A 144,179-nucleotide genomic window follows, 5' to 3' on the forward strand; every position below is an offset into this window, starting at 1 on the left:
GTTAAGAGAATTTTTATGACAGATATCCATATATATAATAGATGCTAGTCTTAAACCACTGTTTCTTTCACTTTCCCCCTTTTAACTATTTTATTGCCTCTACAAGAGAAATAAATGGAATAACTCTGTTTTGGTGTTATTGGAGGAACAAAATTTGTTTTCATTTAGGTCTAAGCACTGTGGTAGAAAGTACATGATCTAGTCTCCTTTTTGAAGACTAGTCAAGCCTAACATGGAAGATAGAAACAAACAAAGATAGATTAATTCAAAAGAACAGAGCGAACTTAATATAAAAATCCATTTTGTTCTCCCCCATCCCCCGTGCCAGTTCTTCTTAAATATGTTTGAAATTAGTTAGACAAATTCTCTAACCTGTTTTTAAAAAATCTGAAAAATACTTGGTATTGTTACTGGAACAATAATGTTTAGCATATATAGGGAAGTTCTCACCTTTCGTAAATATGGATACAGTACCCATATATACAAATATTCAGATTTTATGTTTGTATAATAGTGTTTTATCTGACTCAAGCTGAAGCTATCAACTCTACCTCTCTCTAGATGCACTTAATATAGGTATTACTGAAAATTAAAGAGCTCACTTAAGATGCTTTAGATGTTTAAAGTGTTAAATTTTATGAATAAATTATGATTTCTAAATGGATTTAAACTTCTATTTTAGAAAGATACATTCAGACTTAACACATTTTCTTCTATCATAGAAAAAAAGCTCTCAATAATGGTTCAAACACGATGGATGAGAATAAGTTTTTGAGCCCACTCTAACCAAAACTATACATCCCAAACTCCATTCCCCTTAGATGTCTAAGGACCTTTTTTCTTATTATCAATATGTCTTTTCAGACAAATAATTGATGATATTCACAGTATAGACTACTTGGCCAAAACTTTATATCCCCTCCAGAAATCTATAAAAGCAAAGCACATATTCCCCAATACTGCAATACACTTAGAAAAACTACTGTTTTTCTTGCCACTAGAGTCTATCTCATAGTTGTGAAATAATACTGAAAATTTTTCTTTTTATCTAAAATCAACATTCTATCATTCTCTCTTCATCTCTTCGGGATGCATTTTTGCATGAAAATGCAGGGTTTACTCTTTCAGTTATTTTTGTATGAATGCTGCTGTGGCTTCTTTATTTGTCTCAAGTACTAAGAATTCTGTCATTTATTTGCAGATATATATGTTGGCAGCCTTAACATGGTTTTGTGAACCCCCTTATAAAGGTCAAGCTAAGCCTCTTGTTCTAAATGCACTAGTAGTGATCAAATAATTGTTTTTAAAACAATCAGGTCATATCTATGAGATAAACATAAAATGCCGTCTATTTGATGGTGATAGACACTCAACCCAGCACCATTAACATTTTACATGTGATAACTGCTTTGTCTACTTCAAATATTATGGAAGTACCTAAGATTAAGTGTGAATTTAGTGTAGTGTTGTACAATAGGAGAGTGGAAGGCATTCACTTCTTTCTGCTGGTACAATTATCCCAGCATTTTTCATCCAAATTTGATAAAACCAGATGTCTGAAGTAACTTGAATGATTTTGAAAGGGCACATGGAGTTCCTAGCTTATTCTGCCACCTTGTGGTTAAAATACAAATTTCCATCATACCTGTAATTTTTATTTTTCTTTACCTCAGGGAAATAGTTTCCAGTATTTTAAAAACTGGAATCTTTACAGATGCTGGAGCTGCATATTTTTTCCCTCAATAAATATGCAAATACTAAATGAAAAGGGGGGATTGCTTTAAATTTTCAACTTTTGTAGAAAGCAAGCAATGGACAGAAAAAAATTTAATGTTACCATCCCAGGATACATTGAAAGAGAGAAAACTACTATGATTTAACATTGAAATCAGGAAATGAACAATTGAGATGAGAGAGGTGATAACTTTTCCAGTGGCTCTAGCCACCACCTATAGACTTGATCTTTGAAAGTGTTCAAAAAACAAGACCCAAGAACAATAAGGTATAAGTTTGCTTTGTTAAATGACAATAGCTAATGTTTAGAGTACTTGAAGTTCATATTTTCTCTTTAACACTGTGATTGTAGTCTAGAAAATTTCACTAAATAACTCTGTTTTTTGTTCCAAGTATTTTTGTTCTATACCTTAAATAAAAACATTGATTTTTATCTCTCAAAATATTTTTTCTCAAAAATGGTACTTTTTATGGAGCTCTGTATTGTCTATATTTAGTGCTTTAAAACTTTTTTTGTTAAAACCAAAGAAGATTACTTGACCTTGTTAGCTGTAGAAATATAAATTAACTTCCAATCATGTTTTTGCTGATTATTCTTCCCTCAAATGATTCTTAGCCACTATTTCCCTCCATTTGGATCTTTAGATATTCTCTGTTACATTTTGAATTCCTAATTTTGAAAAATCTAGTTCCTTAAGATTTGGGTTTTCTATAATTTTTCTTAATTTTCAATAGAACTTATTCATGAAGCACTCCAATTTCTCCCACAGAGGAATATAATGAGATAGCCTTGGCGTTACATACTATAAACATTTGCAATTGCTGAACTCCAAAACTGGACCTTCTGTTTTCTCTTGACCTCTCTACTCCCATTAATGCCTTGAGATCCCGAGTATGTGGATTAATTACTGTGAACAGAGAAATGGTGCCCCTGATGCTTCTTTTTTTTTTTTAACCTTCTGAGATGAAGAACATCACTTAAAGTGAACTGCTTAGTCCCTTACTCTTTGTTTTGTGAATTTTAGAAAAGATCTCACTGCCTAGGGTTAATATCTAGCCCACTGACCCATTCCTTCCTCCTCCCTGCTTACTTCAAAATGTGGACACATCTGCATATGTATTGCCAGAACTTCATGATGAGTTCAATTATTCTTCTCAATCTCCTGCCCCTTTTCCCTGTAAGAAGATTAGATGAAGGTGAGGGTACATTCCAGTTGCCTGAATACTTCCAGTTGATGCCTAATAATCTGGCTTAATTATTTAAAAACACTTTCTCTTTCAACCTCATCCCGAGATAGCATATTATATTGCATTTAGTGTATGCCTGTGTCTAAATGTCATGTCTTACAGGGAAAGGTATTTATGTCCTTATTGATACCAGTTTGGGCAATGTGATATGATTTATGCAGTGAAATATAAAGGAGAGGTCAATGCTAGTTATGAGTAGAAACTTTAAGAGCCATTAAGAGTTCCTCCCAGAACTTTTGGTCTTTTCCTTCAACCACAGAATAGCACAGCATGCCACCCACTAGGGCTGTTCCTCCATCCTGGGTTCCCAAATGGAAAATATTCTGTTGGTGATAGAGCACAGCCACAGCTAACTGACCATGTTGTACCATGAACAAGAAATGTATGCTGTTGCCAACCATTGAGATCTAGAGATTGTATATTACCTCTCCATAATATATCAAAAGCATTATGGGTTTTGTTTTCTATCACCACCCCCCTTCATAATTCTTAAAAATAATCCTCCTGTCTTCTGACTCACTGTAGATTCATAGATAATTCTAAACTATTTCTGGCATATACCAACAAGGTACATATTTTAGGAAATAGCCACCTCTGACATCACCTCCAAGAGCAGAAAAAGGGAAAAGAAGAAAACGTCGCGAGAAAGACTGGTTACAGTTCCATCTCCATCTCCCAGTTTGGATAAAGTCAGCCATGATTTTCTTTTTCTTTTCTTTCTTCTTCTCTTCTTACTTTCTTTAATTTATCCTCTTCCTCTTTATCCTCCTCCTTCTACTCATTCTCCAATCTCCAATGCTTTTTTCTCGTTAATCTGATTATCTACCTCCAGGATGATAAATTAAATAAATTTAGAAGAAAATAAGAATACTTTCCAAAAAGTATATGATAAACCAAGTAAGCTAGGAAAGCAGAACCTTTTATGAAATCCAATCAGATTCTAGGAGTTCTGACCTTAATCATTTTTCTGTGATGTAGAAAGCCACTCCTTTGGTATCTTCCCCCCAAGGAAACTCTATCTGGCTTCTTCCACTCACTCACCACCAGATGGCTCTCCAAATCAGCCCAGCTTATGATCCCTAAAATCATGTTTAATTTCAATGTATTATAAAGGATCATCCTGGAAGAGATTAAATGATCATTCTCTAGAATACCAAATATTACTTAACTAAATCACTGTTGTCTCACTAAACCCTCAGCAACTGAAGACTTGTATGGACTTTGCTAGAGTTTATTTCAAAGTGTAGTCATAGAATGTGTACAAGAATTACTTTAACTCCTACCTTATAGAAAGCACTCAAAAAAGCATTGTGTATTATTACTATTATTTCAAACCATGTCGATACTTGAAAATTCTAATTTAATATTTTCAGATGTTTTTCCCCTCTACTTATATAATACCCAGAGCAGGGTATAAACAAAACCAAAGATGGCCTAGGCTGGAGATAAAGACCTGAGGACCATGAGTGCTATGAGAGAGAGAAAGAGAGAGAGAGAGAGAGAGAGAGAGAGAGAGAGAGAGAGAGAATGCACGCTATAGGAGGAAATGGGGTTAATAAAAGACTTTATTTTATTAACATGAATAAAGACTGAACATGCTTTTAGGCTAAGGAAAGGGATTCAAAAGAGAGGATGGTATGGCATAGTAGAAATAGAGAATAAACTGTGCTACAATTTTTCACTCATTGGACTGACAAAATTTTAATTACAAAATTCTAATTACACATTCTCTTGACAAGACTGTGAGAAACAACTATTCTCATTCATTGCTCATGCAAATATGAATTTGTAGAGCAGTATCTTTCTTATGAAAAGTCCACAAAAGCTTTCATCAAGCATCTCCACTTCTAGAAAGTAATCTTGGAGACAGACCCGCGTATATGGATGTTTATTTGAGATTATTTATTTGTTTGTACCAAGACACAACTGCTATTATTATCAATAGGCAATGATTTAATTAATTTATTTTTTTTTTATTGTTGGTCGTTCAAAACATTACATAGTTCCTCATACTTAATTAATTTCTGATACATACAATTAAATGGAATGCAGAGTTAAGAAATATAATTAAGTTGGTGACTAGCATGAAGAGACATCCATATTGACCTTTAAAATAGTGCATAGTGCCATATGTATTATATTTAATAATACATTGTGCTAATTTGTTATCTTATGTATAATACATTACTGATATGTTGTACTAATATATTGTGCATAATAAACAGTAACCAGGCATGGTGGTGCACACTTGTAATCCCATCTGCTCAAAAGGCTGAGACAAGAGGATCACAAGCTCAAAGCCAGCCTCAGCAACTTACTGAGGCCCTAAGCAAGTCAGTGATAGCCTATCTCTAAATAAAATACAAGAAAAAAAAAAGCACTGGGGAAATGGCTCAGTGGTTAAGTGGCCCTGAGTTCAATCCCTGGTACAAAAAAAAGTAATAAGAATACATATTCATGTTTACATACACAAAGAACCCTGAAAAGATTAAAAAATAAGTAAAATAATGGTAAACTGTGTATGTGGGTGGTAGTAGGAAGGATCATGTGAAAATTGGGCTAGAAAGGAAAAGGGGTGGATGGGGAATTCCTACTGCATAACTTTTCATTCTCTTTTAAATTTTTGCATAGTTTCTATTCAAAAAAACTTGAAGCATGTACATCTAAAGAATGAATACAAGTGATGTGAGTGGAATTTTTTCACTATGAAGAAAAATTTTTTGAGTGTGGGATTCCATGTAAAAAATATTTAATGGAGAGAGTACTGAGCTTTTTGAAAAGTAGCATGGATGCTATATTTATTAAAGTTAGATTTTAATTTGCAATTAAGATAATAGTAAATGTAGTTACTAACTTGATTATTAATTGACATACTTGGACGTTGGCTACAGTGGGAAAATTGAGATATGGTGATCATGTATACTACCTTACCATTATGTATTCTTTTTCCTAACATGCATTGGCCATTTCAAGAAGGAAACATATCTGTTAACAATGGGGAAAAGAAATTTGGCGACTGAAAGTCAAGTGTGGGACAGAAATTTTATTTTCTTTGTAAAAGCGTATGATTATATTTATATATACACTGTGTATCTGACCCTTCAAAAAAAAATAAGGATGGGAACAAAATTACAAGAGAACAAATGTGAACACATCAACCAAATACCTTTTTAAAATAGTTACATGCCAGCCAGACAGACTGATGCATGGATATTTAATGATTCTTTCTATGGAGTATTTTTCAATCATATGTTGGTTCCATCCAATGACTGTATTCATTTTCACTAACTGGATTTCAATCAAATGAACACTGAATAGGATTTATGCTTGGATATGATATTTTGAATTTCTAAATAATATAACACAGAGGTTATTTTATGAATATTTTTAAATCAATTTTTATGGATAATTCTGAGGGATTGTTAGATTGTCTCAAAATGGAACAGAAAATGTTGAAAAATAAGACACTGAGGACACAAATTGTTAATAGTTAAAGGAATGTCTGCTGAACAGTCAAAAGCATCTTTGCTGGTTGAGAGGAAATTTGCATCTTCATAATAAGTGTTATATGAAAAGCAGAGCCCTTTCACATGCTAGCTCAGCTATTGAAGTTATTCTTATCTTCTATCTGGAATACTGCCTGGTAAGAATAGGAAATTCTTCATTCATTTTACCAATTATATCTGCCATGTGCAGGCAATGCAGAGCATTGGCGAACATTCAGAAAGCCTGAGGATTGAATTCACTGGTGGAGGACAGTCAGCATTGTTCAGCAATGCATGAAGCTTTGCTGGCTTTAATAATACATGAGGACTGGTTTGGGCTATTTTTCAGCCACTTGTGCTAACTGCATGTCTGCTGCCATGAGCCATGAAGTTTTCCCACCCAGGATCGGTTTAGAAGGGGAAGTTACAAAATAATTCTTGAGGAATTTTTTATTTATTAAATCTGTTTTGTAATTAAAAATATTCAAGAAATATTATAATTTTGGCCAATTGTTTATTTTAATTATGTAGATGACATGTTCTTATGGTGATAAAATGGTAAAATGATATAAAGTTTGTGATGCTATACCTTCAGAATTTCCTCAATATTGAAGTTCTTTTGATATACGGAAAAAGTATTTTATGAATCAAAGCATGTATCTTTAGATTTCATTAAAATTCTTGAATTTATTATATTTAATTGTATTTCCTTAGTGTGTTTGTTTTTGTTTCCCTGTCTGAATTTACTAAATATACGGATTAATGTGCAGAATTTTAATTTCTTATTATTTAAGGCTAAACAATGTGTATATTTAGGAAAAAACACTACAGACATGGTATGGAAATCATTACAGATTCATAAGCACACAGAAACATTGTATATGCACACCAGTAGATCAAGTGGTTTCCTGGTGATAACACTGCTTCTAGTTTTAGTAGCCTTTTAACCCTAAGTCCCTATCTAATGCTACAGAGAAAGAATTGAAAATTTTCTTGACTCCATACCCATTTGAAGGAGACAGTACAGATATCTGAGAGTACCGTGGCCCCTTTATAAACCAGAGACTGTGTCCAGCCAAAGAATATTAAATTAAAAAGAAAAAAAAAAACAGAAAACATGGCCAAACACAACTTTAAACAGATCAATCGTGTTCACCAATTTTCTATGATGTTTAACGTACTTCTGTTTTACATGAATTCTTAAGAATCACCTTGAGAAGAAACTGCAATTTGTGCCATAAGGATGTCATAAAAATGTCAACTCCTCTACCATACACACCCCATGTGCATCTGGAGTCATATGTGACATTTGGAATTGAGACCTCACATAAAGGTGTTCAGCTCTGTTCTCTTTCTCTGCTCTCCAAACAAGCAGATGTGTTTCTGTGTTAATTCGGTGTTTGGCCTTGACCTATCTCATTCCTGGTCCCGTCCTTGAAATCCTACCTTTCTCTGTCTTCTCCACATCTCCCAGCCTTACTTCCCTAATGGCCCCACTGCCCCCAAAATGTGAGAGACAAGCAAAATGAGAATCATGATGAGAGGTGATGGATAAAGGTGGTGGCTTAGAGACAAAAGGGTTTTAGATCACAGTGGTTTCCATCATGGTAAGGAGTGAAAAGAGGCCAGGCACCATGGGCTCATGCCTTTAATCCCAGTGGTTCAGGAGATGGAGGCAGGAGGACCATGATTTCAAAGTCAGCAAATTGAGGCACTAAGCAACTTAGTGAGACCCTGTCTCTAAAAAAAAATTCAAAATAGTGCTGGGGATGTGGCTCAGTAGTTGAGTGCCCCTGAGTTCAATCACCAGTACCAAAAATACATAAATAAAAAATTTTAAAAACAGAGTGAAACTTAGTTCTGAATGAATCTTACATCTAAAATTGTGCTACCCTAGAAGGGTTTTCTCCTAAAGCTTTTTGAGATAAAACGATTGAAATTCCTCATTTCTCTGTGATTTTTTAGCAGTATAAGATTTCCAGAGAGGTATACAAAATGTCTTTTAAGATTCATATAGATTAAATACTAACATCATCTTTAAAAATGACTGTTATAGTGAAATTGGCAAATTAGTAACCCAGCAACAAACAATCTCTAGGCACAGAGAATAAGATTTCTCTTCCTTACCATAGCTAATTCAGGTTGTTTTTATTAAGTTTCCTTCCATGTAAATGCTGGCTCAGACAAGGCAACATTCTCCTTGGCTTATGTAGGTCAAAAATTGACTTAATCACTCTATAAAGATATCATTATAAATTGAATTACTTCTCAATTCTATAGTGAGTCGTGTGAGCTTACTAGAGGGTAGGGAGAGGGGGACCATGCATGAAACAGTAATTTAATTTCTTTTCCCGTAACTGAAGTTCTAGTTTGACTTCATGGTAATCATCTTACAATAATGGTTTTTTCCCCTCTATTGATGTTCCTTGAAGCTGAAATATTACTTTTTTAAAATATGATGGAGCATTAATTTTTTTCCTTAAGAAAATATATTAAAATGCTTATATTTGTGTATAGGTGTATTTTAGTTAGTTTATGCACCAATTTTTAAGGTGAAATGTATGTTTTACTATATTAAATAGTATTTTATTTTAAAATATGACACTTAAAGTTCTATAGATCAATCCGAACACTTGAAAACCATTTCTTACACTCCATTAAATACACTGTTGGTTTGTTTGCTGATAGTTCCTTTTGGTTATTTGTTATCTTTCATGGGATTTTCAAATGTCTCCTAGAATTTCACAGATCAGTAATCTGAAATGAGATTTTGATGTTTGAAGCTCAAGTCCACTGCTAGGTATTAAATATTCCATGTGAAGGTCAGGTTAGAGTTGATTCATAGTGCCTCATACAAACAGCAGCTTCATTCTGTTTAAATCGGGGCTTTTTTTTTTTCCTTTTTCTTTTTCTCCTTTTATACATGATGAACACTTTAACTTAGAAGATCTGCTTTTTGCATTATTGAAGAAAAGCACATCATAATTTTTCTAAGGATAACTTTGAAAGGCTTGAATCAAAATCCTGCATGGTATATTTTTTTTCCTATGTATTATTTATGCTTAAGGTTGTTTATCCCAAAAGTTTGAACACCAGATTTTCTCTGTAAGTTCTCAATCTTTTGTTTGTTTATTTTTCTTCAATACAATGCCAAATCTTTGCTTTGGAATATATTATTATATTGTGGTGATTGTAATTAAAGTCTATGTGAAAAAATATTTCCTGTTTAGAAAAAAGAAATTATCGTTAGAATTTGTTTGGTTTCTTTTCTCTTCTTGGGTCAGTTAACAATAACAACTCAAATCTGTAGAACAGGGGAGATATATAGTGTAAAGAATTATAGCATCAGAGTTTTAACTTGCCACTTAATAAGAATGACCTGAGAAAAATCACCAAGATTTTCAGAACTTCTTTTTCTCATTTTGGAAAATGAAATGGATCATGTCACAACTCCACAGGTTAGGGAGAATAAAAATTAAGTAATTACTTAAATGCAAGTGCCTTTGAACAATGTGAACTAAAATAAATATGTGAAGCATTCTAATTTTAAAATTAAGGTGAAATTTATAAAACAAATTCTATACACAGATTAATATCTAAGTACAGATTAATATCTGGGGTTTTTCATAGTTTATAAAATGTTGGTAGGAATTCAGCTTATATGAGCTAAATTCACATAAAATGTTAAATCATGTATTTTTCATAAATTAAAGCCTACCCCCCATATTTGTGTGATATAAACAGATTACTTTATCTTTCTGGGCCTCTGTAGTTTGTATAAAATTTCATTGTAGAATGGGTAAACATTGCTATGAGATCTTTTTCCAGCTACTGACACTCTCTGGAATTGAGTTGGACCTTCCAGTTGACTCTGTCAACTTCTAACTCTAAAACTGTTCTCTCTGGTGGACAACAGTGGAGATCTTGTTGAGCTGAATGTTCTAATTAAACTGAGTATGTGAAGTGGGGAGGGCAGTGAAGGATTAAATGAGAAGAATTTTGGAAGGAGCTGAATTTGGCAACCAGATATTTGAAAGCAAATAACTTCAGAGAGTACTGCAAAGTGAGACAAGTAATTTATTGATGTAATGATCCAAAAGAGAACTTTTTTCTTTCATTAAGTGAATAGACTATCTCATTAAATTTGAAAAAAAAATTGTGAAGAGTGTTTTAAATTATTCCCATTTTATAAATAAAGATGAAAAATGAGGTCCTGAGATAATGACTTAACTTCCTAATATTCCTGAGACATTTTACAAATCCAAAAAAACAAAATCTAAAATTAATTTGTTATGTATATTCCTGACCCTGGCCCCTCATTAGCATAGCTTATATCTTGTGTCCTTATATCCTGATTGCCCTGAAGAATCCAAGACACACAGTGGACATATAACACAAATTGGGAAATTAAAAAAGTATGTAGACTTTTAAAAAATGCTTTGAATAGGAAAACATGCATCTCAAATGTACTTTTGAAACACTACCATAATCTATCACAGGGAGACCATAAACTTTTAGATATTCTCACTTCACCTTAATTCCAAAATAAATACATGATGTCATATTCTAGTAAGTATTGGAAGGGTGATCTTAAAATCCCACAATGTCAGAATATAGTATCATGAAATCACAAAGTTTCTGTACTGAGCCCAAAACAGCTTGTATAATTTTTGCTTTCTTTTACATCATTTCTCTTATTGTACAGACATTCAAACCTTATATAAATTTTATTTTCTCCCAGCTCAGTGGACATGTTTTTTCCTAGAGTGGAATGAACTAATAGCTGCAACTTTCTAGCCTGAGGCTAGAATCACACAGAAGCCCAAGATGCCCTTCAGCCTCACTTCTGGGTGGTGGTGGTGGGGACTAAAAAAGAGAGAGAAAAGAGAGAGAGAGGAAAAAGAAAAGATGTTCAAAATAATCATGTACTCAGTCATGGAAATCTGGTAGATTGCAGACATGTAGATACCAGTTCTCAAATTATTGCCCCCATTAACAAGATATGCAGTCCTAATGATTAACTACCCTTCTAAACATCAATATCTTTTCTGTTTGTTTTATTAGATTATAATAAAACCTAGGCCAGTATTTTACTCTGTTGATACATGCTTTCAACAATGTCTGGTATATGGTAAATGTTCAATAAATAGTAAAAGTATTATTACCCTACACTGTATACCTTGCAATGGAAGTCAGGTGATGTATAATTAATAAGAATTACCAATATGCTATCCAGTACTCAAGAAGGTTTTACACAGAATTATATAAACATGTGCATGGAAGGAGACCAAAGACCAAGGAAGAGTTTATTTGCCATTGTTCATTAGGTTGTTGAACCTCTCAGGGACCAAAGTCTAGTGGCTGCTGCTTATGTGTTTAGAGTGTGCTAAGTTCTAACTAGTATTAAACAAAACGTGTAGTATGGTACTGCACACAACAGAGATAAAGAAACAATCACATAAATGATTGTGGAATTATAAGTTAGCATAGGCAATAAGGGGGTAAAATGAAGAAGAAATTAGTGCCTGTTCCTACAGTTATGGAATGTGACCATGCAAGGAATGTTCTTTCAGACTCATAAAATTCTGTCTCTCCCAAATTTCCCAGAATAATTAGCCCCAATTCCAGTACCTTCTTCAAATAGGATGTAACCTGTAGACTGATAATGAGCATAAGTGGGAATTTTAAAAGAAAGGTGTTTAAACTACAACAAACGAGATTTAATTATTACAAATATTGTTAATCACCACTTTCCTGTAAAAATAAAATAGAATAGAACCAGCCATAATCATAGTATATATTGGACCAGGTTTTGCAAAAGAAAAAGATACGTCTAGGTGACTGCTATAGGTTCATGGCAGTTCTAAACACAAGATGAAAATAACACCACCTTCTTCCACAATATTTAACCTTCTAATAAATTAACTATGTGCACACATTAGAGAAATTATTTTGGCTAATGATGTACTAATACATTATCAAATATGTTTATGTCTGTCCTACACACTGGAAAGAAACATTACTCTTCATTTCATATATATATTTTCCAACAACCTTCTCAAATGCACATTATTCTGTTTGTTTCCTCCTTCAATGAAATTTCTCAGATTTTTTTAAATAGAAACTCAAACTAATATGCAATAATTCATACTTATTATGAATCTTTGGCTACTTAAAGATCAAGAGAATGATATGTAATTCACTTAACCAACTTCTAGCAAAAGCCATGCTAACTGCAAACTCATTCATTTTGAGGAGCAGAATACAATTGTTTCCTTTTTATTTTAATGTCTTCCTTAGAGATGATTATAAAACTGATACCAGATACTGCATTTATTTTATTATAATGATATGTTTTGATCAAAACATTATTCCTTAAAAATTTTATTTTGAGGCAATAGAAAACAAGGATAATTTTTACTGAAAATTGTTTTTATTTTAAAAATGTAAAAATGACCAAATTACTTGTATTCTATTGGGCAACAGCAGTTCAAAGATCATATCTGTTACTAAGTATATTATATTTTTAGGGTCACCACAACATCATACCACAGATTGGGTAGTCAAGCAAAATAAATTTATTTTCTGACAGATCTGGAGATTAGAAGTTTGAGATCAAGATTTCAACAGGACTGGTTTCTTCTGAAGCTTTTCTTCCTGGCATTGACATAAATGGCCAGTCATCTTCTTCCCTTTGTCTTCACTTTGTATGTGTCTGTGTCCTAATCTCCTTTTCTTGTAATGACACCAGTCATATTGGATTAGGGCCTACTCTAATGATCTCCTTCTAACTTAATTACCTCTTTAAGCACTTTTTCTGCAAGTCCAGACATATTCTGAAGTACTGGGTATTAGGACTGCAGCATATGAAAAATTCAGAGAGGACTGTTTGGTCCACAACCACATGGATTTGGACAAAGCAACTTCACAAGTATTATAAAGCAAAAAGAAAAATTAAAGGTTGATGAGTCCACAATACTATCAGCCTATGTGAAAGAAATGCACCTGTATTATTTCCAACTAAAAGGTAGGTATTTATAGATTTGCAAAATTAGAAAACTAAGAGCAAAATTTTCTCTATGAGAACAATATAATAAATTGATAAATGGATTAAAAGAACCACCATAAACCAGTTCAATTCTTCTAATTCCAAAAGCATTGGATGCATATTTGAGTAGATTACTCAAAGGCTCTGAAGAACCACCACAAAAGTTTCTCTTCTCTTGTTCTGATCTTTTGTTGCTATAGGTTGCAGTATTGTTATTCAGTTATTGGAATAGAGAGATAAATAAATTAGCACACCCTCAACCACTTGTTGGTGTGTGCTAGGGGTGCCTATGCATCTATACTTACAGGTTCTTGAGACCTTGATAGGCATCTGCATCTGAGATATATTTTTATCAAAGAACACACTCGGTAACCATTCTATTAGATCATAAGTGATAGTTCTGGTTTTGTACATTGTTATGATCCTCACTCTCCTATTTTCAAGTAAACTGGCTAATGCACCCTAAGTATTACTACAGGCCACATGGTCTGTCTTCAGATTTTATCCCCTTACATGAAACAGTGTCAGGTCTCAAGAGGAGCTCTGTTAAATATGTTGATTGATTGGACAGCCGATACTCAAAGAATCTGGTTGCTGTGGCTGCAAAAGCCCTGGCTGTGTGTACTCACCTGACAGAATTGCCTTTTAGCAACCTCCTATAAACTCTGTCATCTTTCAGGTTGGGGCTTGCATACTTGGTTAATGGATAGCAAATTTACTCTATTGTATCCACTAGTTTAATGCTTTTACTTCCCAGAGTAGAAGAGATGCTTCCATGACCCTTGAAACAACACATTCAAAGTCAAACCAATTTCTTTTAAAAATTGCCTTATTTCATTATTTCCCTATTTCCTTTCTTTGGGTTGACATCACATGGATTACATTTGTCCCATTGTCTTTGTTCCTACTTCCAATTCACTGAAAAATTCTAATGATTCTGTCACTTCCTCATCTCCTATTTCTCTTTCTTCCTCTTTTTCATGCTACATGCTGGTTAGAAGTCTGTTCTTTATTCATGTACTTAATCTTCTGATTGATAGCACCACCTTCACTCCTTTTTTGCTTCCATTCTTCCTTACTGCCATAAAAGACATTTTGTCAAGTCTGTTTCTAATCAAGAAGTCTCTACACATATGTCATGTCAAAAAGAGTCATAATGCTAATAATTTATAGTATCAATAATAAAAAAATTCTGTTACCTCTTTTCATCTTAATAAAATGTACCCTCTTTTCTCAGTCGAATAAGATATTCTTATTGAAGTGCTTCTGTAAATGCATTTTCATATAATGTTAAGTTAGCTTAACACTAACTTTCTTAATATAGTTTACATTTTGGTTTGCTTGAATCAGCTGTATTCCCCAAAGACCCTCGAAATGAACACCTAATATTTTTATGGCCTGAAGTTCCCTCTCTTACCCTCATCTCCCTGTCTTCCCCAAACTTCAAAGCATGCCATGAATGCGCACTCTTCCTTGAGGTTGTTCTTAAAGTGAGGGCTATAAATAATCTCATTTTCCCATAAGCCAATGCTTTATGCATTACATGAAGTATCATATCTTGCATTATCATTTGCCAACCTGTATTATTCACTCTATGAGACAGTAAATCTACAGAAGGCAAAATCTGTCTCTTCTTCACCTTTATTGCTCTACTTAAGCCTGTTGTTAGTAGAATACCTGTGAAGTCTCAACCAAGTTACTGCACACTATTCTAGGATAGAGTAGTCATTATTAGGCAGTCATGTCATTTTTTTCTCCAAATCATTTGATTTTGGATACAATGGTAAAGTTCTCTAATTCTTTCTCAGCATTATCCTTATATTATCCTTATATCAGGGAAATCACATAAAACTTGCAGGAACTTGGAAAACAAATACCTTGGTTTTCAGAATTTTGACAATATGACATGTGGTTTCATAATTCTGCTTTACTTGATCAAAATGCTTTCTTCCTCAGATCCTTACTTAAAATTTGGCAGATAAAACCTTTTACACTTTTTCTCTCTTTTCTCTTAAACCCTCCTCCTCCTCTCTCATTCTTCTTTTCTCTCTCTTTGCTAGAAGACTGTAAAAAAAGGTCTGAAGAGAGCCAAGAGTCAATTAAAATAAATTAAAAGAAGAGAGACTATATATAAAGAATTTTAATTAATTATAATGTCTTTGTCTGGAAATGAATTCTTTAATTAATTGTGACTCTTTATGCAGCAAATTCACATTTATTCAACCTCAATGATGGATTATGCAAGAGTTCATTTCTATGTAAGTAAGAATACAATTGTTAATGGATTAAATATTCAAAAGTTTTTACAGAAAGGCATTCTTACCACTTATAAAGTATTTTAAGAGCTTCAAAAGGGATGTGCCTTCTGTTACAGTCACATAATGATTTATCTTCCTGATTATGGAAAGTTATATCAGAACTTCAAATGCTCTATTAAGTATCTCTTGAGGACATCACATACAAATCTATCTTTAAAAGGAACAAAGCAGAGCAGAAGATTATTTGTGTCAATGGTGTCTTTCAAGGAAATGTAATATTAAATGCCAATCCGACACCATGTCTACTAACATTGAAGATGATGACCCTTACAAGCATCTCTGTGGTGATTCCTTCATTCTGTCTGTGGACAAGGCAGCCCTACAGTTAGAACTGAGGTGAAAGAAAAGCTGTTAACTGCCTTCCTTCCCCTGCTATTAGAACTATAATAAAAAACAAGGGAAAAGTTGTATGTGTCAGTTAAACTCATTTAAAGTTCTGCTTTTTAGCCTACATTCATTATTTTGTTTTCAGATTGTTTCCAGATTAGTCAGGCAAGAAATACTCTTGATCCCATCATTACTGCTCTAAAATGATGGTTGATAAACCCTAGATCAGACCAATGCCTATTTTCTATAATTACCCCAACATACAACTTTCCAAGGCTCCCACAGTGGTTATCAGATAGGGGACAGTAAAACATCACGTCCCTGCATGCCCCACTTTCTGTTACCAAAAGCTTAGCCAAGATAAGGAAACAATGACAATAAACATGGGCCAGAAGGTCTTGAAGGCCCAGATACAAATTGTCTTGAAGGATACTGGTTTTCTCTTATGCACACTGGGGACTATGGCAGGTTAATTTTGCTTGGTAATAGTGACACTTATTCATTTTAAAAGGTGGGACTGGACCAAGCTATTTCCTTCAGATAGGTCTGACAATTATATATATCAGTGTAGAGAAAGGGTAGGTAGCTGTTTGCCTATTTTATAGGGAACGAAATTAGAAGCCCAAGGGAATATAAAAGATGAAAATATCTGTGGTAGAGAAGCTTTCAGAAAACCTTAGGTAAATTAACATTGTGTGCCCTAATATGTTAATAAGCAAAGAAGTGATATCATTCATTAAATATTTGCATAATTGTATTTCATGGTATAAGTGGAACTACAAATCATGTTTTATCCACAACTGATTGAGGTACTATAATTTAAAATAACTTTTAGGGTAAGGAAATCAGCAGAAATAGGAGTCTTAATCTAAACATGTTTGTGCCTAAATGAAGTATTGTAAAAGGTGAGCAAAAATAAAATTAAAATCAATAAGTGATATAAAACGATGAATCTACAGTAACAGTTTTAAACACCTACTATAAATGAAATACATTTTGTACAACGTCACTTCTTCCATACTATAGTATAAAATAGCAAGGTTGATCTCTTTTGACATGGATTACAGTCATAAAATAAAAAATTAGGAGAAATAGAGAACAAAATATTTTGTTGGAAAAATATGTAAAATGACTAAAAAATGATTTCAAAATATTTTTTCATATTTTATATAAATATGAGTTCTTATTTGTTGATAATGATTTTTTTAATTATTGTATTCCACCAAGAAATTAAAATATAGTTTTAGTCATTTAAGCGGTAGAAAGATGAATTTTAAATGATACTTTTATTGAGGGAGCTTGGACAAAACTTCTTGGCAAAGATCCAAAGAAAATGAAATTGTATGCCTGAGATATTTATTTCTACTTTTTGTTTTATATAAGTCACACCTTCTTGGTTTTTAATGGCACAAGAGACATAGTTTTCTTCTACATTTCTTGGTTCTTTTAAAACTATCGCACCTATAAACTATAAATAATTAATGGGAAATTATTTTAACAGTACTTACCATTTAAAAAACAAGATAATTATTTGTTAATTGAGTGTAATAGTAAACTTTGTATTGCAGCTATTGAAAAGATACCAAAATATAATTCAACTGCCTGTTTAAAAAATTCCACTAGAGGGCAACATGTACCAAGACTTTTGTCCCTTTGCACTTTGAGAGAGGAAAAAAATTCATTTTATCCCTTTTCATGAGTAAATGTCATTGGTTTAATATTTAGAATCATTCAGTCTTGTTATCTTTATGATGCACATGTGGTTTTGAGTGAATAACATCTCACTTATAAAAGATAGCATGAGGGGTGTTACTCTAATTTTATTTAGTTATATAGTTTTTCAGTTACCATAATTATCAGAAGACAAAAAAAAAGTAAAAAGGGCCTTATTTTATATATAACAAATTCATGTGGAGAGATAGTCAATGCCGTATGTGTTTCAAATTATAAATATGTATGAATAGTTCTAGGTGAAAAAAATAAACAAAAATCATATGAGATGTTGATGGTAAATTTGAAATTCAATTTAGGAGAAATAAAAATCATTTGCTCATTATATTCTCAGAAACCATTTAACAGTGAGTTAGGAAGACTGCTTGAATGGTGTGCATCATACTAACACCTCTTAATCCTCTCAGAAAAATGGAATGTGCATAAAACTTGCAATATCACCCTGTTTTTGAAGTCTTCCCAAACAGCACTCTGTCTCCGGCCTGTCCTCTCCTATTTTCTACTTCTCCACCTACACATTAATATTTTACTTTATAAAAATCACCTAAACATGAGTGATTGCCACTAACACATTAATAGTAGAAAAGGCACACATGTTTCGGTCTCCTTATGTTTCCAAATTAAGTTTTCTGTAGGAGCAAAGCAACATTGAAAAGGAAGAATGATAAACACAACCAGCTTTGGGAAATGATTATATAGGTTTTAGTGGAATTATATTTAGAAATAACAACAAGAACAAAACATACACACACAATAGTGTGCTTTAATTCTCTAAGACAGATAATTAGGACGAAGCACAATTGTCTCCTATCACAATAACATGGTCAATTTTTGTTTAGCTAGTAGTACTATACTTAAAGTCAATTTTATATTCATAAAAAAAGTGCTAAAATTTTCAAAAAAAATTAAGAAACAAAAATTTGTTTTTACCATTTTTAAATCTCAACACATATTATAAACATAGGCAGAATCTATCTGGACTAGATTTAAGTGATTTTCCTGCATCATTTTTTAACCCTCCTATTCCCTTATACAATAAGGAATAAATGGGAATAATTAATTCCCATTTCATAAATGACTAAACTCAGATATTCATGTTGGCAAATGAGATAATTGTAAGAATATCTGTAAGTGTAGACTGAAATGCATATACAGACAGTAATAAAAAAGCATTAATTCCCAAGCATACTTCTAAAATTAAGAAAACAAGATTATGAAAAACTTTTAAAAATCATTCATCTTAACCTCACATAGCAAATTTAGATAATGTCAATTGGCAGAAATAGATGGTAGAAATCAGCACACTGGCACATACACATTCCTCTCTGTTTCCATTGTTATTAATTTAGTATTATTTTATTAATGTGAAGTTTATAAGTTTCCAGTTAATTTTGTAACCATTTGTATTGTTGCCTATCCTTACATCTGTATTTAAAAACATCACACCTATTTATAGTCAGGATTTATTGGTTAAATTTTTATCTTGATTTTTTTCACTTTCTAGGTATCTCCAACATCTCAATGATCAATTCTAATCTCAAAGTGAAAACCACTCACTAATAAAGTTCTAAATGAAACTACATTAAAATAAAATATAAAAACTTAAAAAAATGGATCATATATTTCCTAACATTCTTATGTACTCTCATCTATTGTCTTATACTTCACAGACAAATGTCAGCTGAGTGTTGTGGCACACACTTGTAATCCAGTGGCTCAGGAGGCTGAGGCAGGAGGATTGCAAGTTCAAAGCCAGCCTCAATAACTTGGGGAGGCCCTAAGCAACCTAGTGAGACCCTGTCTCAAAATTAAATAAATAGAAATAGATTGGGGATGTGGCTCAGTGACTAAGCACCCCTGGGTCCAATCCCTGGTACAAAAAGGAAAAAAAAAAAAAAAAGGACAAATATCAGGGTATACCTTGAATAATTGTTTTCTTGTTCCTTCGTCTTCAAGTGACTATGTTACTTTAGAGAACTCAGGTAAAAAGTAAAAATTGCCCTCTTGAATGTGGTCTGTTTTTTTCTACCTAGATTACTATATAATTATTTATTTATGAAATTTATTTCTTGAACATATACTTTCATGGACCATGTCATAGTAGCTAGACATTCAACCATGTTTAAAAACAATCTGATTTCTTGGAATTTGCATTCTAATTGGAGAGAGGAGTGGTAAGCAAATTTTCTAGGGTATTTCACCACATATCTCATTGCTACCACATTACCATGTGTTCATATATATTCTCTGCATCCTAATCTTACACCAAATGCAGTTCAGTAATAAAATATTTTTAAATAATATGGCACAATGTAGAAACAAACAAAAAAAGACTTCACATAATGGTCACACCCCACTTGACTGAAAAAAAAATTGCCATAAAATGTGCAATGATTATGCAGACAGTAATAAAAAAAGCATTAATTCCCAAACATACTTCTAAAAGAAGTATGAAAACAAGATTAAGAAAACAAGATTATGAAAACAAGATGATTATGGGCATGTCAGATAGCGACTAGTGCTTTAGGGGAAATAATGAAAGCGAAACAAGGTTCAGGAACCTTGCATCACCTGTGACCATGCTAATTTAAGTAGGTTCATTGGGAAAATATGGTCTCTTGAATGAACCAGCTTTGAGGTTTTCTGGGGTTCCTAGGCAAACACTCTCAAGAGAAAGAATTTTACACCCAATTGCCCTGCAGTAATTATTTCTTTTCAATTTGTGGATTCAAAAACAGATAATCTTTTTTTTTTCCTGATCTAGCTTTGAGTCATTATATTATCTCTTCTTTTGTTTTTTATACGTCTTTGTGAAAAACCAATCCTGTGAATGCCAAACCTTCCTTGTGCATATTTTCCTTATGGTCTGTACAGTTGTCTCTGTCCTTTTTCATTTGTTTTATGTGACTTCATCACACCTCAGTATCCTGAATCTATTAAGTTGTATTTCCTTTTTACAACAAATTTTCTGCATTTTTTTCCTCTGAAATCTATTAATTTTTCACTCTTCTGTCTTATAAATCTATTTTGTCCCTTTCTTCCTTTTTGAGAACATTCTACCTTTTATGATAAAGACTTTTTTCTTTTCTTTTGAACAAACTCATACAATTTTTGTCCTTAGGCTAAGGAGATTTACCTAAGGAACCTAATATAGGCTACAGTTCATGGCATAGCCTTTAAGTGACTTTCTTGGATTTTTGTTCTTTAATTTTGCATTTTTCCAGATTTTTTTTTTTGATAGGTCTCAGGTTGACTTCTTTAGGGGTAAAACTCACATTTCAATGTGGCTATTTGCTGATAATGAGGGATCCGGCATGGAGGGCAACCAGTCTGGGGATGGACATATAAGAATAGTCGCAAGTCCATTGTCCATAGTTCTAGAAAAGTGTTTTTAGGGATTTCTAATGAGAAGACTTCTTCTTCCATACATTTTAGAGCAAACAGCCTAAGAAATCAAGTGAAAGCAAAACTCAGAATTTTGTGATATCTACTATGAGCTTCAAACTTAACTTTGATAGGAAATTCAGAATTGTTCTGATTATTTTATTCATCTTTTAAATTAGTGAAGAAAAAAATTATTTTCAACAAACTTTTGAATTTTGTTTAAATAACAATGAGCATCTGGCTAATCAAAACAGCACCCATTTAAATTTCAAGGTGATTCTTTCAGAAATCATGTGATTTATTTATGTTGACATCCAGATGCTCTAGCCCAGTATCTAAAAGCATAAGTGCTTTAAAAATGTTTGTTAAATGGCTCACCATTTTCTATTTTAACTAATTAGTACCTATTAATGTTTTCTTGTTTTAGATATATACAACATAAAGATCAATTACATATCATAATTTCTAAAGTAAATCACAAATTAGTGTCTTTGAGCTTACAAAGTTCTAAATTAAAATCATGTTTGATGATTTACAGACATACATTTTTAAAAATTTAAACAATAATAGTATAAACAGCTATTAAAACCAAGACTATGTTTTAAAAATTAAGATTATATCTTCCATTGTATATCTATTATAATTGCCCTTTGATCCCAAGCATTCAGATTTTAGTTATTTATTGAAGGTCTTGATTAAAAAATATCTGACACATCCTACACTCCTAAATCTTTATATTTGCTTCCTACAAATTATTTGTATTTTACCTTCCTTTTATAGTTTAAAAATGTAAAATTAGATTTTATTCAATTAATGAAAGTAATATTGACTTGTGCTCTCGACTTTTGAATAGAAATAATTAGATAAGAAAATGTTATATACTAGATTTGAGCATTTTAATATAATGTTGAACATTTGGTCATGTGACAACAAAAAATAAGTTTTTAAAAAATATTTGTATTAATTTCACAAATATACATGTTCATTCCAGTACAATTAAAGAATTTGTAAGTTATCTCAATTTAGGCAAGTTAATCTATTATTTAAGATATGTGATTTAGCATATATTTCTGAATATGAAATATTTAAAAGTTTTTTTAAATATTTAAAATTTGATCAGGTCTAAATTTAGACATTTATTAGTATAGTTTTAAATCTTCTTTGGCTTTGATTTAATATATTTTTATAGTATTATCACAGTAAATGCATTTTATGTATGTGTGTATTTCTGGATGTGTATATGTTTATGTATTTTATATATACACATAGCTGATAAATTTGCTGAGTTGTGGGAAAATAATCCATAAACAATTTACATAATTTGAAATATAGCTCTAATTTGCACTCCACTGCCTGTTTGCTGGTGCAAACATATATTCAACATAGGGTTTTCCAATCACTAGTCTTCTTGACATGCAGGGTATCTAGTTTATCCTATCTTTAGCAAAAACTTCAAATATGATGACTGCCAAAGAATAACCACTGGCTTGAGTGTTTATGCTAGAGTTCAATGGCACTACATTCAGACTGGAGCTATAGGTATTGGCAAATTCCTTACAGCAAGGATCCATTCACTAAACAGCCATTTTCAAGCTGCAAACAAGAGTCCAAACATGGGGATGTGGTGTTCTCAATGGTCCACTCAGAGGTCAGATCACTATTCTTCCTTTCTTCTTCCATACAGGAGGCTAGTTGATTTTGGTTTTAGGCTTGTAAAACATAAAATATAAGATTGAGTCATTTTATAATATAGCTCTTATATTCTTCCCCTGTCCTACCATCTAACTCCTATAAAAGATATTATAAGAACTTCAAGTGATTTTTAGTCTAAGAATGAACAAAATAAATGTAGGTGTGGCACCACTTGTACTAGAATAAACAAAATAAGCAGTTTAATCATGTTTTTGTTCTCTCAACTATACCCTTTAAAGTTTTTATATAATGTCAAAGACTCTAGCAATTCATTAGTATAACAACTCTATTACTGACAAGTGATTCATTGCAGATAGAGCTATGTAGTATTTCATAGAGTTCTATTTCTGCTCTCCCATTTGCAAGCACCTGCAAATTGTACAGAAGTTCCCTGGAGCTGACTTCTATCTTAGCATTTTACTGTCAACAGCTTAGCTAAGCTCCAGGGAGCCTAGCTTCCAGGTGCTGTGGTAGTAAATTATAGCCACAAGCCCAAAGTGAAAGATCATACTCAAGTTTTTAATCACTTACTGTGGTAGTATAAGAAAGAAGCTAAAATTTAAAAAAGTGCCATTCCCTTTCTATCCTACCTTCCATCTACCCCCAGTAGAATAGTACCAATCAAGGACCAGCAGGATTAGCACAAATTTGGATTCATATCACTGTTGTATATGTTGGGACAAAATACTCCCAAGGACCAGGGAAAGGGAAAAGGAAAGAGAAAAGAGGATCAGGAGTTGAAAATTAGAATACTAGTTAGAGTGAAGACTATCTCTTCAATGCATCCCTCTATATCCTTCTTCCCATAAGGACCACAGATACAGAGGTCTCTGAATAAAGGTGCTGGGCTAGGAATGCAAGTTTGCATAAACACAGGGATCTGAGTCCTCTGCATCTCCAGCCACAGACTGTGATGCATCTGCTGTGCACAAAGTCTGGTTTGGGGAAGGCAGCGGCCCTTTGAGAGGGCAGCCATGCGAAGCTTCATAACTGCCCATGATTCCATTTTCAATTATGGACCCTTTACCTACCCATTCTCCTTTGCTCCAGCTCTATTCATTTCCTCCCTCATTTCTCATGTTTCTAGATTTTGGCTCTTCCTTTTTAAATGTATATACTATTGGGTCTAGAAATAGCTCAAAGAAGATTTGTGTCTAGGAGATAAATTCCTTTTTAAAAGTTTATTATACAAAGATGAAGGGGAATCCAACTTATGGAGGGTGGAGAACAAGAATGCATTACAGGGAGTAGACATGCAAAGGTTCTGATTAAATAGGTTCCATAATAATGACAGGTTTAACTAGCGTTCCAAGTATAAGGCAAGCACAGTTAGATGTATTAAAGAGGTCAAAATAGAAAGAGCCACCTATGCCATACAAATATGATAGTTTATCCTAGCAAAAGATTAAAAGTAGTGAATAATATAATATAAAAATTTCAAGGAAATATAAAAGCCAAGGCTGGTACAGATACTGGGAATTAATATGAAAATAAACAACATGTCACCTAATATTCAGATGGTATTCAAAGTGTCTTTGCACTAAGACAAAATTGCTTGTTTGGTTTTATGCCTCAGGGAGATCATTTCAACAGTCAATAAATGTGCTGTTAGAAGTTTGCTCAGGTCTTCATTAACATGTGAATTCTTCTGTTGATGTGTATATTATATAAAATCTTCATATGTAGCCAAAAAAAAAGTGTTGTGTTTTGTTTTGTTTGTAACTTCATGCATTGGGAATGGTGACTTGGAAAAATGGGTGGGAGGGGGCATGATGCTAACAGGGAGAAAAAGGGGGAGCTTACATGTAACCAACCTGAAGAAATCTGCAATATGGCAAAGTCCACATACTGTCAATGTTTGGATAACCTCTAAGATAACCTCTAACTTCAGAGTACAAACTTTTTCTCTCTCTTTTATTTATAACCCAGAAAAGAAGTACTTGCTTTCCTAACTTTAGGCCACTGCTCTATATTCTTATTAGTTAAGAAATACTAAATGCATAATTTAATTACTCAAATATAACTGCAAATTCTCTCTTAAATAAACTATCTTGAAGTCTTTTTTAAAAATCTGAATATATTCTTATCCTCACAAATATGTTAGTAATTACATACATGTGTGCATTAGCAGTCTTAATTTTTTATTCACTAATAATAAATATATATAATTATTTTAAGTGACCTAATTTGACCTCAATTTAGAGCCACCATCAATTTTCTATATAACTTTTTACTGTAGAAAGGAAAGAAGCAAATTCGTTTCTGATCTTGGAGACTCAAGGCCAAATATACTTCAGCAAAGTTATGCATAAAGCATCCAAGAACAGAAATTGACTTCCAACAAAGTAAGACAGATTTCTATGTCACTTTACATACATGAATATATCTGGATGTAGGCTAAAAATATGTTTTGCACAAAGTTCGTGACACTATTGTTTAGTATTTTTTTAAACTAATTTGTACTATACGTCCATTGGATTTGTGGTCGCTTGCATTGAATCAGTCATCTTAAAATAATCCCAAGTTATCAGTCCACAGTGTTTACAAGTCAAAAGGATTTCTATTTCCCCAGTAAATTTAAAAAAATACGGAATGGTATAATTTTGAGATAGCAATTCAGATTTTTCAAAATAATACCATTAAATTATATTTTGATTTTTGTTGCTTTTATTTTGGTGGTCATGACTTACATGAAAGAGTAAAAATCATAAAGTATGGCATTCAGCAGTTTTACCACAAAAATAATTTCTACATATGAAATTCTCTCATAATGTGCACATTACTTATTAGACATTTAGGCCAAATGCAACATTAGCAAGAAAATGATCCATTTCCTTAACATCTGTTAAAGTACTCTACAAATATGCTAGTGATTTGATGATACTTTTAGAAAAATAAATACTCCCTCTATTTGTAAGGCTATAAGAAAGAGATGGAGAATACTGGTCATTAGTTACTTCAGTGCTTTCTTATTAGTGCATTTTAATTATATTGAATATTGATTTCATTGTGGAATATTCATACATGCTATACCATACTCTGATCATTTCTACTCTGCATTACCTCCCCATGCCTCTTGTCTTCTCTTCCTGTGAGTCTCTTTTTCTCCTCTAATAGTCTCCCTTCCACTTTCATGTCCTATTTCCTCTTTAATTTCCCCCTAGATTTCATGTGTGAAAGAACACTTATGATACTTAAATTTCTGAGTCTGGCTTATTTCACTTAGCATTTTGATCTGCAGTCTCATCAATTTTTCTGCAAATGACGTATTTCATTCATCTTTATGGTGATATAGTAGTTCACTGTGGGAATATATACATTCCACATTTTCTTTGTCCATTAATACAGTGACAGTCATCTAGACTAATTCCACAACTAGACTATTATGAAGAGTATAGTGACTTTAATTCTTTAAGATATATGCCTAGGAGTGGTATAACTAGATCATATGGTAGTTCTACTTTTAGATTCTTGAGGAAACTCCAAATTGAGTCCCATAGTGGCTATACTGACTTACATTCACACAAACAATGTATAAGAATTCTCTTTTCCCAGGGTTGGGGTTGTGGCTCAGCGGTAGAGTGCTCACCTAGCACGTGCAAAGCCCTGGGTTCGATCCTCAGCACCACATAAAAATTAATTAATTAATTAAAGGTATTGTGTCAACCACAACTAAAAAATATTTTTTTAAATTATCTTTTCCCTGCATCCTGGCCAGCACTTATTGCCTGGTCATTATGACTGGAGTAAGATGGAATCTCAACGTAGTTTTTATTTTTTATTATTATTATTTAAAAATATCTATTTATTTATTTTATTTTGTTTGACTTGATACTGGGAATTGAACCCAGGAGTGCTTTACCACTGAGCTATTCTCAAACCTTTTTTTTTTTTTTTTTTACTTTCTAAATTTTGAGACAGGATTTACTAAATTGCTGAGAGTCTCACTGAATTGTTGAAGCTGGACTCAAACTTGCAATGCTACTGCCAAAGCCTCCCTAGTTACCAGAGTTATAGGCATGTGCCACTGTGCCCAGCTACTTTTCAAGTAAAATATTATATTGATATTTCATTTTATCTAAACATTGTGAGCATATAATGACATTTAGATTTATCCTTGGGTTTTAAAAATATTTTTGTATTATTTAATTGGTATATTATGATTATACATAATGGTGGGAGTCAGATTCATCATTCATGACATATTCATATATGCATATAATTTGATCAGTTTTATTCTCCGGTACCTCCCCTTTCCCTCCTATTTTTCCTCCTCTTGATTCCCATCCTCTGCTCTGTTGTTTTGTCTTTTATTTTTGTAACATCCATTTGTCTCCTCTTTCTCTTTCTGTCTCTCACATATGAGAGAGAAAATGTGAGCTTTCACACAATGTGATGCTTTACAAGTCCATTCATTTTCCTGCAAATGATATAATTTTGTTTCTGTTTACAACTGTGAACATTGTTGTGCATATGTCTCACATTTCTTAATCCATTCATCTGCTGATTGACACCCCTAGTTCTATAACACGGCTATAAACTTGGGTATGTATGTGTTACTTCAGTACACTGACTTTAATTCTTTTGGGAAAAATATGGAAGAGTGGATTTACTGGCTTATGTGGCAGTTCCATTATTAGGCTTTTGAGGAAAATTCATACTGATTTCCAAAGTGGTTGTACTAATTTACAATTTCATCAACAGTATGTAAGTGTTCATTTTCCGCTATATCTTCCCTAGCTTTATTAATACTTGTATTGTTGATGATCGCCATTCTGATTGATGTGAGATGAAATCTCAGTGTAGTTTTCATTTTTACATAGTTGATAGCTAAAGATGTGGAAATTTGTTTTTCATATAATTATTGGTCATTGGTACTTCTTTTTAGAAGTGTGTTTTTAGTTCATTTGTCCATTTATTGATTGGTCTATTTCTTTTTTGATGCTAAGATTTTTGAGTTCTTTATATATTCTGGATGTTAATGCTCTGTCAGAAGAGAACCTGACAAAAATTTCCTCCATTTTGTAGTTTTTTTTTTAAAAAAACCATTAATACCATTGTTGATTGTTGCTAACATTTCCTAAACTAATAGAGTCCTATTCAGAAGCTGTTGCCTGTGCCTATATCCTGAAGTCATTCCCCCATATTTGTTCAAAATTTCAGGTCTTATACTTAGGTATTTTTGTACAGGCTGAGAAATAGGGATCCAGTTTCAGTTTTCTACATTTGGATGCCCACTTTTCCTGGTACCTTTTGTTAAAGAGGCTGTCTTTTCTCCAATGTGCATTTTTGACCCCTTTGTGAAGAGTCAGTTGGCTATAGCTGTGTGGCTTGTCTCTGTGTCCTCTGCTCTATTTCTTTGTTCACCAGGTCTGCTTTTATTTCACTACCATGCTATTATAGGATACTTCAAATTTAGGTATTGAGCTTACTATGTTGGGAATATTGAAAAACTGAAATTATTGTATATTCATCACCTAAATATTCATTTTAGTCTTATTTTTTTCAAATTTGGAACAATTTTCAGGAGTTTTGTTTCTTTAGTTTTATTTTAAAATGTTTTTATTTACATTTGTGTTTATAAAATAATGATTTATTTTTTATCTAGTAACAGCTAATAGGGCCTACCTGTAAGATTTTTCTCTTTTATGCCAAGTCACAATCCCTAGTAGATGGTTCATTTTTAAACCCTCAATAGACTCATATTTTCAGTGACTAAATTTTTTAATTCTTCATATTTTTTCAGCAATTGTAAATTTTAGTTCCTTTTTTACAAATTAAGAGTTATTTTTTACATTTTCCCTTTCTACCTAAGGAAAATGAAACTAAGGATTACATCAGGGAAAGGTTAATTAATTAATCTTAGGAAATTAGTTATGTGTGTTAAAATAAGATGCTCTAATTTTTACTTTATAAGTTAATTCAATAGAGTAATTATAATTTTCCATATTTATTTATGAAATTAAAAGAGCTTTTAATCCTGAAGTCCAGATGACATTTTCTCACTCTTCACAGGTAAGGAAAGTGGAATAAAAGGCCTCAGAGAAGAGGAAGCTAGAGCAGCCCTACCGTGGCTATCTTCTTTACTTTATTCAATCAAATACTGGTTCAGGATGGAAAAAAAATTGTCTTTCCTCTACCCATTGTAGTTCTCATGTGGGACCTACCCATGCAAGAAAAGACAGATTAACAGAAGAAAATTAAGAATTTATTAATAATTCCATCTTGTATGTATATGGGAGATTCTCAGGAACTAATTCTCAAAGAGGCTTATTCAGCATTTTTAACAGAGAACAAGGTAATTTTAGTATAGCAACAAGACAAAGGAAAAAGACCTTGAGGCTCATGGAGTAGCCAATTTGGGGAAGACAAATAAGTGGCAAACTAGTTGTAGACTGGGGCTAAAATTAGTGAAGTTCATTGTGTTGATTCCTATGAAGCCAAAAAGTGTCTAAAGTTGTTTTTGGTGATGAAATACTGTATTCCTGATAGAGAGGAGAGGACTTTTGGTGATAAAATACTGTATTCCTGATACAGGATGTCTTTGTAAATTTGTGTCCTGCTTTCATGAAAGAGAGGTTTGTTATGTCTGTGGTCCTCAGTTGTCTTCAGCAAAGTTATCTTTATGCCAAGGAGTCATATTTTACTGTGGCATGTTCAACTACCCGTCTCCGGTAAAGTCATATATGATATGACTTTAATATAAGTGTGCCTCTGAAACCCAACCTAAAATTTAGTCACTGCAAATATGAGGCTATTGAGGGTTTCACCTGAACGTTAGCACTTCATTTTGTAAGTGATTTATAGAAAATAAATCAGGATGTTCTATAAATTTCTACACTTGACCTTTTGTCTCATCAAGCAGATTTAGAAAATTAGGCATGCTATCTATGTTCCTGGGAAGAGAGAAATGAAAAAAAATTCACAATCAGAAAGTTAACAAGGTAATTATAACATAATATAACATAATAGATGCTGTAATAGAGGTACTCATTCTGGGGATGTAATGGACAAAAGTTCAGCATTCTCTTGGGTAGCCAGAAAAGATCTTGCAGGGCAAATAGGAGTTTGCCAAAGAAGACTCTACATGAAAGTATTATATACAATTGTCTTCATAGTATCAAAAAAGAAGACGTGGGCTGAAGGTGTGGCTCAGTGGTAGAGTACTTGTCTAGCATGTGTGAGACTTGCCTAGCAATGGGTTTGATCCTCAGCACCACATAATAATAAATAAATTAAATAAAGGTATTATGTCCATCTACCACTAAAAGAAATTTCAAAAAGAAGAAGATATATTTAGTGAGCCAGAAGAAGGTCAGAATCATTTGTGTATGAGGTAAGGTTTAAAAATATTACAATATAATTACAAAATAGCAATATTTTATGATATATTTATTAAATGCTAGTCACTCCTCTGAGAGCTTTCATTGAATTCTCACCATAAACCTTTATGTAAGCAATGTTATTCCTGTTTTAGAGATAAGGAAACTGAGGCATTGAGAGATTTAACACTTTTCCAAGGATGCATGGATATGAAGTTCAAAACAGTAATCAACATCCAGCTGAGTGGATCCAGAGTCTGCTGTGAATGAGGTTGTGGAGGTGGTGAAAACAAGGGGAGAAGGAACTTAGTTTAGGAGATTACTCTCTAGTCTGTAGATAATAGGAAACCAATGAAGCCAGACAATAATGGGGTGTGAGATATCAAAACGTGACTTTGAAAAATGGCTTCCAACCTCCTGTCCTCAAAGACAAGTCAAGTGTCACACTTCATTTGAGTTCCATGAGCAGGGTGAGGTCTTAGAAGAGTGTGTAGTAAGTCTGAGACATGCTCATGGCTAAAAGAAGTCTACATCATGGCCATTTATGCAGTTTTATCCTGAATAGAATTCAAGACCTTTCTATGACTTATTTTCTGCAGAAAAATAAGATGCAGGTTTGTTGTAAGAATGAAATTAGTTCTGAAAGTGGGAAAAATAGCATCTTAGTCATAGTCCCTATATGTGTATTGGTTAAACAAATAATTGACAGGTATACATCTTAAACTCCCTCTAAGAAGACAGAAAGTGAATATACAATTGTATTAAGACCAATTTTTAACTTTAATTGAAAATATTTTATTATCCTTAATTAGTGTGGGAATTATATATTGCTTTTTATTTTTAATTTCTTATAATGGCACCGTTATTCTTATTTTTCATATGTGATTTTGTTTATCAATGTATAATTATAAGTTATATCAATAACTTAGGCTGATCATAATGAAACTAGATAAATGTATATATTATTGTTAAGAAATTTAGATCTTTTGAATTAAAGTGTAACAAAAGAATTAATATATCAAGTCAATTAATCCAGAGGACTCACTCGTACAACATCCTTTTATTCAACAGTCATGAATGTTTTCTACATAGTAGTGATTTAGCTCAGCAGAAAGGATAATAAAATTAATAAGACCAGGTGTCCTAACTGAGATAGTTTAGAATCTTCTATAAGAAAAAGGGTATTCAGTACAGTGATGGGGCTATTAACTATGTGAGTTACGACAATCTACTTAATATATATTTATCAATTGGTCCTTGTGGTTTTCAGCATTCTGTTGCTGTGACAAAATGCCTGAGATAAATTAACTTGGAGGAAGAAATATTTATTTTTACTCATAGCGCCATGACAAATTTCAGTGCCTGGGCAGCTAACTCAATTGCTTTGGGCCTAAGGGGAGGCAGAACATCATGGCATAAGGGTGTGGCAGAGAAAATCTGCTTATCTCTTGGAAACCAAGCAGCGGAAGTTAGAGAAAGGAAGGGATCAGAAACAAGATATTCCCTTCCAGGACATACCCCCATCTCTTCCACCTAGGCTTCACTTTCTAAAGTTTCCATCAGCTCCCAATAGCACCACCAGCCGGGGCCATCCATCAACATGTAAGCCTTTGGGAAATATTCCAGATCCAAACTATAACAGTTCTCGTTCCCAGAAGAGCACAGGAGTAAAATACACACACAATATCACTGCTTTGCCAATTCTCGACAGATGGCACACCAAATTATCGCCTTTAAGTTATAGAAGCATTCTTCTTGTTAAATCCCAGCAAATTATTAAAACAATTGCAATTGTGCCATATCACTATATATATATGCCTGAATTCCTTATTTGTGTCATCTATTTAATATGTAGACTTTGTTATTACAGTGAGCTCATAATCATCAGAATGACCTTAATTTTATCTTTAACATATTCTTCCCAAAAAACTTAAATTTTAAATATGGCACAGTTAAACATTTTGAATACTTCCTCATTCTTCATGCTTCACAGAGCTGCTGACACTGCAGGCTAGACCTTCATTACCCATGATATGTATCTAGACCTTTATTAGATAGAGAAGAAATACATGAGCAGTCAGCACACGATCACCTCTCTAAACAGATGTCACCCCTTTCTACAGACCAGGACTTTGAGGCTTAAACAGACGATGATTCTCTAAACAAAACATTCAGGCTATTTGATCAAGGTCACTGGAATTTCTACCATTAGAGAGTCATGTCCTTCCATGCAGCAACTTGGCTAGCAAATGAGATGTTAAATGTGTAACTCTAACTGTTGGTTCTACTTTTGAAAGCAGTTTGGTCTCCTGACTCCTAAATGCCTTGCATCTCACAACTCATTCCTCAGCCAGACCCACACTTTCCTTTCCAGCTCTCTTACTGAGAAAACATCCTTTTTCCAAGTTTCCACTCTTTTCTGTATTAACAAATCCCATTTCTGAAATTTTCTTTTCACCTTTCTCTTGACTTCCAGCCCTTGCCTACTAGATGTTTTCATCTCAATGGAGAGTCTCTACTTGGAGGCAACGTATCAAAAACTAAACTACTTTTTGTCCCCTCCAATCAAACCTCCCTGAAGCTCACTTTGCCCCACTCATTGGGACAGTGATTTTCAAATTCTCCTACTTATCTTTTGTTTCCTCTTTTTCATGAATGAATTGTCAGTCTTCCATTTTCCATACAGCTCAAGAGAAAAGCATAAAAAAATCATTTGTACTTTTTTACATGACATAGCCCTATATCTCAGTGTCTCTGGATGGGGTCTTTGTCATACAAGCCAGAAGTTAAATAGATCAACAACAATTAAAGTCCTGTGACAGGGTGGTTGCATATCAGTAATATCAGCTATTCAAGAAGTTAAACAGGAAGAGTTGGAGTCTTAGACCTCCCTGGACAACAAAGGGAATCCCTATGTCCAAAACAAACAATAAAAACTATTCAAGCAAAATAGAGGCTTACACATTCTGCACAAAGCAGCTGAGGTCAGTGTGCATGGCTAGGTAGGGAGACAGCTCTATTCCACCAAAACTCTCCATGTAATTCCCTTCCATTGCCCCATCATACCCTGTAATGTTCTTGTTGATTGAGTGAGATGAGCTTGACTCAGGCATCTTGCAGTCCTAGCCTGTGGGAAAGAAACAAGGGAAAGAGATATAGAAGACTGAAGAAACAATATATACATTGTACATTAACTTCACTTTTGGCAAGAACAATCACCTGACCCACTCAGCAGCAAGAGGGAATGGGAAATCTCCAGCTCAGCAGTCAATGGAACAGTTAAAACAATTACTATGGAAGAAGAAAGTGGATATGGGGATATAACTAATGATTTGTCCTATTGCTCAAATGCAGTTGCCAAGGACATCACAAACATTATTTTCCACATTTATTCTAAAGTTTCAAGAACAAATTTAATTCTACTCCCACTTGTGGTCATCATGGTCCTTGGCAGCTTTGCTTTCTGGCATTTACTTTCCTGTTCACTACACTGTCTTATTTAGCCTCTGTAAAGCCCTTTTTAAATGATCCATGTTACTATTTGTATGTATTCCAAAAAAAACTTTATGATTCTGGCAACAAAAAATACATGTTGTAGTTCTTTGCATAGACAGAGCCTATAGATATGTTATCCAGAGTAAGTAATGCACAAGACCTTACTTTTGCATGTATTACTAACAGAGTCAACATTTTTTCTTTGTCACTGTCCTTATAATGTACTGTCAGGGGTAGAAAAGAGGGTGATCCCCTTCCTGGGGATCATGATATGTCCTGAATGACAGTCTTATACCAAAAGAAAGAGTAACAAGAGAAAAGCATAAAAAAATCATTTGTACTTTTTTACATGACAAGGGGGCCCTCAGATTGAAGACACAAAATCTCAGGAAGAACTACTAATTTTTTTACTTAGATTCAATGGAGCAGAACGTGCATGTGCATAAATATGATTGGTCAAATAGGGTGTAAGATAATGGAAATAGATTAAGTAAGGAAATCCAGCAAAGCCTGTCTGTTTCAATTCTTCTTGACCTCTCAAGTATAATATTTCTTCCTCTCAGATATGGGGCAGGGCCTTCACTGTAGTGGGGGGGCTTAAGACCTATAATTAACAATGCAGTTCAGAGGATTTTTTTAACCACTCTTTCAAAGAAAGGAAGGGCAAAGTTAGGGTAATATTTTGGGGGTATTATTATTAGCCTCGGAGAAAGGGGGATTTTGGTTCTATTACTTGCCTTGGGAGAGAATGAGGGGTGAGAGACCTAGGAGGGTGGAGGCCAAAGATGGCATTTATAGCTACTCCTGAGATTTTCATTTAAGCTATGGTTTTCTGAGCCACGATAGTTAATAAGAAGTGAATATACTATGTATTTGAATGATAAATGTATGAATGAGTAGATGGATATAAACTTGATCCAGCCTCTCAAATATTCATAAGTGGAGACTTAAATGAATCTGTATTACAAAGATCTGCTTTTTTGAGACAGTAGTAGAAAGACCATAGAATGCATATTTTCTGTGAAAAAGACACATAAGAACCAGAATTATTAACATATTTTTTCTACCTATAAAACTGATGACTCACATAATGCTCACCATTTAGTGAAAGCTAAAGATAGTGGCCTGGTTTTCATGATAGTATAAAAAGATATGATAGCCCCTTTAATTAAGCCCATTTAATTAATTAAGATACGATAGAGAAAAAATGAGTATTTCTTCTAAACTATGACCAAATTTTCTAAAATTGAAAACAAGATGCAAGTGGAAATGTTGGTAAATTAGTACAAGAAGGAGTAACCAGGAGCCAAAATCACAATTAAAGATTAATAAAAATCAAAATTGGAATCAAAACTGTTGTAAAAATTTCTTAAGTTCCACTAGTAGCACAGAATGAACAACTTAAGAAATATTTGATCATAAAATTTGGAAAACATTTGTTTTTCATAAATATCTATTTCAGTGGATTGAGCTAGTTGATAGACATGGGAGATGAATGTATTAGTAGACTAATTCCACCTTTTTGAAATGAGTCCATATCAACAATTTAAACATTGGGCATGTAAATGTTCCTAGGTCACTCACAGACCATTTGTACAGATGAACTACTGATAAAAATTTTTTAATTTTTGTAGGTTTATATTTTTCATATTTTAATTTTCTCTACTAAATAGCTTAGTGTAAAAATGAAAACCTAGTATAATCAATGCAGAATTCTCATAGTTTACAAAAACTAGGTTACATTGTGTTGGACAAAATTCAACTTAGATCCATTCTAACAATGTCTTCAATTTACTTTTGCAGAACAAAGGACATTAGTTTACTTTAAGTATAAATCTATAAGCCTTTTACAATTTCTGTTCATTCTTTCCTTGGCATTTTCATTGAGAGGCAGTCGATTTTTTCTATAGATGGATTTCATTATTCAGACTTCACCATCAGTAGAATACATTATAAATTATGCAGAATGTGATAATTAGTAGCAAGCAAGAATATAAATAAAACTGCATAACCAATAAAAGGCCATAAAACCTGGCAAGTAAAATTAGTTACTGTGTGTTAAAATAGGAAATGTAAAGAAGAAAAAAATATCTCACATGTCTTCTCTGTGCTGGAGAGAAATTGCTGTATTACAAGCAGCTCTGGAATCACATGTTAAAGCCTATTAGAAATAAAATAAAATCATACATAATGTCATGATTTGGAATGACCTAAGAATAAAAGAACTATGATTCCATGAAGATAAATTGTTCCTTGGTTAAAGTAAAGCTGATAACATCTTTCCCTCCCTACATTAAACTGAGCTTCAATTTTTGAAATGTCTATCTCTTTCAATAGTTAGCTTTTGCAATTTTAAGTTTAGAAAACATCATTGAGAATTTTAATAATTTATATTTGTTAAACAAGCAGCAAATGTAGAGAGACACAGAAACTCTTTTGTTTATTTCCTGGAAATCTCTAGTTAGTGAAATAACCAGATCAGCAATACTGAACAAAAGATAAGATGCACTAAGTGCGATGAAAAATTCACCCAGCCCATCCAGCATAGCTGGACCATATTTGGGAAAAAAGAATTGCATATGAAGCATACTCTTCTAGAAAGAAAATGCTCTTTAGGTCCCATATTGATTTCAATGAATCCCCTACAGATATACTTCAGAAATTGTGTGTAAAGGTTAAAGCAAGGGCTAGAATTCATTTGAATAATAAATTCTAACATTCTATAAGACCCAGTTCATGCATCAAAGAATCAAAATGTGCATATAAAAGGTACTAATTACACCAAAAATGCCCAAATATATTGTAAAATGTGAATATCTTCCAAAAATGGTGCTTTTCCTTTTATAAGAGCATATTTGACAACATAATAATAAAATACCTTTCAAATTATAAAAAAAATAGTTAAAAACAGATTATATTGACTGTGAAAACCAGTTGGAATTTATGCACACAAAGTCTTTTGGGTAACTGGTATTGCATATGTTTTTGAGATTCATTTTATCATTATGGTTTGCTTAAATTTCAATGTCAAAGAAGTCAAAATGCCTAATATAAATGCAAATTTATTATTTGGCTTTTAATAGGAAAACTAGGAAATGTAGACTTCAGTATTAAATGGCCTGAATTGGTAGTAAAATATATATATAAATATATATATATATATATATATATATATATATATATATATATATTCTATCAAATAGCTTAGTGTTTATATATATATATATTTCACCTTCTGATTAGTATACTAAGTTACAACAAAGAGGCTTATATATGCTCCCCAGCATAGGAATAAAGGTCTCACAGGCACATTGAAGGAGGTGTGTAGCCTAGTGTAATATATATATAAATATAAAATATATATAAATATATATGTAATATATATATATAAATTATATATATAATTTTAATATATATATAGCACCATTTATGGAAGATAGTCACACTTTATAATATATTTGGGGACTTTTGGTGTAATTAGCACCTTTTATATATACATAAATATAATTAAATATAGCATGATAACATTATGAAATGGCTCCACTATTAATGCCAAGTATCTAAAATAACCATAAAATGTTTGATGAAAGATCTATAGGACCATCAGTTCAACTGACATAATAATATATTTGACTAATTTTAAAAGGGAAATTCCTCTTAACAGAAATAGTAGAAATTATCAGGTTATTTGAAGTTCCATTAAAAAGCAGAAGGTTATTTTGATTCTGTAGATTTCCTTTTTCTATTATTCATCATGATAACATAAGTGCCCAGGAATTGGCAGATACTTACATTCTACAAGAGTGATATCCAGACATCAATTTTGGCCAATTCTATTTGAATTATTTTCTTGTCTAAATCTTAGACCATTTACTGAGTGAAATTCTCTTTCTGTAATCACTTATTTCTTGATTTGTGCAATAATTGTTGATTAAGTTCCACTTATAGGTTAGGCTAGAAAGGGAAGAAATCAGATAGGTAAATGTTTTCAAGGGAGGAAAGCAGTAAGACAGTGTAAGACTGTGATTCTTTTTCTTTTCTTCTCTCCTTTTTTGTTTTTTTTTTCCTTTGTTGTTGTTATGCCTATTGAGTCCCCTGCATTTTCTACAACTTGGTGTACAGTATTATATTTTGTTATTATGTATCTATAGCTCATTCCAGATATAAGGCTTATTGACAATAATAACCAATTTTTTTCCTTTGTATACCTTATACTTGAAAAATCTCAAATATGTACAATATGAGAGACAGGGAGGGCTATACTGAAACTCTAAGCAAAGCATCCAAAGCACAGAAGAGGGGTATCAGTCTTATTGGATGGTGGGAGATGGTACGGAAAACCTTCATAATAACAAGTGGCATTTGAAATGGTTTTGGAGGAGATGGTCTGGGGATAGAGTAAAGAAAAACAAGTAAAATGAAAGAATAGAACAGTAAGGACCCAGAATAATTCACCTGAAGGGCTCATAATATCTGAGAATCAGGCAGCACAAGGGTTTTGAAGGTTAATTTCCTTACCATCAGTATTTAAGGAATGGGGTAGGAACACTTCAAACTATACATATTAAAATATTATAGGCATACTATTCAGTTAACTATTTATATAGAAAACCTCAGCATGTAATTTGTCTGTAATGATCAGCTCTAGCTTGGCTAATCTGTGTTTCCTTGATCATCATTAATGATGAGTATTTTATGACTGGAATCAAGGACAATTTTATCAGAATTTTGGCCCCATAAGAATACCAAAGGCCTAACCTTTCCACTCCAATTTGATTGTTCAATACTTTGCCTTTCTTAAACAAAACTCTCATGTCATCACTTAATTGTTTTTCCCATAGATCTTGGACTCTTGCAGCCATATTTTGTTCCAGCACTTGCTTTCACCTTCTGATTAGTATATTAGGTTACAACAAAGATGCTTTTAGTAGCTTCCCAGCATAGGAGTCAAGGTCTCACACAGGCACACTGAAGGAGGAACAACACTCAATATCTTCACAACACAGACTTAGATTAAGGTATATTTACACATCAATTAATAAGTAATGTACTTGTTATATGTAAATAGTTGATATTAAAAATGGAACCTAAACCTTTGTACAAGAATACACCAAACAGTCCTAAATCCATGAAGAAACTGAATCCAAGGATCCTAAACTGATAAATACAAAGTAAAGAATCCGGAAAAATGATGATACCATCATCAATGCACCTCAACTTGACCTATTAGAAACTTTATTTTTAAAGATATAAATGTGTACTTTGTGTATTGACTTATAAAATCTCAAATTCAAAATGAAAAATCTATACGTAAACCATCTGGAGAAACCTGCTACACTTTTCTACTCACATATATCAATTAGGTGAAGTCACAACATACACATCCTTTTAGCCTTTTTCATTTGTTGGGTTTTCTTTTTTTTAGTTCTTTAGGGAAAATATTTTTCAAAGGCATGTTCTTACATATCATAAGTGATCTCTCATTTGCATGTAATAAAAAAGAAAGCATAATCTTCCAGGAGTCACCACTTAATACTCATGAATCCCACTGTATCTATTCAGAATGAGGAATTCACAGGCTTTATGAAGAAAATTTCCCAAGAAAAAAGCAGATTCAATGTTTGAGACAAGAAAAAAGTTCAAAAGCTTTTAATTCCATCATAAGCTGTTCAAGGTTATGTTACCTGGAATCCACAGATCCCCAAAAGTACCTTGAATCAAATTTAAAATATCTATGAACTTAAGTAGAAACAATGATACATCTTTATTGCCACTTACCTTGATTGAAATATACAATTTTTTGATTATGAATATAACAATAAAGCATAGTAATATTATCAGTATCAGGGGGTTGGGGTAGTGGCTCAAGAGAAGATGCCTCTAATTAATTATATCTGCAATGATTCTCTTTCCAAATAAGATACATTCACATGTACCAGAGGTTAGGACTTGAGCAAAAGTTTCTGCACAATAAATTTTACCCAGTGCACAGAGAAACTTACGCCTTGAATACTCTAACACTATGGAGGTGGCCAGCACCCCAACAGAGCAGGTTCCTGCCCAGGAGGTATGAGCTGCCTGGGAATATAAAAAGTCTGAAATAATCAGTAAGAAATAAAGACAGAGGAAATGTAACTGAACAACTGAAAAAAGACCCCAATTCTTTATTTAAGGGGAAATACATCAAAGGCATGGATAATGTGGTGCTTGCTTCTTTGTGTGGCAGGGGTCTTGCAGTAAACAGGTTGATTGACATTTGACAAGCTACTCCCATTTCCTAGAGGCTGGTGTCTCCAGTGGCTCACTCCTGTCTCTGGAGCTGAGCTAGAACTTGAGTGTGAGCTAGGCAGGGCACCATGTGAATTAGGCATTCTCCAACCGGTGGATTCCTACCAGGATTTCTTGATTCCAGGCTTTGCTGCCTTATGACTCCAACATCACTGAATTTACCCAGAGCTCATAGATGGCTCCTGGCACACTTCCATTCTCACTCCTAACACCTTCTCCTCATCTGGCAAAAACCTGGTTTTCCTTTGATTTTTTTCAAGACTTCTCTAATGCCAAGTCTAGATTAAATAACTAACCATAATGAATTCTAAGTCATCAAACTCTAATCTTTATAATTACTTGTTCAATGCTTGTCTTCTCCACAAAGAATATAAGCTTTGTTGTTGAGAACCAGACCATATCCATCTTCCTTGTAATAACTTAAAACCAGGCTCAGAGGCTCTGTCAATAGTGATTTAATGGGATTCAACTAATAGCCATTAGTTCATATTGTTTTTGTGATTTAGTTTAAAATACATTTCTATTTCTGAATATGATGAAGTAGCTGAACTATGATACCTATTATCAACATTTGTTAATTACTAAATATCTTAAGTAGTATAGGGGCACATGATATTTCAGTTGTTTTTCCTCACAACAATTATATGAAATACATTTATTCATTTGAAAAATAGGAAAACTAAACCCAGAGTACCTGCAAGTTGCTCCTATATTTATTCTTCATTTTTACAAATCAGGTGTTTAACTTCATCTAATAATTAGGGCAAACTCAAGAAACCCTTTTACTTGAGCTTTGGTATTATTTCATTGGTTCTGCTTTTTGATTTTATAGTCCTACCACCATCCTGGCCTCTAATCAATTACTAAAGCTAATCAATTTATTATGTATGATTCTGCAATATTAGCATATGTATTGATTTGGCCTTTTCTGCCACCTAAATTTTCTATTCTATAATTTTCAGAAATTTTCCTTGATAATTTGCAAACGTGCTATTTGGAGTGTTTCTGTTTCTTAGCAGGTGTCCATCACTCTTACCTCATTTTTGCATGAGTCTGTCCACACTCATTGTATTCTGTTTTACCCCACTATTTTGTCCTGTAAATAGGTTTTTAAGTAGATTTTAATTAATTCCTGAGAGCCGGATGCCTTTTTATGAACTTCACATGCATAATCTCATTCACAACACTCCTATCAAACAGGGGAAAAGGTCAAGATAATTAACATTTGTTATACTTCTATACTTTGTCTTTGTTGAATTATGTTTTAATTCTCAAAATGGCCCAAACTGAGATCAGGCAGGTTCACAGTCAACAAAAGATGGAGATGGGTTTAATTACAGTCTGTCCTAATTTAATTCTGGATTCACCCCATAGTATACTTCCTCCTTGGAGGAGGGAACTATTCACTCTCACATTTTCCCAGGCCCTGCTTATTGTAGGTACTCAGTAAATGAGTGTTGTTTTCCTTTATGCTCTTTCTACTTGGGCTCTACTTTGCTCCTTTAATTATCCCTTTTCCTTGCTTAAACTTTCCACCTTATCAACCTAAATAACAGAGAAAGATTCTCAAAGTTAATGAGTTTAGTTGGAAGTAGCATGGCAATGGGTATGGGTATAACCTTGGAAGCTATGAGCATATTCGATGAAGGTGAGGCAAGGGAAAGGTTTTAAAGGCACAAGGAGGGGATTATATAAAGTATTTTGAAATAATAATCTTTGAATATAAGGATCAATATAAAGGATGGCATCAGTCCAAGGTAGGGCATACAGGGGAGGCAAGAAAACCTGTAAACTTTACAGACCTGTAAAGTTGCAGTGGTCTTCATGCAAGGCTTTAGTTCTGGCAGAGGCTTTGTTACACTTCTGGTTTTCAGGCATAGGTGCATGAGAACCCCTCCTTCATGACTCCAGCTTTATTTATTATTCTTTTATTAGAGTTTGATACAAGTGATTCCCTTTCAATTCTGACAATCTTTCCAACTTAAGTATCTTTCTCTTGAATACTTGAGGTACAACCTCTAATAATTAGCATATTAAACTACTATGAATTAAGGGGCAAAATAGGTAGGCTTTAAGTGCAAGCCCTCTGAAACAGACTGTTCAAATCCTTTTTGTGCCATGTGACCTGGAAAAGTCACTTCTTCACACCTCGGTATCCTCATGTGGAAATTATCGGTAATTATAATATGCATGTCACAAGATTGCTAACAGGATTATGTGAGCAGTTGTTGTGAGTTTTATTATGCATTAAAACAGTGTTTGACACAATATATCTGTTTGTTAAATAAACATAATATACTCAAGATCAGGCACTGTAGTTGCTGGGGCAACCTCAGGGAATAAAATTTATAGAGTCCTTGTTTTCACAGAACTTTTAATCTGATGATTAAAAGTTACTGCGTGGTATCATTATGTATTTGATTTTAGGTGTTCTAGATACGTCAGTTTTCAATGTTTTAATCTTCTAGAAATAGTAAAGTGGTCCAGATTTTGGTTCCACTAGTACTTAGCATATTGGAAGCCGTGTGACAGCAAATTCAATAAATCCTTTGGCTGTTTGTGCTGGTGGCATGTGTAAATGAAGGTTTAAAATCATAGTCTAATAGAAGTTGTCCAGGACAATATCCCTTATAAAAACCCCTTCCCCAGGATCTGCTTGCATACTTCTAGGAACTGCGCTGTGGCAGAGAAATACCTTCCATTTTCAAGCAGCTCTGCCTTCTTCAGACACAGCAAACATTTGCCATCAGGTCATTACTGTGTTTCCCAATAAGTCCACGCAGCTCCTCTATAAACCATGTGCTTAAATATGGGGCTGGTGGTGTTGACCATTCATCTATTCATCTTCTGTTTCTTTTTAAGGCAAAGTGATTCCCATACCTTAGCTTTTTCTCATATCCTAATTTCTATCCTCTTTAGCAATCAGAGCAACTTTTCTATGTAGGAATATATATATATATTCCCAAAGTATACTTACAAAGGCAGTTATTGACACCAAATGAATACAGATAGTACAGATAGTGTTATTTTATTCTTCTGAGTAATCAATAAAAGGCTTTTTAAGTAAATTAATATTTTCCTGGCAAACACTAACAGATTCTCCAAATGCTTCCTCATTGTGCCACTGCCCTCCCTAAGTGCATCATGTCTCAGATACTGCATTACTCCAAGATCTAACTTATTGAAGAACACACAGACAATCCACTTGACTCCACTAATTATTTGTAAACATCAAGCTCCTTTCCTACAGATATAATACATTACCCAATAGAAGTCCTCTTGTAATTCAACAATAATTATTGAGCTTCATTGTACTCCTAAATAAGGGTGGATCGTTCAACTTTTGAAATGAGCTATATGGACTTTTTTGTCATCTGTTAAAGGGACAATCTTATTAGGATCTATAGGTGTCATTTTTCTATAAGAAATAAAAAAATATCCTGGCTGAGGTTGTTGTTCAGTGATAGAGTGCTTGCCTAGCGCTTGTGAGGCACAGGATTCAATGCTCAGCCATCACATAAAAATAAATAAATAAATAAAAGGTCTTTAAAAAATGAATTTGATTTAAAAAAAGAAATAAAAAATACCCATAATGAAATACGGGGGAAAAAAATGACACCACCCAAATAGTCATCACATGAGTTCTTGAAACTAAGCTCCCTTTGACCATTTGTATAAACTTGCTGAAAATGTTATTTCTTTAAAGAAAGCCATAGATTGTTTTAAATGTCATTAATTGCAGTGTGGATTCAAAAAAAATCATGTTCTTGTAAATATATTCTTATATATATTCATTATAAATATTGCATATTTACATTATACATATTATATATTATATATTTTATATGTATACATATATATATTCACAGGCTTTAGAAAACACAATCTTTTAGTCACACAGAAAAAAAAATGACAATTTTAGAGAACATTGGGAGTGGATCTCAATATTTAAAATTTTAGGCACAAACCTGGTTTCTTTCAAAGCAGATTGACAATACTAATACCTATTCATTACCACATGTAACAAGTAGGATTGTTTAAAAAAAGATTAAAAAAGGAAAGAAAAGTTTCACTACCATTGTTTTAGCTAATTCTTAGAAGCTGGTAACTTTCTTAATTAATTAAGAAGAGAAAAGTCCTATTTTTTTTTTCATATGATCATAATAGAAGTGCTCTGCTCATTTACAAACAAGCCAGGACTTCAACCCTTTGCTTATGTAAGAAGGTTTAGATGTATGAAGAAATATTCTTTTATGTCCTGGGAGAATTTGGTCAGATAATTATTTTTAGCAAATGACCCTACGTATTGCAATGAGTAAAATCCTTTAGAATGTTGAAAAAACTATAAATATAAAGTGAGGGAAGTGAGGATCATAGTGAACTTGGCAGGCATGATAGTTAAAAACTGCTGGTAAATATGAAAAAAAAAACTCAAAGAATTAAATAAAATGAATACCAAATCCCTGGGCAGGAGTATTGTATCCAATAATGAAAGTTAACATTTAATTTCATGTAAGAATAATATATTATTTGAGAATTAAAGAAAGTGTTAGTCAGCTTTTTATTCCTGTGTCAAATACCTGAGAAAATTGGGAAAAGAAGACTTATTTGGGTTGATGGTTTCAGAGTTTTCAGTATAAGTTCTGTGTCTCCATTGCTTTGGGCCTGGGGCAAGGCAGAACATCTTGGAGGAAGGGTTTGGTGAACAAAGCTACTGACTCCACCGTGCAGAGAGCAGAGAGAAAAAGAGAGGGAGGGGCCGAGGACAAGATATAGTTCCCTGGTTTTCAGACAAAACAAACACCCAAATGGAAGGAAACCCTCATCGTTATACAAAATACATGCATGATGATATGAGGGGGAAAAAAAAGAAATGTGTTACATTAGATTGGGTAGAGAGAAGTGATGGGAGGGGAGGGGAGGGGAGGGGAAGGGGGGATAGAAAGGGCAGCAGAATAAAATAGACACTAGTATTGCTGTATGTATATACGTGTCTGTACAACCAATGTGATTCTGCAACCTGTACAATCAGAAAAATGAGAAATTATACCCCATTTGATTTAAATGTATGATATGTCAAGACCATTGTATTGTCATGTGCAAATAATTAAAAAAAATAAAGTATGTATACCCTAAAAATATGTATTGAAGTATGTATTCAAAGGCAGATGGTAATTTTGCCCTTAACTCATAATTGAAAATATACACTAGCAAGCATAAAAATTTATACCTTAATGAAGATATATTTACCAGTGTCATTTAATCATATATACACACACACACACACACATATACACACACACATATATGTGTACACAAACATATATATATATATATATGTATATATATATATATATATATATATATACACACACACACACACACACACACACACACACAACTAATTAGGAAAAGTCACATCACTTTATTGAATGCTACATATTGGTAATAAATATGCATAAAATTTACACTGGAAATTCTGTTTTCTGATATTTCTTATAATTTGTTTGGTGTAATAGCCTTTACTTTTCAAGAGAACTATATGTAATTAAACCTTTGCTGTTCTTCACAATAAACAGTCTCTTCATTCTCCAAAAAATTAAAAAAAAAATTAAAAAATTAAATAAAATTGGAACAAGTAAGTGACTGTGTTTGAAAATATCTTATTTTGTGATAGTTCTGAGTGGAGATAAAAGATTCATATAATTGTCCAGAAAACCCATTGTTAAAGGTGAATATTAATAAGTATCATTCTTTGATTTATAGTAAATGTCACTGTTTCATACAGGGATGTTATTAATAACAAAGTGATTTCAAGAAAGTGAATGGTTCAGCAACTTAACTCAAGTACACTGAATTCTATTATCTATTATTAAAAATAGAATTGAACTTTAACCAGGAATACCCTAAGGAGTCTACTTTCTGGACTTCAAGGAACGTGTCATACATTCTTTAAGGATTAAGAACTTTATCTCCTCTTTGCTTTCTATTGCCACAGAGGTGCCATGAGTCTACAGCTGCCCAGCGACTTGATGTGTAATTAAAGCCAGAAGAAATGCTGGAGGATTAGAGTCATGTTCAGGGGGCCCCCTGCACACAAGGGATAGAATTCATGGCTTCTTACTGAAAACTTTTCACCCAAAATATTAATCACAATAATTTCTTCAAAAACCATAGCACCCAAGTAGCAACAACAATGAAAGATACTTTGAAAGTCATCAGAATTAAAATTGTTGTGTTACAAAAGACTCCATTAAGAAAGTGAAAAGCAATACATATAATGGGAGAGAACATTGTGAATCAGGTATCTAATACAGAACTTATATCAGAAAACATAACAAATGCTTGCAATTCACAATGCTATTAAAAATGAACATAAGATTTGAAGATATTTCTCTGAAGAAGATATGCAATAACCAATAATAACATGAAAATTAATGATGAGAAATTCCAGTAACCAATATGAAACTGAAAACCAAAACCAAAATGAGATCCCACTTCACACATACTATGTTGGAAAAAAAATAGGTAATAACATGCATTTGTGAGAATGTTAAGAAATTGTAACACACTGACAGAGGGAATGTAAAATAATGCAGTCACTTTAGAAAACATTTTGACAGTTCCTCAAAAGTTAAACATAGCTGGGTGCTCTGGTATACATGCCTATAATCCCAACTACTCTGGAAGCTCAGGCAGGAGAAACACTAATTCAAAGGCAGCCTCAGCAACTTGGCTAGACCCTGTGCTAAAAAAAAAAGGGGGGGGGGTGCTGGGGATGTGGTTCACTGGCTAATCTCTGGTACCAAAAAAAAAAAAAATTAAAAAAGTTAAACATAGGGTTAAGCCTAGTTAAACACATGTCCAACTAAGTTTCACACAAAAACTTGTACACAAATAGTTACAGCAACATAATTCATAACAGCAAAGAAGTGGAAGTAGCTTGATTTCCAATCAATTGCTGAATGAACAAATAAAATATTTCATGTGCACACCACATTTCTTGGAATTAATGTAAGACGTGATTGATATGTAGGATATGACATGGATGAAACTTAAAAAAGATTATATTAAGTAAAAGAAGTCATTCATGAAAAGACCTTATAATTAATTGCATGATTTCTTTCATATGAAAGTTGTACAAGAGGCAAATTTATAATGGAAAGGGGACTCTTGGTTACCTGGGTCCAGGAGGCAGAAGGGATCTTTTGGGCTTGCAAAAATTATCTGAAATCAATTGAAATGATGATTGAGCAATTCTTTTTTATAATAACAACCATTGAGCTTTACACTTTATTAAGTAGATAAATTGTAAATTTGTGAACTGGCTATCAATATAGCTGTTTTACAAACTTTTAAACAATTATGATAAACATCTACATGCAAATGTTAGTATAATTATTTTATTATTCCTTTGATGACAACAAGTATTGTATACAGCAAAAAAAAAGATTCACCAGAAAAAGAATTGTATTCACCAGAAAAAGAATTACATTTGAAAAACCATTTCCTCTCCTTACTTTTAACTAATATTTCTTATATGGGAAGAGTGATTATATCATTTGAGTGATGGTTTATTTTATTGCAGTTACTTGGAAATATTTTCAGAGGAAATAGGCAATAGAAAAAGAGGTAACATGTGAAGAACTTTCAGACATAATTCTCCAACAGACAGAAAGTACTATGCAAATAAGATAGCATATATAAACAAATTCTGTTGAATAACAAAGTTTATAGATGGATCATCTATGGATACTATATGCCATATATGCCTTTTATAATATAGATTTCTTTTTCACTTTTTCACTGGTTTTATTTATTTAGCCACTCATTCATTTATTCTTAAAAATCTAGGTTATCATTATCTACCTATATGATAGGATTTGACAGGTACAAAAAGAAAAAAAAAAGCAAAGTACAGATCCTGTTTTCAAACTATCAGGTAAACTTCAAACATATGCAAATATTCTTGTTACCCAGAAGAAAACTTACATTTGAACCGCTGTATATTTTTTATGTTGTTTCACAGGTAACATAATTTTCTCTCCAAATTTGCTTCATTATCTAGTAATTCTACAAAGCTGTTTAAAATGATTTGCCTTTTTAAAGATTATATGCTATGTCAATTTATGAATATACCACAATGAATCCCATATATGTACAATTATAATATATGTAATGTATTATTTTACTTAACAGAATACTTTTCTGTTTGATATAATTTATTTAATTATAACTTTAGTTTCTTCCTTTATAGTTGTCTGTTTGTACTTAGTATATGTTTGATATGAAAATTTATAACTTTAAAATTTTTTGCTTATTTGGAGTTATTTGGGGGATAAATCTTTACTCATACTCCCCCACCCTGTTTAATACAAAGCATAGAAGAATTTTTATGGCTTTGGGAAGTTCATATTTTTGCACAATTTTTTTCAAAATGCATATATATGTACTTACAACATCAAATTGCTAGGTTAGGCCTAACCTGGCAATACTATTGCTGTTGTTGCAAGTTCCTTGGTTCTAAGAATGAATGTTTTCTGGTTATTTATTGCTGTATTAAAAACTAACTTAAAATTTAGTGGTCAAATGCAAATATATCATTGTATCTCACACTTCATACGTAAGGGATTCAGGCAGGGATTGGCTGGATGATTCTTCTACTCAAAGTGATGTTGACTGTGGTCGCTCAGTGACATTCCCTTGGCAGCCTGGCTGAAGGGACATGAATGAGAGGCCAGATGGCTGGCTTCATTCTCATGCATGGAGACTTGACAGACAGCTAGAATGATGTGCTAAACTATGCCTCTTTCCCTCTTCTGTTATTTTTAAGGTCACTTCTTGTGGTCTTTCCCTAGCCGTCATCAGATGTCACATAATGAAGCTCAGAATCCAAATGGGCAAAGTGGGGTCTATGTTTACTAAAATGGTAGTGCCAGAAGTATCAATCTTTCTTTTTTGCTTTGTTTACTGGTCAAGGTAACACAATCTAGTCCAGATACCAGTGAGGCGATATAGACTCCACACTGAGAAAATGTCAAAGAATTTATGACCATCTTAGTAAACCATATGATGATTCTATAAAAGTCCTCAACATAGATTTTTGTATAAAATTTAGCTAAAGAATAGTTGTTAGATTAAAACCCGTATTATTATTTTTATTTTAATGAAGTGACTCCCTACAATGCTTTGCATCTCTGATCAACTTAATTACAATTTTATTACTTCTGTATTGATTTCACTATAGCTAAGCCAAGCAGACATGCAATTAGTATTTTTTTAATCATCAAATTTACATATGCTATAGCAACCAAAGCAGGCAGGATTGTATGTTAGTCATTAAGGAATTGTTCTCATTAGGATGAAAAGAGGCTAAATTTACATGTTCTTGTTGGCTCAGAAAAATAGGTATAATTTTAAGTGCTTTATCTGCTGCTGTATTTTGATTAGTCTCTCAGATCTATAAATATTCTTAATTCAAGGATCATTAGACTGCCATACAAAAGAATCTGCTTTAGCCCTCGTTTTGTCTCTTTTGTTTGCATAAGCATTTGCTTTATTGCTTCAATTTATTATGCAATCACATCAGAATACTACTTAAAATATATTTAACTTACAAAAGCTATTCTTCCAATTTAGAGAGAGTTTGTGAGATTTTTCTGCTTTAGGCCATATGTTAAAAGCATCTTTGAATATTTACAATCAGTATTACTGCAGAATCACATATATATTAATGGCAGAAGCTCTCAGCAATTGGGAAGTGTACATTTAACATATCAATTTAAATCTAAATTATCAGCACTCCTCTTTCCTTCTAGCCTGGCACTTCTTTTAAGTGAAGGATAGTTGGAGTGAGTGCTGATTGTATTGTTCTGATGTAAGAATTAGGATTTTATAAAAGGAACTGAGATAGTGTATATTATTCTAAATTTATAACTCCAAATAATACATGCTTAATTTCATTTTTTCTTTTTTAAAATCCTGTGCACTACTTATAATTTATCACCTTAAAACATATGATTATAAAAACCTAGACCTATTAAGTTTACTAGGCTTACTTAGGCATCTTTATTCAGTTTCAAGTTTTTATGTTATTTCATTATTTATTATCAGAATTATGGGAAAAACGAATTCACCAACATTTGCTTTTTGCCCAACTGCCATATTCTGCTTCTCCTTGTTTGAAATTTTATTCCTATTAACATCTTATGAAACAAATTATAAACCAATTATATAAATAATGAACTATACATAACAATTATATATATAACATTCCTAAAATCTAGATCATTTTACTGTAGATTGATTATGAAAAACTATATACTCTTTCATTATCTGAAAAGATATCTGGGATAGTTTATAGTTCAATTCTAGATTGAACTCATTTCAGCAAATATTTTTTCTTTTTTTTTTGGTATTGATATTTAGAAGAGTGAAACTATGTACCTATCACCCCTTATAAATGTCAACTCAAAGTCATTGCAAATTATTTTTTCCTGTTTGAAAAAAAAAAAACATGTGAAGGATAAATTAATAAATATTGAGGGACAAGTGAAGCATAAAGATTTGGTAAATCTCGATGAACACCATATTTGTTTCATGTAGTCTCTCCTTGTCCTCTTAATATGCTACTTACCAGAACTAATTTCATTTAATCTGTTGGAAATACCTACAGTAAATTCAAAGCAAACACAAAAGGTATGAAGTTACCCACACAACGTATCTGGCCCTTTAGAAATCATACATCTTGATTTTCTATAGTCAATCACTATTTTTAATGTTTATTGTGTTGCCATGAGTCAGTTCATGATACGTATTAGTCAAAAATTATGTGTATGAGATAGCTGTGTTCATGTTCATTTAAGAACTACAAAATGATGAAGAAAAGAGCATGTTCAGGAGATAATTTAACTTAGGGATATTGTCTCTTAAGCAAAGCACATATTTTTTCTAATTTTTAAAGTATAACGGGATATGTATTAATAAAATTGCACTTCAAGGAATTACTGACATAATCTGAAGTAAAAGACTTCAGCATCATCATTTGAAAACTTTTAAAAGTTAGAAGAAAGTTGTACATAGTTTTGTAAGAAAATGACAGTTAAACTTTTAGGTTTTAGCTATTTTAGCATTAACTATTAATTTATTCCCTGGAAAACATAGTACAAAGAGTTTTGTTTGGATTTCAGTTTTGAATTAGCTTTTGTTCCTTTAAAAGTGTTACTCTGACAAACTTCGTATATATCCCTTCTCCTGGTTTATATTAGGGTATTTTATTTGTATTGATTTGATATTGAAATGTGTTTCGTTTTCATATTAAAGAATAATATATTTTGTTTTATTTTAACATTATTATGTTTTGTTTCATGCTTACAAGGTCCTCCCCACCTTTTTTTTTTTTCTGTAGATACTTGTTTTGGTTTCTTTCTTCCATGTGTGGGGTTTCTGTTTTTGTTTTTGTTGTGTTGTTTTGTTTTGCTTACAGTATTGGGAATTGACCTGAGGAGTTTGCATATGCTAGGAAGGTTCTAACACTGAATTAAATCCCTACCCCTTTTTAAAAAATTTATTTTGAGACAGAATCTTCCTAAATTGCCAAGACTGGCCTCAAATTTAGGATCCTCTTGCCTCAGACTTCTGAGTAGCTGGGATTACAGGCATGCATCACTGCATCCCTGTGCATTTTTTTTTTCTTTTAAACAAAGTGAATCTTTAATTTTGGGTGCTAATTTTTGAAGAGTTACATTTTCTAGTCCTGTGGATATTTATACTATCATACTGAAGACATTCCTATCCCCTTATCCATCCTTTTTCAAGCAATCTTTCAGAGCTATTGACACTCACTGATGGAAAGCAAGACATGCTTGGGAGAAGGATGGGCAAGAGAGGAACATTTTTTTTTTGGGGGGGTACCTAGGATTGAAATCAGGGGAACTTAACCACTGAGCCACATCCCCAACCCTTCTTTGTATTTTATTTATAGATAGAGTCACACTGAGTTACTTAGCGCCTCACCATTGCTGAGGTTGGCTTTGAATTTGTGATCTCCAGTCTGATCCTCCCAAGATGCTGAGATTATAGGTTTTATGCCACCATACCTGCCTGAGAGAAATATTCTTGTACAAAAGTCTCTGCATTGTTTTATCTTCCACCCAAGTTCTTGAGAGGTCAACTTTCTACACATTAACCTTCCAATCCCTCTAACACTTATTAATATGCATTGTGCTGCTGAATATGTTTATGATTATTTTATATTTGACAATTTAACTGGCTTACTCCCATTAATTTTATATTCTTCTGTGTATAAACAATAAAAAGTATATTATTAGACTGAGGTATAGAAATTTACTTAGATAGAGAAACTTCATGTCAGTTCTTATTATACCTTTTTATAGAACAACCTCACTCAACTTTGGGCTGCAATCAATGAACAGTGGTTAAAAACAGGAGGTAGCATAGTAGAATGGACCTAGTGATATACTGCTTTTTCCTCCTATAGCAACAGGCTTTTAACTCTTCGACCCCTTGGCATGTGGAGTCTTTTGCTGCCCCTGCAGTACTTTTGTATGACACTGTCTTGGTTTGGGTAAAACAGTGACTCTTTTTTTCTCATTTAAGTTTTTGATGTTTTTCACGAAGGTAAGGAAGGCTGCATGTTAAGTCAACATATTGAGCAGGAGTCTTCCTGAGAAATGCTTAAAATTTCCTCATCAAAGGGCCTTTTGATTAAATACTTATAAAGGACCAAATGCTTGACAGACCCTGTGTTAATTTCCAAGGCCATCTTATTTTCCATTAAAGTTTCCATTAACACCTCTCATTTGAATAAGGATGATAGGAATGAAGGACATCACATCAGAAGAACCCAAGGGTACAACTTATAGTCAGCACATTTCAGTAGGTAGAGCTGTGGCACAAATATTAAAAAAAAAATAATAATAAAAAAGCTTCTTTGGATTCAGGGGAAGCTTAACAATAACAGTGTCTCAAGAACAGATAGAAACCACATGAATGTGGCTCTCAAGCTATCAGGGTTTCCTCATTTCTATACAAAAGGAGGCATGAAGTCTTTAGACATTTTGCAGTGTCATGATTCATATTCAGTCATCATCCTTAAAGGTACATCTACATCATACTCAAGTGCTAGCTCTTGTTTTAATATTTAAAACTTATTTGTTGTTATCACACTGGCAGCATAGCAAATGAAAGCACATTATTAGACTAAATATATCAAAAACTGCATTAAATATACAAATAAGCAACAGACTTTGGAAGTTTGATTTGAACAATTCATGAATTGAATAGCTCTTCCCTATGTCTATAATCGAAATGTAGACAAATTACTCAGAGCCATACCACTGAGGTAATTATAATGATAAACATCAGGGAATTATAGTTAAGTATTTAAAAGACTCTTTATAACACTTCAGTACTGAAATATTTCACCAGGATCTTAGAAGCTGTTTTTAAATGAATGCACAATTACAAAATCACTTTTAGCATCTCTCCTGAAACTACGTACCTTACTATTATGACATTTTACTTTCAAAAAAAAAAAAGTCAAATTTCTTCTCTTGCAAAAAATTATTCAGGAAATGGCAGAACACTCAAGCCATCTGGTCCATAATAAGTTGTATTAAGTGAAAACCGAAGATTGATGTTAAATGTTGCACTTCACCTATTCCACAGAGGTGAGTGTTAAATCTCATAGTCTAGCTTCAGGCCCTACTTTTTGTGTTATAATGAGTCATTCTAAAGTGCAACACTGCTTGTTCTGTTACCAGAGACTTTCTGTGTGCATATTTTAGCCTGTTTTATAAGGTGTGAATTGAAACTCAACTCGCTGAGAAGTTTTTAATAACTTCAACCAATTAGGTAATAAGAAAAGATATTCAGAGTGAGAGTATTAAACTGTAATCCCTCTTGCAAAGTAAGATACTTAGAATGTTCCCTGAGAAAATCTTGCCAACCTTTGAAAACTAGTTTTGCTGACTTTCCCAGGGGCATCTACCTAGCCAACTCAATAGTCAAAGCCAAGGGAAGGGCCAGCCTGATTTCCCCTAAGTTAAGCAACAAATTCTGTATTTCACTCCATTTCTGATGCTCTATTGGTGCAATCTGGGCTTTGCTATTTCCTGGAGAATATGTTAATTGAAGCATTTCATCCGATTTTGGAGTAGTCAGTCTTTACATTGAAACTAAAGATATAAGTGTAGAAAATAAGTGAAATTTTTGAATTTTTTTAAATCATAAATAATTTATGATTTCAAAATTGGATAAGTGAAAAAAAAATAAAGAGTTTGAGATCAAATTATCCATGAAAGCTACCTGGAAATTTTCTCAGGCCCTAGTTCATAGATTTATTAATGTCCAACTATTTTTGTCCCAATTTTTATTCTTTTTTTTTTTTTTTTGCCTTTGAATGACATCTCTTTATCTCATGTTAAAACATATTACTTGGAATGCTGTGCTATCATGGTCTGTCCACTGAAGCACAGTTTGAAGAAGTTGCTTCTGTATGCCTGATATTGTGATAAGTGCAATTTTATTTTTTCTTCAGTTTATGGCTATAAATCCAAGCTCTTGTCAAGTGTAGTAAATTTCCCTTGTTAAAATGAAGCACAGAAACTGAATGAACAATCATCTAAAATTAGTATCCCTTGGGTGAAAAATATGCCATATAAAATGAACACTTGCAGCTTATTTTCCTTTCTTATTCTCAATAATAACATGCTGTAATATCAGTTTGCTTCCTTCTATAATGAAATCATTTCCAGTTACTTTAAATGTGTGTCCTAAATAAATGTAATCTTTATGACAAACTGTGGCTAATGTTTTGGCAAAAAAATATATATATAAAAGAATAAAATTAAATAGTCTAGAACACACTTCACAAAAATACCTTATTATCAAAAAGCCAATTAGCTTCTGGCTGAGCATTAGACTTCCTTTTTCCCATATTCAGATCTGACTCCAATAACACACTCCCATTCGTTTGCTCATGCTAACCAAGTATAAGAGTAGTTCCTAGCACAACAGAAAAGTTTAGAAGACACTGAGCAGCTGACATCAGTATTCACTATAAAATCTCTCTCTCACTTCTGCTGTTATCTGGTTCTTCTCCATGACCACATCCATTTCCTGGAGATGAACGTGTTAGTGAGATTCAGTGATGTGTTTTGAACAGTTTCTTTGTCTTGTCTTAGACAGTTGTTTCCTCCAAGTTTTTAATTGTCATCTGGTGGATCCTCAGTGTCTCCTGCTGTGATTTATTATAGGTTTATGCTTCTTGTTTTTCCATTTTTACCACTTTTGATGTGAATCTTCATTGAAATCTTAATTCGATCAGAATCTTGAACAACTCTCCAAAGTTACTAATTCTAAAAGAGTACCTGGCTCTTTCCTTGTGACTAACCAAATTCGTTCTCTCAATAATTCTCAAAATCTAGCATATGTGAGACTTCAAAACCACATAGTTTAGAGTTTTAGCCTTAAAGATTCTGTGTTTGTTTCTAGGGGTTGATTCACAGAAATCACCATTTTGTCAAAAACAAATGATTCTGTTATGCAAAAATCAGTGTTTAATAAGCATTACTTTCTTTGTATAGATATTATACTCCTTTATGCAACGAAAATGGAAGAAGAGTTTTGGTTATTCAGTCCATCATGGTGACCAATAATATTCAAATTGCAGTGCTAAATCATATTTTGAATTTGATGGTACGTGTTTTGCTTAGTCTTGATGCCCTGTAGCTAGAATCTATCTTCCTTAAGAGCTTCACATGTCCTGGTTCACTGAGGTCTTGTCTTTTCTTTGGATTATTTGAGACAGAAGGGGAGATCATAGTGTGTACAATCTGGATTTGGCCACTCAGGGCAAATTACTACCTCCTACTTCTTCTCATTCTTTGGGAAATAAAACCCAAACTCTCTCTCTCAATATGTGCCTATGTGTATATTTCTGTTTTCCTGTTTTTTATCTCCTCTGTTACTCTCTTATTCCGCTTCTTTTCTGTATAATTTCCCTGTTTGAAATGTTTAAGATTCTAGAAAACAATATTTAGAAATGCATGTTGTCAACTAATAACATCTGCTTTATGTCCCACAATAAATGTCTCCCCTAAGGCTAATGAGACTTACCTTAGATACATGTTTGGAAAGAACATAAGAGAAACATAAAGTAGACAGAATACCTGTATATGGCAGGTAAAATACATATACTCACATACATATATATGTTTAGATATATGTATGTATTCCAAATAAAAATCTAATGTTTTTCCTAAATAAAATTATCCATATAAAATCTATAACATATTAATATATCTCACTCAGACATATTAAGCTAAGTGCTTTTTTTACTTAGGCAACTAAATGAAAGATACAGAAAGAAATAAGCAAAAAGTAAGACATAATTTCTATCTCTAAATTAATTTAAATACTAATATTAGCAAGTGTGGTAATCAGTATTATACAAAAAATACAAATTGAAAGCAGATTTAATTCTATTAAACAACGATATACAATGCTCTGAGAATATATAATATGGAGATAAGGTATAACCAAAAAGATCAGAGAGGTTTGTTCAGTGTTGCTCCAGATCAGAAGAAAGAACTGAATGAGAGTATAAATTATGGAATAGGAAGCTAGAGAGTTGGGGGGCCCTATGTGGGTCTGGAAGAAAAGTTAAAGACTTTGTATATATTTAAGAGTAGCAGAGAAGCAGTCAAGACATGTATAGTAATCTTATCAACCATGGGTTTGTATTTGAAAAGCCCATTTGACTGCACTTTTGGAAAATAGATTGAAATCAGGTAAGGATGAATTGGAGAGTTATGTCACTAGAGATTCTTGGACATACATGATGTTGATGAAATGAACAGCTATGAAAGAAATTTAAAAGACTTAAAACTATAGCCTTTCATAGTGAATTAGATATGGGTGAGAGAGTTATTCATAATTTCATCTAATGGAATTTAATGCCTAATCATTTTCTTGCTTAGTATTTTTTCCCTGGATTACACCAGGTACAGAATATTGTATGAAGCATATTCCTCAGTATGCTGTATGCCAACATCATTATTTTTGGCAGGCTTCTCTTTTACAATGTTTTGTTTGCCCTTCCATTTCTTTACATCCTCCCAGAAGTATTCATTGTAATGCCTGGTCTTGGTTTGGTCTGCTATCACAAAATGCCATAGACTGAGTTTCTTAAGCAAGAAAAAATGCCTTACAGTTCTAGAGGCTTAGAAGTCCAAGATTGTTTCTGTAAAATCAGATGTCAGAAAACGGCCCACTTCACAGCTTGAAACCAGCCTCCTTATCTGTGTGCCCATGTCCCTTTTCCTTGGCTCATGCTCCTGGAAAGAGCCTTTGTCTCTTTCCCATTCATTCCCTTTTTATAAGGGCATTAATTCTTTCAAGATGTCCCTAGCCTCCTGATCTAATCTAACCCTAATTAACTCCCAAAGACCCCCATATGAATTTTGATAGAGGTCACATTCTGTCCATATCATTCCCAATTCTTAATGCTGTGTTTGAATTTATGTGTTCAGTTCACACAATTGATATGATGATGTAAATCTCATTGTTTTATGTTTTCTACTCAATGCTGTTTACAGTCATATGTTGCTATTATACTAATATAGAACTCATTGCTTCATCCTAAAACATAGCGTCCCATCTAACCATTATTGACATTTAGTTATTCAGACTCTGACCCCTGAAAACATAGATAATCCTGACCGTCCACTAAACTAAACAAAGAGTGAATATTAGCATACATTTTATTCTCTTAGAGATTAAGAGTATATTTTCTTAAAAGAATCAAGATGAGAAATCCAGTATTATGTCAGCCATCAAAGTGCTTTCTTTAGCTTTGTAACCCCAAATAACTTAATTTGTCAGTGTACTTTTATTTGTATAGAACAGAAGTCTATCTTTTCTTGCTTAAGGAAAAAAAAATCGGTCACATATCTGAAAGATCTCTGGAGTTTGATTTATTCAAGCTGAATATATTCAGAAAATGTGCCTTCATCTCTCAGACTCTTCACTCTTTTATTTTTCATTCTCTCTCCTCCCTTCTTCGACTTCCCTTCACTCCCTTTCCCTTCTTTCCTTTCTTCTTTCCTTCTCTCCTCCTTCCTTCCCTCTCTCCTAGTCCCGTGGTTCAGTTCTCAGGGATAGCCTGCCCCAGTTTACGGTCATTTGTTTTTGAATACATAATAAGTGGAGCTTGACACTTTCAGTAATATTAGAAAAAGTCCATAAAATCATATTTATTATCTCTGGTCTGTGTTGAAACATATGCTGCCTCAGTTCCCCCATGTACTAATGAAGATATAATAGTATTGTTTTGAGCATTGAACATGTGCCTAGTTCAGTACTTAAAACTCTGTAGGCATCTTATATATGTATGCTATTAATGAGAAGCTTAAATCAATTGGCAATATGGACTTTTGTTTAAAAACGAATTTCTTGTTTTAAAATGTATTTTAGGGGTCAAATATATTAACTATTTATGTATTCCTCTTCAAGTAATATATGACTTTCATTTTATTGATTATTTTTTCTGAAAACACTAACAACATTTTATATGTATTCTGTGAATATTCAGGTATACCTTAATTTAAAAGACTCATATGTTTGTATGAAGATGGTAGAAAGAAAAAAGAGTTCAGAGGTGTTTTTCCCCCTAAGTCACACATTATAATTAATTAACTATGTAGTGGTTGGGCACAAAAGAACAAACAACTCAGCCCGGTATATCCATAGCATTAGCATACTCAGGACTAGTTTTAGGGACTAGATTTATAGCTTTATATTTACAATTCTTGAGAATAATTGTTTGGTTCAAATTAACTCATGTTGTAGTGAAATTTATTTAGTCTTTAAAGTTTTTAATTGTCTAGATTAAAAATATTTTAATAATTTTTACATGATGATCACTTATGATTAAGCCTTGAACAAATAATTAAATCAATGGAGGTTATTGTTGTGGCTTTACAGCAATGGATATAAACTCTGAAGAGAGGCTAAGCATTTATTTTAGTTCAATCTCTATCCCAAACTTGAACCTTTTACAAATTAACTCTACTTATTTTGTTCAAATAAAGCTAAATTGTCATTGTCAGGGATATTATTAAACATTCCATTTTCGAACACTTGTTTTATTAGAAAATACTTACTTCTGTTGAACTTGTCCTATAGAGCCACTTAAAACGAGTGTAACTCTACTAAGGGAGTGGCCTTCCGCTGTTGGAAATCTCACTCCTATCCCTCACATGTCTGTGTGGTCTAGGCCATGCAATCTCAACTTTAGTGAACTTCCCATAATCTCATGGGGTTGCTTTTAATCTTATCACACACACTTATTTTTGGAAGAAGTCAAGTTTGTCAATGTTGATATTAACCTGTAGACTTCAACTTTTGTTCTATACTATATTTCAAAAATATGAAGTTTGATTGACTAATTAAGATTTATTTTAATTCACTAATTGAGATGAGTATATCACTTTTGTCTGTTCAACTCTAAGTTTTGTCTTTGTGTTGAACTCTGGACTAAAATTAAATTTATTGTGAGCAAATTCTTTTTCCCATGTGCTAGTTTTATATATATTTTTGTAGTTCCACAATTAATACTTTACATTTATTTCTGGATCTCACATCAACCATTGCCATTTAACTTTTCCTACAACATACTGCCAGTGTGGCCAGCTGAGTACTCAACACTGATATCTGCCTCTAGTCAGTTAGTCACTATGAAACCATATTAGAGTTAACAGAATTTTCAATTATTAATTATATTATCAGATTAAAATCATTTTTCTATTGATTTCATGTTTACTGGTTCTCTTTATTTCTAAAAATTATAGGATACACTAAAAAGCATTGGATTTTTATTCTTAAACCAAGATGAGGCTGAGAAGAGAACTTAATCTTAAATATACTAAAATGGGCCCACATACATAGATTTACACCCATAATAGATCTTGTCAAAGTTTACTGTGGCATACTGTATTATTAACATTAGCATACATAGCAAGAGCAAGATATATACCATGGTTTGTAAATAAACAGATGTTCTTCAAAAATAATGTGACAGCTTGCTGGGAGAAAATCTTGCATTTATCATATGTTAGTTAAAGTTTTTACATATCCGTTATAAACAAAACTAATTGCATCATCTTCTAATTTATTTCAGAACACCACACCTGGCTATAATGCATAAAGTAACTGAGAAAAGACAAAAATAATAAAAGAGATTATAACTTATGTATTATTCTGAAAAACAAAGAATAAAAAGTAAAAAGTCTGAAAATTACTATGAATATGCTTCAACACATGAAGTTCAAGTAATGAACATGGTTATTGGTATAATTTTATATAATCATCATAAGTTTTATTATTATAGATAAAAATTTTGCATATTAACTCTATAATTAAATAATAAGATTCAATACATTATGTATTAGCTATAATATAATAATATATATCACATATACAAATAATATATATATACATTAATGTGGATAAGAAATTCATAAATATTTATGTTACATAAAAACATATATAAATAAAAATAATGATTAGGAATCAAAGACTGAAATTACTAAAATGGATATTTATGTGTACAGGTAACTGTGATAAGGCAGAAGATACAAGAAGACTGATACTCATAAAATGGGATCTAATAAGCTACTGAGGCTAAAAAATGAGTTGTACCATAACTTAGGATCCACATTACATCCATTTTTTTAATAACATCTTCTTCATACGCCTCTGCCATCCTAATCTCTGCACTTTTATTGTATTTCTCTCTCCCCTTCCTTTCTTTATATATTTTCATTGTTTAACCAGTTGCTGCACTTAACATATATGGAATCAGATTATATGTGTTCTTCCAATACTTCTTCCTTAAATGGAATCTTAAATCAATTTGTTGAGATATTTCTATTATTATGATATTTATTATTTCAACAAAAGTGATACATTTCTCCACTTATTTAGTTATTCTTTTAAGATTTTTCTGTTAAAAAGTTTTATTTTCCTCACAAAGATCATGTATATATAGGCTTGGGTTGTAGCTCAGTGGTAGAGCTCTTGCCTAGCATGTGTGAGGCACTGGGTTGAATTCTCAGCACCACATATAAATAAGTAAAAAAGGTCCATAGACAACTAAAAAAAAAAAAGATCATGCATATAATTTTTAAAAACATTCCTAGATACTTACTGATTTTCATTTTTGTAAATAGTGCCTTAACATTTCTGCTGGTGTTAAAATATTTTAAATTGCTACTAGAGCAATATTGCTAATCTATTATAATTCCAAATATTTATTTTTTATATTATTTCTCATAGATTATTTTGGATTTCAAATTTTTCTAAAATACACCATACATAAAATGATATATTTTAGAGATACAAATATTTCTGCTTAATTAAAAAATAATATATTTTAAATTCCTTAAACCAGTCTTTCTCAAACATATCTGATGCAAGATTCTTCTTTGATGAGTAAAAATATCCCCTTCATTTCCTTAAAGAAATCCATGATTAATAGAGTTTAATTGTATGCATCATTTTAAAATTTATTTCAGTATTATAATTAAAACATGAAAAAATCCAGGGAAAATAGTCTAATAATCCAGTTACTTTAATATACACATTCTCAAGTAAAGTATATTAGAAGACCCCATTAAGTAATCAGAAGCTTGTTCCTACATTCAGAAATTAATTGTCTCATATGATAGCTTCAAATGCACAGATACAGGTATTTTATTTTTGTCAATTAAATACAGAGAACTCTGTGGTTCTTGGTAATCTGACAGTCTGAAATGATTAAAAGTTCAGGAGAAACTGCAATCAAAAAATTATAAACTTCTCTCCATTTGCATAGATTCACAATTTAAGCATTTTAAAACTTTGTTGAGCTTAAAAGTAAAGTTACATGTAGGTCATGCTATCTAAAGACAGACTGTTTTACTATATCAACAGCTGGTGAAACATTCTCAGGCTATCCTTGACACATGTTGTTGGACATCTGTCCTCCTTGGCTTCTTTCCATTTTAATTTATATAATCTTTCCCTATTATTTCACAGTCAAAAAGTTCTTCCCAAAATTCTCAAGGAGCACAACTCCCTGATAGGCACTACTGCTCCTATTGAGATCCACAGTCTAAAGTGATATATAAATAATTCTAAATTTTTGATGATGCTGAAAGATATATCAGAACTTGAGTAAGTTGGTAATCAATTTAACTGAGATGGTTGATCTTCTAAGGAAGACACCTACCATCCATGCTTATTTGGGTTATAGCAAGCTAAATATTTTAGCTGGAGTTCTAAATGAGTTCTTAGAACTTTGAAGTTACTATATCATAAACTTTAAAACTTATACAGTAGTTGCTTTCAAATTTCATGTAGTTCAAATCTCTGCTCTTAAGGTTTCTAATTTTTCTCTTCTAGTCACAGAAACAGGTATATCCCACTTGGGTGTTCGCTTGGCTAAGTTTTGAATTTCTTTGCCTTTTAAAGAATGCAAATGTGTACAGAAACAGATATGTGACTCTTGAAGATACTTATATTCAGTGATATTATAAAAATGAAAGCTTAAACAGATAAAGCCCTTTGAACTTAACAAAATCTTTCTAAGTTCTTAGGTATTTCAGGGTTTTAAATGACTTTTGGATTTCTCAAAGACTTTCTTTGACTTGCAATCAAAACTCATCTCTACACAAAGTGCCCTGCATATTTTATCCGATTTTTCAGTGATACAATCTGAGAAGCAGTTGGTTCAGAGGGAAAAAAGTTAAGCAAAGACTTAGGTTCAGCTTAGTGCTGCTAATGGACCTGACACTAATTTGCATTTAAAGATAGCTCCAGCTCCAGGAAAGGGGGCAGTCCTTTGCATCTCCTTAGTTAATCATTGTGGTTGGTTCCCACTTGAGGCAACTTCTCTTCTGTCAAGGGTAGTTCTTTAAAGAAGACAGAGGTGAGACCTTAGCAATCACTATTCTCTGGAACCAGAGTACTAATGAGTCAAATGTAAAGGGATTCAGGTGGAGCATCAGTAGGACCTACCACTAAGTATGTTCTGTAACTCCTAAAATAGGTAGACCAAATAGATTTCTTAGTAATTTTTTATTAATGCATAAATGGAAATATGATAGCTCTATTACTGTTAAATCCATGAGACACATGGAAACCAAATCTTCAGGAAAAGTCTGAAGCATTTCTATCAGAAATCCTCATGAAAAGATATTCTGAAATATATGGTATACTCTTTTTTGCATTTTTCCATAATAAGTACAATAATACATTATATGTGAATTTCCTTTTCTCTAAAATCATTACAAGTTGACAATATTCCACCAAAAAGAAACTCGGGAAAGAAAATCTGAGAGACCAAAAACTTGATGCATGAATAACAATATTTTGATTTGATCCAAGGATGTCATCTAGAATTCACAGATAATAATGGAGTATCTACATTTCAGACAGTCTCTAAACTCTTCACTTATTTGCTTCTGAGAAAAATAAAAAATAAGAATTTGGAGTCAGAGATTATATTCTTCTTCAAGGGCCAGAGGTACATGCATTCTATGTTATTGATTAAAAGTACAGTAACAAATAACCACAAGCTGATTCAATATGCTTTTCTCCCTTGGAAAATATAATCTTCTTATTTTCTCGGAAGTCAACCTCTCAAGTCAATGTGATCAGCATAACTTACTTGGTTAAATCAAATTCTGATACAGTGATAGCAAATAAATTTATAGAACTATTGATATGTTAAATACAAAATTATTTTTATATTGTGGTTGTAAGTTCAATCAATTTTGGAGTAATCTCTGAAGCACAGATTCATGCCTTTTGAGTATACTACCTATTATTCTTTCTAAATCATTTTAGTTTTCTTTTAACCTTCCCTTACACTAGCAATCTGCAGACTCTGGGAAATGAGATTCATTTTTTCTTTTGACATACTATACATGTAGGTGCACCAGAATCATACCATTATATCTACAATGACCAATTGCTTTTTTCTGAGAATAGTAATTCAAGATGTGGTTATTTGAAGGACTAAGGAGAGTAATGATGAATTTTTTCACATGCTTATATTCTATCTTCTTGCTGTGAAAATGTGTAAGTTAGTTCTATACAGCTCCATGACTTATCCCACAGAACAGAATTGCCAAGAGATGTTGCACAAATAACACTAAGCTTTTTACTTTAAAACTGATTGACCAAGATGGCAAGAAATGCTTAATGGGACCATCACATAGAAACACATAGACAGTGTGGATCATACAAACACAAACAAACATACACAATGTCAGAGTGAAGAACAGAATGTTACCTAGTTGTCAGTGCCCAAGAAACTAAAATTGACTGATTAATTAGGTTTCTATTTGTAGTTAAAATTATCAAGACCCATTGAATATCATTTTACCATGTTAAGTATTTCTGTTAAAAATTTTCTTTCTTGAACAATGGTTAAGGATGTCTATTCCTAGTATATTCTAACAGGTTCCACACACTTGAAATTCACTCTTAGCATTTCTTATAGAGGATTGCTCTTTATGTACAAGTTTAACATGATATTTTTCTCTGTTTAAGATTTCCAAGCATAAATTGACATATTCGTCTGTTGAATCTATTTGCTAGTGTGACTGTGAAACAGAATAGAGATCTAATTCCAGACAATGGCTTTCCAAGCCCTCCACATAATCCATTTTTTTTAAATTTTCTTCATCCTTCTAATGGCTCTCATTATCCCCTATATCCCAGCCACATAAGATCAAATATTGTTCCCCAGGGTCTATATTCTCTCATTTCCTCACCACTTTTTCCATTCAGTTTAATTTACATTCCAAACAAATTTATTTCTATCCTGTAATTTATTCCATGTACACAGTAGCTATGGTTCAAGGTAGAAACTAACAAGCTGGCAACTACAATTACCTTTAGAGCTAAGACATGTGCTTTGGGGACATAAATGTAAATAAGAACTGGTTTGGGGACAAGAACTATCCTAGTCTTTGAAGCTATCTATGGCTGATAGATTAGTGATTAAAGTAACATCCTCCTAACATTTGCTATCTTATTCAAACTGTTTCAGAAACATAAATCATGAAATAAGTCTATTCAGAGGATGAAGTCTAGACAATATTATAATGTCTTTGGTAAAAGGCAAACAGTTTAAGTACAGCTGGAACAAATGTGTGTGAGGGGTGGAAGAACAAGTAATGGGAGATGATGTTAGAAATATAAACAATCCCACTAATGGTACATCATTTTATGACTTACTAAAAAGATTTTTATTTATACTTTGAACCAGTGGGGAGGGGGATGTGATGTGATGATACTTTCTTACCTCAAAAGATAATTTGCAGCAATATAAAGGATGACTTCAGGAGTTTAAGAGCTAAGACCCTAGAGATGTAGATACAAACAGAATATTGCATAAATTTTCTAATTTACTCTTATACTGCCACAATGTCCTCTGACTTAGCAATCTATCCTATTGGAGTCCTAGCTCTCCTTCAATGTCTGGCCCAAATCTCAATGAAGTCTTCCCAGATCTTTCTTCATACCACATTACTACATTATGTCTCTCATTATGTTTTTCTTCTCTCCTTCTCTCCTTCCCTCCCTCACTGATTCCCTCCTTCTCTTTTATCTCTCTTCTTGTTTAGCTTTGGTATTAGATTTGACATATCTGGGCAGTTTCTCCCAGCAAAAACGAATGTAAAAGAAATAAAATTTCCCCCTCAACAAAATATTTGCAGAACTGGGAACTTTTTTATAAATTTTTATAAGTGTACAGATTTATGTTAAAATCTGGAATTGGCACATTGATGCAAAAGAGATGAAAATTATGTATATAAGCTTACTTATAAGTATTGTTTATATTCTAATAACTAAATTTATTTCTGTTATTACTTTACCAACTCCTGGTTCTACACAAATTCAAGATGGGATTTCTTTTTCTGTCAAATTCTTCTGTTTCTAGAAAGCAAAGATAAAAAATAAGTGTCCTCTCAAAACCTAAGAACAAGGACAGGATGAGAAATGGATTTAGATAATAATAATTTCTAGTAAATTCATTTCTGTCAGGTATTTGAATTATTTTTATCTTGAGATGTAGGTGGAAATATAAATTTTATAACAAAAGTATTCTCTACAAAAAGCCATCTTAATCTGAATGAAGCATTTTCCCCCTAAAATTGAAGAGAGAAGTTTGTAGGTCCTTATTAGTTTAACTTAATTATCACTTCTAATCTACAGTATCAAATTTGTGTCTTTGTTTTGTGTAAGGAAACCACATGTTTATATAAGAATTTTAGACATATTTTTCTAAATTGTATTATGTCCCATACTTAGATGCAATGAATATTAATGAAATATTATTTTATGAACATGACTATTCATAGAAACATATGGAAATGTTTTGTCTTTAAAATATTTCACAAAGACCATTTTTTTATATTACCTATCTAAACATTGAAAAGCATAGCCTAGGCTTCTAAGCTCCTTAAGACAGCTTTGACTTAATGAGCAAATGAAGTGATACTAAAAAGTTATGCCATTTAGAAGAGGGCAAAGAGCTAGCATTAGAGGAATTTGCCAGTTCTGTGAATTAGCTTCAAATAGGAGTATTTATTCAGGTAATCATGGAAGTGGAGATTTGTGAATGAGAAGAAAAAGTAAAATGATCTCCTTGGTTTAAAATGCTTATGGCCAAAATTTTATTTTATTTTTATCTAAATTGAAGGATTCTGATTAAGATGGTGTCAATTAACTTGTAATAATTTTAGACAAAAAGATAATTTGCTGTCATTTTTTTCTATAAAACAGAAAATAATCTTGAGTTTCCCTTTTCAATTTCAGTGAGGAAACTTAGAATTTACACCAAATAATTTGACATCTACACTTGATAAGTATCAGTGCTATGTTAGAAGGCTTAACTCCATATTTCATTTAAGGAACATATTTAATATTGCATAGTAAACTTCAAAGTTCATTGGAAGCAAAAAGATATTGCTTTGTGATGACTTTGTTCAAGTAATATAGACAAAATGTTATAAAATATGAACTGAAAAAAAACAGGAGTAGACATATATTCTAGTTTCTTTTTTATCTATTAACATTTATTTTATTTAAAAGACTAGAAGAAAAAACATAAGAAAGTGAATAATAATAAATAATAATTATAATAATTAAGTTCTGATTTTTCCTTTTCACCATTGTTTTCTATTAGAGCATGTGATTTTATTGAAATATAACTTTACATACAGCAAAGAAGACAAATCACAAATGAAAAACTCCATGAATTTTGTACAGCAAACACATCCTCATATATTAAAGAAGTAGTTACAGAAGTAGAACACAGCTACAGAGAAGAGCCTCCTTATCCCCCCCTAGTCACTAACTCCCCCAAACAACTGTTATCCTAACATTGGTTTTGCAGTTTTTACACTATAGAAACAGAACCATGCAGTATGTGGGTTTTTTTTTTTTTCATTCTTGGCTTCAGCTTCTTGTATTTGACACTATATATGTGAGAATTTTGCCTGTTGTTGTGCATAGTATTCCTTTGTATGAACATATCACAATTTACCCATTCTACTGTTGACAATCTTTGTCTAGTTTTCAGCTTTTGGCTAGTACCCATATAGCTTCTAAGACAATTCTTGCAACAATATATTTTGATAAACATATGTATAAATTTCTACAGAGAATGTGTGTAGATCTGCATATGTTCAGCTTTTGCAAATATTACACGGACTACTGTAAGTCAGCAAAAGAGAAGGGCTGGAAGGGACCAAAAGTGGAGCGACCAAAGAAGTATGGAAGCAGGGGAGGACTAGAATTGATTACATAAGTTGACAGCTTTATATTCATGTTAACTTGTGCAGTATTAACAGGGAATTGATCCCTGGCTTGCTGAGAATCTCAGTCTCTTATTCTTCTGGCTTTTCAGGTAAAGCTGAATAAAACTGGTGGCCTTTTATCTGTAGCATAATAAGGTAGCTACTTTTTAAATTTTGCAATACTTACATTAACAGTGCCTCACATAAAATGGAAAATCTGTGCTAATATTGTGATTTAAAGATTAATGATGACATTTACATTCACCATTCTGATGCATGATGTGAATGCCCAAAACTCATTTCTTTGCACTAAGGAACAATTAAAAAAAAAAATCCAGCATAACAAAACTCAAAGATTTACCTGATCAAGGAATAAAGGAATGACAAGAAGAAAAGTTAAGTCAATAGGCATGATTTGAAATTTAAAAGGAAATGTTCTAAAAATTACATTAAGAGCATGGAATACAGTTTTAATTTTTAAAACTAATTTTTGTAACTCAAAATGCTATAAATCATCTTTTCGTAACCAGCCTTATTTCTCACAATGCTGCTTTTGACACCAGAAAGCTCAGCCCGAAGTTTTTGGAATGATCAAAATTAAGAACATGATCTTCATTTTTGTTGGCCCAGATATCTGCTTTAACACTTCAAACACTCTTTTAAAATATCTCGCACTGTATCAAAAATAACTTTCCTTAGCCACAAAGAAATCCGAGAGCTCTGTCAGTCAGCAAGCCCATATGTAAGTGAGAAAGAAATGTGCTGCTTAGTTTACATGACAACCTACAGATCAAAGCAAAATAAATAAATAACATGGAGTTGACTAAGCCTTCTCTTTCTTTGGGAATAAACATTAACTATAAACTCTTTGAAATGGAAAACTGAAGATCCTGCAACTATCTGTGGTGAAAGAAGATGGAAATTAAAAGTCCGTGGTAAAAGGAAATTATAATTTTAATGCAGAATTTTAATGTTCACCAAAAAATACAAATCAAACATGGTACAGATTGTCAGGCTAAAAATAAAGGTTTTTGTCCTTCATTGTAGAAATCTAAATAGTGCAATGGAAAAAATAATTTATGCTTTTAAAGGCAAACTAGCCATGTGTGATTTGTTAGGTTTCATTTATTATTTTTAAAGTGGCTCTTTATTCATTAGCACATATTAACATTTAGTTCCAATAAAACAAGGATCTGTGGAGTTAGTAATCATAGTAGTCATTTTTTTTTTCACTGAAAAGTTACCATGCTTTCTTTACAAGGGTCCAGTGTGTTTTACTGGAATGGTGATCTATTAGCTTTCACACAGGCTTTATCTCTAAAGTAGTCTGAATTCCTCATGAGTAATTCTGATTCTCAGAATTGTTTTTTTCCTTAATTTAGGCTTCAAATTTTAGGCTACTAAGCTTTTTAAAAGAATTATGGAAGGAAGGGTCTTCTTGCCTCAGAGAGTAAGCTCAGAAAATTCGAAAAAGTTCATTTGAGGGAGGGTTCAGCTTATCTCACATTCACTCTTGGCCTGATTAGGAGCTATCAAAGGAAAGGCACCCTTGTGAGACAGAAGTTCAGAATAAAGAGGAAGTCTCTACCAATTAAGAATTATAGAAAAATGACATTAGAAAGTCAAAATTTTGTAATGCATATCTTAGCATGTTCTGAACCAAATTCCTTTAATCAGTCCCATCAATACTTTGCAAAGAATTCTCAAATGTTGATTGTTCCATCTAGAACCTGTGTAGTGTTATGACTATGACCTATACTCATACAGGAATTCCCACATGAATAAGCCTACAGGGCTATAAAAATTGCAATTTGTTATGTAGGTAAGAAAAGAGATTCAACTTCAAAAAGAGTGTGCTACCACCCTAGTAGGCTCAAAATGATATGAAAGAGTCCAAAACTTTAGAGGAAATATCTTTGGAGATAGAAATAAGTATGAATCAAACATTTTATTTTTGAAATTACTATAATTAATTAACTTTGATTTTTGGAATATATTAGTTCTTTGGAAACAACTTAGGACTTTAAGTAGACAGTTCTGTAGTATTTCAAAGCCAATAATATATGTATGGCCTACATAAATTATACATTTGTTCATAATATTTAATCAACTAGGATGCCATTAATGACCCCTAAGTGAAAAAGAAATATTGTAGACTCAATTTTCTTTTAAACAGCATGGTTAATAAGCTGACAGTACTAAAAACCACTGAATTTGGGAGAGGGAGAACTTGTAAGTGGGTCGGAGGGAGCAGATATTAAGAAAAGTATGCTCTGTATGTGTGTGTGTGTGTGTGTGTGTGTGTGTGTGTGTGTGTGTGTGTTTTACTCTTTTCTCAGTCATAGATGATGGAAGCATCAGATACTTTCTATAATAGAATTAAGGAATTCAATTTCAGTGAGCTAATTCACAGATTTTATCATGGTTTTACCATGTTAGCTATATTATTTCCTAGCATATTTTTAAGTCCATGATGATTAGGTCTCTAATGTTAAATATTATTTTTCAGAGTAGAAACTGATTTAACAAAAATTTTCTAGGTTTAGGTTTGAAGTCCTAAACATGAATAATTCAACATCCCCAGATTCATTCCTTATACTTCAGACTAAGATTTATCAAACTATTTCTCATGAAACACATAAAAATACGTGTATGGCACACAAGAGTATACTTGAGTGGATATGGGGTACCTATATTGCAGTTTGGTGAAAAAATGTAGTCCATTGTACTTTCTTGATGTTATATTATTCAGGAAAATACAAACTGAAGGACATTTTAATATTGAAATTGTACAGCCCGTGCAAATAAAATACTTTCATTTTTAATGAAAATTAACTGTTTCTGTGAATATGTTTAATGAGTTATGTATCCTTAAAATAGTTACAAGAAATTCTATATAGAGAGATTATGATAATATTTCAAAATATTCATAGTTACCATGGACACATGTTGACCAAATAAGTAAATTATTTATCACTTCTTTTTCATTTTACCAAAAGGACCTACTGCAAACAAACATCCAAGTAATCTTATCTCCTTAAATGGTACTTCAAGTGTAAATCACTTTGCCAACCTAAGAAATCTGCCTACTTTGAAAAATCATTAGCATAGTTGAATTTTCTGATGTTAATGCTAATGGTTTTCCAATAGTCTTTTGCATATCAAATATTTCCAAGTTAAAAGGAAAATACTACTATTGATATTTTTTTAGGATTCAGTACATTCATTGAGATATGATACTGATGAAGTATTTTAAATTCACTTTCCCAAAACTTAATTATTATTTTTGACTCCTTATCTTTATTAGCTCCAATGTAAATTCATATGAGCATTGCAAATTTGCAATTAGTTTATCATAATATTAAATTATGTCAAAATACATCTTTTTTAGGCCCCAAACTATTCTTTTCTTCATCATTGATATTTTATTTAGTTACTCACTAGAAGAATAAATTGTGTTGTATTAAACTAAGAGTAACTTTTAAATGTTCTTACCACCAAAAAAAAGTATGTGAAATAGGGGATAAATTAATCAGCATGATTTAATCATTTGACCTAAATCATTAGACATTGTGTATGCATATCGAAACATCAAATTGTACCCCATAAAAATATGAATTATTATTTGTCAGTATTTTTCTTTTTTGGTAAAATCATTTCACAAGATATATATGTTCTGTTAAACATATGAAAAGATACATGCTATTACCTGTCATTAGGAAATGGAAAACAATAAAATGTGATATTACTATCACCCTCTGAGATGACTATCACAATAAATATGATAATAGACGATGATGATGATGTATTAGTGCTGGTAATGCAAAATGTTGCAACTGCTTTAGAAAACAGTTCTAATGTTTCTGAGAAAGTTACCCAAAGGAGTAGAAATTATCTAGTAGTTCTAGTAGAGAAAACTGAAAATTTATGTCCACTGAAATGCTTGTACACAGATATTCCTGGCAGCATTATTTATAATAGTACCAAAGAAGAAACATCTGTCTATCAATTGAAGAATATATAAACAAAATGTGGCATATCCATACAATTGTATATTATTCAGTATCTTCTCTTTGTCATATCTGAATTGACTGTGTCACTACTATCAGCACTTGGGGTCCATTTTAATTAAAATAAAGATTACTTGAACCAAAAAAAAGAAAGTAATGAAAAGAAGAAATTCTTTCTGGAACTATTAGCTGAACATATTTTAATGTATGTAGATGAACCAAATTGCCAGGGGAATCTGGTATCTAATAACATCATTATACATCTTATATACAAGAAGAAAATATAGACTAAGACAAACTATGCAAATATTACATAGTTTGCTATTTGCTTGTGGCACAGAATTTTCAACTAAAATAATTAAAGTAATGAACATTTTTGATAAGAAGACTTAATGGTTACTGCATTGATTAGCCAGTTTAAAGCAGTGTCCATCCTAAAAATTGATTCTTTGAATTACTACTACAACAAGATTATTTTCTGAGATGTTGCCAACAAAATTACCTGCCTCCAAACCTGCACAGTTCATAAATTTATTGCCAGCTGACTATCCTGACACTTGCTGCCAGGAGCTATCTTGTTTAGCTCAATGCCCGTTAGGGATGCTTTTTTGGTCCCTTCAGACTACTGAACTGACCTCTGTCAATAATTCTGTCACTTGGAACAGAACTTGCATTTTTCAGGGTTCTTCATGAGTCAGCTCTGCTAACCTGAATCCTAACAGTTGAGGTAGGGTAAGACTTTAAGCAGAACTAAATTAGCCTTTGGATCCTTGATCTTCAATCTCCAAGTTCACAGCATTAAATCCTGTCTCAGGAAGTAACATCTTTGGAGATAGCACAGACTTTGCAGATGTAGTTTCATTGTGACATACAGTTTTAGGGCAAATCAAAAACTCCAGGCATAGTCTAGAGTTTTAGTCTAAAGGAGATGTAGGTAGCTGATTTATTAATACTCACATATATTTTTCCATATTGACTTGACATGCATATATTCCTAGTTTAATTGTTAGCTCAGATTGTTGAGATTTAATTTACATAGAGTAAAATTCAGTGTTAGTTGTACATTTCTCTGAGTTTTGAAATATATACAGTAATAATGATATACAACCATAATGAAGATATACAATATTTCCATCATCCCAATAGATTACTTGTGACCCTTTGTAGTCCATTCTCCTAGAACACTTTTTTTCCTATCTCTCTAGTTTAATCTTTTGTAGAACATCATCAGAATCAAATTCTACAATACATAGACGTTTCCTCTGGATTATTTTCACTTATAATGCATGTGAGGTCCTTCCATGTTGTTGATGGAGCGATACTCATTCTTTTTATTCCATTGTATGAGTGCACCATTACATAGATATACCACTTCTCATCTCTTCATGTGATGAATAATTTGCTTATTATAAGTTTGAGGTAGTTATAAATACAACTAATAAAAATATGTAGATGTGAAATTGCTAAGTCTATAGGAATAAATTTATAAGAAAGTGCCAAAATTGTTTGGGTTTTTTTTAAATTTTTATTTTTGTAGTTGTAGATGGACACAATGCCTTTATTTTGTTTATTTTTATGTGGTGCTAAGGATGGAACCCAGTGCCACACTCATGCTAGGCAAGCACTTTGCCACTGAGCTACAGCCCCAGCCTGTCAACATTTTATTTATAATACTGTCTTTAGCATTTTGCATTCAAACCAACAATGTACCAGAATATGTACCACTTAATAAAAACAATAATAACAATAGCAAAGGTTCCAGTAATAGAAACTATAGCGATTTTATTGAGCACCTATTTAGCATCTCTCCCATGAAATCCCTCTGCTGAGCACTTGTCACAGTGTCAACTAATTATGCCATCACAGGGATACATGAGATAAGTAATCTTATTATTCCCATTTTTAAAATGATATTAAAGTCCCCAAAGTGTCATGTAACCTGCCCACATTGTAAATCTATATGTAGTAGAGCTAATATGCAAGTTCAGACAATCTGGCTTTAGGAATGGCTCCCCTAAAACAGTCTTATACTATCTCTCCATATATGGCAAAATAGACATTAGGGATAATATAGAGTCAACCATTCTAAGAGCAGATTTCTAAAAATTGCATTCTTAAGGAAGGTGCTGAAAGGCATCTTGAGTAGAACATAAACTGAAAAAGTTAGCATCCAAGTACTTGAAAAAAAAACGCCTTTAGTATGTGCTATTCATATGTACAGTTGCCCTATTTCTTTCTGCATTTACACAATCTCCATTCAAATTGGAATATCCTCTTCAAATTGATGTGAGGGTTGGCTTGAATGTAAAAGAGATAAATTTATAATCAGAAAGGAAAATGACTTCAATCTTAGAGAACAAGAACAGAGATTGAAAGAGTCAGACTCTAATATACAAACACAATTCTATTTAAGTGAAAATGGAATATGACAATTTGTTGTTTTATAAAACCAGAATAAGAATTACTGAAATAATTTAGACTTTATATTTTTGTTTGAGTATTAGTAAAACTGTGCATGAAAATTGGTAGATATGAAATAGTTTGGCAATTTTTTGTTGCCCATGATTACTTGTTTTTATATTGTCATTAATTATTTTGAGAAACAGGTAAAACCTATTTTTGATAGTATCACTGAATCACTTAATTCTTGTTCTCACACTATATATTAAATAGTTTTCCTAAGCCAGGCATGGTGGTACACACCTGTAATCTCAGCAACTTGGGAGGCTGAGGCAGAAGGATCACAAATACAAAGCCACCCTAAGCAAATTAATGAGGCTATCAGCAACTTAGTGACATCCTGTCTCAAAATAAGAAAAAAAAAATTAAAAAGGACTAGGGATGCAGCTCAATGGCAAAGCACTCCTTGGTTAAATCTACATTACTAAAAATTTTTTAAACTAAAATTAAAAAAAGTTTTTCTATCACTTAGATGAATACAAAAAGAAACATGATAAAATTAGTTACATCAGACCTTCTCATGACACCTTTATTTTGGAGACAGGCATAGTAGAATTAGATGGGGAAAAAAGAGAGAGAGAGAGAGAGAGAGAGAGAGAGAGAGAGAGAGAGAGCGAGAGAATGAGAAAGGGGTGATAATCAAGTTGTGTTTTGTATTGGTTTGGGTTTGGGTTGGGGTACTGGGGTTTGAACTCAGAGGTGCTCAACCACTGAGCCACATCTCCAGTCCCTTTTTGTATTTTATTTAGAGACAGGGTCTCACTGAGTTTCTTAGGGCCTTGCTAAGTTCCTGAGGTTGGCTTTGAACTCACGATCCTTCTGTCTCAGGTTCCAGAGCCACTGTGATTATAGGCATGCACCACAACAGCTGGCTCAACTTGGTTTCTAAAGAACCTAGGTTTATATGAATTACATATATTTTATATGAATTACATATATTCATTGTAAGTTACAATATACAAAAAGACTTTACTTTTATATTTTCTCTTTTCTTATATTTTACTCTTTATTACCTGGTGTTTATACAATGCTAAAAATTGAGTGAAAAGTTAAATGTATCACATAGTAGATCTAGACTGAATTCCACCAAATATAGCAGATTCTTCCTCAGCTCACTCTGGGTGTTTAATAAAGTAGGATCTACTCTACTCAAAATTCTGTAAAAGTTCTCAATTTATTTTCAACTCTTTGTTAAGGTTTTTTTTTTTTTTTAAGTCTTTGGGACTAGCTGAAGCTGTTGCATGGAATAAGAACAATACATACACTTATCAGAAGCATAAAAGTATACATCCAACAATGAGCATGATAGTGTGAAATCTATCTAGGTTATTATTTCTGATTTCCTCTTCAACCCCCATCTGTGGCTAGAAAAATGATCAGTTTTCTTTTTTTATCCCTCCCCTTGCCAGTGCTGGGGATGGAACCCGGGGCCTGGTACATACCACTGAGCTATATCTCCAGCCTTGTTCAGTCAATTTTTGATCCAGTCTGCATCACTCAAATCTAGATCATTTTGAATGTGTGTGTATATATATGTGTGTGTGTGTTTGTGTGTATGTGTGTGTGTGTGTGTGTCCCACCTTTCTCTTATTCTATGATTTTCTGAGTCATGGCCTTTATTGCTTCAAGATAAATACAGATTTTATATAGATATTTTCTACATAAGCTTGATATTTGTCCTGAGTGTTTTATGTTTGTTTGATGCCAATCAGGGCAATCTGGAATCTCTGCCAGCCACTTGTCCTCTGTACTTACATTCCTGCTACATTGTACCATTGTGGTATGGACTATTATGCTATTTTCAATATTTTTTTTTGTTGTTGTTTTCTATAGATCACAGATGTTTAAGCGTTCTGTTCTTATTGTCACAATAGGAATTCTCCCAGGTCATGTATAACTGAATATGTTCTAAAATTTTAAATATATCAAATATAATGTTTTAGGGTATTGTAATTCAGAGATCATTGTAATTCAGACAATTGCTTTTGAACCACATGCAGACAGCCATCAACCTCTAAGAAATGTTCATCTTTAGGAAGAACAACTTATTAAAGATAGGCAATATATTTGTACAGAAATGAAATTTTTTCAAAATCTATATATTTAAAAGGCTTAGGGTGATCCCTAACAAGGTGGGATGTCTTATGGACACAGTCATGTATTAATACAGCTTTGGGAGACTTATAAAAGAACATAAAGTGACTCTCCATCTCACCCTTCTGTCCTGATCCTTCCCACTCTTCCCCACCGTTCTATTCGTGAGAGGTTTTCATGCAGCTGTGCCCTGTGAATCTCCACTGAATTTACCATAAAAGCTATTCTTGTCATTCTTCATCAAAAATGCTAAACGCAAAATCATTCAGCAGCCTACTATTAGGAAAACTAGTAAAAGTATGACTAATATATTGATTTACAGTCATAAGTCATATGCCCAGGTTTCATCTTAATGAAGCCCCACAGAAATTTGATGAGTCAGGATGAGTCAGACCTTACCGTACATTTCTCCGGTAAGAAAATAGAGGCTCAACTAGAAGGAATGACTCACATCTGTTTATCCAGAGTGGAATCATCAGGCTCTGAATGTAGGCCTTCTAACACCGTAAAGCTGCTTCTTGAGATTTCACACTTCACAGAAGTGTGATAACAATTTAAAATTTTGCTACTTCCTATGAATATTTACACTTTAAAGTGAAAGTGAAGATTGGCAATGTATAAGCCAAAGTTTCCTTATGAGTAAAAAAATAAAATATTTTGACAGCTCTTTACAGTTTTTATTTCTGGAGAGGATTATATTCCCATTTCCTATAGATGAGGTTGAATCAATCCTGATTTTATTTCCAAACTACTTTTGTTCTTCAAATGGTGAATCCAGAATGCTAATTTTTTTAAAATCTAATTTTGTCTTTTTGTGTTGTAAAGTGATTCTGTTTTGATTTTGAACATTTCTTTTCCTTATAATCCTTAAGTTTGTTTCAGGAGATATTAGACATTTGAATAGAATGAGTCATTCTCTCAAGCACTGCAATATATTATCTCCTGTACAATGATGAAAATATGCTAAATAAAGTTGTATTAAAAGATTATTGATGTTGCAGGGATAATAGAAATTGAGCTCAAAGCATGCCATCAAAAGAGAAGGAGATGGATGAATTATGGGTTGAGTGGGAGATTTGTCCCACAAAAATAAAAGTGATACTTTAAATTAGAGAGAGAAGTGAAGGGAAGGGAGGGGGCTTAATGGCAGGAAGGATAGTAGAATAAATTGGACATTATTACCATAGTGCATATATGATTATATGACCTGTGTAATTCCACATCTTGTACAACCAAAAGAATGAGAAATTATACTCCATTTATGTATGATGTGTCAAAATGCATTCTACTATCATGTATATCTAATTAGAATGAATTTTTAAAATTTAAAAAGTGAACAGGCAGGAAGTACTCTGGATTCTACATATATATCCTGTCACTACATAATTGTTTTAGCTGTTTAAGAATGATACAAATAGTTTGAGACAGTTTGGAGACTTAGGTATGATATCTGTTTAAACTCAAGCAATTTGCAATTCCAACTTCTGAATTTATTTGGAATTAAATAAGCCCTCATTGATCACCACCTCATCTTTATTTCCAAACTCACTGGTAAATAACTTCCTATTTCATTTTTTTCTGTACCCTATTCACAAAAAGGCACAATTTGTATATTTCAACATATGTTGAATATGAATATGAATAGGTAAAAACTGTATTTTCTATAAAATTAAGCAGTACAATCAGATAACCCTTGTGAAGATGGTTAAACTAAAATAATTAATATATCAGATGAATTATTTAGTGTAAGTTTTGAATTCAAATTTATAGTCAAACTCTCTTTGCAAAACCATGATTTTAAATTTATTTCCATACTTAATCAGTTTAAAAGCCAGAAACATCCTAACTACCTCATTTCATTCTAATAAAATTGGCACAATTTCAGTTGTTCTGTGAAAACATATATAGTGAATCATCAAATGCAACTATTTTTTTTCAAATTTCAAAAAAATCACTAGAGATACTGGAGACAAATTTAATGTGCAAGTGACAAAATTTACCAACAACATAGTTCAATAGGAGTATAGGTTTGATATGAATTCAAATAAAATATATAATTTCTAAAACTTTCACATATTGAAGACACCATTAGTTATCAGCAAAATATCAAGTTAATCCAAGAATTAAAGCAAATGTAGGTAAAACATTATTTTTATCTATATTTGTATATGTGGGTATTGCAGATCAGGTGAAAGTCTTTATACTTGCTTTGAAAATCAAAATCATCTTTTCTATACTGACTTCTTAAAATAAGCTACAAATGCTTGTGTTAAAATTTTATCTACAGTATTTGTTTTCAAAGTGTTTTTCCATTTGGAGATAAAAATGTCTTACAATATTCTGCAATTTAAGCCATATACCTTTTTTTTTTTTTGGTCTGGCAGCATTCATACATCATTTTATATAGTTTGAAACACAAAATATATGACAGGTGGTGCTTTTTCTCCTTTCAATGAGATTTATACTTTTAGAAAGATGCCCTACCGGCTTTAATTGAATTGAACAAATACATTGAAATGTGAGGCAACCGAATATATGATGGAAATGTGGTTTTAAAAGCTTTCTTAAGGAGAGTTATTGGGAAGTATAAAATGTCAGCAGAGGAAGATGTATAAACATGAAGGTAAGAGGTGCAATAGGAATACTTTGCTTATCAGTATCAGTAAGATAATATCAAAGTCCTTCTTTAAGTATCAATATTATGAGTCAGTAATTCAATTTATAATATATAAAATATGCATGGGGCTGGGGATATAGCTCAGTTGGTAGAGTGCTTCCCTTGAATGCACAAGGCCATGGGTTCAATCCCCAGCACCACAGATACATAAAATATGCATGTATGAACATACACATACATATATCAACATGCATGTATGTGCATGATATGCACATGTATGTAAACTTTAATTTCAATTTATAGTATTTTAAGTTGACTATATGCCATGTTTTCTAAACACCAAAGTCACTCAAGAACAAATTTGATTACAACAAAAATAACATAAAATAATAGGGAAAACAAATAGTTTCTGTTACTGTTGTTGTTGGTTTTGATTTTTTACATAGTTTTTTTTTCATTTACATTTGCATTCATCATAATTATATGGTCAGAAGTTCTTTTTTGTTCATTTATTTTAAAGTGCATGCTAAAATCTTTTAAAACTTACTTATAAGAAAGATAAATTTTATCAACTTAAAGGTTGAGTGCATGTATCTGGAAGTTCAGCATTCTTGTCTTCTGAACCTCTCAGTAGCTTAACATTCTGTAAGTGAATGTTCTATATTAAAAATTAAACTAATATTTGCAGTACATTAGAATAAAATTTTGCCTTCATAACAAATAGGTGAAATTCAAAAAGCAGAGTTTCATTCATAAAATATTCCCTAATGGTAATAATTTCTACAAAATACTGAGCCATTGCATATTTAATGCATTTGACATATCCTGATGCATTTCATCTCCTAACTCATTAAGATACACATACATACACAAATCAATTCTGCAAAATAATTACAATTGTCCCCATTGTATGGAAGTAAACTAAAGAAAATGAACCCATTGGCCACAATGGTTACCACATTTGCTGCAACTCTGAGTCATACAGTGAATGCAAAAGTGTGTGACAATTAATAATTTGGACTAAGGAAAAAAAATAAGTCTACCCCTGGATCACATAGCCTTGTATAAAACATTTACTCTCTCTGAATCTCATTTTCCTTTTGTGTAGGTGAATAATAAAAATTATATAAATAACAAAAATAATTTTATTCACAAACATATTATTCATTCTTGCTTTATCCTCAGTAATGTCTTAGTATGTTTATTTGTACCAGCTTAGTTAATATTTCCAACCGTTCTACAAGTCCTAGAGTATTGTTATCCTCATTTTATAGAGCAGGACATTGAATCAAAAGGTTCCACAAGCATGTATGGATTTGACTGACATAGTTCCATTGTAGAACACATTTGTTGCTATCAACTAGGTTGGAAGATCCACTGGAGTCTTTCTTCCATGCCTGGCAGCTGGTGCTGTCTGCTACAGGGTGGTTGTTCTTCTCCATATGGCCTTTTCACCTCCAGTAAGAGACCAAATTGCTTTTGTGGCAGTTCCTTGGCAGAGTTCCAAGAGAGCTAGGGACTATGCTGTAAGGTATCTTAAGGCTCAACTCCAAAAGTAAGATGCATTTTTTTTTGTTCCATTCTCTTGATCAACACAAGTCACAAGACTAATCCAGATTTAAGTGATATTGAAATAGACTCCACCTCTCTATAAAATTGCCAAACAGTGCATAAATGAACATGTGAGATTGTGACAACTATTTTATTGAACTTCACAAACACTCCCACAAACCTTTAAGGGCAACCCATTATCATGAGCAATGGCCATAGTTACAGTCCTATACAATAGTATTGATTGTATTCAAGTATCACGAAAGTCCAGTTGAGGTGACTCCAATGTGTAAGATGTGTTGACATGACAAATAGGTCACTGTATCTAAATAAAAATTTAGGATTTTTCAATTTGTTGATATTTTACATTATTTTCAATTTATTAGGATACCTGACTTCATCCTCATATTACTTGCTCAGAACAGGTGCCAATACTCCATATTTCTCACACTAGGCTCCATGTGTCTTAAATGGATGTTTTATGGAATATGACAATAATTTCTTTTTTACTACAGTTTTTCCTACAAATGCTGTCTGTTCCAGTTTGGTAAGGTCCTCTTGACATGGTCTTGCAAAAGAATATTTAGGTCTCTTTTCTTCTCTTTTAATTCCTAAGCTGAATGTACTAATACTAGTCATTTGTCGTTGGCCAACTTTTCACTTGAGTAATTTCTATAATTCCTTAGAATATGATTTACTTGCATTCTTACTTCTTTTTCAAAGTTGGCTTGCTATCTGGGCAGCTAGATTGTGAACTTATGAGCATGGTTATGTCTAATACTCGTTACCACAAATAGTATCTCTTTCCCTCTATCCTTTTATGGATAATACCCTCTCTTGCTCACATAACTACTAAAAGAATTTCAAGCCTGCTAGTAGTCTATTATATACTTCGGTGCCCAATTTAAAAAATGGTGTTAATGTTATTTGCATAAAGCAGTTTGCCTTAATTTTGCTTGTTAATTTATTCATCCAATTAAACAATTATTGAGACTATGTATAAATAGCTGCTCTAATTAACAGTGGAAAGTGGTTATTATGGTAGAAAGGTTATCATGGCTGAAGTCTTTTTCATCAATATGACATTAGGAACACAATCATTTTTGTGAAACTATTTTCAGCCTACATTTATCTTTATATATCTGCTGAATCCACTTCAGATAAGTAAAAGTAATTACAGTTGATCTTTAAGTTCTGGTTCATTTCTAATGTGCCATGATACTATTGATTACTACAACATGATACCAAAAACCATGGGGGAAGCCTTTTAATCAATAAGAAATCCTTTTTCATCAGTCTTTAAAAGAAATGCACTCACGTTCCTCTCAAAAGCAGGAACCAGAGTTACATGTAGGGCTTCCTGGTGGAAATATAAAAGCAAGAATGTTAAACACCACCATTCACAGTGTTTGTTTCCCCATGTTGATGTTCTTTCTATTGAATATCCTATCAATGATTCAAAAATTATCTGAGATATTTATTAAGGATCTACAATGCATCAAATAATGTGCAAGGGATCTAATTTAGCATGTCCTGTACAACAAGGGCATTTTATTTGAGATAGTGATGGTATTTTTACAATAATCTGATTTTAATATACATTCTGAAACCAGATCTATAACTTAAATGTGCATGGCCATCTGGCTGGAGCAGCAAATTAGGAACTGTTAATGTTAAGAACTTCGTGAACTGAGAGCTAAATGCATGACTTAAAAACATACAAAACACAAAACTTTTTACTAATCAAACATAAAAACAATCTGTAAGATTGAATAGAATGCATCTCTGCCTCTTGGTGTCCCGCATATTAACATATTAATATAATTTCCTTGGCTCAACTCATACTATGGAGATTAGACAGTGAAGTGGTTGATGGAAATTGTCATGGCCACCAGAGCCGTTATTAACCAGTTAACATGGGAATCAAAATCATGTTTTTGGAAATAGGTGGTATAAAAAGAATGAGTGGGAGCTTTCTATCTAAGCTATAGTAGATATCAATCATTGTATAATAAATTACCCCTAATGTTCAGCAGTGTAAAATAAGAAAGAGCTATTGTCTCACACAGTGTCAAAGGATCAGGAATATGGGAGCAGGTTGGTTGAGGGGTTTTGACGCAGGTTGTCTTTTGAAGGTTAAGAGCCACCTGTAAGCCTGGCCTGGTCTAGTCATCAGGACCCATAAGCTCACACAAGGGGTTGTTAAGCAGACCTGAATCCCTTGCCGGGTATTAGGCTGATACCCCAGTTTCTTACTGTGTATACTTGCCGGTATGCTGCCAGAGTCTCTTCACAAAATGGCAGCTGGCTGCCCCAGAGCAAATATCAAAAAGACAGAGAATGAGAAGGATATCTCTGACTTTTACAGTCTTGTCTCCCAGTCATACTGTCACTTCCATTTTATTATTACTAGAATACTAGACCACACTCAGAAAGGGTGAAAATTCAGATCTATGTTTTGAAGGAGGGAGTACCAAAGAATTTGTAAAATATTTTGAAACTAATACAGAACCCATGCCATTTTCTAATCTAGATATTTAACAGTGGAAGAATTCTTTGACTCTCTTATATATTAGAGAAATTTTGTTTGCTGGTGTGTTTTTAGCTGGAAAGTATGAATAATTAGCCTAACTTTCCAATATTGGTTTGAGGTAACATTTGTGCATATTTCTACCAAGTTCCACTGGAATAAATACATTCTTTTATCTTCTGTAGTTGTAGTCAAGATACTATAACCGGTGATAGTAATATTTTGGAAAGTTATTTAATAAAAACCAGAATATTTCATCATTTTATAGAATATGGCAAGGAGTTAACATCCATGCTAATGTTGATTGATAGTCCAAGAAGTTGCTACTACTATTATTCATGGATGAAGAGTACTGTCTATAACTGACAATATGGAGGTATGTTTTCCCACCAAAGTAACACCAAGTCTTATCCATTTTATCCCTTTCATATCTGTGCATCTGTCCATCTTTATTGCCAGAAATCTAAGACATTTATTGACCCTTGCCTAGTGTGTCAATAAAATAATTTTAACTAGGTTTCCAGTTATAATTCCTTTCCCTCTAAATTCATTAGCCACATTTTAATCATTCTGATTTTATTTAATTCAAATGTTCCTTATTTGAGAATTGATGGTTCTCACTAGTTCAGGGTCTTATTTTTTTACAGTGATATGTAATTTTCTCCTTCTTACACAAATTTTAGTATTTGTTTCCTAACTGGTTTGAAATGATAGTGACATTTTGGAATGTTATTTAACAATACAGTAACAATACAGCTTCATCCAAGATTCCCAAATCTGCTTGAAAACTGTAGAAGTCTATCCCTAAGCCCAGTGACAGCTAGAACCCTGTTCCTTCACCATCTGTGCAACCCATTAGCCAATATTATTCATTCTCTTTATGTAATATGCTCCTAATCTGTTCAATTTTCTTCATTTCTACTATTGTAAGTATAGATTTTCATTTAAATAATGAAATAGTCTCCTAACTGGTCTTTTTCTCTTCCATTTTGACATTTTCTAACTTACTCTCTCTATTGAAGGTACAGTAACCCTTTAATGCAAAAATCCCTCCTTTATAAAGCCTTACATACACTTCAAAATCATTAGCATGTTCTCAGGCTCAAACTGGAAAGATCCCTACTTCATAATTTAATCATTCATTGTAACATGTACAAGCTCTTTTATGCATGACTAATTTTTGCACAAGATTTCTGTATACCTGTTTTCTTCTTTTCCCACTTTTGCCTCAAATGTGCTTATTCATCTTTTCTATATGCTTAATGTACACTTCCTCAAAGACCTTTAAATTAATTCCCTCTTTTATAATTTCTTTTTGAAACCTTTCTTTTTACTTCATTGCATATGCAATTTAAAATTATGCACTTAAGAGTGAGATCTCAGAATATCATATCTTTTCTGCTCACTAGAAGGTCATCTCTATGAAGTAAGGGACCACATCTATTGATTCATTTCAACACCTCTATAATTGCCTAGAGCCTGATTCATGTTGGGTGCTCAGAAAATATCTGTTGACTGAATGAATGACTGGAGGCTTTCAATCAGTCCCATTAACTTCCATGAGTCAAGATGTATTTGTTAGGACAATGGACATGAATGTACTGGTCAGTTTCACTCAGAAGAAATGAGACTGTTCATTGCCTAACTCCATGGCACAGAACAAAATGTGTTTTCACAGACAAATGGAAGAAGTACTTGAAACAAGAGGAAAGATAAAGTGCAGAAATGCACTTTGCCTTCTTAATGTTTTAAGTGGAAATAGATCTGGACATATGCGGTTTAGGATGTGACTGCCAAATAACTGGCATTGTACCAATTCATTATTTTAGAGCAAAGTAAGTCCATCTGCTGATAATCTCCAGGGCATTTATACTGAAAGTTTGCAGATTTGAAAGCTGGTCTTAGAATGTTTTTATAGATGCAGCTTACTATATTTATAATTGTGCCTCAGTGATGATCTCTCAATACTCATGATATGAAAGTTAATGTATAAGATAAGCTTTAGGCTTTTACTAGGGTAGTGTGGATTATAGCAGACTGAGGTGCTGTCTTTATTTGATGATTATGATTGACTTAAACTAAAAGGGAATAAATATTACTAGGATTTCCTATTTATCTGTAACATCCCATAATCCTAGTAGCCAAAGAAAACAAGGGACAGTACATAAATAAATATATATCCAGAGATGAAAGACATTATCTTGGCTCTTTTAATGTCACATTTAAATTTTGAAATCTACCCATTCACATTAATATACATTACATAGTAAAATGTGTCATCAGTTGAACAAACTTTTGATAATTTTCTTCTATATAGAGCAATCATTGCTGAATTTAGGATAAGGAAAACACAACCAGGTCCAAAATGAGCTACACAGCTAATGTTGTGCATGTTCATGTACACACACACACACACACAAACTTTAAAACTGGAAGTATTGAGCTCTCTACTTGCAGGAAAACAAGTAATGAGAAAAAGTAGATAATTATTCCTGGGAAAATTTGAGAAGATAAACCTTTGTAAAGTTCTTGATCATTAATAGGATTATAAAAAAAAAAAAAGATCTGACATTCGTGTTTCTCAGAGAATGGAGAACTTCCTGGTATGACTAGACTGTGTTGCTTATGGTAGAAGTAACAAAAAATGAAAAGCATGCCTTGATACACCCAGGTAATCAGATATTTTCTCCTCCATGATTCCACAGAATTTTCATTGCATTTATCATAGTACATGAAAAATCATTATATATATATATATATATATATATATATATATATATATATATATAAAATATGTATCAACGAATCTGGAAAATTAGAACCACATTCAGAATATTCTGCTTGATATACCAATTTAAGTTCTGAATTGTGTTTCTTTATTTTAAAAATTAGGGGAGTGTTCATAATCAGAATTTTCAACTTCTTTTTAAAAATTTAAACATCTAGCAACTATGAAACTGCAGCCCACATAATGATGTTCCACTGAATTTTAGAGGCAGTTGCCACCACCTAGGGGACACTCTCTACACATAGCCACAACTCCCACTTCCCCCTATTACACCAGCCAATTTTACCTATTTATGCTACATGCCTGCCTGCTATGGATCTTAGTGTTGTTGTTGTTGTTGTTATTGTTTTGTTTTGTTTTTTTCCATTTTTTTCTCTGCTATAGAACAAGGGACTGACAGTAAATAACACATTATCCAGTATGTGTTTTAGAATATATTTTGGCAGCTGTGTGAACTATTTAATTATAGAAGTAGGTCAGGTTGTAGAATATTATTATGTGTTTAGCAGTATCTAAAAATAGTTTTATGCTCTTGTAAAATAAATGTATGTATATTTTTGTCCTATAATGTTCTTGGAAGCGTACATTTGTTTTTATTATTAAGAATAAATAAATTTTCCCCTTTGTGAGGGCAAGCCTCTTAGGTCATTACAGTAGAGGTCCAAAATAACCAAGACAATATTTTGATTTGCCCACAGGAAATAGACTTCACTGTAAAACACAGAAGTATGATTTGCTAAAAAAATCTGCTCAGCCCATGAGGTGATGAAAATTATTATGTGGGGAACAGAAGAGTTGGAATATACCAATATATATTTACAAAGAAAACAAGTGTTTATGATGCACTGCAGATAATCCTAGACCGTGCAATGTACATTACATCTTGCCTGCTTCATGAATCCGAGATATTTTTGGCAGACTGTCTTTATACATTATTCTCTGAATACAGAAACTGCAGGGTAGGAGCTGAGTAGGAATGATGATTGTTTATTACCATCCCCTTTTTTTCAGAGGTATTTTTATCATGTATTAGCAGCAGATATTTATACATCTAATTCCTTTTCCAAGATGTTAGATAAAGCCCCGTGAACAAGTGGATTTTTTTTTTCCTTTCCTTAACAACCACCTCTGTTTGAAATGAGGTGTGGTTTGCAGTGCCAAAATTAAATATTCTGTTTCGTCAAGTACTATAATCTGTGGTACAGAATGGGTAGGTGGGAAAATGTTGAAACCTCAGCTTTTTCCTATTGCCATGTTATGAAAAATGTTGACAAACATTTGGAAGGAGTGAGAGATGGCATGAGCAGGTTAGGAACTAGTAGCTGCAAAAGACCAGGAAAACTGTCAGCTTCTCTCTCCTGATATTTGTGCTCATGTATAGAGAAAGCCTTTATGTTCCTTCTAATTTTTTTTAATATTTCTTGCATAATTCAAATGGAAAAGTCTGATGAGAACATACCTGCTTTTTAAAAAAATATGGGGAAAACAGCGTCTTTGCACTTCTGTTGGATAAAATGACAGGATTGGCTCCAGGTTTCTATTCCCACTAAGAGCCTTCAGGTTCGTCCGTGACAGAACTCTCCACAGAGGTTATTTTTACCTGGCATGGCTGTGCTGTTACTGATGCTGCTGCTCTCGATGGCAGAAATAACTTCTCCTGTGGGTGTCTCGGGCAGAATGAAAGCTGGGTCAAGGTGGAGAGGTGAAAAGAATCGTGAGTAACCAGGGTTTTTTACTCTTGGTGCATTTTTTTTCTTTCTTTATATTTAGGAATGCATCCCGACTGCCTCACTTTACAGTTTGTAGCATTTCCAAGAGATTGTTTTAGGATGTAAAAATAATTTTACATATTAAATATGCATGCAGAATAAATGGGCTCCACCTCCTGTAAGCATCACACATCTGCAATATTGTTCTGGATTTCATTGCAAGAGTTTTGCTTGGCTTTTCTAGTTAACTCTTACCATTCCTTGGACTTAGAAAGACTTTTTAAAAAATACGTCCTAAGGCCATGTAAGTGACTTGGTATTATCTCTTCTATATAACATTCAAATATGTTATAGATATTTGTGGATATTCAAATGCTAGCTATGTAATAAAAATCCTCACATCTGATAATAGGAAGGAAGTTAGAAATAGCAAATATTATGGAAACTTTGATTTGAATAACTTAAGAGTTGATGTTTTATCACTGAGGTTTGATAAATACATTATTCTTTAGAATTGTTATTTATTCTCTTCCTATGGAAATACAAGAAGACTTTCAGAATTTGGCCATAAAATGCCTGTGTATTTTAGAAATACAGTAATGAAACTACTATTTTAGGATTAAATCTGCTTGTCATGTTATAGGAGAAGGAAATGGATTTCACATCTGTCTGCCTCTGGACTCATTGGTCCAAACAGCCAATGTCTTTTCTCTTTGCTATCATCTCATAAGACACTACAGGTTAATGGGTGTATGTGTGTGTGCGCGCGCGCACACACACGTACATGTACCTATGTGTGCATTTGTATATATGTAAATAGTAGAAAGAGTTCTACTCCATTTTCCACATTTAGAAATTGAAACTCAAAGTCCCGTTATCTATACTAATCTTCCAAAAAGTGATATAGAAAATTTAGAGGAAAGAAATGCGTCCCTTATAATATTGCTGAATGTTCAGAAGAGGTATGCCAATAAACTTTTTTTTTTTAAACAGGAAACTTCCTCCAGTAGATTAAAGTAACCCTGAAATTAATTGCTAAGCATATGACTTTTGTTTCACTCATGCTTTGGCCATTTTGTGTTCTGTTTTATTGGCTTAAGTGGGAGCTACACAGCTCTGATGGACAGATCAATGGGAACGCCAAGCAATACAGGCTGGGGCCATTATAGATTTTACTTGCTCTGCTTCTCCTGAATTTCTCAGTACCCAATTATGACTCACCTCAAATATTTTTTCTTTAATCCCTTTTATTCTTCTTCTCATGATTCATAAAGAGAATACTTATAGATCTGATATTTATGATACACAGAGATAATAAATGACTGATCTTTTAAAATATTTATTTATCTTAGTTGTAGATGGGCACAATACCTTTATTTTATTTGTTTATTTTTATGTGGTGCCAGGGATTGAACCCAGTGCCTCATGCATGCTAGGCAAGCACTCTACAACTGAACCAGAACCCCGGCCCTAAATTATTGATCTTACTGCCAATTTCTTCTCTGGACATGCAGGCTGATTCAGTATTTTCACTATGAGATCTAAATTCATAAATAAATTCTAAATCTTGTGGCCCAAGAATAATAAAGAAATCCATTACTCTCCAAAGCCCAAGATTCGTCAGCTAACCCACAACTTTGAGAGTTCTAATTCAGTGTTCTCTCCTTTGCACCAAGTTCCCTCAGAGAACAGCCCAACTGTGGAAAACTCATTCCTCACTTCCTCAGTAATCTCTGCCACCAATTTTAAAACAGTGTCAAATATATCAGGTTTATCAGACTCCAAAAGGAACTTCTCTGGTGGGCACTTTCAAAGACTTCCTTCTAGTTAACCATAAATAGGTATCTCCAGAAAGCTACAAATAACACATTTCAGAATTCCCAAACCAAAACAAATTAAGGACATAATGCTTGGAAAAAATTACAGGTGGCATGGGATGGAAAAATTGGAGGAAATTGTGATAAATCAATCACCCTTAATCCATTAAGTCCCAAGTTTTCAATTTTCTAATATTTCAGTGAAATTAACACAGGTGCAGTAAAATACATTGGAAATTATAATGTAGAACAAATATGTGTGTTTGTGTGAGTATAATTGGATATTACATAATTATATTTTATATTATATAATTATACTGTATATTGTATATTCTTTAAGTTTTTATGGATATTCCAAATGTAGGACAATAGGACAGAAGGGTTAATGTCAAAATGAAATTTTATATTTGTCATATTCGTAGGTGATTTAACTAACCAAAAGGTAAATGAAGTCTAAATAACTTCTCCATGGAGATCACTAGAGTGATCAGAGTTTCCTGATCAAATTAGAGTTTTAATAATGCACTCTAGATTTTTTTTTTAACACATGATGTTCATTTTCTTTCCATGTACTTTTACAATCTCGTCTGCAAATTTGATAGGGAAATAGAAGCATGGGATGATCAACATGTTTTTTGTAATCTGAAATTATGGAATAGAAAGACTATGTGAACATACGGTTTTGGGATAGACTTTCTATGTAGCAGTAAAAGGGTGGTTTAGATAAAATTACATTTCTACAAATGTATGAATTGCCAACATCATTGCAATGTCATGTGTAGCTAATAAAAAAATTTAAAAATTACATTTCTGCTTTTATATTCCTGAAAATGTACTAAAACTTTTATTTTCCCCTAATATAATGAAACTCTGCCTATATGAGCTTTGGTAAAAGAATGAATGCTACAAATTGGTCACATTTACTGTGTTGAGTTCTGCTTATAGAACCTGAAGAGTTCACTCTGGTGATCTCCATGCCAAAGAGACAAGGTGAGGGCAGCAAAGAACCTTGGACTCCTTTATTTGTTTCCCCCAATAAACCTCTTGGAAACACCAAACAGTAATCAAAGGACACTTTGACATTGAGTGGGGAGAGTAGATGAATTTGAGAATTTCTGAACTAAGGAATTTCTCTAGACAGAGATCAGTTGATTCCAACAATGAATATATTGTGGTGGAAAGCATATATTCAACTTAATAGATATTCTTTGGGAGGATCTTATGAAATATGTGTAGAGGGATACTCAATTTCCTAATAAATTTAAAGTTTTATAGTAGGTTTTAAATGGAAACAATAAATGTCTACCTGAGAAATGTCGATGGGAATTTCTAATTTTCAAAGAATGTCAAGTTGGGCTGGGGTTGTGGCTCGGTAGTAGAGCACTTGCCTCGCATGTGTGAGGTGCTAAGTTAGATCCACAGCACCTCATAAAAAATAAATAAATAAAATAAAGGTATTGTGTCCAACTACAACTAGAAAATAAGTATTTTTAAAAAAGAATGTCAAGTCACACCTTTTTGTGTCGGTCACAATGTCTAAGAAAATTTAAATTCTTTGTTGCCTATATCAGAAACTTTATAAGACTTTTTGTCATATTCTTTTTATGGACTTCTGAAATTCTAAAAAGACTTAAGCAATTGTTAAAGACATCTTCCTCTTCAAAATGTATTGCATTTATGTTCTTTGAGAAACTGTCGTACCCTTAAATATTTCCTTTTTACACATGCTTTGAGTAGCTAGAACTAATTATATTTTCATATTTGTTCAACTTCTTAACTGTTTATAATTTTGATTATTTCTTGAAATTCTGAATTCAAAGACAAGACTATCATTTACATCATCAAATGGAATGCCTAATACATTGTGAAAACTCAATATAGAATGAATATAGGCATGAATAAAAGAACTCCTCAAAACTGTCAATCAAATATGAGAATATAAATTAGTATACAATTTAAGTAAATGCTTTTAGAATACATAACATTACTGAATATAATTCACCCACAACTAATGTTTATATATAAAGATATCCATCAAAATATTAGCTACAAACAAAAAAGGTGTTAAATGTAAAATATAAAAACTTAAACAAATATACTAGATCTTGTATAATTCAGTCATTTTCAAACATTAAAAGTAAGGCCAGGCATGGCAGAGAACACCTGTAATCCTAGCAGCTCCGGAGGCTGAGGCAGGAGGATTGCAAGTGCAAAGCCAGCCTTAGCAACATAAAGAGGCCCTAAGTAATTCAGTGAGAACCTGTTTCTAAATAATAATATAAAAAAAGGGACTGAGGATGGCTCAGTGGTTAAGTGCCCCCTAGTTCAATCCCAGGTCCCCCCCCAAAAAAAAAGTAACTTTAAAATGTAGTCACATGGAAAACTTAGAGAACATGGGTAACATATATGTAATAATTTTACTATAAATAAAATCATTTTATTTTGGTTTACAAAATGTTTACATTTATCTTTACAGTAGATTATAATCAAGTAATAAATCAAACTTTTTATTGTTACCAACTAACCTTATTGCTACACAAAAATTTATAATGAGGAAATATTAATACATTTTTGTAAACACGCATAGAAACTAAGAAAATAACTTTAATATTGGAATCTACTAGGGACCAAGGAAAGAGCTCATACCTACTAAAATAGCATCTGCAAAGTAACAAACTAAGCAGGGAAAGACACAGAATGATGTATCCAATAATGACTTGTAGAGTATTTCACTAAGGAAGTAGAATCAACTCTTCAGGTTCCTACAAGCAGAATTCAACACAGTAAATGTGACCAATTTGTAGCATTTGTTCTTTTACCAAAGCTCTTATAGGCAGAATTTCATCATATTGGGGAAAATAAAAATTTTAGACATTTTCAGGAATATAAAACCAGAACTGTAATTTTAGCTAAACCATCCTTTTACTGCTACATAGAAAGTCTATACCAAAACCATAATGTTCACATAGTCCTTCTATTCCATAATTTAAGAAACATGTTGATCATTCCATGCTTCTATTTCCCTATCAAATTTGCAGATGAAATTGTAAAATTACATGGAAAGAAATAGGAATTATATGTCAAAAAAATCTAGAGTACATTATTAAAATTCTAATTGAATTAGGAAACTCTGAGTACCCATTACATAATTGTTCCAGATATGAACTTAATTTATGACCTCAAAATTGCAAGCTTGAATGAATTTTTTCAGGAAAAACTCAATAGCTGAAGCACCTTGTGTTTAAACTGTTTCATTCATATATGTAACCTACTACTAGCACCCCCAAATACACACACACACTTACAACTCTCCCTTTCATTTAATGTTGCCAACACTTATAACCTCTGGGGGGAAAAATAGCTGCTCCATAAAGATTCCACAGTACATTCTTGTTTTGATGTTTTATTTTTAACATCCCATCTCAACACTTTAAAAGAAACTTTCTATGGTTATTTTTAACCATCTACTCATTTTCTTCTGTCACTGGCTATAGGTCAAGTGTCACTTGTAGAAATTTTTGAAATATTAGAATTATTAAAAGACAGTCTTTCAGTAATGCCCTGAAACTAAAAAAAAAAAAACTTGGAAAACTTGCTATTTATCGAATTTTACATTTCATCTTTGCCACTTTATTAACAATATCATATACTATATAATTTACCAAGAGCTTAATACTGCAAGACAGTATTAAGTATATACTTTTCTTTCAGAGCCCCAATTTTGAAAAGCTAGGAGCCATTTAGATAGGTTTCTAATTTTTTTTATTTGAAAAACATAATTTGTTTCTCTCTTTATGTTTGTCTCTTCCTCACTTTCCTAACTAATTATATTTTATGAATTTTTGAGAAATGTTTTTTACAAAGACATCATTTTGAATAATTTAAAATAATGATATAAAATTATAAAAGATAGAAACTTTATTATCATTTTCTCCTTTTTTAATCAAGTGAGAAATATATGTTGGTCATATAATGAGATAGATACACACACAAAAAAATCAATAGCTTTATGTCGAACTAAAATAAAAGTAGTGTTACTTTCAGGCGAAGGTTGGAATCCAGGATGCACCAAAACAAAGACTACAGAACAGTTTAGATAACTGGGAAACATGAAAGGCTGATAGGATTTGCCATCAAACAAACATAGGGTGACTGGACCCTGTCAGCAAAAGTATCATATGTTTTCTTGAAGATAAAAAGCCAGAAATGTATGTCATAATACAATGGTCACTACCTTCTCTGCAGAGCTCATCTCCTTTCTGTAATCATCTGAGCTACCAGTTGCACTGCAAGCACAGAGATCTCATGCATTACTTTAGCAAAAGTTATAAAACCAAAGAGGATTATCTTTACATTAGGATACTTTGAGAATACACCATATGTCATTGTGAAATTCAGAAAAGTCCACCATATTTCTTTTAATAGAGAACAACATAGTGTTGCATGTCTATAATCATGTGTGGAGTGATATTTTTGGAAGAAATAAGATTGACTCTGTCATTAATTCTTTGGAAATTATACAGTTGAAATTAAGGAATATAATCTCAATGGAACAATGAGTTAAAGTCAAGATGATGAAGAATAACTAGAATAAACTATTATTTCTTAACGGCAAAATGGTCTAGAGAAATTTTTTTCAATAATTTATAGAAGGAAAAGAACTGAAATACAATAAATTTGGTTGAATCATACATATATGTACACATATATTACACGTGTGTAATATATATGTGCTTATATTACACATATATGTACATACACACATATGTACATATATGTACATATATTCTACATTCTGTTTCTGTAAAATAAGATACATTTAAGCTGACACCACTAATATTAATTAAAATAGCATTAAAAAAACACCAATGATTTAGTTATACTCTAGTTTCACTAAATGGACATGGTATTGCTTTACTTGTGATGGGATTATTATATTAGCAATATAGCCTTTGCACTAAAGCACAGTCCTATTTTTCCCCCTCCCCATTTGTTCAGTACTGAACTGTTCAGAAAACCAAGTTTAACTGATGGCAGAATCTGAAACATCTTGAGTACCTTACACCACATCATTTTATCTCTTCCCAATGAATAAAAGCAGATTTGTTTTATTCCAATTCTCCAGATTGCTATGCCTGTTATCTGAAGATGAACACAAACACCAGATGATAAGGACTTTACACTCAGTTAAATTTCGAAGACCAAGACTTCAATTTTGGAAAATATGGAAGACTGGGCCCCTAATATACAATTATGGTGGATATGGTTTTGTCAATATATACACCTGTCTGTAGAAAGGACAAGAGTTACAAAAAAAGGATTTTACCCATAACTATGCCACAAAGGTCAATAACTTAAAGCTGTAGCAGATGAAGGGAAAGTGAATTCCTTCATCAGATACATTCCAGTGTAACTTTGTTGCTTCAAGTTCCCTTAGTTTCAAATCTGGGGACCAGGAAAGAGTGCTCAGCTGTTCCATGGATGCTTAAGAAAACAGCTGCACTCAGCTGTCACACACATGAATAGAAAAGCAGTTCCCCAGGTAATCCGTTCTCAACCCTTTCATACTGAAAGGTTAAAACTGCACAGAAGCATGTTTTCAAACACTAAAAAACTACTACAACTTTGTGTTTTGATACAAGTGGTAGAAATTAAATGTGTATACACGTATTATGAAAGGGTGAGAAATTTAAGAGAATGAATAGTATGAGGGTCTGTAACCTTAACTTTAGTAAGCACAGTATTTATCCTGAATTTTGCTACAGCAATAGGACCCTAAATTATTATAGTGTGATGTTTTTAACTATATTCTTTTGATGACTTCTAATATAATTTTGGTTCTAATAACATTTTTCATAAATTTGAAAGATACTGGAAGAAAGGGAATCTATATAGTGTTTTTTGTTGTTGTTGTTGTTTTTGCCTATGATACAAATGTAATCCAACAAATATGACTAGGTAGCATATTTATATCAGTTTACCATTACTTTCCAATTGAGTGATTTTTTAAATCAGTGATTTAACTTATAAAATTTTATCCCAAGGGTAGAATAAAACCATGTCTAAGAATACAATGTTCTTGGAGAACTTGTTATTTTGAAAAAAAAAAAAGACAAGTTCAAAATTTACTGTTCTCTAGTCCTTCCTAGAAACTACCTATTATTTGCCATTTGAAATTGTTCCTAGGTTACAGAAGTGTTAAAAACTTTTATGTGTTGGAGCTCACTTAGTTCTGGAGAGTGTAATGAAGGCGAGCAGAGTGCTGAGGAAATGTCGTGATGAATGTATCCGTGCCCTGCCAAAGGAACCACTTGTTTTTTTTCTTTGAATCTGTTTAATACCTTCGTCATTAAGATTTTAACATTATATGTCCAGTTCGGTGCCATTTAATTAATGGAATACAATGCTAAACAGGAGCAAATTTGTAATCTAATCTTGGTTCACTTTTTATTTTTGTCCCAAAAGAAAGAATCTATGAAATCATTAGTATTGAAATGTCTACTTTTGGGGACTGAGGCCATAGCTCCGTGGCAGAGGGCTTGCCTCACATGTGTGGGGCATTGGGTTCGATCCTTAAAACCACATAAAAATAAATAAATTAAATTAAATTATTCTATCCATCTACATTTTTTTTTTAATTTCTAGCTTTGTTATGATATTTTCTTCTTCAGAAACAGTGACAGAGGGAAAATGTGGAAGTTCTTCTGTGACGTAAGATGGTAAAAACAAGCAGTGGACTGAGACAGAGTGAGTGCTAATTTGAAGACATCTTGGCAGCCCATTTACCTGAAGCACTAGTGGGACAGGTCCTCACAGAGCAGCTTTTTAAACTGCACAAAGTCTGTGGGCAAGAAGGTTGTGGGCTGCACTAGAAATTTCATCATTTACTGCCAAGGAAACTTCATTTATAAAGGAAAGTGTCATGAAAATAATAATCAAAATCATTTCCCTGTGAGAAATACTATATAATAAAAAATAGAGAAATGATCAATATAATTTATCAAATTTAATCTGTGATGTTCCAATATGTTTCAAAATCCTCATTTTATATAGTAATTGTATCACAAGCACCTTTCAGGCAAATATAGCAAGGTCCCAATTCAAGCCTGGTGCATAAGCTTGAGAAATTGTATGTTCACTCTGAGCCTCTGTTTTTGCTTATTAAATGGAGATAACAATATGTTCTCTCCCACAAATTGTGAAGATCTGGCAAAGTGTCCATAAAGTTGTGGATCACAAGTGCTCACACACTGACGATTCTTACTGTGACAGTATAATTATTATTCTTGGTGTTGTGATTATTAATATTACATTTTGCTTCTCTCAGAACATCCCTTTATCTATTTATTGCACATACATATCTGTGATATTTACCAACGTAGAGAATTACTCCCTGAGAGCATATTGTGTGCTTGATACAGAATTCAGTTTACAGTATGCAATGAGAAAATGTGACTTAAAGATTGCAATGAAAGGCTGGTAATATACATCTATTATGGTCTGTAATACCAAGAGATACAGTGATAAGTTTTAAGGAGAAGAGATTTAGGAAGATAATTTAATGGAAGAAACAATTCTCTTCAAGTTTCAAAAAAAATAACACAAATCAAACTACAGTTCAAATCTTAATTATTTATTTTGTTTCTCAAATAAATTATAAGATGTCATGATAAAAGCTAAGAAATGCTTTGCATTTTTATATTTGCACTCTCAAAACCCACTGAAGATCGGGTTATATACCAAAAAAGTGTGGAGTGTGTGTGTGTGTGTGTGTGTGTGTGTGTGGTATTATTGCTCCCAGAATGGAAATTCAAAGAATACTTCACAAATCTCATAAATACCAGGATTAAATCTTGAAGAAAATTAGAGAAATTTCAGTGCTGTGTCTTTGCCAAGAATCCATTCTATTTTAATTGCTATATATTTTTATTTTATGTGTTAGAAATTATTGAAGATTTGTTGGTTTTACCTGCAGAGTCCTATATTTATCACCTTCTCCTTTTCCTGGAACTCATGATTATAGAGCATACTGAGTGCACTGATCTTGATTCATGGTAGTCTGGTATTTGTCTTCACAAATGCATGTTGGATATGTGTAAATTTTTTCAGCAGCTTAATTAATTAAAATGCTTCCAAATTAGGGATCTCTCCCTCTTCCTCTTCATCATCCAGCATCTATACGTGACATTAGCCACTCCCAAAGCCCTTAATTTTCCCTCCTCTATTACTAAATATTTTTTGTAAGTAAAAAAGTAAACTGATTCACATTTATAATATCTACACTCAAAGACTTTGAGTACTTCAGTCTGCAAAATGCAGAAACCTAAATATGAACTCTTACATCTTTTAATCATTAAGTTGTAGCTAAGTGTAGCATCTTCATATTAAAATCTAAAATAACACAGTTTAGACATGAGTCCTTAATAAATAATGAATTAACGAATGGACAAACCTTCTACATGCAGTAAGCTTAGAAAAAAAAATGGGCCTAATCGTGTGTCCCCCTAACCCTCAAGCCAGTGATTGAACCTAGGGGTGCTATACCACTGAGCTTCATCTCACGTTCTTTTTATATTTTATTTTAGGACAGGGTCTTGCTAAATTGTGGAGGCTGGCCTTAAACTTGCCATCAGGATACTTAGTCTCTCGATTACCAGGAGTAAAGTCATGTGCCACCATGCCCAGCTTGGTCTAATTTTGTTTTATTCAGTAATTTTTAATAATTATTTACCTACCCCTTATCTTATTGAATTAAAATATAATTTCCTAATATAGTAATAAGTTCCAAATTATCTACTTTTGTCTAAAAACAAAATATATATATATATATATATAAATATTTTATTTGTTATCTCTAATTGTAATCTTAGTGTACAGCTATTGCCTAGGCTTTTAATCTGTGCCCTGCCAGAGTCAATTAATGTTCAACATTTAGTCATTATTGATGTTGATGTCCTTCTCCTTTTGACAAATACATTTCCAAAATTAAAATTGTTTATTACAAGATGAATGAGTCCACAAAAATTATGGAAAACTGAGAGGATATCTTAGAATTACTTTACCACATCTTTAACTTATTTAATAAAATTTATCCATTTACATACTTAGATACCAATTAACCAATTAACTAAATTTTCAATATTGATTTAAAAAAACATAGTGTCTTTATGCCCTCTTCTGAAATAATCCATTTGAAGAAACACTTATTTACAAGTAGGAGATCCACAATATAATATGAGAGATGCTATTTTAAATCAAATTATCCTTGACTACTAACAACTTGCTTTTTTAATGAACGTTTGGGTTGAAGTTTCTAAAATGAAGCCTTCAAAGTTCAAATATTTAGTGTGATGAGAGAAAGTAAAATGATTTCATATAGAGAAGAACCTGAAATGTGAAGATAATTTGGGGATTCCTATTGGTGTTCAGGTGACTGCCCCCAAATAATGCAATTAAGAACATGTTTCATTGATATTTGCACCAGATAAATATGCATTACTGGATGTGTGATGTGTATTCTGGGGTAGTTACAGATGTATTTTTTAAATCAACTCAGGAAATTGATAGAAAACAAAATATTTTAACACTCTGGTTTTCACATTTAAAAAATAATGCAAACAGTTTTGAAATTATTTTAGCTGATTTTGATATTTTTCTAACTTAATAGCTTGGCTAAAAACTCACATTTACTATATTTTGAAGTAAACTTACCTCTGGTGACATAATTCAGTGAATTGATTGGCACACAGCAAGCTTTTCTGAATAAGTAATTAAACACGAAACCAGGGGTAAACGTGCACCCAATAAACCTAAGTATTATGAGTTCTGCTTTTCCACACAAGGCTCTAGTGTAAGTTAAGCAGCAACTCTCATATTTAATGTCATTTTGGGATCATGTTTGGAAAACACCTGTAAAAATTCTATCATAATTTTAAACAATTAAGGACAATATCAAAGTACTCTACAGTCATATTCAGGGTGTGTGTGTGTGTGTGTGTGTGTGTGTGTGAGTGTGTGTGTGTAAATGAAAACGTGCACAGGTAGAAAAATATGAAACACTTTTCATTTATGCTTAATGAAATGAGCCCATACTCTCTTTCAATTCAAAAGCATCATGTTATTTTTTTTCCTATTAAAAACAATTTTGATGTTTTTAAGGCAGAATTTATAGAGTGTTAGATATGTGGTCATTTTTTCAGTTTATAAGCAATTAAAAAATATTCTGGCAGTCCTCATAAGTAAATGTGCATATGCCAAGTGTGCATAATTGCCATTTATTTAGTACTGTATGCACAATCAGGACATATTCATTCACTGAACAAAGTCTCAGATCTGAAAAAAAGTGAGGGTACAAGCTATGCCCTTAACAGAGGGAAGAATTTCAAAAGGAGGGCATAGTAAGTGCAAAGTGAGAGATGTTGAGAGTGTGCTTGGCATGATCATGAGTGTGACTACAAGTCAACATGCTCAGGAGACAGAGGGAAGATGAGAAGAGGAATGGACCTTTTGGGCCTTAGAGGCCCGTAAAGCCTTTTGTGTTATTGGAAGTCACTGAAAGACTTAGAACAGAATGAGATGATCTAACACTTTTTTAAAAAAATTTATTCTGTTTAGCTGTCCATGACAGTAGAGTGTATTTTGACATATTATACATGGAGTATAATGTATTCTAATTGGAGTCCAATTCTTCTGGTTGTACATGATGTGGAGTTGCACTGGTTGAGTATTCATCATATATGAACATAGGAAAGTTATGTCTTTCCTATTCCTATCCCCCCCTTCTCCCCCATTCCCTTTTGTCTAAACCAATGAACTTCTATTCTTCTCTTACCCCCTTTGTTCTTTGTTAGCATCTACTTAACAGAGAGAACATTTGACCTTTGTTTTGGGGGGATTGGCTTATTTCACTTAGCATGATAGTCTCTAGTTCCCTCCATTTACTGGCAAATGCTATAATTGCATTCTTCTTTATAATTGAGTAATATTCCATTATGTAATTATACCACATTTTATTTATCCATTTATCTGTTGAGGGCACCTAGGTTGGTTAAATAGCTTAGCTAATATGAACAGAGCTGCTATAAACATTGATGTGGCTGCTTCACTGTAGTATGCTGATTTTAAGTCATTTGGGTATATATCAAGGAGTGGGACAAATAGGTCAAATGGTGGTTCCATTCCAAGTTTTCTGAGGAATCTCCATATTGCTTTCCAGAGTGGTTGTACCAATTTGCAGTCCCACCAGTAACATATGAGTGCACTCTTTTCCCCACATCCTCACCAACATTTTTTTTTAAAGAGAGAGTGAGAGAGGAGAGAGAGAATTTTAATATTTATTTTTTAGTTCTCGGCAGACACAACATCTTTGTTTTGTATGTGGTGCTGAGGATCGAACCCGGGCCGCACGCATGCCAGGCGAGCGCGCTACCGCTTGAGCCACATCCCCAGCCCAATCACCAACATTTATTGGTACTTATATTCTTTTCTGATTATTGCCATTCTGACTGGGGTAAAAAAAAAAAAAACACTCAGTATAGTTTTAATTTTTGTTTCTTGAATTGCTAGAGATGTTCAACATTTTTCCACATGTTTGTTGACTATTTTTATTTCTTCTGTGAAGTACCTGTTCAGTTCCTTTGCCCATTTATTAATTGTTTTTGTTTGTTTGGTTGGTTGGTTTGGTTCGATTTTAAGTTTTTTGAGTTTTTTGCATGTCCTGGAATTAATACTCTAACACTCTTATAGGACAACTCCGATTTTGTGTGTACACAAACTTACATCAGCTCACATTTGTGTTTATTGCTGTCTCGCAGAAACTGCAAACATACATAACCACAAACATGGGGACTTCTGGTAGATCAGAGACCCCAGTCATGCATACACAGTGGCACAATGACTCCTCTTACTCCACATGAACTTGGTTCTCAGTGAGGGCCATCTAGTCTTTGTAAGACAGATATTCTCTTCAGGGGAGATTTTGCTCCCAAATTGAAGAAAGTTTTATCATGTGGGATGACAAATATCAAAGTTTTATATATATAAAGCAAAGTCTATCTATGCTGTTAAAATTTCACTTAGGGTATGATTGTAATAAAAAAATGCCTAGAATCCCCTGGGAGGGTAATAAAGAAAAAAATTGAGAATCACTGCTCTCAGGGATGATTTTGAAACCCTCAGGGACATATGGTTGTTGTAATTATCAAAGAGCATTGCCACCAACACTTAGTGGGTTGAGACCAGAGATACTAAATGTACTGTGAACACTTAGAGTACTTCTCCAGAATAAAGACATTTGGAAACTTTGGTATATATACACAATGGAACATTACTCAGCATTAAAAGAAAATAAAATCATGGCATTTTCAGGGAAATGGATGGAGTTGGAGAATATAAGGCTAAGTAAAGTAAGCCAATCTCAAAAAAAAACCAAAGGCCAAATGTTTTCTTTGATATGAGGATGCTAACTCATAATGGTGATGTGGGGGGAGCATGGGAGGAATGGAGGAACTTTAAATAGGGCAAAGGGGAGGGAGGGAAAGGGAGGGGACAAGGGGGTAGGAATGATGGTGAAATGAATTAGACATCATTACCCTAAGTACATGTATGGAGACATGAATGTTGTGAAAATACTTTGTATACAATCAGTGACTTGAAAAATTGTGCTCTATATGTGTATTATGAAAGGAATTGTATTCCGCCATCCTGTTTAATAAATTAGAATAAATAAATAATTTAATTTTAAAAATCACATTGAGAACATGTGGAGGCAAAAAGTTGTGTTTATACCTATCTAAACCTAGACTCTATTTCTAATTTCCATAGTAATTTTTACTATGCAACTCCCTTGTAGAAGAAGGGAATATTGTTTATTCATTTTTACCAAGAAATCACATCATCAGCAAAGATAGAGCTTTTTATATTGGACTCAATAACAATCCACATGGGTATCAACATCATGCTTTATCTGTAGCTGTCCTGTTCACAGTGAATCTACATATAGGTGCACACATGTATTTCATTATGTCTTCAGTATAAAAATGTCTGAGAATTATGTATTGAAGAATACATGATTTTAATTCATTTTCCTTTTATTTCCCAGCTATATTATTTTGTATATATGTGTAATAATTATGTGGTATATTATTTACATATATGGCTTGTGTTCTGCATACTGAACAGGATGAAGTAGAAAGGGTGTGCTGAAGCAGAACTGGAAGAGGAAAAACTGGGGCAGGGCAGGGGGAGGGCATCTCTTGATTCTTTAATTTGCAGAAGTTACATGACTAAATAAAAGGTTTTTTTAAAAAAAATCTTATTCTAACACAATCAGATAGGAAGGTGACAATGGACATATAATAATAATTACAGGTTAACATAATGAGAAATAAACAATATTTCTTTCCTATATGCTATTAACTCACTATCTAAGATTTTTTAAAGTTCATTAACAGCATGCACTTGGACCAGTCAGACTCTGTGGTAAATATTCTTTTAAAATTTACTGAATTTCTCAGGAAACCCAGAAAGTTTTTCCGATTTTTGGAGATAAAGTACATGAGGAACAAAAAAGTTAAGTATAGAAACATTGCTAGAAAGTGACGGAACCAGGGTTTAACTAGCAAGCCCTTGGCCAAAGCTTTACCTCTGTCATTGGACTAGTATTAGGCATTCCTGTTCTCTGGATTTTTCTTGGTTTTCATTTAATATTCATGTGCTCTCTATCTCAGTCTGTATTTGATTGCCTGCTTATTGAATTGTTTGCTTCTTTTGAATTAAGGTGGAATAACTAATCTTTATTCCTTGAAGAAGTGAAGATTTTTATCTAATAGGCTGCATTTGATCACATTTTGAAGTTGTTTTTAGAGTTGAGCCTGGTGGTGTGTGTGTGCTTGTGGTCTCAGCTCCCTGGAAGACTGAAGAGGATTACTTGAGTTCAGGAATCTGAGGTCATCCAGGGCAACACAGTGAGACCTGATCTTTAAAAAAAAAATAAATTTAAAAAAATAAATAAAAATAAATTTGTTTTTAGTAAACCTCATTTGATTCTTCTCATGTGCTCCACCAGAACTGGAGAATCCTGCAAATGTTTTCTCCAGTATTGGAAATGCTGAAATATTTACAGACTTAAAAAAAAAAAATCGACTTTGCAACGAGATAGCTATTGAATGTGTCTGGCTTCTTAGCTGTAGTCTTTCAAAACTCTGACTAATAATCATTGGAAACCCAACAAATATTTATATACTGTTAGACTTCCAAATACATTCTCAATTTTTCTAGACTAGAAGAGCTCGTACACAACCAGATTGACTCTTAGTTTGTTTGTCACCGAGGAATTTTTCCCCATTTTGGTAACCAGTGAATATTTTGAGTGAATGACATAGAAATTAAATATAGAGGGACATTTTCTCTTATAAGTTCTCTATGCACTTTATTTTGCTTCCTTACTTAAGAATTCTAAGCACTTTTATTGTGAGTGCATGAATGGCTTCTGTCCATAACAAATAATTTTAAATTTTTTAAATATTATCAAATTTTAGAAAGCCACAGATAACCCATCAATCTTCTATAATTCATAATTTGTTTCAAGCAGTAGGATAAACCTGTTTCCATGGCCAAATAAACACAAAACAAGTTAAAATGCAGATTAACCTGTAATTAGTTAAAATGTAGAATAAGTACATTTTTTTTATTTATTTCATAGTTGTTCTCAGCTACAATTACAGTGAACCTAAAATGTATCTGGCATAGAGTTGTCATAGTCCACCCCTGTAATCTAATTTAATCTGTGTAACAGAATCACTGTCCCTAAATAATATGACTTTTTTTTTTCATCACAGAGTATCTAACAGTTTTGTGAACTAGAAGTTAATGATATTGCTTAATTTGATCAAAACGTTTCTTTTACAAATAAGGGCTAAGACATTGTTTTTAAAATATTTTTACTAATTAGAATGCTCCATTTATGATTTAAAAATTGTTGCCTTATAATCCTTTTTGATATTATTTTTTTCAAGAATGATTCATACTTCTCCATGTCAGCCTAGTAGAGTACATACCTAAAGATGCTAAAATTCGGTGAAATTTTGCTTTGCAAAATTAAAAAAAAAAAGTTTATCCCTTTTCTTTCTTTTGTTTATTTTCTAAATCCTGCAATATATGCACTATGAGCCCACTGTGTTCTTATTATATTATTTCCATCTTATTAGAACTTCTTAAAGTACCATACTGCTTTCCTTTGGCTTGCCTTTGTAGGTATCACATTCAGAGAGAAATATTTTCTGTAAAGTTAATGACAAAAATACTAAAGAGCTATTTTACAAAATTATCTGACTATTAAGATGGTTGTGATTTTATATTCAGTTTACAGAGCAAACTTGGTGCATTTTGAGTTCACTCACACCATGATTGTCTCCATGTATGTCTTTAGAAATCAAAAACTATTATATTAAGAAATGTTGTAACATTTCTAATGGAAAGTTATGTATACACTTCAACTTTTCATGTTAAATCATGGTGCCATTTATAATAATGGAAAGTCAGAAACAAAATAAATGTCCGATGATATTATTAGTGTCAGAACATAATCCTAATATAGTGTCCTGTGGCAAACAAAGTAATATTTATGAAGATTTTTCTTTTTTAAATAGCATAGAAAAGCTCATGTTTTATGATGCCATGTTAAAATACAGAATGTAAGAATTTGTATTTAGTATAATTTACACCTTAAAAATAGAGACATGCCTATGCATGGAATATAAATATTGAATGGAAATACATAGAGATGGTAACATTGGTTCAAATTGTAAAAAAAGTTTTCTTCTTTGAATGTTAGATTTTTTACAATGACCATGGTAATTGTTATATTTTTAAAATTGTTAGAGGTCTCCCTCGGCCTACATCATCACTGATGCCACTCGCGGGCCCAGGTGCACTAGATTTGCTCCATGGCATCCCTTCCTGAGTGCTGCCCTTAGGCCACCATGTCTAATGTGGCTGAAACTGTAGGAGGTCCTGGGCATTCTGCCCAGCATCAGCAAGAACAAGTTGAAGAAGGCATACAGAAAGTTAGCCAAGAAATTCCATCCAGATAAGAATGCAAATGCTGGAGATATAAAGAAATAAATTTTGCATATGAAGTATTATCATATCTAGAGAAGCATGAGCTATGTGACAGATAGGGACAACAAGGTCTTTGGGAAGGTAGTGGTGGAGATGGTGGCATGGATGATATTTTCTCTCACATTTTTGGTAGAGGATTGTTCAGCTTCACAGGCAATCAGAGTAGAAGTCAAAATGGCAGTGAAGAAGAGAGCATCCGTTCAAAGTATCTTTAGAAGATCTATATAATGGCAAAACAACCAAACTACAGCTTAGCAAGAATGTGTGTGTAGTGGCCAAGGCGGGGAGTCTGGAGCTGTTCAGAAGTGTAGGGCTTGTCAAGGTTGAGGTATATGCATCATGATCAAACAGCTGGCTCTGGGAATGATACAACAGATGCCGTCTGTGTGCTCTGATTGTACCTGGAGTAGGTGAGGTAATTAATGAAAAGGAGTGCTGTAAAAATTGTGAAGGAAAGAAGGTGAGTAAAGAAGTCAAGATTCTTGAAGTTCATGTAGACAAAGGCATGGATCATGGAAAGAGAATTTACATTCACTGGGGGAACAGACTCAGCCCCAGGAGTAGAATCAGGAGACAGACAGTGTTCTTTGGCTACAGGAGAAAAAACATGAGGTTTTCCAGAGAGATGGGAATGATTTGACATGACATGTAAGTTAAGACTTGTTGAAGCTCTATGTGGTTTCAGTTCACATTTAAGCACCTTGTAGGATGTCAAATTGTGGTGAAATACCCTCCTGGCAAAGTAATTGAGCCAGGATATGTTCGTGTAGTTGGAGGTGAAGGAATGCCACAGTATCGTAATTCCTTTGAAAAAGGTGATCTTTATATAAAGTTTGACATGCAATTTCCTGAAGACAACTGGATAAGCTTTCTGATCTAGAAGATCTTCTACCATCTAGACCAGAAGACCCTAAAACATAATTGGAGAAACAGAGGAGTTAGAGCTTCAATAATTTGATAATATTAGAGGCTCAGGAGGTGGCCAGAGGCATGAAGAATATAACCATAGCTCTGATGAGGAAAACAGCAGCCATATTGAACCTGGAGTACAGTGTTCCCATCAGGAACTCTGCCAACAAATGGCACAGGTGGATTTTCTTTCCACATTTGCCTGATTTGTTCGCAGTGATCCGGCAGATCAATCCAGAACTGATGGACATCTGTTGGTCTATGTGTAACTTTTAAAATTGATATAGTATCTACAGAGTTGATAATTTAAACTAATCACAAAGCTTTAATTCTTCATTTTTGACTGTTCTATAGCAGAATAAAGCACTTGAAAGGAAACAAGACTCCCTTTCACACAGGGGTTATAAGTTTCAGTCTCGATATCTGTGCTTGATTTTTATCAGTTTTGTGTAGATTTTATGTTTCATATTTTAAATTCAAATCCCACTTTGTAAAGTTTGTACAATTTGTACTGAAGCTTTGTGTTTGACTGCACCTGCATAAGCTGCTACAAATAGCATAAAGAATTTCATAGCCAGTAAAGAAAAAAATTGTTAGAAATACTTTCAGATATTTCTGCATCTAAATTTTTTTCATCAGTCATCTCATAAAATGGAAAAATTCTGTGTCCTATGGAGTCCTGAAAAGAATATGGAGATCAGTGGTGCCAAAAATTCAGATAGCTCTGCTTGTAAAATACTATATGCTACACTAAACATTGTTTATTATTATTAACTGTTAAAAGCAAAAGGTGGTATCTCACTGTTCCAGGTACCCTAAGGATCTTTTAGGAAAGTTAGATAAGTAGAATTACAATTTATATCACCATGAAATTTCATTTTGTGAATGTTGTGCGCATTGTGATTCTCAAATAGAATTTATAGATCAGAATATACATATTAGAAGACCTTTTAGATTACTAGATTGACTGAGATTGTGATTCCAGTTTTAAAATATTCTATTTTCTTTAAAACTCACTAGGTTCTGCCGATCACTATTCTTAAAGGTGAGGATAGGTTTGTCACAGATGGTATTTCTATCAGGAATAGAAGTCCAACAATAGCTTATTTCACTCTATTCCATTAAGAATCACACTGAGGTTATGAAATTGTGTTCTCATCAACAATATTTAAAGTAAATAATGAATAGATACGTGATTCTTATGTCTTCTTACATAGTTCCTATTTCCAAAAAGTATTTATATCAAAGAATATATGTATCTATATTTATATCCATATCTATGTGTATGTTATTGTCTTCTACTTTTGTATACTTTTAAATACACACATAACAAATATATGTATATATGTATATGTATAACACACACACACACACACACACACGCACACACACACACACACACATACATGGTTTCCTAATTCACTTGATTCTTTTAAAGAGCCTTATATTAAAAAGTAGGCATTTTTTCATTAGTTCATTATTTAATTTTATTAATTCTTTATAAGTATACATAATGCTGGGTTTTATTTTGACATAATCATACAAGCGTGGGATATAATTTGCTCCAACTCAGTCCTTAGTCCTTCCCCTTTCCTCCCCTCCACCCTCTCCTTGTTCCTTTTCTTCTACTCAACAAGTAGATATTTTGAGGTTATTTAAGTGATTTGCTAAAGTTTATTTAGTTTACTTGTGCTCTTTACCAAAATCAACTGATATTACTGAATTTTCTATGTGGGAAAGTGAAGATAAGTGGCAAAAGCATTTTAAGGACATAAGCACACCCTTGGCTTCCCTTTATAATGCAAACTGTTCGTTTTTTTATTTGATCTGAAAACTTCTGTTATGTGCTAGATTTATTCCAATAATCTTCATTTTTTTTCTCTTTTATGCTATGTTATATACCAGCCAGGGGTCTTATTGACATCTATCTAACTTCTTTTGTATTACTTCATCAAATATGCCCAATCCTCTAGTCTCTACCTGTGGTCCTGAGAGAAATTGAAGTTTGCAGGATTATCGCCTATAGTTACATTATTTTCTTAAAATCCTAGAGCATTCAGTTTTGCTCAAACTGTAGGATTTTTTTTTTCCTGGTCTCTTAAATTTCTATCATAAACATAGGAACATCTTCACAGAATTTCTCCACATTATCCACATGTTCAGTTTTACTGGCCTTCCTACTACAACTGAAATGAACGATCCATCTTTCCAAAGCTGATATACTTTCCCTTCCCTTTCTTATTGGATACATATTTCACCAGGTCACTTTATTGATCATTAAAAAGATATCATCTTTATACTAAGTCTTCTCTTAAGCTTAGCCAATTTACATCAATACATTCCTTTCTTATCTGATTACCTGATAAGATAATGGTAGTTTTCCTGTCCTCTGTTACAAATGATTTAGAAATTCATTGTGCCAGTCACTTTCTTTGTTACTACCCACTCCTTGGAATTTTCAATCATTCAATTTTCATTGATTGTGTTCTCTTTTCTGAAGATATTTAGTTTTTTTTCTAATATTCATCTCTAATATCAAACTAATATTTTAACTCTATAATGTGCTTGTTTCTATGCTCTTCAATTCTCCCCAAATTTCTCTTCCATGCCAAATAAGAAAGTTGATTTGAACAGCATTTGCCTTATATACTACTTTACAAATCATTCCTTTATTCTTTCCCTTAGGTTTGTGAATTTTAAGTATTCTTACTTGACCTGCCTACAAACTCTTTTTTTCCTCCCTCATGGCCTCTGTTTCCCTTTTCTTGAAAGGATTGCCTATCATCCATCATGGCCTGAGCTATAATACCTTATTATCTCTTAAAAGTTTTCTAATCATATATAGACATAGATTAAATAGATTTTCCAAATTTGCCCACAGTTCACTCCAACCTTTCTGGTTGTTCCCATCTCTCACCAATGACATGTTCAAACCTCTGAGACATTCACTGCCTTAGGCTGAAATGATCCACCATGATCCTTGGATGCTTTCATTTGATCCTTGACCACTGTGTACCCTCTAGAAAGCCCTACATCAATTCAAATTGTATTCTCAAATAATAAGATTGTTTACCCTTTATCCTTTAAGACAGAAAGAAAAAGTTATACTTACCTGTCTTATAACTATACAGCTATGGATCATTTCATATATCATTTTGGCATTATTATAAAGTGTCAAATAACCATAGAAAGTGAAATATCTGAGAAATTCTGAGTGAGAAATTCTTCATAGACGGAAATTTTAAAATGCATTAAGAACTTATTGAATTGCTTAAGTAACATGACTTTTTAGCTATTAAAATTAGAATGATTCAGTTCTTTTGAAGATTTGACCCTCTAATAAAATTTGAATGAAGTAGATTGAAATGGTGCTCTTTGTGATAAATATTGATTACATGATCAGTCTCACAATGACGTTTTCCTTGTCTAGTTAAAATGTTCATGCACCAACTCATTGCCTTGGAATAGTAAGATGCATGTTGGCATAATGAATTGAAAATCAAAATCTCCTGTTTTTATGATTATGAATTCCTTCATTCTTATTTCAACTTAGCATATTCAGAATTATGACTGCTATCTAGGAAAAACAGGTCCTTATATATTGCAATTCCTAAGAAGGCTACTCTGATATGTCACTCATTTGTCAACATACAAATTTCCTTTGTCAGATAAGAAAATTAAAGTATTAAAGTTTAAATAACCTGTCAACAGTCACACACACTATTTGCTTATGGTTAATAATTGAGCTTAAATTTGAATTCATGTCCTGTAATTTCTTTATCTCTTTTTTTCCCTAAAACCAAATGCTGAAGATATATGTAACTATATTGCACAGTGTCTAGAACTGCACAGCTGTAAGCTACAGAAGCTTTATAAAGACATCAATAAAGACACAGCTGGATTTCAAAAGTGGAATTATCAAAGAAGTCAAAATCACGCACATAGTTTTTTTTTTAATAGTGCCAATCAAATCTCTTGTTTGAAATAAGAAAAATATCCTGAGAATCAGAACATTATTATAAAATAAAATGTTCTATGATCTTTCTCTATGATCTCAATATTTCTGACCTTAAAAATTAGTCTATCTTCCCAGGCCCTGACAAGGAAATTTAGTATTTGCAGTAAATACTTAACACAAGTTAGTCAGGGTACAGTTTTCTCAGTAAAGGATCAGTGAGATAATGCTACTCACTTCAAGATGCAAAACTGTTAGGCTTAGTGTAAGATCAAATTATTTATCTCAATTATGTTTTCTAAAATGTTCAAAATATACCTTTAAATGAAACATCAGTTACTTTAAGTATGACATGGAAAGTATTCTATCTACATAAGGCCAATACAATCAGTTAAAATATAAATCCAGTCATTAGGAGAAATTATGATTGAAGTTAATGAATTATTCCATAGCTTTGCAACTTTGATACAAACACATAATGCACATACATATGTATATGGGTATGTACCTGTATATCTACATATGTTGCATAAAAAACATCATCTTTCTACTGCTTGTCTTTTAAAGATAGCACTGTTGTCCATTACAGTATGACTTTCCAAGTTCTTGCTGTAGTTAGTGCTTTACAAAGTTAATGCACTCCTGGGCTGGGGGTATAGCTCAGTTGGTGGAGTGCTTGCCTTGCATGCATAAGGCCTGGGTTCTAATCCCTTGTACCACCAAAAAGAAAGAAAGAAAGAAAGAAAAAAGAATCAATGCACTGTCAATAGATTCTGTTCTGAAAGTATTACTAGAACCAATGCAAATACCTCTTTGGTTATGCAGATTTATTAAAAATAAGTCTTTTTATGTTCCTAATGATTTACTACAGATGATCAAAATACTATTCCATTTATTGACCTCCAGTTTCTCCATTTATAAAAGACTTATTTACATTTTGATCTCTTCCAGACTAACATTTTAATACATTTATTACTTTATCAACTACAGAATCTTCAAATTCAGTTAATAATGAACATAATATGAACTCCAATTTTGTGGTCTTCAAATGCATCTACTTTTTTTCCAGAAACAAATCAAGTAAAAGAGTGTTTCAAATTGTTATTGTTATTAAAGTTTGGACAATATTTCAAATTCTAAAATTATTTGTTTATATGGCATGATATAATAATCTATCCAAAAATTAGCAAATATATATGAATATTAAAGATATAATGAACAGCAATGTTAACATCACACAATAAAGAAATAATAAACATACTGCTGTATTTTTCATTACGTATGAATTATATTAGCTTCTTTAACTTAACATAAAAGTAAGTTAGAGTTTGATTTTGAAGTATATATAAGTTGTAAGCTCTCAATAAAGTTATTCATATTCTATTTGTCATTTTCTGTTTACTATTAGGGTGAACCATAGAAAGCTGTTGACATTTGGTCATTTTTAATTTAAAAAAAAGACAATTTCTATAGTTCAGGCTATAGTTTGTGAACACATGCCTTGTAAATGCCCCAAAGCAAGTGCATGAGCTTGTGGATGTAAAACAAAGCCAGAAAATAGATAGACAAATAGGTATAGGTATAAATAGGTATAATCTCTAAAAGAATAAGGAAAAATGAACCAAAATATTAACATTTATTTTTGGAGTACTGGATGGAGACACACACACATACACATACACACACACACACACACACACACACACACGCTTTACTGATTCTGAATTGTTAGTATTTTTATCAATGTTACTATTCTCTGTTTATATGTAGCCCTAGACCTGGGTTTTGGAAGTTAAGAGCATGAGGACCATAGTGAATAAATTATGGACACATTACTAATTATGTTCAAAATATAAAATAGCAGAATATTTAGATTATAAGGAAAGTAGTTTGACCATGAATTTATAAAATATAAAATATTTTTAAAATTTATGTTATATTTAATATTTTACATATTAATGATTTCAGTTGCTATTAAAAATGAGAAAATGTAGGCCCTTAATATTTAATTTTATATTAAAAATTTTGATATTAGATTGTTACCAAGTTTGCTTTGGAAGAGTGATGTTTTTATTTCTTCTTGCTGAGTAGCAAAGAAACTCATTTGAATATTTCTATTCTTGACAAAAGATTCAATTCAAAATAAATACAGAAAAGGAAAAAAAGAATGACAATAGTCACGTATCTTGTATCTTGTATGGTGGTTTTTAACCTGTTTACCTTGTCATCTATGAGTTTTATATTGCTGTAGGGCAAACAAGGATATCTATATTGTTCCCTTTTCAATATCTGGATGCAGTATTTTACAAGTCTGCTAGCCTTTAATCCATAATTATTAACATGGACATTCCTACATGTCTACTCTTTATTTAACTTATGCTGTCAAATATAAAATGACTTCTCTCGTATCTGACCAGTTAGTCATTGAGTCTGAAGGTGACAGAGGAAGGAAATAAACAAAGGGAAAACAGTTGGAAGACAGTATGAGACTCTCTGTTATAGGTAACCAAGACTGAAAATCTGTATGAACTGAAGTTAACAATATCAGGCTTATTTTTAAGATGGCTTTAGTAGCTGTATAGAGAATGTAATAATCAGAAATCCTTTGGTAGAAATGATCTCTAAACAGGCTTTTGATAGAATTCAGAAAGAATGAAACTAAAGCCCCACAGTGCAGAGGATAGAAAAGAGTATGAGCACTTAAATGAGGGTGGTTAAGTGGATTTGATGATTTGATACCTAATACGATCGTAATAAGCATATAATTAATCACCTGTACCAGAAAACTTTTGAAAGTAAAAGGGATATTTTTAATAAGGAAGATGAAATGATAGGTATAAACTTCAAGCAAACAGGGACGAATTGTCTCTCAGGAATCCTGGAAAAAAGAAATCAGTAAAGCCTTTCAGAATTCTAATGGTGCAGATGGAGATGCAATTTCTAATGGTAGGGAATTCATGGAAAGTTCATTGCAGAAAAAAATTAGTGAGTTCTGTTTTCTGGTCCTACACACTAATATTAAAAAAATAAAAATTCAGCAGGTAGTTTGAAATTAGGTCTATATGTCTCAAATTAGATAAATAATGAAAATGAACATTTCAGAGCCCAGTAGAGAGTGCCCACCCACCATTCCCCCACTTCCCACCTTCCCACACCCGCCCCCAACAGGGGAGGATTAGTGTAGAGTGGTTACTGCAGAGTGACAGAGAAAATGCTGGGTTGTAGCAGGGTGGAATTGAATACTATCCATCGAATATAGGTCTTACTTGAGGGTCATTTTTATTGTTAAGTACTTTACGTAGATGTTTGCACATAATCTTCAAACAATACTGCAAAGGAGGACTGATTTTCTTCATCTTTCACATATTCAGTAGTGAAATCCGAAGAACAAAATGATTGCACAACTTTTTATTTTGGTTGATCACTGCTAGTAAAAAGTAGAACCTAGATGCAAAAGCACACCGACTACTTTATAGTCTGTTCTTCCTCACCCAACCCCTCTGCTGCCTCGTACATTGTTCTTTAAACACTGAGTGTTTTCTCAGTCTTGTACCACAACCAACAAATATTGATTTAAAACTTTGGCTCAGAATTCTCTACTACTCTTTTGAGTTATTTAAAGGATTATAGTCTCCACAGTATATGATTATTAAAATTCATGTTTCCCCAACTCCCATGCAACCTTCAAAAATAAAAGCTGCAGTGTTCCACAGCAGCGTTTCTCAACTTCAAATTTCTATCAGGTAGACTCAGTGGCACTGGAAAGCCATATTAATTCCACCTATGACAAATGATATATGGAGCGAGTGTGGAAGACTGGCCCAATGTGGCAGAGACTTGGGAATTTCTGGACGGAGAAGAAAGATCTTGAGAGATTTATCTTAGGTGGACCCTAAAAGGGAAGGAAAAAGAAGCAGTACATTTGGAAAGTGGAGTGGATTATGTTTCAAAGAGAAAGGAAGAGACATTTTCAGGTTAGGCATGATGCTGACAGCTATTTATGATTTGTGACCTCGAGCAAGTCATTTAATTTTCCAAAGTCTCAACAGTCTTTGTAAAAGGAGTGGTCTGGGCTGAGTGATCTCTAATATTTCTCCCAGTTGTAGCTTTACTTTTATAATCTTAAATATTTGCTTAGATTGTTCATTGTTTTGTTTGATGATATACTGTCTTTGTCTGTAAAAAAAACAAAGGTCCTTTTCCTTTCTGGAGGGAAACCACATGAGAATATTAATTGATTAGCGAACGGGATTCTGGAGTTTGAGGTTTCACACTCGACCTTTCATTTAGTCATGCTCTAAAAGAGTGTTTTTACATTTAATAACCTGATTTAATACACTGTCGATTGTAAAATAATGCCACCCATTTTTGGAATATTTTCTTCTGGAACTTAAGATGCATTCAAATAATCTAGTGCCAAAAACCTATATATGATTCCAGTCTTTTCTGCCTTGACATCTTTTTCTTGTCAAGAGAATTTTATGACAGAAATAGATTCTTCTGACCATGTTGTACTTGGCATATAACATTCTCTTCACAACCAGTAGTTTCTCTTACTAAAGGTATTTTTTTCTTCAAATTTTATTCTCATGGTAAAATACTGACACACAGAATGTTTTCATTGACCAAGATCAGTTCATCCAGCTGTTCATGGCAACAGAGAGAGGAACAGATCACAGTCGGCCTTTTCAGTGTTGGCCAGGCTTGTGCCAAATGATTAGGATGATCATTCTGTGGTTTGCTTAACTTCCTTAAGGATCAATTCCTTATGTGATAATTGAGAAATAAACTACTTCCTTAGGCTCTACTATTTTTCCCCTTTTCATTGGGAATTCTGAATGAAAGAAAAACCTGGACTTCTGGCCCAGTGTTCTTCACTTCACAATTATACCATTTTAAAATAGAACATAATGCACCATCACATCTGGACACACCAATTGGGGTATCTTAATAATTTAGGTTCAGTTACAGTATGTGGCTTGGATTTGGACTTTGTTGTTTTATGTGATCACTGATTTCTTCTTATCACAGTGACTCTTTTTGAACCTAAACTGAAGCACTGATTTGAAAAGATGATAATTCTGTACATAAAAACAAATACAGTAATTTCTATTAAGCGATTCTTATTTGCATCTGGTGGCTATGGCAACATATTTCTGGGTTTATTTTTACATCTTAGCAATATCATCAGCAATAGAATCCACTCATGAAAAGGACACATCTTGGGACTGGGGTATAGCTCAGTGGTAGAGAGCTTGCCTAGCGTGTGCAATACCCTGGATTCAATGCCCCAAAATGAAAAAAAAAATGCAAACCTTAAAATAATTTGGGGACTACTATATAGTTTATATAAATAAATAATTCTTCATGTTATATTGAATTTTTCAGTTTTTTGCATTCCTATGTGAAGCTCTATAGGTGAATGTTGTATTAGGATGGGGATCAGGGAGTGGGAGGTTTAGAAGAGTTCTTAACTGAAAGGATTACTGTATGTCCAAAAAAAAAAAAAAACTGTACTATTTCTCATATCCAGTTGGATTATGAGCCACCATCTGCTTAACCTGTCAAAAGATATTTTTAAAAATTGAACATTAACTTAAAAATAACTATACAAGTAATGTGTATAGAATGGGTGGTCCTGCGTTAGTACTAACACGGGACCTTTGTCTGCTGATGCTGATTTTAACAACTCATTAAGAACTATGCTCTTGTTAAAGCCAGACTTCTTCCTTCTTCCTTCCAAAGCCTTCTTCCTCCTTCTGCAACCTTGGACATGTCCCACTTCAGGTCTCCATAAGACAGCTTTCCAGTTATCATGCTAGCATTCATTTAATTTCTGGCTTATTCCCCAAATAGAAACATTTTGTAAGCAGGGCAAAAGTGTACTCAACATTGGCTGCCAGTGCCTCTGTTTCCCTCCTAAGTTGAATTCCCATGCTCTTCTCTCTTTTTCATTCCTCCAACATCTCCTTCACCATTTTCCCGTCCCCATGGGTGTGTGTGTGTGTGTGTGTGTGTGTGTGTGTGTGTGTGTGTGCGCTCGCGCTCTTTTACTTCACTGAAAAATGAAGAGTAACCCATAGCAATTATATTCACCCTGCCTTTGCCAAATCTATCAAACTGCCTCTCTACTCCCTCACTAAAATCTCACCTCCGTTTTTCAATAGGCAGCCATACTAGGCACTCCATGGCAAGAGAGCCTCAGTGACCTGTGTGTTAAAAACAAGTCACTTCTCCTCTTACTTTGGTTTCTTATCATTCCACATTGCCCCCTTCTGTTTCAAATGTATCCTCTTGGCTTCTGTGACACCAAACTCAAATAGTTTTAGTTCTATCTTATTGGCTACCCTCTCTCTCAATCTCTTCATTCCCTCTCCTCTTATAGTCTCTAAGTGATGAATGTGCTCTAAGCCTGGGGTTTGATGTGTCTTCTCTACGATTCTTCTCTAAATGATCTTTTAGCCATTTGCTTATGAATGTCATCCATAGGTCAGTAACTCACAATTTTGTATCTGTTGCTCTGTATTTCTCCCCTTCCCTCTCTCTCCCTTCTCTCTTTCTTCATTCCTGACTGCTTGTCTGCCTGTCTTCCTCTCACCCTTTTTTTCTTTCCCCACAAAAAATCATATATCAAACGATGTAATTTCAATTGAATATAAAAAGGCATGTCATATATTACATGACTGAAATATTTAATTTTCCCGCCATTCCATCTCAAACAGATGCTCTCTCTACCTTTTTTATCCTAGTATTGAGCCCTTCCATACATTGAAAGGCTTATGTAAAACATAAGTTTTTTTAAAAAAATGATTTCTTCTTAATACTTCTTGATTATCTCCCATACTGTCTGATCAGTAGGTACTGTCAGTCTCTACCTCCAAAATATATCCTAAATTAATCCAATCCCATTAATCTCTATTATCATAATAATCTATTAATCTCTATTATCACATTATTATTATCTCTATTATGACAATAATTCAATTCTTAGATTCTAATCCTTTTCCCCCACACAATATCTGAAATGATTCTTTTCAAACAAAATGAATCACCTCACTTCCCTACTTAAATCAGTCTAATAGCATCCTGCTTCACTCACAAGGAAAATCCTAAATCTCTCTTTGGCCTCAGACTATTTCTCATCTGGCCCACACCTATTTCTCCAAACCAGATTCTACAACTAAACAAATTAGTTACATAAGACTTCATAAGTGACATGTTTTCTTCTCCCTCAGTTCCTTTATACTTGCTATTCTTCCTGCCAGTAAGCTCTTCTCCAAAACTGAGTCATGAGGGCTCCATTTCCATAATCAGAGTTCACCTGCAAAGTCTCTCTATAAAGGCACCTCTTCCAACTGCCAATACTGCCTCACTTCTTACCATAGCACCCTGTTTCATTTCCCTTTCTAGTTCTTATCACTAATGGAAATCAGGTTAATTATTCTTATGTTTTCTTGCTTATGTTTTGTTTCCCCCTCCTCAATCCCATAATTGTGGCTCCTCTCCCATAGTGGGAATTCCCAACAATACTATTTTGTGTGATTTATTTGTTCTACTCCAAAATATACACCAAAAATTACCTCTAACAACAAGAAATCTACCAAGTAAAGGTCAAAATTTCTTTGCAGTTTTTAAAATTTATTTATTTATTTTAGGTTGTAGATGGACACAATACCTTTATTTTGTTTATTTATTGATTTTTTTATGTGGTGCTGAGGATCAAACCCACTGCCTCACAACTACAGCCCCCTTTGCAGTTCTTTTTTGCCTAGAAGTTATGCTATTACAAATGTACAGTTGGAATAATGTGCTTATAAAATACACATTTTTCTCTCAACACTTCTTTTATGGCTTTGTTTTTACTTAAATCCAATTCATGATTAGCCTTTCACTTTTTATTAACAATCACTTGTAGACATGGAAAACATTTATACATCACAAAAGTCAAATGTTATTTTTAAAGAAATCTTGCTCCCATCAAAATATTAATATACTTGAAATTATATTAAACATATAAATATTAATCTTGATCAATAATGTATTCATTTATTTAGTTATAAATTTAACCAGTCTGTTATTTGACCTTATGGGACATTCCTTTTTTATCCTTTATAAATTATGCTGGCATTAACAAATATGGTATATTTATTTATCAATATTTTCCTTTGGGTCAAACAGTGGGACATAATATACTCCCATTATACATAAAGTTTTGCTATAGTTGTTGCTCTTTATCAGATCAGCAAATATAATTGGTATATTAGGATTAGTCCAGATATAGAGGCATATTGACATGTGATAGGCTTTCTCCCAGTATATGCATACAACATAGAACAAACAGAAACTCAAAACTATGGAGTTAGGCTCCTGACTTTCCTTGCATTCCTTGTGCAATTGTGTTTCATTTAGTTCAATCTATTTGGGCTAAATGAAACCTACCTCATGGAGTTCACTGCATGGTCAATCATTCATTTCACTAGAGTGTTTCTTCTACCAATTATCTATATCCTAATTCACTCATGCTATTTTTTTCTTCATTTAGATTTTTCACTCACAATCTTGGGTGAAGGAGGGTCTCTCTTAAAGCCCCATCTTTTTTTATAGCCTCATTTTTATCACCGGTTCTTTCTTTGTGTTTCCCATGACAGTGATTCTTCCATTTAAGTTACTTCTATTTATTTCATGTTCTACCAGGTAGCAAATGATTCCGAAGGACCAACCAAGTTGCTTTCATTTTTAAAATCTAGCCTTTTGCCTGGGGTTGGTGGGATAATGAGAAGTTGTAAGGTCACAACTGATTATTGCATGACATTCTCAGGTTCCACATTTTTATCCAGCAAGCTCTGTGTCGCCTTTAGGATTAGCTGGTCTTGTGGAAAGATAACCCGTAGAGGCTTGAAGATATTTTCTGCAGCAGTGCAGTGTAACATTACAATGATGATACCAAGTTATAAAAAAATATAAACAAATCCTATTCAGCAAGAGTTATTTTTCATCAACATATCTACTCCTATGATCTTCAGGTCCAGGCACCATCACCATAAACTTCTTGACTTCTCAATCCTAAAAAAAAAAAAAAAAAAAAAATCTATGTCCAACATTTGTGGTAATACTTGCACTTCATGAAACGTAGGATTCAGAATTAGATATATATAGAAACCTCCCAAACAAGTAAAATTTATATTGATAAATGTATTCATTGGGTTTCACTTCTTTATTAACTCAAGCTTTGAGGGCCAAGATTTAAGAAACACAAATGATGAAAGTCTTAGTTTTCATAGCAACATTATTGTAATTTTTTCAGCATCATCAAATTGAAAATATTCTGTCAGTGAATAAACAAGATTTCTGAAAAGATGTCCTATATAAATGACTGAGTTTCATGCATTCTTTTAAGAAAAAAAGTATTTTGATATAATTTTTCTTATTTTAACAGATCCATAGTGTTTATCTCCATACAATAATGTACACATAATTGTGTGTGTATTTGTGTGTAACTTCCCATAATTGAGTAGTTAATACATGTAAATTGCTAAAAGGGATTAGGCAAGTAAGCATTAAGAGGGAGCATTTAAAATCTTTGTTTTCAACAATTCAAAATTTGTTGCTTGGTGACCAACCCTCATTTACCTTATAATACAATAATTTCAGAACTCTTCGCCATTCATTGGAGTCTCTCAGTTTTATTACTCTGTTCCCTATGACCTTTTACTTTTCCAATTTTGATATAATTGTGCTTAACTCCATGGTATAAACAACTAGCAGATGAATTGTTATTTATTCTCTTTCACCCCTGCCTATATTAGATTTGATATGAACCTTATGTTTGTTTTTTCCTTTGTATTTTAAGACTTAAATTTTCAGAAAGCAATTTCAATCATTGTTTTATTTTGTTTTTTTGGTTGAAGAATTCAAAAAGTAGAATTTTAAACTTCAAAGAAACAGTGTGCAAAAAAAACTGACAACACTTTCAAACTAGTCAGAATACAGTACTGACATTAAAAAAAAAAACAAAAATAAATGTGTACACTATTTTATATAATGCTAGAATATTGTTAAGTTTCAAGTTAACCTACCAATATTTTCTTGTTGGCACCATTTTGTTGCTCCCAATAGCTTGTTTTTACATGGACAAATTGTTTTGATGTACAGCATATGTAATATACCCAGGCCATCTGTTATTAACAAAAGTGAAATTATCTCTAAAATAAAGCAATAGTTGGTTCTCAGAATAATCAGCTAACTACTTAAGTAAGGCGTCTGAACCAAAACTATTACTTTAATGTATTGTCTAATCTTACAAAGAACCAAAGCTGTTTGGTCAAAGGGAAGTTAACTGACCTACCCTTTTATGCACACTGACAATTCATCTGATGAAACTTAACAAAAAAAAAAGAAGGGAAAATTAGTGGTATGAAAGACAAGTGAGATGTGAGTTTACTGATTTGCATGAAATTTAAGGGGACATGGAAACTGCCATACATACTATTTTGATCCAGTTTTACTGTAGGTTAATTGTGAATTTTAAAAAAAAAAAGTTACTTTCAAGGGAAAGTTTAGGCTAAGAAGAGAAGAAGAAGGGAAAAAAATGGCTTCATTCCAGTTCCTGAGGAAAGCAGAACAGGAAGGACTTGAATTGAGACTGTGGGTATTTATAATATGCCATACTTCCATTAAGAATCACAATTAAAGGCAGCCTCTTATTCTTTTTTTTAACTTATTTTTTAACTATTCAAAATCACTTATATTTCAATTAGAAAAATAAAGATAAAATAATTTATTTTGACATTTTTAAACGTGAAAATTATGGAGATTCTGTTCTCACTTTACTATTAACATTTCAGGGTTAATATTTTAATAATAATAATAATAATAACAAATAACAGAATACTTACAGGTCCTCAGTAGAATAAAATTACTACAAAAGCTCTATGCTGCATTTCAGGCACTCCAAAATAATGACACCTTATTGTATGGCATTGATCTTGCATACTTTAACTTTGATTTAAAAGGAAATCTTGGCAGGCAATTAACCTACATATAAAGATTTGTATAATAGGAAGCTCTTTTTGAATTGCTAATAAGTTCCTCCTTTTCTCCCCAGCAGCCCTTTGAGAACTACTCTTTTTAAATGTGAACTATATCTTCCATAGTTTATTAGAATCAAACCTTTCAACTGTCCTTGGTGTCTGATGTTACTTGAGTCTTCCATAGAGCTCTCTCCCCTTTGTGTTTCTTAGGAGTTAGATTCTGTGCAGGAGAAAAACAGCTGAAGTACCAAAGCCTGTTAGAAAATGTCACCATCTGAATATGTGCTTTATCACCTATATACCTTATTAATCCCTTGACTATGAAGATAAATGTTATTATTTCAGGGTCATTGATCAACATAATGTATCCAGAAACATCAGTTATTGGCTAAGAATCTTAATGATATAAATTAAGCCTGGTGAATGTTCTATAGTCAAATGTCTATGATAAAATGTTAGGCAAAGTAACGGCCTTATTAAGAATCAAGCCTGCAACTCCACTTTTAATAGCATCTAGCCTAGGAAACATTAAGTTACTCCTTATATCCCAAGGCTTTATTCAATAGTATTAAATTATTTCACAAGAAAATGGCTTAAGTTAATTAACAGTATCTGTTATAATTCTGTCCATCATCTTTAGCCCAGCATTCAAGACCCTGAGCATTTGTTCATGTCACATCTGTGAAAACATGTATTCCAAACTCTTCCCTGCACAAATTCTTGTTCTTAGTTAAATGAGCCTGATGCCTTCTTCTCAAATTTTTCTTTGTCACTTTTTCTACTTCTGTTTTTTTTCTTACTAGATTTTTCAATTCTAAGCTGTACAGTAGGCTTGTTGGAATTAAATGCAGTTTTTTTTTAAATGTCTTCCTAATAAAGTTTATTCTTGATAGTTTCAATCCATTAATGCAGTTTTCAGTGTTGTAAGGAAGGGACTAGAGTATAGCATCCTGATTATGTCACTCAAAAAGCTAGCTATTTCTCCAAGCTACTGTGAAGATCTGGTTTGATGATCAAATCTTTTCTATCTTTATGTCCGATAAAAAATTCAACAATTCAGGTGTGACGTGATAAGACTTAGACCAGGCAGGTTGCAGTAGAAATGGTGATTAAAGATACCTTAGTAAATATAAGAGATGAATTAAAGATTAGAAAATTGAAGTATGAGAAAATGTGTCTGTAAGGATAGAGGAATTAGAGAAACTAATGAGTTCTATTTTGAATATATTAAATTTGAAAAGTTGTACAAATTTATATTTGGCATGTGTAGTCTTGATAATATATACATTGCTATAATTATATATTTGCACATACATACTAATATGTAGGATTTCATAAATGAAACCATAAATTCTCTTCTTTATAAGCAAATTAACGAAGTTTCAAGGATTTTTTTTCCTGTGCATTTGCCTACATCCTGTTATTGAACCCTGACAATAATCTATGTGCAGATTCATTAGATAAGGTCAGAGTTTAGGATATAGGGCTGAAAGTGATACTCTAAAGCAATGCCAATATAGGAAGTGGCAGCTAAACCCATGCAGAGTAAGTGGGCACAGTTTACATGGGAGTGGTTTACAGTAATAATCACAAATATGACCAAACCTTATGTTATTGAAAAGAAAGTTTCATTTTTGTACCAGTTAGCTAGTTAAGACGTCAAACATCATACTAAAATTGACAACTTATTTTTAAATTAATTAATTAATTATTTTAATGTGTTTTCATTAGTTATACATGATATATACTGGAGTATATTGATACATCATATATACTGGAGTATGATTTCTCTTTCTTCTGGTTATACATGATGTAGAATCTCACCCGTCATATAATATTACATGTACATATGTTGATGATGTCTGATTCATTCTACTATCCTTCCTTCTCCATCCCTCTCTTCTCCATTCATTCCTGTCTACCTAAAGTAACTATATTCTTCTGTAGCCCCTTCCCTATTGTAAACTAGTATATGTATATCTGAGAAAATTTTCTGCCTTTGGGGTTGGTAAAGTTGACTACTCACAGAAACAAACGTGTATTATTTACCAAAAGTTCAGAATCAACTGGATATCTCTACTGATCCAAGTTTGCCAGAATTTAGGTGGGTTCAGTAAACATCTACAATTAATAGCTAGCCATCAGAAGACCCTCTTATCTATTGATAGTTTACCTCAATTTCATAGGATCTCTGATTCTGAGATGGAACAGCCTAGTCCTATTCTTGTGAAAGAGGTAGAAATTTAGGAGAGCTAACAATTTCTCAAAGCTTCTTAAAGATTTAACTCTGAATGGATACACTGTCATTTATGTCACATTTTATTAGCCAAAACAAGCCACAAGTTCACCACACATTTAAGGGGTGGGCACATAGATTGCTACTGTTTAATAATAATAATTTAAGAAGCTACTAATTTATATCATAGAGCAGGACAGGAGACCATCATTTAGTACAGTCCAAATCTATCCACCACATTGCCACACAATAGAGTAGATTATAATAGATTATGGTAGATTACATGAGAAAATTTCAAATTGATGAAATTACTTGAGAAAAGATTAGCAAAATTAAAACTAGACATTGCCATAAAGTTTTCCCAGAAAGCTCACAGGAGATTTTGCACAATTCCAGTAGAGTGATAGAGATAGATATTAAACAGCAACAAAATTTTAGACAATGGTAAAATATTGAAGTATAGGGTGGTACCCACATGATAGCTAGGAAGTGAGATACCATGAGTTACACTGAGTAATCTAAAGTTAGTTACACATTGAAGTAATCCAAAGAAGTAGAGGAGAGGAGACAAAGATTTATTAGCAGCTCGTGTGGAGGCATTAGTGGTATATATTTAAGAAGAATGTAGTCTTAGAAATAAATAGTGGTGATCCTTTCCTTAACTGAAGGAAAGCAATGAAGGGTGGGTTTAGAAAAAGTAACATACTGAGTGAGAGACCTGGAAGGGAAAGGAATTTCCTTTTATTCTCAATAAGAGATGAAAAGAAATGACACAATATATGGTGCTAGAGGATGAGACTGAAAAATGAAGAAAATTGAAAAGGTTAGAGTCCTCAAGTCAGGGAACTAGAGGAGGTAAATTACAAGAAATGAGGGAGCACTTTGATGGGAATAGAAGGGCACATTTTCTTGTTTTACTGGACAAAGGATGAAATAAATGATTATGTCATGAAGTGCTGCCTAAACTCTAGCATGCATCAGAATCAGCTAGGACATGTGCTAAGTCAAATTATTGGAATTTCCCCTAGAGCTGCTTTTCTCCGCAGCTCTACAGTGAGGTTTAATATTTTGTATTTGTAAAAATATCTAGGTGAGTCTAGTTTTGTGTGTGTGTATGGTCTAGAGGTATTACTTTGAAAATCACTGGTATAATATACAGGTAAGTGGTCTTTTAAATAATTAGATGTTCAGTAAATATAAATAAAATAGCTATATTTAATGTATTACCTTACAAAACATAGTATTATCCTCAAGCACATTATGGACAGTTCTATGAGTCTGAATTATTAAAATACAGAATTTAGATGTTCAGAACATAAAGTAAACAGCAATTGCATTTGAAGGTATAATAATGTGATTCAGTGTCTACAATCTCAGGTTTGGAGTCAGTACTTACATTTTTTCATGCTCTTTTTGGACCTAAAGGGATAATACCTACAGGAACATGCTGGGCTTATGGATATTATGTGAGCCTTCGTGAGCACACAAAAACTCAGACTCATTTATACAAGTCTTCTCACCTCCCCCTGACTAAAGAAAGCCTCTTGACCAAGCCCACAGGGGTAGGGAAGTCCACTCCTCACCATGAAGGCATGGAAAGAGAGAGTATGTTATTCCATTGAGAAATGGAATAAAAAAGTAATAGAGAGAAGTAATCACCTAAGGCATCAGTTAGTGTCTTGTCCTGAAAGACATTTCACCATTTTAGACTACATTATCTCCATCTGTAAAGGGTTGGCTTAGCCGACTTGTAACATCTGTCAGCTTTTCCTTTAGGAATATATGTTACTGTGATGGTAGTTAAGCTTTACCTAAATACCTATGTCTGTACAGTGTTCTACTGGATGACCTATTAAAAAAAGAGTTTAACAGACCATCCTCAGAAAATTTAAATTATTGATGGGGAAATCTACTATTATGTTTATTCTATTATGCTGATATAGTGTCTTCAAAGCATGTGGGGAAATATTTGTGGCTCTTTGATCTTCACCATAGTTAAGGAGGTAGGAAGGAGGTCTTTATTAAACTCAGTTTGCAGATGAGGAAAGAGAATCTCAGGGTGAAGTTTCATGTTCAAGTTGACACAGGCGCAGAGCTCAAACTAGATCATTCCTCTCCTTATGCACTAAGGTAGCATGCTATACAGTGTGAAGATGTAAAATCTAATATAAATGGTTATTTCTCCAAAAAGTTTACGTTACTCTTGCATGTATAAGGTATGAAACATGAAAATATAAAACAATGCATGCAATTTAAAAATAGGAAAACAGAAGAGTTCTCCCAAGGCAATATTTGGTTAGTTGCAATAAATAATAGAATTCCACTGAGAAAGAGATTAGAAAGCCTGAATGAAATAACCTTAATAATCAGGGTTTTAGAAGAATATTTGGAGTGCACTTTAGAAAATAGAAGTAGTTATCTAGAAGAAGCAGTCATGGGTTTTTCACCCCGTTTATGAGCTTATATGTAAGATGAACAAAGAACAACAACTTGAGGGATTAAATGACAAACAATAAAGTTTTATTTTTCTTTTTTCTTTTTTAATTAGTTTGGATGGGGTGAAAGAAATGCGGTGTAGAAAGTGCAGCTAGGAAGTCAAGCCTGCTGGGGGCAGTGTAACCTAACCACATGGTATACAGGAAAACTAGCCCAGGACCAGGTTGGAGCCATGGGGAAGGAGGTTTCCCAGGCTATTCACTCACTTCTGGATGGTTAAAGCATGTTCTACTTAAAGCCTAGAGTGAACAATGTCTTATGTGTGTTTGTGTGTATGTGTGTATGTGCATGCATGCATGTGCATATGTGTATATGTATGTGTATGTGTAAGAGAGAGAGTCAGACACAGAGACAGAGGGGAAAGAGAGATTTAGTATGTGCTTTAAACAAATACATAACTTTAAGTACATCAAATATTTACATCTCTAATAAAAAATGTAAGTGCCTATAGTAACATAATGGGAGATAGTGGTGGGAGCAGGAGCTAGAGAGATACTGAGGGATCTCTATGAACAAGAACACTAGAACTACCCTTCCAATTAACCAGTATTTTACCTTATCATGTAAACCTTGCTAATCTGCTTTGTTAACATAGCCAAATCCTTTGTCTATAGAGTTGGATTATCAAATTTTAAACATTCACAGTGTTTTTTCATGTTTATCTTCTCTGATGCATTGGCAAGGACACATGACTCAGTATCAAATTAGGAGGAAAGCACAGCATACAGCGTGGCTGGAACCCAAACACCATGAGCAGTCAGACTCTCACTAGGAAGATAAAGCATATTACCAAGTGAACAGTTCCTGGTTGTCCCTAATGACCACCCTTCTTCATTAGTGCAGACCCTGATTAATTAGAAAGTGAATCTACGGTCAAAATAATATATGACGCCAAGTCTAATGTAGAGGATAAACATAAATATTGGGCAAAAACTGCATCTAATAAATTAATTAGAAATAAAGTAGGTTGTAATATTTTAAAATAAAGGAGGTGCAATTCTACTAATGGAAAGTGGTTCTGTGATGGTTTTTCTGTTCTTTGCTCAATTAGCTCCCCAATGACTACTAAAAATCATTTTATATTTGAATAATTATATAAGTAGAAACATTATTTAAATACCCTTGCTATTTCCTCAAAGATATTTGGCAGGATTGGATTATTTATACAATGTTATATTCTGTCAAGAATTTATTGGAGAAAAGCTGTTAAATTTTTAATTTCTGCCAGAACACTTAAGGTGTCAGAATAATGAACTTTTTAATACTCTGGCAACAGATTAAATAACATCTTTAAATATGGCTTGACATTTATTTGAAAGAGTTGTGTGTTTTTTTGTCTTTTAGTTAAATTATGGCTGTCACCACATAAAGATTAAAAGAAATATATATACCACAAACAATAAGCAGCCATCAGGTCTGCTCTGTCAGATGAAAAACTTGCTTCTCTCAGCAGGTTGACTTCTTAATTATCTTATCATTTTAGACCTCTGCCAGACATTTTGGTTAATTACCCAATTATATATTTTTATTTCTCCCAAACAGTGCTGCTGCTACTTACATGTATTCTTGCCTTACAAATGAAGGTTGGAGAGGTAGGAAATGATTATCTGAGATTTCTTGATTCCCTTGAAGATAATGTCTTCATTCGTTCCATGTTTTCCTCAATACAATGTTTGAAAAGCACTATTAAACTCGTTTTGCTAAGATCAAAGTGCTACCCTTATTTATTTTCACTTTATCCATGGACTAGATGAGTTTAAATCATGGATCTCGAGGCATTCATAAGACATATGTAAGGAAGAGCTAAGGAGTAAAGACTTCTGAAAGCAAGCTTGACAGATATCTAGGCATAATGCTGGCCCCTAGTTGACTGTTCATTAGTAACTAGATATAAGTAGTGTGATAGAAGATACAGAGGGTTGGAAAATAAGGACTGCATAATTTTTGTATTATTTTCAGTGGGTTGAATGCTATAAATCCTGATTCTTCTAATTCAGAGATCAAACATTCCTTTAAATATTGCAAAAAAAATGCAGCTATATGTTAAAATAGCACACTTTTAGTTGTTTAAGCCTCAAATAGTCAGGTTCCATGAATTGGAAATGATAAACAAAGTAGATCCTGCTACCATGGTGGCCAACCCTCCTGATCCTTTAGATGTTACTTAGCCTCTAACTTTTGTGAACATTTGTGGTGTTCCGGCCCATACCTGGTTGACAATGCCATATATAGTGGTCACGCATATCTCAGAAAGCTCTTTGCTTTCTGGTCATGAGGAGTAAATGAAACTGATGCTATTCCGTTTAATACTTTACAGACTTCAGCTTTTCCATTTTCTTTTTCAAGTGGTATTCTCAGTACACCTATGTTCCCCTTGGAAACTTCTGTCTTGACAGCAGTCCAAATTCCATCCCTGGCTGGGCCTCAAGAAACATTGGGTTACTCTGAAGGAATAGTCTATATGTCAGTTTCCTTAGAGCCATTGGTTGATGACTGTTTCAACCCTGAGGTCTCAAAATGAAAAGTACAAATTTCTTTACTGTGCCTTTTGCTTTTGTTCTAAATTGCCATGAATTTCACCCTTTCAGCTAATGAATAGTTATAATCTTTAGCAGCTCTAATATCAGCCCATCCCCTTGGGCACTGTTTTTTTTTTTTTCCATTTAGTCAATTCCACAATAGTGTTATCAACCTGCATTTATTTTAAAAACACATAGGACTCCATAAGGTTGCCAGTGATCTTCCAAATAAGAGGAGTCTTTCCCGTGTCTACACTCTAGATTCATAACCAATTAAGCCACTTTATTCACCCTGCTTCGTAAGGTAGGTATTTGCTGATTACATGACTTTCAGTACTAGATTTGAAGACACAAACTTTGTCTTCCTTTGATATTTAGCACTGTGCTTTGTGTTAACCTGCCACTGCATAATTAATGCTGAACAAATAAATAAAAGGATAGACAAATGTGAAAACAATATTTAGAGTACTCATTAAATGTTTGTATTTTTAGTGTTTATAAATGCTGTAGGCTAAAATATATTTGCTACAGCTAATAACCTTTGTAGTTTAATTTTGTTAATATGAATAGGAAAAAAATGAAATATATCATCAACTATTGTTACAAATTAGAGTCAAGTTTAAATGATTTCTACAATACCAAGTTTCTGAATGGAAAAATAAAACAATATTATGTTTTAGATGCTACATCTCTATATTAAGACTAGGTACTGAAAATAAACAGAGTAACAAGTTATTTTATAGGTGTTTAAGGCTTGGCAGCACAGGTCAGCTTATCTGTTGCCAATCATTTTAAAGTGTAGCCATTTAAATATACATCTATCTTAAATTTCAAAAGAGTACTAAATTTGAATTAATGATTCTGGGCTTGGAATGTAGCTCAGTGTTAGAGCATTTGTTTTACATGTATGCGGCCCTGGGTCCAATCCCTATTACTGCAAAAATAAACAGTTTATTTTAATTACTGTCCAACTGAAAATTTTTTAAAAATAAAGACATTAGGTTTTCCTTCTTTTAAAAGATAGTTATTCTAGCACTATTCACAACATCCAAGACATGGAATCAGCCTAGGTGTTCACCTGTGTATGAATAAAGAGAATATATACACAATAGAGTATTATTCAGCCATAAAGAAGAAAGAAGAATGCAGTCTTATCATTTGCACAAAAATGGGTAAAACTGAAGGGCATCATGTTCTGTGAAATAATACAGACACAGAACAGTATGATATATATTCTCTTATATGTGGAAACCAAAAGTTTTAAAAAAATTTTTAAATGATGGCTTGAGAGTAAAAGTAGGATTATTAAGGATTAGGAAGGGGAGCAGGTGGGAAGGTAGAGGGAGAGGGTAGAACAAGGGTACAGAGACATGATCAAATCACTAGGTACACATGCATGGAAATATCACAGTAAATTTGATTAGTTTATAAATTTAATGTAGGAGAATAATTTTAATTAGAGATATATAGATTAAGCTTTTTGTATTCATTGATTAATGTCATAAAATAGCTTTTTCTAAAAAACAGAGAATTACAGTCTACATTTTAAAGTGTGTTCCTATTATTGTATTTTTAAACTTACCCATGTAAAAGAATGTGGGAGCTGTAAGAATACTTATTTCATTACATTTTTATCCAGGTGTCTGTGAAATTATTTTCAGAATGTTAACTAGACACTTATTTACATATTCCACAGGGGACTGATTTATTTGCAACTGTCATTGGAATTGGGTGACAAATTCAGCTGAAATATCAGCCTCTATTCACCAAAGGAAAAAGCTCTGAATTTCATTCCTAAAAGGGTCCATGACTGGCACTTTTTCTTTTGTTCAGATATTTTAAAAGCCTTTCTTATCCATATCATTTTTCTATGCAGTTTTGCAACGATTAATTGAGACTTACTTTCAATATACACCCATGATATGATTGCTAAATAAAATATAAAAATAATGGTCCTATTAAACAGTCAATATAAGATAAGAAGCCAATTAAAACACCAGATGGAAGTGGTGCACAAGAGAAAATAGCATAAATGGATAAGGGTAATCAATTGATTGGCTTATAGATCTAAGGTTCTCCAGGGGATATTTTTAATCCACATAGTGACCCAGAATGCTAAATTTTTCATTTGGGAGCTTATATTGCACTTAAAGATCCTAAGAATGCTATGCTCCCTCTTTGCTTCATATTTAATCCCCAAAAGTAAGATCATTTATTCAAGGTCTAGAATAAATTAGACACCATAAATTCACTTCAAAAGATCTTTATCAAATAAGCTGAAGGCTATCCTATTACAAATACTAAAGATCAGATACAAAGCCATAATTTTAGGGAAATGGCAGAATTTCAGTGTGCAATATAGAATTTGACAAGTTATTTATTGTTCTCTGTAAAATTGCAGTCCTTGGGTGTGTGTCTGTTGAATGAAGCATGACTAGCTTCCGGCTTAGCAAGGCTTGCTAAGGGAAACACTTGTGATCTGTTACCCCTGTTGTGTTTAAATTGTTCAGGATTAATAAGGCATTCACCCAAATGTTATAAAAGAAATCATAGTCTGTAGTTCATCATCTACATATATTCTGGGTCAGATGCAAGACAAAATAAAGAAAGAAAGAGGAGACACGGGACCCTTTCTAGAGACAGATAACTTACAGAGAGGAGCAAAAGCATTTTATATTCCAACAATGAAGTGAGATAATTTAAGCATGAAACAAACTTAATTAGACATCATCAGCTTTGGTTCTTGTTCATTATAAATATTGAATAATTTTTGAAATACATGTTGAACAGTTGTTTTGATGAAAATGAAGGAAATAGAATTTGTATATTTTTTTTAAATGAGAGTTTAATTTCAAATACAATTTCAGCTTTTGTCTACTTGGTCCTCTATGATCAAATACTGCAGAGTGTGTGACTTAAACATAAAATATCTCATAAATAAACAGACATGTCTTTTCTGATAGTTCTGGAGTTCTTGGAATCCAAGATGAAGACATAGATGCTGGCAAATTGGGATTTGGTGAAAACTCTCTTCCTGGCTTGAAGATGGCCATCTTGTGGAGATATGAACTCTGTGTATGGTGGATGTGTGTGTGTGTGAGTGAGAGAGAGAGAGAGAGAGAGAGAGAGAGAGAGAGAGAGGGAGGAGAAAGAGGACGATGGTGTTTATTCATATAAGGACATTAATTCTGTTGGATCAGTTTCTGTCTTATCCTCTTATTTAATCTTAATTACTTCCTTGGAGATTTCATCTCCAAAAGCAGCCGCACTGGTGGGTAGGGCTTCAACATGTAGATTTTGGGTAGAGAGATATACTCAGTCCATAACTGTTTCAAAACCCATTCTTTGTTCTCATGTACTCTTTAATTCTCGGTGTTGCCTATCACCTCTTACACTTCATATTATAGAAACAAATGGATTTTTTGTATATATAATGTGCATTTTGATATTCTATATCTTTATATGAATTCAAAATTCCCTAAGCCAAATTTATATTTAGTATAAATGATCTGGTTTTTCTTATATGCCTTGTTTCCTTCATGCATCACTTTCCATTTTCTAAATAACTAGATTGTGTCTACACAGAAACTTCATCCCATTTAGAGGTCTCTATGTTTTCTAAAGGATACATTCACTTATATTCATTTGAAACTTCAAATTCCAACTGTTGGAAAAAGATATTCAAATGTTTTCAGGAGGTATATCTTGCAGGTTGCTTACATGTTTATTTCCACTGAATTGACATTATAACATTCATTCGGAGAAGCAGAGAAGGTGACAAGGCATCATGGTACTATTCTGGAAACACCCAGATTAGGTGTTTTGAAATACATGTTGAACAGTTGTTTTGATGAAACAAACCTTAGGCTGGCCATTGAGTTTTTTGAGTTTATAATGCTATTTCATAAAAATATATAATGTTATATAATAACTGCCTGACTCATGCATAGAGTTTTATGAGGAGAAAATGAGGCACCATACATGAAAATGCCATGGAAAATTTACTTGTTCTTCAAAAAGCAAGAAAGCATAGGAATAGGTTTTATAGTTATTTATTTCATTTCTTTCAAAAGAAATGTGAACTTGAAAAATGTAGTCTGCCACTTCTATGCATTCAAAAAAAAATTAAGCATGTCTACCCTCGAGTACATTACATTTTTCTTTTATATTTTTACCTTATATTTTTACAATGGCCTTCACCTAACTTTCAAGTTTAGGAACTACTTGCAGAAGTTTCAGAACTGTCAAATTATTTTTTAAGATAACAGTTTCACCTGAACTTATTTAAGGACAATAAGTAAAATACTCTTTGTTATTCTAATGGCCTTTCCTTTCTACAATGGCATGCTGTTAGACCAGAAGTCTGAGCATTTATTTAAGACTATAAAAAGGACAAACCTCATTAAAATTTGTAAGAAACAGGACTGTGAAAAATGTTCACATATTGGTTGAAGAAAATCTAACAGTTCAATAAAAGATTTTGTGAGAAATTTGCTCTCTGACCCACAGATGGCAGAACAAATAGGAAATAGATGTGTCTTCATTGTCCTTGGTTAAAAAAAATATAATATATATATATATATATATATATATATATATATATATATAATGTCTTTTCTGTGTCACAATATTTTGAAAATTAGACTTAAACCCTGGTGCTTAGTAAATACTATAGCTGACTTTTCCCAAAATGTGTAAGGGAAGTTACTTGTGTACATAGGCCAAAGGGATTTCACACATGGAACTTATTTGAATTGCTCTCATATTTTATTCTTTCTACATGAGAGATTTATATTATATGTGACTAAGGATTAGCAGATTGTCTACAGCTTGCCATATTTTAAAGCAGAAAGAAGAAAAAAGACAGTATCTTCCAGGATTGACTTTCGTGGCTCTCATGTGTATGTAAATTAACCTATATCAATGGATTTTTAAGGCTGTTCATTTTGATGTTGCATATATGAAACAAAATTTTCTAATTTGTTTTCCTCTATTTAGATTGACCCTCAGACTGTAAAATCTCACTTTTGTGAATGTTCTCATTGAATTCACAAGGTGTTTAAAGACATTAGCTATGCACAATCGGTGTTTTTTTGCAATGTTACCTGTACTTTAAACAGGTATGAATAAAATTAGATATAAAACACACAAAAAAGTAGACCTTCCTCAAAGCATTGCTGCTGAGTCCACTTGAAATAATATTTTGATCTATTTGCAGGTATCTGGTACCTAAAAGTCCCCATGTGTATTTAGTGTCTTTCTGGGTGAACAAAAATAAGTGGAAGTAGATTGAAGGAGACAAAAATCAGAACAAGTAGTTTAAGCCACACCCTGAAATCAGAGTCCTCATCAGGGGTGGGGAGCATCAGCAAGGTGAGACAAGCCAAAGAGGGTGCCTGAGGGAAGAGAGTGAAGTGGATGTTTACAGCAACAGAACAAGTTCCTGTGGTTAGGGCAAGTCTGGTACTCAGGCACAGAGCCTCACACCTGGCAAAACTTTAGTACGTCGGTTTGTGGGCTTTCTGAGCCCCCAGAAAACTCCTCCAACCCCTGGGCTGGTCACTGAGCCCACCCATTTTCTGTTTCCACAGACAGCAATCACATTCCACTCTCCTTTAATATGTGGATAGTAGTGCTGGCCTCTATTACTGGCAGGATAGTTAGCAGACACTTGTAGGAAGTGCCTTTCCATGTAATCTCTCTTTGTTCTTGGCAAATGGTCTTTAGAACTTTAGTATGAATGAATGTATTGGGTAGCAAACACACCTACACACACACACACGCCAAGAAAGCAGGTATCGTTCTTTCCTCTGTTGAGCATTCTTTAAGAACCAGGCAACTCATGCACTAGGCACAGAAAGAGGCCTGACTGCTCTTCATGAAATGCATGGCCTAATAATGGAGAATGATATTAAACTCATAAGCTCATAATACTCAATTCCAAATTGTGAGAAAAGTGAAAAATGTTGATCAGGGTCTCTAAGCTGGTGATATTTAACCTTGAAACCTGAAGAGTAATATGTACTTACTATGTATAGTAAGTGACAATAGGGAGTTGCTCTTATTATTCACGTTATTCACATTATTTTTTTTCATTATCATCATCTGTATTTTATTGAAGGAGAAACAAAGTTATGGAGAAACTGAATGACTGTCCAAAGTTACAGGTTTAGTGAACAAAGGATTTGAATGGGTTATTGGCTTCACAGCCCTTAGCCCTCGCACACTGCTGCCTTGTAGCTCAAAGCAGGAGGCATGATAATCTGGCAGTGTTGCGGGAGCCTCTTAAGCAGAGAAATCTCCATATAAACATGGAACTCACAGCCTTGCGTAGATCTGCTGGACCTTCAAACAGCACAGAATGTCAGAGTAGGCATCACTACAGTTGATATTCCTGGTTACAACCTTCAGAGAACTCTATCTGCAGGAATTGTCTGAAAATGGGCCCTCAACTAGAGGGTACCTGAAAGCTAGAAATTCCCTTTTCCCATTTGAACTGAGCTAGCCTTTATCTTCTTGTGATGGGGACCAAGGGCAGTGAGTCAAGAGGAAAAAAAAGAAAAAGAAAAAACACGCTATATATGACACTTCCTGCATGTAAGATTTTTTAATTGTGTTCAGCTATTTAGGATAATTACACCTAATCACATAATTCCTGTAAATTGGTGAAGTGACATAATTTAGATGTTTAACAAGAAATGTAGATTAAATAATTATAATGTATAGCTGTAATTTATGGATAATGACAGGCAAATTTTAAACATTGCAAAATAGTGTAATTTGAGCCATCATGGAAATGTACTTCTCCATTTCTGTTTCCTATTTCTGACCAAATGCAATAGCTACAAAAGCTATCTAATATAAACCTAAGTTAAGGTCTTCCCCCTATTTCTAGGACATCCTAAATATAGAGCTTACTTGAGTAACTAATGTGGGTTTGGACTCTTCCCAGGAATCTAATGTGAAATGAATGGCCTTAGGTGGAATTCAGGACTTCAGCTGTTTCTTCAGGGAAGTAAACATTGAGAGGAGTGAAAACTCTGCAGACATCAATGGCAGCCCTGACCTGGGAGCTTTGATTTCTGTGTTAGTTGCTAAGTCAAGGAACACATATCTTTTGGTGGCCATTATGTGCCAGTAGAGTGCTAAACATTCTGGAGGGAGTAGGGCCCAGGGTAGCCAAGAAAAGGAAAGGGGATGAGTAAGGAGTGCATGTCCAACATTGCTAAGTTTTGCCAAGAAAGCAACTAAGATAAGAGTCTTCAACAGGGAGCTAATGTCAGTGACTTATATGAGGGCTTGCTGTGGAGGGGTGAATGTCAAAGTCAAAGGGAGTATAGTCTGGGAGGGAGTTCAGAGTGAAGTAGAAAGTGCACCTCTGTTAAGTAGTTTCTTAGTGAAGCAAAAAATTGAAGTAATAAGAAAATTAATTTAAAAAATAACTATAGGTAAATGGCAGAAAGTTCAATAGAGGGAAGGGAGCAGGGGTCGGGGAAGGGAAGGGAAAGGAAAGGTACTGGGGTCTGAATTACAACAAGATATACTCCATGCCTATATAATTATGTCAAAATAGATTCTACTGTCATATATAACTAATAAGATCCAATAAAAAATGATTGGAATAGAAAAGAGGGTTTTGATGCTAAGGGGAATTGCTTCTTACTATAGTCCCAATGAGGCAGGTTTATTTGAATCCCTGTGAGAAGTATAATAATAGCAAAATGTTGTTGAAAGCCCTCATACTTATCCATTATTCTCATTTATTTATTACTCTAACCATGTAAGGTATCTGTTATTTTTACTCCATAAGGTAAGGATAGTGAGGTTTAGAGAGGTTCCATATCTTGCCCCGAATTGCTTGGTTAGTAGTTCATGAGACTAGTGATGAACTCCAGGAATGACTCCATAGGTTGAACTTAATACATGAAGGAGAGAGCCTGAACTAAACCTTCATGTCCAGAGAAGTCTGCGGTGAGTATAAACCAATGCAGAAGTTGAGACAGAAGCCCCAAAGCAGCACCATTTAAGGAAGGGAGAAAGAAAAGTAGAAATACAGGTACAAGTTGATAAGAGTCCCTAAAGCAGGTCAGTGCACTTTTAAGTAATGAATTTTATTTCTTTCAGAGAGTTAGAGGTCCTCTGATGATAACGCAGAAAGATGAAGGAGGAAAGATATCATACTCAGAGTTAAATGATACAGAGTGTCCACCGTGGGGGAAAGGAGAGGAAGCAAATACAGAAGTGCATTGGCTTGACTCTATTTAGAGCCAAGTTAAGGTTGCTAGTAATGAAATTAGTATGAGTTCTATAGTACTGTAAGCCAAGAAGTGGACTAAGGCATAGTTACAAATCTGCCAAGCAGATGAGCAAGAAGGTTGATGGTACATGGACTTCAGAATACTGGTAGAGAAAAGCTGTAGTCATGGATGAGCTATGGATTTTCATTATGAAAGGAAAAGCAAAGAGAGAACTAAGGATGAGCTAGAAGCAGAAGATTCTTCAGGAAATTCTGATTTAATCCATACATTCTAGAATTGTGTAAGAGGACAAAAACATAAAGACGTTATATTTATTGAGGTTGACTGAATACATTATTTTAAAGTCCTGCCAGATTGGAAGTTGCCCTAGGTGTTAGGAGAATAGATTGTACCCAATTGATACTATGTCTAAAAAGGTAATCTCATCACTTTCAGGTTTGCATCAGATACCTCAGTATGTCTCAGTCGACTACTTAGAAAAGAAATATAAAAAATACACATTCAGGAGATATGCATGCTCATTAAAACATTAGATAAACTAAAGATTTCTGATATATGATTAATAGGAATAGCTGTAAAATGCTTCTTTATAGTACTTGATGTCAAGACATTTATGAGTAAGAAAAGTGTTTCATACAAAAAAAAAATAGTTAAGAACCAAAACTACACAGAAACTTGATAACCTCTGTAAATTGCAATCACAACTGCTTCACATTGCCATCTAAACAGGAAATGGGTTGTTAAGGTCTGATGTGTACTAGGTTAATGATAGAGAAGAAAAGACTAATTAGCCATGAGTAACCAAATAAAGCTAAAATTAGAGGAAAGAAGAAAAAAAAAAGCAGAATACGTAAAAGCGTGTGAGTGGCATGAGGGCACATAATTAGTTATTAAACCAAATAGAAATCTTTCTGGAAAGTAGCAATTAATTTCAGATGACAAAATCAAAATTGTCAGTTGTCAAAACATAGAGAATAGATAATGAAATAGAGAAATAGATAATGAAATAGATAATGACAAAATAAATAATTATCAACAATTTAGAATATCTGTTTCCTGGAACTTAAAAAAATCACAATATTTAAAGTGAACATAAATGCTATTTTATAGTCTTTATTGTATTCTTATGAATATAGAGTCTGAACCATATTCCATAAATTGAAAATTGCTTCTTGGTCAATGATTGATCATGGTAATAATAAGTATCACTATGATTCCTATTGTTATGGTAAACATGATATTGTAGCTTTGAACATATAAGTTAGGATGAAGAAAGTTATAAGAGGGTGAATGTGTATCTGTGTTTGTGCACTTTTATGGGCTTATGTGTGCATGAGTGTATACAGGTATGTAAAATACAGAATATTGTGTTCATGAATATGTATATGAGTATTCTTGTTTGTGCCTGTGCATGTGTGTCTACTTGCAGGCCTAGAACTCAGTGGAACTATATTTTTCCTTGCAAAGTGTTAGTAGTCATTATTTACTTACAGACACATTAATTATATGGTCTTCCAGGAAAAATGTGTCGAGTAACCAAAACCATGTAATTTACATTTGTAATTGAATCATGACAGGCATTCCAAGGATATTCCATATAAAAATAACTTCTTAAAAGTTAGAAAAGGCTTGGTATCGTAAATGAGAAAATTAAAAATAATTTAAATATAAGCAGTCAACATTATCATAGTTCCAAACATGACTTGCTTTCTTCTCATTTCATGGTCATGTTGAATAAGAGATAAGAAAGGAATGAAATGCCTAACTGGAGAGGGTTTTAAGTAATACACAGAAAAGGAAAGAAATCACAGCTGCTTCTCCATTTCAGAGTAGAACAGGAAAACTCATCATGGCGAAGATTGGGGGCAAGAAAAGCTATATGACTCTTCCTATTCATAGCTCTGTGTTTCATAAAACCATATTGTTTCCTGTGAGTGGCTGAGAAAAAGAATGGCCCTCTCCTTTCTGATAGCTCATTTAGAACATATAAAAGCTTTCCTCATCAGGTTGAGAAAATTACCTCACTGATAAATCAACCTTACGTACCCTTTTGGATCTTAGACTGTAGGTAGAAAGTGTGGCATTTTTAGACATTAAGACTATTTTGGATTCTTTTGAATTCCTCGAAGAGCAATTGGGTCTGATGGGATGAGTTTTTTCCTTATCTCCTTGGCTATGAAGAGCTCTTTTATCATTCCAGCGTTGGAGTTGGCAGAGTCCCTGGAATAGGTCAGAAAAAGCTCCTGCAGAGATTTTTTACTATTATTATAGCATTGTTAGCTAAATTAATCCTTTTGCCTAGATTTTTTTCCCTGAAGAGAAATTTTGTAAAGTTAATTGGAGTCTCAGAAAAAAGGACTAACAAAAGGCAAAATTTCAGCTAGGTCAAACAGGCATATTATCTCAAAACCAAAAAGATGAATTATGAGGGAGTATACTTGGCTTTTAATACAATTAAAGCCTGAAAGGAACTTAATTTCATCAAGTCCATTCCTTTTCCCTCAAGGTAAGAGAGTTCTGAATATTTCTAAAAGGATACTTTCTTACTGTATTAGCCAGAATCTATAGTGAGGAATTTTATAGACTTTCATAAAATCTCATGGTTATCAAGTATTTTGCTCAGAAACCTTTTATCTAGCTTAAAAATAATGTTCTGAAATTTTATTCAATTATTGCCTAGTCTCCCTATAAGGAAACAGAAACAAATATCCCCTTTTCATTCTTAATTGTTATTTATAACAACCTTAAGCATGCCTTGAAACTAAAGAGAAGCTTGACATATTATTCATTTAAATACTTACTATCCTTTCTACATCTAAGGTCTTGCCTTTCTTTTAAAGCTATTATTAAAGTTTATATATATATATATATATATATATATTTACACACACACATGAATCATATATATCATATATTTCTGTCTTAGGCACATGTTATTTCTCATTACTTATGGAACTGTCAAATGTTAAACTTAATTTTAGTGGAATTATAACGTTTGTCTCACTAGAATACATTCAATTAAATTTTCTTTGGAAGTTAAACATACATTTAAAAATGTAGATCTATATATATCAAAAGTACTCTTCTAAATTTCATCAGGAAGGATAAGCTGTTACCTGGATTTGCCACTAGATGGCACTGACCTGCCTTTAGAAACTGCTCTCTTGGCAGTGATTTGCTTGAGAAAAAAAAAATGTATTTTTTAAGAAGATAATTTATTTTTAATTGATAAATATGTAAATTATCTCAACCAATAAATATTTTTAAGTGTGCAGTGAGTTTTTAATGTGTGCTAATAGCATTTGGGGGGAGCCACAATAAGAACTTAAGAGATCAAACAATGGTCTTTTCTCTACTGACACTTTCATCTCGCCATCATTACAGTATATACAGAAAATATAGAGTTCACTACTGAACTTAAATGTTTTCATTTCTTTTAAATGTTTTCATTTCTTTTAAATCTTCATTAATGTCTTTCATTAAAATTATTCATTCTTTTTTGCTTATATTAAATGGTTATGCTGGAATTAAAATTTTAAGTTAATAGATTTTAGTATACAAATTTTTCTTTTAATATTTTTTGAGGGGGAAAACTACTCATTTATTTTTCTCCTTTAATAACCTGCAATAATCTCATAGTAAGAATATATCATTTTGTTATGTTTACTTGATTCAGTCTGAATCCCTTTTTAAACAGGAAGTTAATTTTAATCTTTTATAGAGGAGTATAATTAGAAAATTCTAATTTTTTAAAATATTTTAGTTGTCAGTGTACCTTTACTTTAATTTACTTGTATGCAGTACGGAGTCTCGAACCCTTTGCCTCACACCTACTAGGCAAGCTCTCTACTACTGAGTCACAACACCAACCTAGAAAATTCTATTTGTTAAAAAAGACATTTTTACCCTTTAAGATTTAAGAGAATATTTGTCTTGGGTCATTCAACTTTGTCTTTATTTAAACTAAAAGCAAGTTCAAAAGCTATATAATAATTTAGTTTGGGATATGACATGTTCACTAGACAACCAATGCTTCAGGCTAAAGAAAGAATCTACATAAAGATTCATAAATCTGAAAGTGTGAATCAGAATTACCTGTGCAAATATTAAAATCACAGTAACCAAAGCCCCATCACAAATCTATTTATTGGATCAGAAACTGTTAGGGCAAGCCTAGCCATCTATAGTATTTAAAAATTTTAAGAGAAATTGTAGTTAGTCAGGGACAAAGGCTACTGTTCCTCAAAGAGGAGGTTGGTTGAAGATTATTTGTTAAAATATCCTGTGCCTGGCGCAGCACTCTGGAATCTGGATCCAGCTTGATGGATTTGTCTCAGCTCTGACAGTTATCATCTGCCACCTGAATAAAGTTACTTATGTTGCTGTGATTCAGTTTTCTTTATATCGTGGCGACAAGACTAACATCTGTCTTATATGAGGTGTTCTAAGAAGCGAAAGAATTAATCCATGTAAAGTGCCTGAAACTTAGCCCTAGGTAGGTGAAAGCTGCCATCTTTATCATTACCATCATCATCAATATCACTGTCTTTACTACTGTGCAGAAATAGAGTTGCTCTATGTGTAGATACACAATAAACTTATAAATTTAAAACTTCAATAGTTAATAATAACTATAAAAAATTCACTATAGATAATCAAGAGTTTATTTCAATCTTTTTTTGCTATTTTTATTTTAGATTCATCCAGAACTTTTATTTATAAAAATTAAAAAGTTAAGTGTATTATATGTATAATAATTTATATTCTGATGTCTCCAATCCATTGAGATAATTCAGGCAATTAAAACCACAAATATATACTCTTTAAAAGATTGTTTCAGTGAGCAAAGTTTGCTAAAAGTCGAAGGTGGGCATATTTGAACTCCATCCAAAACATTGTCAGAGCACAAATACTATAATCTCGAATGCTATTGTGAGTGCCACTACCATAAATAGAATCCAAAGTGCATGCTACAATTTCCTCTGCCTAAAGTTATCTTTCTCTTGTAATCTGGTGACTGCAATTTTATTCTTCCTTCAAATTTAACTCAAGTATCACCAATTCCAAAAATCCTCCCAACAGACTCTAAATCCATGTACTCTGAAGCTCATCATTACCTTTGCTTTTTGGACTTCTGGGGACATTCCAATCAGAAATTCATGATTTTGATAATTATAGTTTTTTTCTGCCTTAGGATCATTGTATAATCCTAGATAGGCTTACAATAATAAAACTGGCAACTTCTACATTATGTATTGAACAACTGAGACACAAAGTATTGATTTTATAGTTAATGAATAGATTGGGGCAGAGTGAGTGAAATCTGGCATTTATAATGAAAAAGAAAATATGATCCATCAAGAAAATGGGTACTTGATAAACAGAACCCTTTAAACAAGGTCAACATCAACAATGAATCCAGCTAACAATAAATGTTTTGGAAAGCAATAATATATAGTCAACATATGATATCAAGCATGGTGCCCTTTGTTTAGAAGTCCAGGCAATAATTGAAAATAGGCAGTCTTTTTATTATTTTGACCATGTATGCAAAATGCATATTATTATATTTATTCTTCAAAATGTAGTCATTTTTGAAAGTAAGCAAAAAGAGAATAGAAAGCCTTTGACTTTATAAGTTATAGCAGCAAGGTATGTTTTTGATATTTATCAAAGAGTTAATTGAGTGATTCATTTGCTGTTACATCATTATATTGTTATAGCATGTTGATGTTTGATTTAGTTTCCATTAACTGTTGCTGGAAGATTAATCTAGTTTAAGATGCTGACTAGGCAAGCAAAATGATCACTCACTGCAAGCATTTTTATAATTAACTTAGCAGCAGAGATAAATAAAGAGGTAATCTTACAATACCACTGAGGACATGATATGACTAGTTTCTGAAGAAACACATTTTAAATGGCAATTCATTGATTTATACATGGATATTTGTAGGGAAAAGACCTCCTACTTGATATTAAACCATGATATGTTGCCCAACTTGCAGTTATTTTTAATTTACATGGCCAAAAATGTTGAGAACAGTGAAATGCATGCTAAATAGTTTAGTACATTACTGACTTGTAATGGCAAAATGTGTGAATGAGTGTAATTTTATATAATCATTTCTGCCTTTCTGTATGCAGAAACCCTCCTTCACTATTTCACTCTAAAAATTATAGATCAAATTTGAGAAAGGAGATGCTTAATTTAAATTTCTGCATTTCTGGAGCTTGTCTCTTTTTATTGAAATGGCACAGGTCACAAATATGCAAGTGCTGTTAAATGTTTAGTGAAACTTCCTGCATGGGAATGTGTAATTAACCGCACTCAGACACACCTGGGATTCCCATGCATGTGTTGAAATCTCAAGACCGATTTATTAGAACAAAGAGTATTATCTGAGGGATCAGAAAATAAAGGAGAGATTTCCCCATCACAAACCATTATCGGGCTAAAGTGATTTCTGGGATATTGCATTGTGATGCCATGTGTTATCTGTCTTTCTAAACCCAATCCAAAAAGACAGAGACCCCTTGGGTAGAATCTTTCCTCTGACCTTTGCTTGTTCCCTGATGACTTAACATGGAAACCTGAATCATACTCCATTTCCCCATATCAATAATAATACCTGAAGGTATATAGTACTTATTTTATACTGAACACTATACTTTGTGTTTTATAAGTATTAAGACACTTAATCCTTGTGACATCCCTAAGGGGTGAGTAGTAGAATTTTCACAGTCTCATTTTACAGATAAGAAACCAAGGCTAGAGAATAGCTTATATGACCAAGGTCACACAGCTGTGTAAGTGATGAAGACAGAATTCAAACTACAGAAATCTGCTCCAGAGATCAGGCTTGCAATCAATATTCCAACCCCGCCCCAACAAAACAAAACAAAACACAGATTTAGACAGACTCTAAATGTATTTATATTTCTTCTGGGAATGTAAAAACGAAGTTTAAAATTTGTATGTGAAATGCTATCTCCCACTCCGCTTTAATTTCATGTTTTATTTCCAGCTTGTCGTGATCTGTAGGTAAAATTTGATTCTAGTTATTCAGATTGAGAAAGTCAGGAAACAGATTTCAAGTTTTATATGTACAGGAATACCTTCTGGCTCCG

At 32.9% G+C, this 144,179-nt stretch overlaps 1 pseudogene; it reads left to right on the forward strand.

Annotated features, from left to right (window-relative positions):
- Positions 1–16,071: 16,071 nt before the first annotated feature.
- Positions 16,072–106,760, forward strand: LOC113175360 (dnaJ homolog subfamily A member 2 pseudogene; annotated as a pseudogene).
- Positions 106,761–144,179: the final 37,419 nt, after the last annotated feature.

This window comes from Urocitellus parryii, chromosome 2 (assembly GCF_045843805.1).
Source record: "Urocitellus parryii isolate mUroPar1 chromosome 2, mUroPar1.hap1, whole genome shotgun sequence".
Taxonomy (NCBI): Eukaryota; Metazoa; Chordata; class Mammalia; order Rodentia; family Sciuridae; genus Urocitellus; species Urocitellus parryii.